Source organism: Numenius arquata, chromosome 7 (assembly GCF_964106895.1).
Source record: "Numenius arquata chromosome 7, bNumArq3.hap1.1, whole genome shotgun sequence".
Taxonomy (NCBI): Eukaryota; Metazoa; Chordata; class Aves; order Charadriiformes; family Scolopacidae; genus Numenius; species Numenius arquata.
The window spans coordinates 3,005,331-3,149,509 of record NC_133582.1 but is presented as its reverse complement, the minus strand read 5'-3'; the positions used below and the strand labels follow the sequence as shown (position 1 = coordinate 3,149,509).

The following is a 144,179-nucleotide window of genomic DNA, read 5'->3' as shown; positions in this document are numbered from 1 at the left end:
ATCTTTTTTTAAAGAATTTTTTCACTTTAAAAATTCAGGATAAAAATGTTCTTTAGACCATCAACATAATACTGTTTTGCCATTAAGAAAAACATTCTCTTCTGAGCAATTATTGATAAATGTCTATTTTGGCATCCAATTCTGCAGCTACCTAGCCTACCTAAGACAGCTTCACCCATTCTGGTGGTGGAACGGGCTTGCTTCCACATGGAAATGTCTCTTGCTCACTCCAGACCTGAGTCAGAGGTTGATCTCTGAGCCAGTTTGAGCCCCCCAGTTCCTGGCAGCCCAGAAAGATATGAGGATGTAAAGGACTCGGAGACACACCATGATCTTCTCTTGGTCACAATTTGCTCAGATCAGTAGGCATGAAACTAAGTTTAGTGAGAAATTACTCCTCCAACGTGACCAGTCATGCCCTCTGAGGTCTCAGAAGCCCCAAGGCACAGGTTTGCTCACAGCACTTTGCTTTCCCATTCTCTCCTCCTCCTCTTCCTCACCTCTGGGATGCCATAACTTACCTCCTCGGAAGAGGGAAGCGAGGATGGAGAGGAAGTCGTGGGTTTCCACAACCAAAGTCTGTGCTGGAAGGACAGCTTTGGCTGTGGAAAAGCCCTGCATGGGGCAGGGAACCTCTGTTTGCTGGTGCTGTCACCCCCTCCCAGGGGTGTTATGGTTTGAGAAAACCCATAACAATTTATTTTCATTTAGACAATTATTCTATCACTTGATGACCCCTCCCCACCCCGAAAGGGGAATTAGGGAAAGCAAGGAAACATGAGGGTTGAAATATAAATGGATTTAATAGCATAAGACTAAATAATTAACAATAATACTAAAGAACCAGTATTAATGTTGATAGTAATACAAGATATATAAGAATTATACCCAGCCCATTCTGTCAGCGGGAAGCTGTGCACTCCCAGCAGGGACAGCCAATGTGGGACCCTGCGAGCACAATGGCCTCGGGAGGAAGGGAAGGCCTCAGGGGTCCAGTACCGGGGCAAGGAGTTCTCTGGACCACTGCCATCAAGGGAGAGAGAACTACACAGCAAACTTTTTCTAATTTATATTGAACGTGGTGTTTGTGGTATGAAATAATCCTGTTGGGCAGCCTGGGTCAATGCCCAGGCCTCGCTCCTCCTCATCCCTGCAACCTGGCAAGACTTGAAAACACTGAGACCTTGAAACCCACATAGCTTAGCTGTCTATAAAGTAAATATTTTCACGCATTCCGACAATAGAGTCTTCTAAATGTGCGGTTTTCCCCAGCATTAGAAGAAAAGTTAGTCCCGTGTCACTCAGCCCAGGACACAGAGCCAGAGCTGGGGCGGGGGGAGAGGCCGCAAAAGCTGCCTGGATGTATTTTAATTTGCTGTCGAAGAGCAACAGGCCGGTCGCTGCTGCCGAGGGTAGAACATCATCCGCTGCTTGGAAAGAATTAACATGCAGTAAGAGGCGAGCTCTGGATGCAAAAGCTGCGGTGCCTGACCTCGCGCCAAGGCAGGGCCCGGGCTGCGTGGGTTACAGCCATGTCTGTGTGGACGGGACGGCCATAGGTGAGCCGCTGGCTGCAGCCGGGCCCCGTGTCCCCACGGCCCCGTGTTTTCCTAGCTAATATTTAGTTGAGAGGCCTCCAAGGAAAACCCACGGGACGCTGGTGCTGGTGCTTCAATAAGTGTCATTCTTCCCTCTGACTCAGCGCGCAACCATTTCCCACAAATGGGGTTAACAAGTCCTCGACGGCTGGAGAGAGTTGCCTTTTAGGCGAGACATGAAAAACAGAAGCCCCGAACAGTAGTGCAAAAAACATTTGTAACTACAGCAAAGTAAAGGGATTTTCCTAGCTCAGTATAAACAAATGGGTTCACTTCTGCACATTTTGTTAAAAGCAGTATCACCAGGCCCATTTTCCATTCGGAGCATGCCAGCCTCAGAGAAAAACTAGTCCTGGTTTGGGGTGAAAATGACTTTTTTATTATGTACGAACAAGGTGATATTTTCGTCTGGGTTCTGTCCTGCTGTGAGGGATGTGAGGTCAGGCAGTGAAGAGGAGCCATCGCACCCGGCGCATGAAGGAAGCCATGGTGGGAGGGAAGGACCGCCACGGTGGGGTTCTATCCGGAAGGGTGCCTTCGCCTGGGGTTCACCAGGCAGATGTTTGAAATGATGCTTCAGTAAATGCCACCGGTGTCTCCAGCTGCCACCAAGCAGTAATTTGGAGTGTATCTAAATCAGAAAGTCATAGCAAAGACATCTCATACAGACTCAGCTAAAGGCAGGTAGAAGCCACACTGTGCAGTGCTGGCTGGGACATGGGCACTCACCGAACCACACACGGGGGCGTCATTTACATCGGCTCCACTGCTCAGGCCGTGTAGGTGAAAGAGATACCTCTCATGGCACAAAACTACAGAGCCAGAGAGGTATGGTTTTCTGGAGGTGGCACAAGGAGCCATGGGAAGGTGGGCTGTCGGCTGTGAGCAACCCATTGAGGGGGTAATCGCAGCAGCAGTCACTGCTGTCAGGAGGGGAAGGACAAGGACACTCCCCACACCTGCCCAAACCAACTAACTGCAGGAACTTATGGCTGCAACCCCGATGCTCCTCACCCTTCCCTCCTGTTTCTCTGCTTCTGCCGTATCACAGAATGATTGGAAAGGGTTGGAAGGGACCTCTGGAGATCATCTAGTCCAACCCCCCTTCCAAAGCAGGTCCACCCAGAGCGGGTCCCACAGGAACATGTCCAGGCAGATTTGGAATGTCTCCAGAGAAGGAGACTCCACCACCTCTCTGGGCAGCCTCTTCCAGGGCTCTACCACCCTCACAGGAAAGAAGTTCCTCCTCATGTTTAGGTGGAACTTCCTATGTTCAAGTTTGTGCCCGTTCCCTCTTGTCCTGTCCCTGGGCACCACTGAAAAAAGACTGGCCCCATCCTCCTGACACCCACCCTTTAAGTATTTATAGGTGTTGATCAGATCCCCCCTCAGTCTTCTCTTCTCCAGACTAAACAGACCCAAGACCCTCAGCCTTTCCTCATAGGAGAGATGTTCTTGTCCCCTCATCATCTTCATAGCCCTAACTCTCCGGTGCAAATTCTCCAGACACATGTGACTCCAGCCAAAACCAGTGCAGGTGCCCAGCGCCTCAGGAAATCCAGTACTTTGTTTCCTCCTTGCAGCCTGAAAACCACCATTCCCTTCTGCTAATCTCACATCATACAGCAGCTTAGAAACCCTCATTGGCTTTTTTTCAAAACTTTTAGAGGTTCCTTTTTTAAGGTTCTCAGTTCTTGTAAAGGGAGCCTTGGACAGCCACACCAGAGAGTTTGAAAGGAACTGGTCTGCTCAGAGAGGCTAAATTATTTGGTTACAGGCAGTTATTAGAAGTCATTGTTAATCACAATTATTTATTCCTGTTGGGCTTTATTTAATTGCAATTTGATTTCACCCCTGGGTGAGCTCAAAGATGTTTTAAAGAGACAAGGAAAAAAAGTCTCACTTGCAAGAAGCCATTATTTCTCCTACAGGGAATACTGAGGCCAGGATGCAGTTCAAGCTTAAGACACCTAAATTTAAGTGTCTTCTTGCAAAGTAGGTGCCTGAAATCCCCTTGGAGATGGAGCTTGGGGGGTGACTCAGCTTATTGTAAACATCCTTGCTGAATCGCCACGGGGCCTCAGCAGACTCTTAGGGTCCAGAGCAGACTTTTTTTGGTGCTTTGGGGTTTCCCCTTTGCCCAATTGCTGCTCCTGCTCTGCATGGAGATGATGGCCTGCCCTAGGACAGCAGGTGGGACTACACAAGGCGAGGAGGGGGGACCTGCCCCCAGCCACCCACATCTCCACCCACGTAACTCGGCTCCGGGGTTCTGCTGCCATAAAACTGCCATCACCACTCAGTAGCAGCACGTTTGGCACCAGCTTTTGGAAAGCTCAGAGTTTATCCTCTGACACTTGTACTAGCACCTGCCACTTTGCAGATAGAGCTGGTGTATTATTTTGATTATTTATACACAGATATCCATGACTTTTTATTTTCAGATATGAGGTCTTTACTGTTTTGTCAAGAAAGACCAGGCTGGATGGGGCTTTGAGCAACCTGGTCTAGTGGGAGGTGTCCCTGCCCATGGCAGGGTGTTGGAACTGGATGACCTTTAAGGTCCCTTCCAAACTGAACCATTCTATGATTCCATAATTCTATGACAATATCCTAACACATTTTTTTTCTCTTCCTGTCCCTTTTTGTGGGACTTTAACACAGCCACCCTTTTGCCCTGCCAACCATTAGTGTCTCACTGGAGCTCTGATGGGTCAGGGTGTGGGGGACAACAATTTTTTGATTTGCTTACCACTTCCAAAGGGGAGCTCATTCCCTAGTTTATCCGGTGCTGTACAGAGAGGGGTTGTTGATCATAGTGCAATTGGGAGATTAAATGTAATCAGAGCACTCCAGCCTTTTGGAACATATTTCACAGATACCTAAGTGCCTCCTCTGCTCTCTCCTGCTTCTGCCTGCCCTGACAGCCGCTGCCCATCGGGTAGAGCTGCAGGAAGCACACACACAAACCCTGTTGCCATCCCTGCACGTTTTTAGGAAAGGCAGGTTTGGCTGAAGGCGTGAATGCATCACCGAGTAATGCCGATTGCTTCTGGATGGAGACATACTAATGAGGAGCTGCTGATAGGTCTCCCCCTTGTGTGCCTGGTGTTTCTCTTCCAACAAAACTGTGAGAGCTGTCAAAGCCAAATGTCTAACTTCCTTGTGAAGGATTAAACAACGACCCACATCCAAACACTTACGATAATGAGCACATTCTCAGACTTTCCTTATAAAAAACTTTTTTTTTTTCCTAATTACATGCTCAAAATGCTCCAGGCTGCAATTGAAAACATAGCAGGGATTCAAATGAGAGAGATGTGGGGGATATGGAGACACTTTGGAAATAAATAGCTTGAGAGAGAGTGATGCTGAGAGCCGTCCTCCCTCCGGCTTTGCTGAGCTCCACCTTCCCCATTGCGCCATGGGGCAGCGCTGCCCTGAGGAGCAATGGCAGCTCTGGGCTGAGCACCAGGAGACTGGCTCCACCTTGGAGCCCCAGGCAGGGATGCTGGGCTGGTGTCCCTGCATCCTTTGGCACTAGGAAAACACTGTCCGAGCCCTCCATCCCAGCTTCAAACTCATCCCTTCACCCCTCTCCAAAGTGCAGCCCACGGACCCCCCAGGGACAGGGGTGCAGTCAGCATTTCCTTAGACAGAGAGATGTTTAATATCAGGTGACTGTCTAAACTGTGTTCATAAATATGCTTTCATACACACAAACCCATTTTCATTAGATTTCAGGCTCATCAGACCTAGAATTAAAGCTTAGTTCTATAGGAATGCTTGGTTGTTATACTTTTAACCAAGCAGCAGTGGTATCTTTGGGTAGATTTACAAGCAAAAGCACTTCTATAGTTGAAGGCAATAACAAAATCAAAGGCGCTGACAAGAAGCATAAGCACAATAAAATCACCGGGGGAAAGAAAGGACATTTCTAGAGTATCACTCTGGCAACAGCAAAATGCCCATAAAGGTAATCAAAGTTTAGCAGCCTGCTGTTTCCCAGCTCACACGTGCCAATGCCACAGAAGCTCGTTGTCTGCAGTTAGGCTTTAATACCCATTCCTCCAGGCGGTGGCAAGGCAGAGCCCCAGAAACTGGGATCCCATAAAGTAACCCCACCTGCATGGCACACAGCTTTCAACCAGCTTCATGCCAAGGGAACGTATTTACGAGTGAGGAACATACCAAAAATGTTGCAGCAGCTGAGTGCATGTAGGTAAAACAGTGACAACCAGGTAAATAGCCATTACCTTTGACATTTGCCTCCATAAAGACCTTTCAAAATAGCCAGTAGCTCCGCCTTCACTAAAAACAGCAAACAAGGTCTGTGTGCTGATGGTATCTGCCTACAAAGGATATTTATTCAGTTCATGCCTCAGGTAAATTACACAACATCCCTCATTGTATTCGAGTAAATAAGCCAACACGGTGATGACATTTCCATTTTGCAACACCGTAGTCATGATTGTTTAATAGGAAGTTATGGGTTATTTTACTTTGCAGTACAATGATGCCAGTGCTGATTTTATAACACACTTACTTCAGGTACTCTCTTCTCGTTTAGAGAAGGGGGGAAATTGGACTGAGTTTGGCTTGAAATCTGCATTGGCTCCTTGATTTGGAAAAAAGCCTGAGAGAGACTCAGCAGAGATTACCAGTCCATTTCCGTTTGTGACATTATATAAACACGGATCTCAACCCAGAACTGACATCCTCACAGTTATCACTAAAATGCTGACGGTCTCCCCTGGGGCCAGGTGTTCAGCCCAGGGTGACAATCACGGTGACGCATACATACAGTACCTTGTCGTGTCTAATATCGTTTCTTTTCATCCTGAAAAATGCTCAGACTTGCAGCAAGCTCCTCAGAACACCGGCCCAGTCAGATGTTTTGATTTAAGCCTCGGTGCCCAAAGTGGTGCCAACTTCACAAAGCGCCTACTGACACCTCCTTTCATTTGAAAATGGAAATGAAAAAGTTAATGGGTTAATTGGCTACACAATCCCTTATCAAAATTAAATACAATAAATATCCCCTCAATTTCAGAAAGCCCACTAGGGTAGTGAGTCTGGGTCCTAACTCATGAAAACCAGGTGTGTAAATGTGTAATGAATTTGGCTGTGATAAACACCCCCCAAAAAGGCATCTCTGGGGGTGACACTTGCAGTGACCCTCCCACTGACAGGCAGGCTCCAAATCCTGCATCCTCCTTCAGGACCTGAAACAGGGCATGGGAGATGAGGGACAAGGGATGAAACATGCTCCGCTCCCATCACACCCTCAGCATTTAAACCCGCAGGGACATTTCCTATAGCAAACCTACCTTTTATTTACTGTATTCACTAAGGAGTGGATTAGAAAAATGAGTGGGTAAGTGAATAAGATAGGGGGTTGAAACTCAATGATCTTTTCCAACCCAAACCATTCTATGATTTCTGTGGTAGCAATGACAGCACGAAGGCATTGCTGGGGCTGGTCTGATTCTGTGACTGTTCAGCGCATATCGAAACCACAGTAAACTTCCTTAAACCACCAAGCTCCCGCACCTCCACTGCTGCAGAGTTTCCTCTTGGGGCAGAAGTTACAGATCTCTCTTGCTGCCTACAGTAATTGTAACTTTCTTTTTCAAGCGTGCAGAAAAGAGTCATAGCTCTTCTTTGCGAAATCATCTAAGTTACAACGCTTAAAATGCCACTACAACCTTTAGCATAATTTATGTAACATCATCGTGAAGTTTGATGGACAGATAGTGGATGACTTTGGAAAAGAAAAGGTAATCAGGGTACTCATCATGACATGTTTAAAACATATATATGTTTTCCATATATATGTTTAAACATACATATGTTTAAAACACTTGATATTTCTTCAACAACTTCAACCTGGAGCCGAAAATCATAAATGTGTCATCCAAGTCCTCAGCTCAGTATTATTTTCTGATGGTATCTGTAAGTGAAAGATTAAGTGTGGTTTATTACCATGTGAGTACAATCCTCTAAAATGCCCTGGCTCAACTATGAATTATGAATTATTTTTGTAGGTAAAGAATTGCATGAACATGTAGAAATCTCAGGGAAAAAAAAAATGTTTCCAGAACATGTTTCCAGAACAAAATAATGTTTTGCAACTCTTTGTTTAGCTATACAACGTTTTCCAATTTTTTTTTTTTAAATTCAAATGATGTCTAAACTAGATTTTTAGACAATAGCAGTTATACACTGCTGTTCCTACAGCAGAGTTAACACTAAATGAGTTAATACTAGAGTTAAGGACTATTTTACGGCTTGATGCTCTTCCACATTTCTTGAGCGTATTCAACATTAAACATGAACTAAAATAGACAGGGAAGCAACTTACCATAGAAATGGTGAGGGCTGCAAGCTGAAAGTGGAAGAGAAGCATTATTTTTAATCATGCCAAATCCTGCCTACAGCTCAGGGGTTTACCTGAGTTCAGGCTAAAATGAGGCTTGCAAACTATTGCAGAGGAATAAAAAAAACCTACAGAAAAAAAGCACCTTCCATGTGGGCTTTTTTAACATTTCCACAGACACCAGCTCCTCAGGTGTTAATTCAGGGCCTGGGAAGGGGCCAGAGCAATAACCCCTTACAAAAGAAATTGTAGGAAAGGTGTGGATGGGCACCAGAAGTTCTGGGGAGAGAGAGGAGAAGGCAGAGGCAGGAACCTTGGGTAAGAAGGAGATGTCCATGAGGAACAGGAACGTGTTGGGCAACCAAGAGCTGGGGAGGGTGGGGATACGTTCAGAAATCTCTGGCTGGGCTGGATTGACGATGAGGGCACTGTGGGCTCTCATGTCAGACTGAGTTTGAATGGGACTTTATTAAGAATTGCTTGTTGCTGAACAGAAAACAACTGCCCTACAAAGCCACAGTTTCATTCAAATGAAATCAGAGGTGACATTAATGTTTCTTATGGCTAAAATCAGTGCTGTTGTTTGCCTTGCTTGTTTTCACACGGCTTAGGAAAAGCAAGATAGCATGGTCTCCAGAAATGAGGCCAGGGACAACCACTGAAGAACTAACTCTTTAAACATCTTTGTATTTTGAGGGTGGTGAGGCACTGGCCCAGGTTGCCCAGAGAAGCTGTGGCTGCCCCATCCCTGGAGGGGTTCAAGAACAGGCTGGATGGGGCTTTGATCAACCTGGTCTGGTGGGAGGTGTCCCTGCCCAGGGCAGGGGGTTGGAACTGGATGATCTTTAAGATCCCTTCCAACCTGAATTATTCTATGTGTGTGCTGTTGTGGGGAACCAAGGGAGGCTCTCGTATTTCCCAGCAGATAACTGGGGTCCGTGGAGCAAGAAGGCAACTTGGGTTTGCATTTGAAAGCCCTCAGTGGGGAGTAAATGGTGTGTGGTTGATGTGATAAATACACGCTTCACCTTGGGTTTGTGATCCCTGTGATCCCAGGAAACAAGGGAGAGGTGAGTTCTGCAGCTGATGCATTCTTTGTTCATGTCTGAGACAAAGTGAATGGGAATTTAATCTACAGGTGCTTCTCCCAGAAGTGATCAAAGTAGTAATTGAATTAAGCAGACAAACAGCAACGACAACCCCCTAAGCCCAAACGTGTCTTGATCAAAGAGCAAGTGCTGATAATGCATTAGCTGTGATGGAACTGATTAGGCTGCTGACTGGGAGAAAATTGGTCCTTTTTTGTTGTTGTTATATTGACCAGATCCTCTGAGTCTATTAATTCCTTAGAGCTGTGCTTGGGTAACACTGAGAGCACCGCAGGACCTATCCTTTGAGAAATAACCCCAGTAAAGCCACAGACACAACACACGCAGAGATAAATGAAACGGGAATCGGAGCCACAGTAGTGAGCTGTGTTTCTTCTTCTATCAAAAGTGAGGTGAAGATCATTAACTAGTTCTCAGAGCAAGACTTGTGCAGAAAGCCCAAGGGGGTGGGCAGGAGAAGACGTGTTCTTTCTCAGCTCGCTCCTCTCGCCTCAGAGACAGGAGAGCAGTTCCAGCTGTTTAAAGACCTGTCCCAGCTTGTTTAATCTGTTTTTCATTTGGGAATGACTTCATTTTGATCCTTTGCGTTCCTTTCTTGATATCTCCTAACCACCACACGTCTCCACATTGGTGTTTTTTAACAGAAACGTGCAGGTGCCATCCTGAAGACTGTCACCAGATTGAAGCAATCATCACCCCACTGCTGCTCATTCACAGTTCTTTAGTAACCCTGAGGAGTTCAATACAATATCCAAACTACACAAACACCATGTCACTTTTCCTTCCTGTTTATACGAAAGTATACATTTGTGCAGATAAACTTAGACCAGCTGATTACTGTGGGACCGACCTCCAGCCAGAGGGAGGGAACATCGGGAGGAAAATAATTTTAGCCTCAGCTGCTTTCCCTGGGAATGGGAAGAGGCTTTAATGCACTCTTCCGAAAGGCAGAGGACAGAAACTAGCTCTGTTTCGCCGGCGTCAGCTTTCTGAGCAGCGTGTGCTGCAAGGAGCTCCCCAAGACCGTGGAGGAATGATAACCTGAGCAGAAGATGACCAAGGGTCTGGAGTATAGAGCAGAGGAATATAGAAACCTGCCAGAACTGCTCGATGCACACCAACCACAAGTAGTGCATCCCCTACTCTCTTCCCACTAAACTTTCACAGCAGCGGTTGCAAAAAAAATGGGTTTTCTTTGCCGTCAGAGTGAAGGATTTTGAAAAGTTCCCCAGACATACAGGAATAAAGGTGCCACCGGCTTTCAGCAGAGTTTCCTCTGGGCTTTCTGAAATCCCAGCCCGCTTGCCTCGCGTACTCACACCATCTTCCCGACTGCAGCGTCTGAGCACCTCACCATTAATCTTCCCAGCACCTCTGCCCAGCAGCCGAGCTGTAACAGCTCCAGTTTACAGCATCATGGGGTTGTTCAGCCTGGAGAAGAGAAGGCTCCGGGGAGACCCTAGGGCCCTAAAGGAGCTACAGGAGAGATGGGGAGGGACTCTTCATCAGGGAGGGGAGCCATAGGACAAGGGGTAACCATTTTAAACTGAAAGAGGGGAGGTTTAGATGAGATCTCAGGAAGAAATTCTTTCCTGTGAGGGTGGTGAGGCACTGGAACAGGTTGCTCAGAGAAGCTGTGACTGCCCCATCCCTGGAGGGGTTCAAGGCCAGGCTGGATGGGGCTTGGAGCAACCTGGTCTGGTGGGAGGTGTCCCTGCCCAGGGCAGGGGGGTTGGAACTCAATGATCTTTAAGGTCCCTTCCAACTCAAACCATTCTGTGATTCTATGATTATGGTTTATACAGCGGTACAGAGACCAAAGACCAGAGCCACAAAAAGACTCAGGCACTGTGTTGCCCTGGGTTAACATGGACCTGACAGCACGTACAACCCAAGCCCAGCTGCTTTTCCAGCATATGGGGAGGTCCAGGAGCGTACAGGGACAAGCAACTGTTGTTACAGTGCCCCACAGGGACTGCAATATGTGGGGCAGCAGCAGGCATGTCACCGCACCAGGAGGGTTCAAGGGCACCTGAGGGATCTGAAGGCTCATCCCCAGTGTCACACAAACCCTCTGTACACAGAGCAAAGTCTTTCTGAAGCCATATCAACTCCTCGCTGCTCCTTTTTCTTAGAAAGCTCCTTCCAGATGCCATTCCTTGGGTGACTGGACAACTTCTCATAACCAATTTTTTTTTCCTATCAGCATTTCCATTTAACTCAAATAGTTCTTTTCTCCCCTATGAATTCACATCTTTTTTTTTTTTCATGAAGGCCCTGCTTTCTTTGTATCATTAAGCTAAACAAGTCATTCTCAGTCTCTATGTGGAAGACAGTGTTCTCCTTGCCTCGAACACCCTTAGAGCCTTTCACCACATCTGTTCCAGTTTACCTCTAATTAAAACACAGCTGATCAGAGCTGGAAACAGTTTTCTAAACAAAATCATACGTAAAGCCTTGCACAGCGGCGCTAATGCTTCCCATCTCCGCTGGGAAGAGGTCGCCTGTCTCATCCTAAAACTTGGCTAGATCTTTTTAGCCCGTGTTTTGCCTGCCGCTGGTGGCTCTCCTGCAGCTGAGCTCCATTACTGTGACCGCTCGAGGGGCACGAGGAGCCCAGCCTGTCTCACACCTTGCTTCTTGTTGTATGTTCAGCAGTCCCATGATCAGCACCGACTTCATATATAACTTTTGGGGCTTTACCCATTATGGTCTTTTGTGAAAAGTGTCTGTGGGCACCATGGTAAGGAAAGGGAGGGAAAGCCCCCCCCCCCCCCTCTTTGGGCTATCTTGCCTGTCAACAGGAACCCAAGATAGCGAAGAGGCTCAAACCTGCCTGTATCCCCCAGGTCTGAGCCTTTTGCTTGTGGATGCCCTTCCTTTTTGAAGGCACAAAAGCTTTTTCTGAAGGTTCAGGGACATCGGAGCTACTTTACTGTTCCATGAGACCCCTTCCCCTCTTCCCTGTCCTCACTTGCTAAGGAAAGTGTCGGGGGGTAACAAACACTTGGTCTTGCTGGACCTTACTGGACCACGATGCTGAAACCAGTGTCTGGGTATTTTGGGCAGGTCCCACTGATGGAGACAAGACAACCAAGTCAGCCAGCCCCACTTGCTTTTCTTTTTGTTTCCCTTAACCAGTGTTATCAGAGCTTTCTGACTAATTAGCAAATGGCAAAGGACAGTCTTGTGCTTTTGAAGTGGGTACGGTCTGACACTCACTGCAATTTCTAGCGTGCAGAGGCAATTACTCCACGGAATATGCCCAAGTGCTGTAAGAAACAGTTCCCTGGAGCTCCCCATCACCTGCTGCATCCACCTGGCTGGGCACATAGTCTTTTTTTTTTTTCATTAATATAATTCTCTCTGGGAGCCCATAATCCAGTTTTAAATACCTTTCATAGCCTTCTGGCATATGTACCCAAGCACTTTATGAAACTTTATAAAAAAAAAAAAAAACTAAGAAAAGGGCTGTGTTACAACAGGAATACTGAGGCTGCGGCACCTGGTGCCAGCCTTCCCGTGACTCTGAGTTAAAAGAAAACAAACAAAAAATAAACACAGCAGAGAGAGCATAAAGTAAAAAGTAATGAACGTACTGAGGTATGGTTTGATAGAGGTATCAAGCAAGAGCACTGTAATTGTTCGGCTTAGTTCTTAATGTAAGAAACTTCTAACGCTGAGAATTGTCTTTGATCTGAACAAGGGAACAAGTGTCTTTGATATGGAGGAAAATAAGTGTGCTGGGAGAGAGGCATATCCTGTGCCTCTTGCGTAAGTACAAAAATGTAACCAAAAGGGAGCTCTTTGGTGAGCTACAGGCATCTTTGATGGGATTTGCACAAGGAAGTGACTGGACAGACTCTGGGAAGTTGTGGGCCGGGAGCTTCCTGCACTTGTGCAGAGATGTATTGTGGTCCCTGAACTGCCATCAGCGTTTTGGAAAAAAATAAAGGTCAAGGTCTAGGTCTAAGCAGAGATGATTATGCAGAAAACACATTTAGAACTTATTTTGAAGTTGGTCCAAGTTTTATGTCATACCATTTCTTGACCACATTCCTAGCATTGCTTTGGAATGACAATGGGAAAGGAAACTACCTTTTCTAGTAAAAAAGCTGAACTATTTGAAATGGCCTGTGAAGGAACCATGTGCCTGATTTTTCTGGGATGGCAATAACCAGGAACATCCCATGACTGACTGCGTCAAAGTTTTGTTCAGGGTAAAAACAGATCTCATCTCTTCCTATAAAATCATAGAATGTTTTGGGTTGGAAGGGACCTTTAAAGGTCATTTACTCCAACCCTCCTGCAGTGAGCAGGGACATCTTTAAGTAGATCAGGTTGCTCAGAGCCTCATCAAGCCAGACCTTGAATGTCTCCAGGGATGGGGCCTCCACCACCTCCCTGGGCAACCTGTTCCAGTGTTTATAGGCAAAAGATGTTTTGGCAAGATTTTCTGTTCTGTCTGCTGGGGGAAACCTGAATTTGTCATCTAGAGCTGTAGAAACTGAGCCCAGGTAGATCACCGCTACTGTTTCTTCTTCCACTGGCCTTCCTGCATGTACCGTGGGCTTACTGTGGTTGTTGTTGTTACTAGAAATGACAAGCACAAGATGTGGTATGCCACTGTCTACCCAAACAGGAGAAAAAAAACGAGCGCATCAGAGACCTTCCCCTTTAAGTCAATGAGCACCAGGAGTGATGGAAAACACCAGATCCATCAGTCACGCTGGCGTCCCCATCCACCAGGCACCATGAAGCTATTAGTGACTGAGAAACAGCCAAGTGTCACATAGTTAAATTACTGTGCCATGGTGGCCTTCAGTAACACCCCATAAAAGGCCCTCAGAAATCCTTCCCCAAACTCTCAGGAACTTGACAGAAGAGGCTTGTCCTCAGCAAGGCTCCAAGTGAGCCCAGCACATCATAAAAAACACAGTTCATAACTTGCCTCATCCCGTTCTGTTACAGACAGAGATGCAGCCGTGCATGCACATCTGGCCACACATCTGTCACCTCTCCAGCTATTGCCCTGGGACAGAAAGATCTGCACAGCAGCATCCAGGAGTCAGTGGCTTCAGGGGAAAGGAAAGCAGCTGGAGCTGCACCGCAGTGGGATCCAGCAACAGCAACCCGGTTCTGCAATGCTCATTGCCACCTCCAGTGTCCCACCATAAGCACCGTGAACAGATAAAATGAAGGCAAGGGAACAGCCCAAGGTTCCCACGTACACTTCAGATCGCTGGCTCCCAGATTCGCAGAAGCAGCGACACAAGTGGTATGAATTAAGCTCGCAAGCGTTACTCATTTTTCTGGGTGTAAAAAGCCCTATTTTTTCAATTCAAACATGGAGGGAGTCAGCAATACAGTACATGCAAAATAAATTAGTTGTTCATCCCCAGACCAAGCAAGCCATAACTGTGACTGCCCAGTTCTTGTTCCTATCTGGTTTTGGTGTCCATGACTCATAAACCCAGCAGATGGTTTCTCCAAAACCACAGCCATTGGCCCTTTCATCTACTTCTTCCCAGCTGATCTTCAGCTTGTTTAGGTCTTTGTTAACGTTTTTGTTGACACAATCCTCTTGGTCACCCATGGCCTCTCTTCCCAAACATTTTCTGGGCCCATGCTGGCGGCAGGATCCCGCCAGCTTTCCACTTCACTGTGCTCCTGACCTAACCAGCTTTCCTACCATAGCTTCCTGGCTGTGGTCCAGCGCTCAGACATTTCCAGACCCATAACCCAGCATGTTCTCTCAGCTCTTCTCTGTCAACATTAAGAGACAAAGTGAACGGTTTTAACTCTTACCATACGTATTTATTCCCACCAGAACACACAGTGTTGGTACTTCGCTGCTTCAGTGTTTTACCTGCTGAAGGGTTTTCACCAGCTTCTCTCCTTGACCTTTCCTCTGGCCTTTCCGTTGTTGCTGTACCAGTACAGGCTCACCAAGGAAACGAAATTCCTCAGCACTACTGACCTTTTACTGCCTCTTGTTGAGCTTCATCTGCTGTTCTCCTCCAGCGAAGAGCAAACAAGGCTTCTCCAGGCCTCCTCCCCGTGTCAGATGCTGCTTGGCACCTTTGCCTGCCTGCCAGGAGTAGATGCTGCAAGGTGTCTGCTCACCCATGCATCCAGGGCTCCGGCCACCAGCCGACACCATCCCAATGCTGCTGCCTGAGGCATCCTTTAGCCCACCTGAAAAAAGAAGAGGCAATTGCCATCACCTTTGCCAAATTTCAGTCATTGCCTCCCTGGGGGTGTTCAAGGCCAGGCTGGATGGGGCTTTGAGCAACCTGGTCTAGTGGGAGGTGTCCCTGCCCATGGCAAGGGGTTGGAACTGGATGATTTTTAAGGTCCCTTCCAACTCTAATCATTCTATGAGTCTATGATTAAACCAAGCTGCTGTCTTTGGGATGGGGTTTTACACCACGCTCACCATTGGCTTAGAGTTGCAGTTTTGTTTTTCTATTTCTCCGGACGTCTCCCAGGTGCTGTAACCTTCCCTGGGCTTTCTCCAAACCACCACAACTGTGAGGAGACCATTGCCAAGGCGGTACGGCTCGCGGTTGGCCCTGGCTCCCCAGTGTGTTTTCTGGAGTTCTCTGCCAGCATCTGTGTTTGCTCCATGCGTGACCTCCCGTCTCCGAAGCCTTCTCATCTACCCCATCAGTAGCCACCGCCCCTTCCTGTAGAGCCCAGCTTGTCTTGCTGGTTGGAGATCTCACTGGAATTAAGCATGTAACCAAGAAATTCCTAGTTATTATTATTGAAGTTCACATATGTGCCCCTGGCCTGGCCAAGCCACAGTGTTCTCTGCAGCAGAAGACAACCCACTGGGACCAACTGCTGTTCTCTTGTTAACTTGCAGCACGTTTCCACAAACATGATTTTGCCCCCAGGAGGTCTCAAGAGCAAAAAGCTGGTCTGTGTTCTACAGGACAGCTGACCTCAGCAAACATTCGTGGTGAGGATCGCACCCGGAGCACCACTTTCACCTTGAATTTATTGCCTTTCTCTGTTTGTATCAAAACACAAAGTGGGATTGTGGGAGAACACAGTGAAAAATAATACCTCAGAAAAACTGCGGTGTGAAAAGGTTGTTACATGTTTCTGGCACCGGGATCTGAATGAGAAAACTTCAAATATGTAAACAACCCCAAAATGCTACAAAAGATCAGTCCAATCATATCTGCCACATGACTGGCTTTATTATAACTGGAAGCCATACAGGTACTGAACTCGGATTTTCTTTAATACTTTCAGATATTTTGTGAGCTTCAGAAGAGAATGCTTGGCATAAATACTGCTTGCAAAAGGGCTTTTCAACAAATGTATTAATCTTATGGGATCTGCCAAAATGAAAAATCTGTCTATCTTTCCATGGATTTTCCGTATCTTTTGGCATGTTCATGCAATAGGAAAAAATTTGGGGGTTTTTAATTGTGATTATTATTTTGGAAGCTCAGTAGCGCTCTTGAGACTTTAATCCTCGTAGTTGAATTGTGCAGTGAAACCACTGACCTGTGTATGAGTTGCAAACCAGAAAACTTACAAAGGGCTTGATGGAAGTAATTTCTCCCTGTAAAGCCCTGAAGGTGCCAGTAGGTTTGGGTCCAGGTACTAGCCCATGGCTTCCCCTTGAGGAGATGGAAAACAGGGAACCAGCTCTGATCTTGATCAGGGAATGGAGCGATAAGACAAGGGGGAATGGTTTTAAACTGGAAGAGGGGAGATTTAGATTAGATCCCGGGAAGAAATTCTTTCCTGTGAGGGTGGTGAGACACTGGAAAAGGTTGCCCAGAGAAGCTGTGGCTGCCCCATCACTGGAGGTCTCCAAGACCTGGCTGGATGGGGCTTGGAGCAACCTGGTCTGGTGGGAGGTGTCCCTGCCCAGGGCAGGGGGGTTGGAACTGGATGATCTTTAAGGTCCCTTCCAACCCAAACCATTCTATGATTCTATGATTTTCACACTGGGACCCTTCCTGTGCCGGGAGCTGCAACTGGGGCAGGAGGGAGACCGAGGGTCCCTCAGGGCCAAGCAAGAACAAGTTCCCCTGGGCTGAGCATCCCCGTCAGATCCCATTCCAACCCCACCACTGTTTCTAGAGTTGACACGCTGCAAAACCCCCTTGTTTGGACTCACGGCACTGGTTTCCTCTGGTGTGCCAGAGGCGATGCCGATGTTTTGTCTCTGAGTTCAGTGGTAATGACATGTTTGCTGCAGGATGTAAAAATAGAAATGTATGGATATGGTAATCCCTCCCTGAAAGCCTGGCCAGTGTTGCTCAGGGAATGGCTAAACATGCAAGCTAACCCCCATCACGCTTTCTTGCATGTTTTTCGTCCTCTTTAGCTGTACCTTTGCTTCAGGCCAAGGGTGGCCAAGTCTGAGAGGCTGTGGCAAGAAAAAAAATACATCAAGGGCTGTGTTTAAACAGGTTTTTCTGTTAAAGAAATTGTGTCAGTATAGAAATCTTGCATCTGCATGAAAGTATTTTTAGCTAGCATCGCTACAAGCCCTGCCTTAAGTCTCCAGAGCTAAAACCAGATCCCAGCAAAGAAATCAAAGCGTACTCCCTCTCTTCCAATGCATTTACCGGGGTGAATCTCTGGAATTTGGCACACTGGCAGAAACATGTCCCTTTTCTCTCAGGTGTATCTTATTACACAAGTAAAAGGAAGAGAACAAAAGACCATTTACAAAAGCCAAAAAACCATGATGGTGAAAAAAATGGGGGTGAGGGGGGTCATGTTCAGGCTGATATAGCAGAACTTAAACCAGCTTCATTATTTTAAACACAGATGTGGGTGTCAAGTCCACATCAAAGAATTAATTTAGTTCATGGCTGTCCAGATTTTTAGATGTTCTCCACATAAACCACTGGAGAGGTTTCTTGGTCATATTTTCTCCTTCCAACAATGACATAATAAGAAAGGGAAGGGGAAGCAAAGGAATTCAGCTGAACCTTGGTAATAGGTGCAGACTCCATCCCAGCAAAAAATAAAGTCAGTTTGATAGTATATACCGGGCTGAGTATATACAGAATCACAGAATGGTTTGGGTTGGAAGGGACATTAAAGACCATCCGGTTCCAGCCCCCTGCCCTGGGCAGGGACACCTCCCACCAGACCAGGTTGCTCCAAGCCCCATCCAGCCTGGCCTTGAACCCCTCCAGGGATGGGGCAGCCACAGCTTCTCTGGGCAACCTGGGCCAGGGTCTCACCACCCTCACAGCAAAGAATTTCTTCCTAAGATCTCACCTAAATCTCCCCTCTTTCAGTTTAAAATCATTACCCCTCGTCCTATGGCTCCCCTCCCTGACCAAGAGTCCCTCCCCATCTCTCCTGTAGCCCCTTTAGGGACTGGAAGGGGCTCTAAGGTCTCCTCGGAGCCTTCTCTTTATACTGCCTGAAACAATGTTTTTCTCATAGAAACGTGACATCCCCAGCCCTCGACAGCCAAAAGGCCGAGCCGCAGTTACGCTGGGGGCAAGATGAGCAAAACATGGAGGAGAACAGAACAAGTCCTGTAAACTGGAGTCCAGAAGGAAGACAGGATGTCAGGTGGGCAGCAGCTTGCTCAGGGATCTGCCCCCATGTCCCTGGCATCCTCTGGGCTACGAACATCCCTCTGCCCGGGGCTGGCTCGGCTGGGCAGCGGAGGGAACCGTGACTGGCACTTTGGAGCAGGATAATTATACTCTGGGCTCTGGAAGTGTGGGTTTGCTTTCACTGAAATAAACTGCTCGGATCTGTGATGAATATCAACATTGTAGGCACAAGGGGCAAGGCAGTAAATTGTAGTAGGACGAAATACCTACATTTAATTATGTCAAATTACATAGAATTTGAGAGAGTTTTTCTGATGCATGCTATTTAAAGTTACGCCTAAGTGCACTTCCTTGCCTGAATAAAGCAGCTTTTGTTGCAAGATGTGGGCTTGCTTTGTAGTTTATGATTTATAGTCTTCACCACATTTTGTCACTTTCTTGTTTCTTGTCTGAGATGTTTCTGAACATCTCGTTTCAGATAGTGGGATGCAGCTAGAGCGCCGTACTATATACAGCCTCTTAAAAAGGCATGAGCAGTGTTTTCTTGGGGTTTTTTTCTCTCCAAGATACTCAAGTATCCGGAGTATGCTCTTCACCAAAGTATTTATATAACACACACACATGCAGCCAGTGGTCATTGCTCCACCAGCCTGAAGTTCACGCAATTCTGCACCCTCCCCCTCTGCTCTGCCCTGGTGAGGCCGCATCTGGAGCACTGTGCCCAGTTCTGGCCTCCCCGGTTGAAGAACGACAGGGAACTGCTGGAGAGAGTCCAGCAGAGGGCTACAAAGATGATGAAGGGACTGGAGCACCTCTCTGATGACTAAAGGCTGAGAGACCTGGGGCTGTTTAGTCTGGAGAAGAGAAGACTGAGGGGGGATCTCATCAATGCTTATCAATATCTAAAGGGCAAGTGTCAGGAGGATGGGGTCAGGCTCTTCTCAGTGGTGCCCAGTGACAGGACAAGAGGGAACGGGCACAAACTGAAACACAGGAAATTCCATCTGAACATGAGGAGGAACTTCTTTCCTGTTAGGGTGGCAGAGCCCTGGAAGAGGCTGCCCAGAGAGGTGGTGGAGTCTCCTTCTCTGGAGACATTCCAAACCCACCTGGACACGTTCCTGTGGGACCTGCTCTGGGTGGACCTGCTCTGGCAGGGGGTTGGACTGGATGATCTCCAGAGGTCCCTTCCAACCCCATATCATTCTGTGAGTCTGTGATTATGCCAGAACCCTGGGAAGCCAAGCAAACCACCTCCACCACCTCCCCTGTCCTCCACGGTTCCACCTGGAGAAGATGGGACAAGTCCAGCTCAGCAGCCCAAATTCATGGTGGGAACTAACCAGGGAGGCTTTGAGCAGAGGAGGAACAACCTTGCTTGTCTGCGCTGCTTCATCACCTGGGCTAAGGGAGGGCTTGCAAGGGCTCTCGTGGAAAGACTGCAGAGAACTCACCTGCCCACAGCCCAGGTCATGTCCCTCCAAACGGCAGGGAACTGGAAGGAGCAGCGGCTGAGGCACATCAGAGCTCACCAACGCTGCGAGAGGAGTGCAGCCACAGGCGCCATAAATTCAGGCAATTTCTGTTTTCAGCAAGTGCTCAGCTGCAAGCAAACAGAGTGCAAGTAAACAGGAATGATTTAATTGTCATATAAAAGTAATTAATTAGACGCAGGAGTCAACAGGGAGTCCTTCTCAAGCACTGGTTGCACATTTCTGTCAGTTGTAGAATACTTACCCGCGGACCTTCATGAGCAAGAACAGACACCAGTTCCTACTCATAATGTAGTACAATTATTTTGGCTTATTTATTTTCCTCCAAGACTGGCAAAAATAAGGTTTAAAAATCCAACCAAGGACCATAAAACAATTTCAAAGCACGTAACATAAACCCAAAGCTGGGGCTGATTCAGTGTTGTACTTGTAATATAAAATTAGGCTAATGATCAAATTAATCAGTATTGTTAATCAGGAGACTTGGTCCTTTCTGTTGGAGGGCTGGAGCCAATTAACGTGATGATAAGCACAGGTTAGGCCACCACTGCTTGTAGCAGTTGGACTGAGGGACAGATCATCTTCTCCCAGCTTCTTGCACCAGTTGGTGCGTGGTCCCAGCATCCACCGTATGCTTCTTCTCCACCCACCCTTCTGTCACAAGCACGGAATGGGCAATTTCATCTGAAGTTACGCACCTGAAGTTTGCATTTGAGATGGGATCCCATGACAGCCGCAGCCACTGGAGCATCAGATCTTGTTGCCAGGCAGGGTACTTCACAGCATCTCATGTGGCACTGAGCATGGACAACTTAACCAAGGCAGGCAGCAGGCAGCTCAGCACAGGAAGGACATGGACCTGTTGGAACAGGTCCAGAAGAGGCCACAAAGATGCTCCAAGGGCTGGAGCACCTCTCCTATGAAGACAGGCTGAGAGAGTTGGGGGGGTTCAGCCTGGAGAAGAGAAGGCTCCATTGAGACCTTAGAGCCCCTTCCAGACCCTAAAGGGGCTCCAGGAGAGATGGGGAGGGACTCTTGATCAGGGAGGGGAGCCATAGGACCAACGGGGAACAGTTTTAAACTGAAAGGGGGGAGATTTAGGTGAGATCTTAGGAAGAAATTCTTTGCTGTGAGGGTGGTGAGAGCCTGGCCCAGGTTGCCCAGAGAAGCTGTGGCTGCCCCATCCCTGGAGGGGTTCAAGGCCAGGCTGGATGGGGCTTGGAGCAACCTGGTCTGGTGGGAGGTGTCCTTGCCCAGGGCACGGGGTGGGACTGGATGATCTTTAAGGTCCCTTCCAACTCTAACCATTCTGTGATTCTATGATTTTATGACAGAATGAGTCAAATTGCCCCAAAGGCTCTTCTGAGCCAGTTCAACTGCTCTGCTCGGCCCTGCACATCTATATCTTGACACTTAAATGTAGGTGGCTTAATCCTGAGCTGAATCCCACACACCAATCCTGCGGGAAGCAGGGGGACTGCAGCTCCCTCATCTCCCATTAACTCACCACCGTTGCTCATGGCTTTGCTGAGCTGGAACCAGGTCCTGCCCACGCGGTACCTTTAGATATTCATCAGAAACCCTGTGATCAGCAGCAACCAGCTCCAGCCAGGGGACATTTATAAGGCTGGGGTTTTACTCTAAGTTATTCGCCTCCAGGAACTAACTGCCCAGTCCAGCACCAGCCCATCGCCCAGGAGACAATCCTTTCTTTCACACGCACAGCGTGTCAGTGTATCCCACCTTATGTACTTTCTGGGGATTTGAGCAATTTATTTTGAAGACTGAGGCACGCACCAATCTCAGTGCTAACATTTTACGCAAGCTCACAGAAAAATAGTCAGCCATCGGCTATCCAAGCCCCAGGGAACAAAGGGCTCCATTTAGATGCCTGAAGGCAGGCATCTAGTGCCATTTGAGATGCCCTGAGGCACCCAAGATACACACGGGGGTTGGCAGATATCACACAGGACCTATGGAAGCAGCAGCTGGAGATGTGGAGACCACGCAGGATACCCCGGGGCGGCTCAAACGGTGCTCGACGCCAAAGCATAAGCAACCGAATTAAGTTCTAAAAAAATCTTGTTTGTACTGAAGTCAGACGTACGTCTCCCGCTCCTAACGAACAGGCACCTCGCAGAGAAGCTGAGCAGGAAAAAGAGCTACAAAAGAACGGCATCCTTCTGTCGGGTCTAGTGGGACCTGGCAGAGCCTACGGACGGCGTCAGCTCGTTCTGCGATGAACACATAATGCTCGCTGAACCCCGTGAGCCGCTGCGACAGCAATCTCTGCCGCTCGCTGAATGGGTTCCTTTCAGCCGCTGCCCCCGCGGTTGGAACCCAGCTTCCTCAACCCACCGGTGCCCCCGCTTGCCAGCCACGGGGGGAAGCTAAAAAGAGAGGTGTCTGCAGAGATCCACCGGCCGGGAATCGACGATCGGGCCGTCGGAGCGGAAGGTCGCTGTGTCAGGACCTCCTGGCCACCACGGCGAGAACGCGCTCCCGGCTAAGCCTCTTACCAACACACGCGCTCCCACGAGGGAGAAACACCTCTAGAGACTTAAATCCAATTTTTATCAGCTGCGCAGTTTATTACGGCGAGGCTGGTACGGCACCACAGCTCTTAATATGACAAGAGCATACAGGTCTTTCTTCTGCAGTCAATAAATCTGGGATCCCACGAAGGCTGTGTACATCCTTCTGGAATTCCAACCTCAGGATCCAGCATCAAACTATGTACTTTTCAGCTTTTCCAGCAATTAGTGTTAAATGAGCGTGACTGGATCGGTTACTAATTTTCTGGACTATCAGCAAGGAGCACTGGCGTGATTTTTTGCTCTAGAAGGAGTTACTTAAGAGGGAAACAACCACTGCCCAGGTTAAATCTGAGAATACTCCTCGCATTTTTTGCATAATCTAATTAAGAGATCTAAGTGGTTAAAACGCAGAAAAATATGACTTGTCTCTGGATTTCATTATTAAGGACTTCAATGAGACGCAGTTATTTGTGTGTAACAGCACACACCTTCCCTCCAGCTGAGAACTATATGTCATTTTTCCATAACACGCTCTTTACGCAGCCGCCGTCCCTGAGCACGGGTTACGCGAGCGGACACTGCCATCTAGGCTGGCTTCGGGGAGCAGCACCTATTTCTTATTTTAGAACGCTAATTGCCTTTGCCAGGGAAAAAAAATATTCTATTATCCAAAAGAGAGGAGAAAAGAACATTTTTAACGCTCTTAAAAAAAATGACACATCACCACTCACTGAACACACAAAACCTGCCCCTCAGCGAGGCTGTAGCAGTCCACGTTAAGAGCAAATATTTTCTATAAAAATATATTATTCTGTATTTCCATACAAGCTCTGCACTAAATGAAAACCTGCTTTCATCTACGAAAACCCCAAATACAAAGTATATATTATTAAGGCTATTAATTACCAGAGTACATTTTACTATGGCAGGACTATAATTGTATCTATTTTATATGCTTTGAAATATAGTAACAATACGTTTTAAGGCAGTAACTAAAATATCTATTGGTTTTCTACAAAGAGAGAAATAATTTTTAAAACCATTTTTCTTCATAAAACCAAAATAGTTTCCATCCAGCACCAAAAATATAAAATAAGCAATGCATCTATCTTATTTAAAACAATAAATTCTATGCACGGCACTTACAGGAGACTTACAGACAGAAGACTTGTCTAATAACGTCATTTTGATTAGAAACATTAACAAACAGCTCCCTTTTCAGTTCTGTAGGGCATGTACGAACTTCAGACACGGGATCATACGGAAAATGGTAGTAGAACCTGAAAAGATTACAATTTAGCACCTTCCATCCCTACGAGTCCTTTGACCGTGGGTTCTTGGATGGAGTTCTGCTGGAGGACAAGCATCGCCCCACGTTTCAACCAACGACCCCCACGACAAAGATGCTCCTGAGGTTTGGGAGAGTGAGATGAGAGAAGCCCCGAGAAGGACACCCCTTTGAGATGCCGACGTGTGCAACTTGCGACCCATCATCAAGGGTTCTGGCCCAAAAGCCAGGTTTCCCTTGGATTTTGGTGGATCTGCCTGATGAACACCCCCCCAGATCATCGGAACGGGTGACGGAGGAACACGGGGGCAATATCCCCTGACATGCAGAGTGAAGTTATTCCTCAGCCTCCTCCCTGGGGTGTTTCAGCCGTCACCCTGAGGGCTGCTCTCAGCAGGTTTGGGCACAATGTTATTCTTCTTTCTCCCTCAAAGATCCCCCTGAATAATAACGGCAACGTGGTTATCTGGCTACCAGCACCCATCTCCCCCTCCCCTCCTTCCCCCATATAATAAAGAAGCAACGCAGCGTGAGATTGATTTGCACAGAGAGCAAAGCAACCAAAAAGACTAGGAACTGCTGAATTCACACTTAATTTAGGTGGTGGAAAAATGAGCAGAACTGGTACCAAAGGAATTCAGCAATAAGCTTTGAAACTACTGTGCTGGAAGAAGATCTGCTGCCCTTTGAGGAGTCCTGGAATGTAGGACAAGAGAGGATAATTTTCGCAGCATCTTCGCTGAGTCCTTGGCTTGTCCTACGGAAAAGAAGGGCATTATTAAAAACTGAGCAAACCTCCACTGAGCTCAGCAGCTCTCAGTCTGAAAGGCCGGACTCCTTTTTGCACTTAGGGATGTTCGGTGCCCTTTATGTTGGCACAGGAAAAATAAACCTTCAGGTTTCATTTTACAGGAGAGACTTTTGGGTAGTTTTGCATTTCTGTGCCCTCACCAACAGCAAACGGTTACGTGCGCTGCCTCTTCTCCCACCGCCGCCGTGAATGCGTCAGGGAACCGTTACCTTTTCTCCGCAAATTTTTGGCACGTTTTGCACAACTTGCTCAGCAGCAGACACATTCCATATCCAGAGGAAAAATAACTAAACTAAAGATATTGCAGCAAAGATGTACCGACGGAGCCTCTCACCCGTGGCAACAAAAAAAAAATACCTCCTCCTTTCTCAAGAAAAACCGGAGTCTTCATTTCCCTTTGCAGAAAGGAAACCGGCGTTGGGGACTATTTCACACGAAGCCACCCAACTGGAAGACAGCGAATAACACTGGTTAAAGAAGGTGTCACCCAGAGCAGACCCCCAGGCTGGTCTGGCTGCCTAAGGTTTATTTTGTTGAAAATACAGTCCCCATCCCTGGAGGGGTTCAAGGCCAGGCTGGATGGGGCTTGGAGCAACCTGGTCTGGTGGGAGGTGTCCCTGCCCAGGGCAGGGGGCTGGAACTGGATGATCTTTAAGGTCCCTTCCAACCCAAACCATTCTATGATTCTATGATACAGTCACATTCAAATAACTTCTTCGGGTTTTCCCAAAATAGTAACGAAACCGAGAGACAACATGTGCATAATAAGTTTTATTGAATAAAATCCTGCTTCTAATATTTACAGGGTGAAGTTCAGAGATGTAACCTAGAGAAGCACGGCCACGTGTAACATTCATACGACATCTGCGATATCTTTAAATACATCTGAAACTACCGACTATAGCAATCACCTGCCCACCACTGATTTCCTAATTAAGGAAGATTTGAACTTGCTGAAGAATAGCCAAGAAGAATATTTAAGGGTAGCTGAGTTCAGAGCCAACAGTCCGCTACGTGAATTCCAAACCCAAAGGATCCCAGTAAAGTGTCAAGAGTTTGGAAGGTGGTTTCCGCAGTTCCCGGTCGCTCTTCTCATCTCTGCAGAAGAAGACGACAAAATAAATTACAAATCTTGAGGCTGAAAGTGATATCCGCAACTTAAACACACCGCGCCCTCCGTGGTGACCTTCCCTTTTAAATGCATAACGTCACCTTAAGCTCAAGGTGTGTGAAAACTACAACAAAATGCTTATTATGTATTAAAAACTACATTAAATTTTTAAAGCTGGCAAGGTAGACGCGCAGAACTTAGAAATGCTGCAACTGATACCTAGCGTCAAGACAACACTAATTACCAACATTTATGCAAAAAAATTATGATGGAGTGTCTGCCATCCCACTCTAGAATGTTGACCAAAGTGCTCTGTGTTGTTTCTTAAAAGCTCCACTAGAGATGCTATTAATCTACAGTTACAGAGAAGAGGGGGCTTGTAAAAAAACTACAGTCAATACCTTTCCTATTCATAGGGGTTTTTTAAAGGTAATTTCGTTATTCCTGATCTTGCGTGAATTCTCAGCAAAGTTTGAAGCGTAGACTTACAACATCCATTCTAACAGACCCACAGCACCAGCAGACTGTTATCTCACACTTGGGCTACTCACCAGCTGCGAATAAGCCATGATTCACCGGCCATTTGCACGATTTTTGCCATCCAGCAGGAAAACATTATAAACCAGGAATTCTGCGTCCTACTCAAGCCTCTGGAGGCAAGAAATGATCTTGCACAGCCTCTCATATTTCAATTTTTTTAATTCTTTTTTTTTATTTTATTGACCAAACAGGGAGAGGAACTATATTTTTCTTGTGCCTCAAGTTACCCTGTACGAAGCCCTGCCTAATTCATAGATTCATAGATTCATAGATTCATAGATTGGTCCAGGCCGGAAGGGACCTCCAAAGGTCATCTAGTCCCACCTCCCCACAGTCAGCAGGGACACCCCCAACTAGACCAGGTTGCCCAGGGCCTCGTCGAGCTTCACCTTGAATATCTCAAGGGAAGGGGCCTCAACCACCTCCCTGGGCAACCTGTTCCAGTGTTCCACCACCCTCATGGTAAAGAACTTTTTCCTAATATCCAATCTACATCTCCCCTTCTCCAACTTAAAGCCATTGCCCCTCGTCCTGTCACTGCAGGCCTTTGTAAACAGACCCTCCCCAGCCTTCCTGTAGCCCCCCTCAGGTACTGGAAGGCCGCTATGAGGTCTCCCCGGAGCCTCCTTTTCTCCAAGCTGAACAACCCCAGCTCCCTCAGTCTGTCCTCATAGGAGAGGTGCTCCAGCCCCCTGATCATTTTCGTGGCCCTCCTCTGGACCCGCTCCATCAGGTCCATGTCCTTTCTATATTGAGGGCTCCAGACCTGCACACAGTGCTCCAGGTGAGGTCTCACCAGAGCAGAGTAAAGTGGCAGAATCCCCTCTCTGGATCTGCTGGCAACACTTCTTTTGATGCAGCCCAGGATGTGATTGGCCTTTTGGGCTGTGAGAGCACATTGCCTGCTCATGTCCAGCTTCTCGTCCATCAGCACCCCCAAGTCCCTTTCCTCAGGGCTGCTTTCTAACACCTCATCCCCCAGGCTGTATTTATACTGAGGATTGTTTCTTCCCAGGTGCAGAATCCTGCACTTGCATTTGTTGAACCTCATGAGGTTCATCTGGGCCCACCTCTCCAGCCTGTCCAGGTCAATAACCACAACTGACAATTACTAACCAAAGTATCTCCCGGGTCCCTTCCTGCTGCCCAGCACAACTCACTGGTTGATAAAGGGAAAGCACGGATGTCGTTTGCAAGTCTCTCCCAGCTGGAGCACTGGTTCTGAGCAAACCCTACTGGATGTTGAAACACAACTTCAAATACGTGGTTGGAAAGCAAAATAAATTTAAATCAACCCCACCACCACCACCTAACATCGCCTAACCTTTAAGCACCAAGATTAAACTTCCCATAAAATAGTTCCATAATGAAGTTCAGGGTGATAACTTTGCATGTTTTGAGACTAAATTTGTAGTAGTACTGGTGTCTCTCCGTACACACGCACCCTCAGGTTACCTGGCGGAGACAGCTCTAAAATTCAGAATTTGACAAGCCAACAGAATACACAAATGTGGTAGAAAAAGCTGCAAAAGGTAACAGAAAAGCACTTGGATATTTGCCTTTTTCATGCTACAGCAACCCCTCGATATTTTACTTTATGTTATATAAAATCTGTGGCTGTTTTCTTCTGCTTCTTCTTTTATCCCTCTCTCCTCCAAATGAACAGCCAGACGCCGTTCCATCTCTCCAGGAAATGTATATCCATCCGAATCTCGCTGCTTCTTTTCTCTTTATCTTTTTTTTTTTTTTTTTCCCAACTACAAAGAGTGATCTGGAACGCAGCTGCCTACCTGGAAGCTATTTCTCTTAGAGCCAACATCGCTATAAATTTTAATAGCTAAGAAGCTGCTGAAAGACACAGATTTTGGTCTCGCCTGTCTCACGGGTGAGGGGTACAGGATGCACTGTCAAAGGCTGCCTTTGAGCAGGAAAACCATCCGTGCTGACAATCTCAAGATTAGCAACTCTGCATGTGTGAGATACCATCAACAAAAATAAAACCAAATTTACATTAAGATAATAGGGGTAAGTTTAGAAATAATTGAGTGTAGCATCCAGCTCGAGACCCTGTATTCGCCTCAGCCACAAAGCAGTAAGTTAATTTGGGTCGTTTGGAGGACCCTTTCTGGGTACGAGGTACATTTGTACACATGGCCAAATATATTTCAGGGAGAGTTTTGTTTATTAAAGATGGAGATTTGTTAAGTGAGACATACTTACTCGTCTGAATAAGGACAGAAAGCTTTCGACACACCAATAACTTAAAGAAAAGCATGCTGTAACTGGTAAAAATAAGTTCCCTCTTTATCAGGGAGGGGAGCGATAGGACGAGGGGTAACAGTTTTAAACTGAAAGAGGGGAGATTGAGATGAGATCTCAGGAAGAAATTCTCTCCTGTGAGCGTGGTGAGACCCTGGCCCAGGTTGCCTAGAGAAGCTGTGGCTGCCCCATCCCTGGAGGGGTTCAAGGCCAGGCTGGATGGGGCTTGGAGCAACCTGGTCTGGTGGGAGGTGTCCCTGCCCATGGCAGGGGGGTTGAAACTGGATGGTCTTTAAGGTCCCTTCCAACTCAAACCATTCCATGATTCTATGAAGTTTGGAGTTAGCATGCCCATGCTTTGAGATAGAACCTGTTTCCAGGTCTGAAGAGGACTTTCAAACAGTGATAGACCAGGAAACATTATCCAACTTGGTATTATCCAGTAACAAGGGGAGGGAATCATACTGCTGCAGACTTCCTGAAACGAAGTTGCAGGTATCTTCTCACTCAAAGTAGAGATTTCAGGCCACAGTAGAAAGGACAATCTGATATATACCATTGATATTTTTGACAATTACCACTTGTTTTTTTTCCCCACAGCCTGGCTGAAAGCAATAGATGAAGCAATTTCTAGTAAGTTGTCGATGAAGAGGGGAACAGAAGGAGGTAGCCAGCCATGCCCCCTGGTTGTGTCTAACAGAGAGGACCTGAAACACAAGCCAAGCAACAATTTACTCAGCTTGGCCACTTCCGTAATTCAAAAGCCAACCCTACGGCCCTCTTCACCACAGGGAACTGCCAGCTCCTCTCTCTCTCCAGCAGCAGGACAAGAAGGGCCCCAACTTTTCTAACATCCAGAAGACCAAGGCTGTGCTCAAATCTACACCATTTCTTAGTAAAGACATCCTGGTCTCCCTGCACATGAGGTGGTTTGGAACACATTAATCCCATCAGTCCAGACCGATGGCAAGTATCGTCGCTAATAGATGTTACACCGAGTACAAAAAGAAGCCAATCTAAAGCAATCCTTCCATTTCTCAGAAACGTAAGTGCACTATCTTATTTGGAAACTCTGCAGAGTAGATAGCAGGATGGAGATCTACAGTAACAGCTGTGTCAGGCACATAAGACCAATTACCTAATACAGCAGACAGAAAAATAAGGCAATATTCCCCTGAAATATACCTTACAACCAGGCACATTAAGGTTCTTTCTTGGAAAAACCTTTGAGTAGCTCATTCTATAACATGAGTATCTAGTCACAGCAACCAAATGACGTGGTGTTATGGGCCACGCCATCAGGATGTTTTCTTAGACAAACCAGAAAGCAGTTTTCTGTGTCTTTACACTCACTGTTTTCCAGAAAGTCCCTAATAAACCAGCTCCTAGATATGCTAAATCACAGACTCACAGAATGATACGGGGTTGGAAGGGACCTCTGGAGATCATCCAGTCCAACCCCCTGCCAGAGCAGGGGCACCCAGAGCAGGTCCCACAGGAACGTCCAGGTGGGTTTGGAATGTCTCCACAGAAGGAGACTCCACCACCTCCCTGGGCAGCCTCTTCCAGGGCTCTGCCACCTTCACAGGAAAGAAGTTCCTCCTCATGTTTAGGTGGAACTTCCTCTGTTCCAGTTTGTGCTCGTTCCCTCTTGTCCTGTCACTGAAATCCACATTTTCAGCTGGACAATAACCTCCTCCGATATCAGTGTGAGGTGCAGCCCACAGGAGAACTGTAAATATGAATGCAGATGACTTTTCCAAGTTTTTGCCCATATTGCCTCGCCAGAAAGGTTTAGTGTGGACTTCCAATGTGGAAGCTGGGCTGCGTGCAAATTTAGTGCAATCTCAGAACTCACTTCTTTCTTCTCATCCTCCCTCACTTTACCATCCTGTGGAGGAACGGGGCTTAAACCAAGTCGCTGAACCACCAAATGCCCTTGGTTTGTCTCCCCATACTTATACCTGGGTGGGATTATTGGCTTCCTTTGGAAAGGAACAGATCAGAAGTTACCTAGCAGTGCCCAGGAAGACACCTGAAAGAGCTAAGACATCCCATTCTCTTTAGGAGAACTTCACTGACTGTATTACAGACAGACATGCCAAACAAAAAAAAAGAAAATAAGGCTTTAATAATCTTAGTTCAGCTCAGATAAAAGCCAGGGACAACTGTTAAGAAAAAGACAGCATCTACCACATGCTCTGCAAACCAGATCAGAACATTCCTCAGTTTTAAGCCTAAGGAAATTCTCTGGAATGTGAATAACAGGTATTTGGGGGGAAATATTGTAAGGGGAACTACACTGTCTTTCGGAGACACTGCCTTGCTGGTAGAGTCCCTGTGTCACATACAGGAGCTCCACTGTCAGCTACTGAGGGAAAAAAAGAGAGTCAAATGCAAAAAGTCATCCTGAAAGTAAGTACCCATACAAATGAGATAAACATTAAGGTTTTGACAACCTTCTATCCATAAATATAATTCACAGCTTAACGTATAGGTAAAAATGGACACAAGAGGGCGCCCCTAATTTAGGGCCCACCTTGGTCCTCCTGGTTTCGGTGTCCACAGCTAGAACCCCCTGAGCACCCATCACAGGATCATCTTCTTCCACAGGAAAACGGGACAGCTGTTTTCTGCTTTTCTTTTTACTTCAGATGGACAAGACCCATCAAGACTCAACCTCAAGAACTAGGCGCCTTGATTTACTTAATTAAAGGAAATAGAGAATACGAGGCGCCGACAAATCTCCTGTTAAACTTTGGTCATTAAAGACCAGAAGTTCTCCCACAGCAACGCACAATATTACGTCCCGGTTGGCCACGGTGCAGTCTAATGCTACTTAGTATTATATTACAATGAAACAAAGACAAAAGATGTCTATGATTAATAGACATCTAATAGAAAGAGATATTACTTCACAGACTTGCTGCCAGAAGGGCAAAGAGAAATCTTCAGGTATGACCAAATTAAAGAAAATTTCTTTTTAGAATACATATTAAATATAAGCCTTGTAATTGTATTTGAACAGAACTGTAAGATACCACAGATAATTCACGTATTTTCAATGCTGCGTGTATGTTTGCAATTCACTGCCTATATTGGGTGTAAATTGGGCTTTATTAGTACCTCGCAGGACTACAGCCCACTGGGAAGAGTGAAAAATTATAAAATTTAACACTATGGTTTGCCTACAAAATAGTTGTAAGTCTTCCATCATAGGTGAAAATATATTCTGTGCATTACTCTTCCTTTCACCTTTCACTTTACGTTCTTTTCCCTTCTCAGTACACAAGACATTTAATTTTCAGATTGATTAAGCAAGGTAATTAATTTTAAACACTGACTTCGATGGCACTGCTTCAAAATATTCAGCCGCCTTTAAGACCGAAGGCCCAACGCCGTAAGAGGCCATTCTTGTTATAAATAAATAACTAAAGAGAGTGGTATTTTAGCCCCAAACCTTGCAATCCCTCCGTCAGAGTCCTTACAGGCAAACCGTCAGTGTAAGACATTATTTCTCAGTGTAAGACATTATTTCTCACCTGCTCAGTAGTTAATCATTTTTCGGAGAGCATCGTAGCATTTCCATTTGTCTGGGATGTAGAAAGGCTCGAAGATGTGAGGGAAAGGAGTGTCGTAGCCACATACCCTTGAAATGGGAGCTTCTAAATTCAAAAAGCATTCCTCCTATTAACAGAAATAGAGAGTAAACGTTAGCGAGGCCATTATTTTCAGGAGTCTTGCATCACAAATTGAGGTCGGGTGAACTTTGCCAGTCCTGGAAACTCAAACGTTCTATTTATATCACAGCAAAAGTAGTCCAGACCAGAAGAGTGCTTCCTTTTGCCCAAAGGTCTATATTAAAATAACAACTTGAATTAATGTTATTTTCATTTTCTACATGTGTGCCGCATTAAATCATCGACAGGTTATATTTAGTACATCTGCTATACATCCAGACAAGGGCTGCCAAGAAACAAATATTTTAGGAACAAAGGAGTACGAGTTTCTTTCCTGAACCACTTTTAAACATACAGAAAAATGACATAATCCAAGAGTGTGTCTTATTCGCTGGATACATGAGCATCATATTCAAACTTCTTAGACCCCTGAGATTGTTAAGAGTCTGTCTGAGAAACATTAGGTAGTTATGGAAATTATGAATTTGAACTCAAGTGGATTTGCATCTCTCCAGCCTTTGAGACGAATCCATGCCCTGCACAAAATCCCACAACTCGTGTGCTGTTGGGAGATCAGATTTGGCAATGACTCTGAGAGTTTCATTACACGACCTAGTAGGGCACAAGGTATTACCCCGTACATTGCACAATACTTTACACTGTATTAACCTGAAAGTAACCTGTGGAAATACGTGCAACGTTACCAGCTCTAACAACAAAATAAACAGCAGGGTTTCAATCTTCCTGCTCTAAAGTACCAGAATGATGGCATGGACCATGAAAATCTCCAAGAAGAAGACGAAGAAATAACTTTGCCAGATCAAATTGATGTCGATGCTAATTATCAGCTCCTTTTCTCCCTGTATCTTTATAGAGAATCATAGAATTACCCAGGTTGGAAGGACCTTTCAGATCATCAAGTCCAACCATCAACCTAACTGATAAAAAAACTATCACTAAACCATGTCTCTAAGCTCTATGTCAACCCGTCTTTTAAATACCTCCAGGGATGGTGCCTCAACCACTTCCCTGGGCAGCCCATTCCAAGGCTTAATAACCCTTTCCGTGTAAAAATTTTTCCTAATATCCAATCTGAACCTCCCCTGGTGCAACTTGAGGCCATTTCCTCTTGTCCCATCGCCTGTTCCTTAGGAGAAGAGACCGACCCCCCCCGGCTACACCCTCCTTTCAGGGAGCTGTAGAGAGCGAGAAGGTCTCCCCCTCAGCCTCCTTTTCTCCAGGCTGAACACCCCCAGCTCCCTCAGCCTCTCCTCACAAGACTTATATATCCCCATATGTGTTTGCTTTCCAGAGCAGACAAACGAAAAGACAAAGACGTGTCTCCTCCTGGCCTCTCCTTTACGGACTGCAGCAACTGGGACATCCTGGCCAACTTCCCCTGCACTTGGCTCAGCAAAAAGGAAGGTGAGGGATTATCTCCCAGTCCTTTTCCATCAGGAAAACCATCGTAGAGCTTACGCTTTTCTGCAGCAAAGTGCTAAGTGCTTTCTCAGACTGATGAACTGTTTTGGATGCACGTTGCCTTTCATGGCAGTCTAACTCTAATTTACACGATATTTGGCAGCGTAGAAGGTCCCTGTAACACACCGAGATTATAACCTTTTGCTCCAGCTACCACTTTGGTGCATTGCAAAGCGACCTATTTCTGGAAAATAGATGGAAGTAAAAAGTCCAAGAGGTTGTGTGATTGCATACAGCTTCATTACATTTAATAGTGAACTAATTCACCTCGAAAACTTCAGAGTCTGAATAGGTATGAGGTAAAAATATAAGGAATTAATATAAAGATTTTTTTTGAGCTCCGTTTCAGGCACACTTTTCCTTTTCTTTGTAAAGCCAAAGTACAAAATCACAGACTCACAGAGTGATATGGGATTGGAAGGGACCTCTGGAGATCATCCAGTCCAACCCCCTGCCACAGCAGGGTCACCCAGAGCAGGTCCCACAGGAACGTGTCCAGGTGGGGTTGGAATGTCTCCAGAGAAGGAGACTCCACCACTTCTCTGGGCAGCCTCTTCCAGGGCTCTGCCACCCTCACAGGAAAGAAGTTCCTCCCCATGAAAAAGTCATACTTATTTAGTATAATATCCACTAACACACAAAATTCAACTGAAGTAAAAAAATCTGTTAAAAAAAAAAGCTTATAAGGGAACAGTTACAGTTAGTCCAATATATCCCAATTGTCTTAATTTAACAAAAAAAAAAACGTTACTCTTCCTGTTTCCCAACTGCAGAGGCCAAATTCTAACCTCAGTTATTCAACATGACCTTTGCCAATTACCCTCATTTGCCGAAATTTCACTCAAAGCCTCCTGGAAAATACATTATTATATTCTACAAAGGCATTTTAATTGGTCACATTATTTCATCTCAACCTTTGATGTTTAATACACATTTAGGAAGACTTTTCAAAATTACTTAAAAGCACAGGTCCCACTTCTTGAAATTCATAGCAATCAGTCAAATGTATCACAGACACCACTTGAAAACAATTTTATGCCTTGATTTTTAGAATAGATGCTAAAACCAAGGACTCACGAGAAGTTGCATGATCGTATTTGAAATGCATCCTCTAGTACTGGGTACACCCCCTCTGTTTCCCCAAATTCTAATATTCTAGTGTGCTAATATGGAAAACTTTATCCAAGTTTATTTTAGCTTTATTTAAGTGTATATTTTACTCTTACCAGAGTCTCTTTGTTAAATCAGGGTCCTGAGTGTAAAACTCTTATAAACACGTATCTACAACTGAGAATTGCAGGCATTTACAGCGATACGCAGTTGTACAAAAAGGATAAAATAAGAAAACATCCATTACTGGGCATTACGGAAAGAAAACATTGCTCATCCTTCTGTAATGTATAGAAAAACAGAGGAATGTGGTCCGAGGTTTAGGGGAAGTGCTTTTAGGCATCTGGCCAACAAGAAAATAGTAGAATAAAATAGCAGAACACTCCCTAAGGTGAGAAAACTTTCCTTTAAAAAAATGAATTATTTCTGCAACGTTTTATGTCCCAGGGCTCTCTCCCAGGATATTCTTATTTTGCAACACTACAGGTACTCAACAAAATTAAGAGCCACAAGAATATCACAGGACTAGAGAGTTGCCACATGAAAACACTGATTTTACAACTCCCTTTTTCAGCAGAGGAATTTACTTTCTGTAGGATGACAAACAAAAAGTCGACTTTAAAGACTAATACGAATACGTAGTGTTTGGTTGAAATCTGTATATTTCTTTTGGTATTATAGCTGATATAACAAAAAGAAGACTAAGCATCTGATTAAGGCCCATTACACAAGGCAAACTGTAGGAACGTTTTTCATGCAAAACTACTTATTTTTCTGCTGACGGTAACTGCAACATTTAGACCCAGGAATTCTGTGACCAGTTGCAAAGGTTTAATTTAATTGTGGTTTCGTCAATCAGAACTCTGAATTTTGCCATCTCATCTATAGATTATAAAATTTAAAAAAACACATATATATTGGAAGAACTTTTCAGAGAGAAAACATCACATTAGAGTTTCACTTTCTGTGAATAATTTTACTCTGATTTATTCATGATGTTGTCATAAATTAAAGTGTGGGGCTCAAACAGGTAAGAAAACTTATTCCATATCACTTTGTAGATGACTCTTACGTTTCTATATATGGGTTCCCCATATGGATTTTCAACTGTGAATTACCTACTATTGTAAGAATGAGATGAATCCTACTATAGGTTAATAATGAGCACGATGGTCTCCTTTGCAACAAAAACTACTTTTTAAGAGAAGCTTAGACAAAGATTTTCCAAAGAAGAGGTAGTCGATCAAATCCCACTTTATAAAAGGTGGATTTCATGCAACAAAGCTGACACTAAATACAGATAAATGTCCTTTTTTTTTTTTTTCTGCTTTGAAAAAAATGTCTGATTTGAACAGTTTACTTTCAGTAACGGAAAAATCAAGCATCTGCAGTTTTCGTCTGTCTCACAACCGTAGTACAGTGCTTTCCTTGACAGCTGCAAGCACCAAATGCTACAAATTCTAAATATAATTTGCTTTGACAACATATATATGTTACACTCTTATGAACAGTCACTTCTAGGAGCTACATAAGTACTATCCACCCATGAGATATTTTCAAGTTGATATATATATATATATTTATTTTTTTTAGAGGGAACATTTTTTTCCAACAGCTTAGCCATTTTCATCTTAAAATACTTTTATAAATCTCTTCCTGATGGTTACAATAGTGATACAATTTTTCCTCAGACAAGTCTGCAGTTCTACGTTGTAAATGTTTAACATCTATCAAATTTTTCTCCTTTTTGAGATCACTTTAAAACAATCCTTTTATAACTTAGCACAGCTAAGTTTCATTTTTTCATTTATGCACTTTATTGTTACCAGTTCTCTGAATTTACATAATTAATATCTTGTCAAATACAGAGAAATAGTTCACTGCTAAAATTATTTATCTTACGATTGCCAAACCTAATATTTTTACTTACAAAATACATCAGCAACTAAAAAATAAAGCAGCACTTAGGGGGAAAAAAGTCTGTTCTGTGTAATTCATTGGCTTACTACCATTAAAAAGCAATTAATGGTAAATACTGTCTTTATAGAACTGAATCACACAAAACAGTATTTATAGATGAAGTCACATTTACTATGTAAAGTATTGTAACATAAAATGAAAAAAAAATTTCTAAATAATTCACATCCCTCTTAAATCCATCACGCTAAAATAAGAATTTACTTCAGCTATTTTTAATCGCGAGCTTTGAATCTATCAGCAGTGAATATATTTCTGACCACAGCACTTTTAAAATCCAGATATATATAACATAACGCAGCATTTTAAGAGTAATACTTAATCCTGGTTTAGTACTTAAATACTTTAATACTTAAACCTTTTTAAATTATCTATGTGATGCTGCATTATGATACTCATCTGAAATAAAAAATAAGTTTGATATATGAGTTCTCTGTATTAATATCTTTACTAGAAAAGAAAGGGAGTGTATGTGTGCTTTAAATGTTGTCTTCATCAGAAGAAACACACAGGACTGGGTGGGGAGGAAGGTGACAGTTAATATAAGTTCCTTCTATACAACACACATACACTTTTAGAAAATTTCTACTATATACCATATACCTAAAAGCTTTCCCAATAAATGTTCAAGGAATTTGAGCAAAAAGATGTTTAAATTGCAATCAACGTCAAATGGAAATACTCCAAGTGGCAGTAACCCAGAGTGTAAGAATACAAAAATTCCTATGTAATAAATAAAGTATTTTCAGAACTGCTCTCTTGAGGCAGGACAGATTTTTTGGTGCCATGGCCATAACTACAATCCTATAAAATGATGCTAGGTCACTATAGCAACCATGGGGTGCTACACACCAGCGCAGCTTCGTTAATATGGGCACAATCCTGAGCTCTTCTTCAGTCACGTGGAAGCAAAGAATCCACAAGTTGGTTGATTGCAATATTAAATGAACGTTTTCTGAAAAGTCAGTATCTAGAGCATCCCATACGTTATTTTTCTGTAATCCTGGATGCTCTGTTGACTTCTGTTGCAGATACATATTTGCATGTTTTGCTCCTGGCACGTCATTAGCTGATGAAACTAATGACACTGAAAAGATGTTTTAATTCAAGTCCCTGAAAAACCTTTATCTTGCATATTTTTCCAGACCACTTGCAATTTCTTTAGATTAAAAAATAACCAATTTACTCTGTTAAACTCATTACTTCCACTTGACAGAAAGGAATGTGCATAATTAGACGAGTAAAACAAATGAGGGTAATGTTGTCTTCGCCGTCACTTGTACCTCTGGGAGCTGTAAACACTCTGAAAGGATTTGACCAGAAACTCAGGACAGACTCCTCTCTATGAGCCGGATTTTGTTTTTAATAACCCAATGCAAGACCGATACGGTTTGTTAAATTCTCTTTATCAAGTTTACAACACAACCACTCCACCACACGCTCTCGGCAACAGCATTGACTTGAAGCTGTTGGGATTAGAGTCTTGGTCAGTGGTTTAGTTGTCTTGGTCATAGAATTGCACAACAAAATCAGCACCGCATTCCCAAGGCATCTACAAAACAAAAACACCCCCCAAAACAAACAAAAACCCCTTCACTTTATCCTTCCCACAAGAGGAGGCAAACGAATAAAACGCAATTTTCATTTCTTCCCATCCTATGTTTTACGCAAAAAGGCTAAGACTTTACATGGAAGTTTTCCACAGTTTAAATCCAACCCGGGACTAGAATTGAAATAGATTCAGTTCAGAGTGACACACTGACAGAAATTAAGCTCTTCCCAGTAAATTTATAATTTGCATTGTTCAGGGCCTGAGGCGCAGCACCCAGCGTGATTCTTCTCCACAAAATAAACGGCACAAGACAGGTAAGCTCGAGAATCTGTAAGAGGACTTCCAGGTTGGTGGAATATTCTACTGCCTTAAATGAACCCCAACAACACTCTTTAGCAAATAGGGTTTTCTGATATTTCATTATAATCCACTCGATGATCACTTCCCATCTTTCTGCTCCAAGTACTAGAAAAATACTATTTTTTCTTAGGCCATTATTGCTACACTGCATCTGAAAACGCCTAAGGTCTTACCTACAAATTACATACGCTATACATTATATACCCAAAATATGACAAAATTCTTCAAACAGAAATTATTTATTCTGCAGAGCAGCAAACAACCTTACAGTGTGTTCAGTAGAAATTATGTTATTCTATAGTTTACTGTGCACTTTCTTGAAGTGACCATTATGAATATGGGCACCAGGACCCACACATATCTTCTAAAAACACGCCCTAAGCCCCGCAGACAGTTAGAATGACTTCCCAGGCCCACAATATCAGAAGATACTTGTTTTATGTAGTTACTTGGCATTATTAACTCCTCTGTTCAGTCAATGATCCTGCAAACTGTTACACATACGTTAACAGAGGTGAATAATCCCAGTGAGATCAAGGGGGCTAAAGCACCTACGTTAAATTATTCTTAGGTGAAAATGTTTGCAGATCCCAAGTCATTTTTCCGCATGAATGAGCAGTATAATGAACATTTGTTGGGCTTTTAAAGTGAGGCTCATCCTCCTCCTAATTACATCCTCCACCTTTTAATCACAAAGCTAGAAATATCCTACCCACATAATCAGATTTTATACTTTTAGATCATCACTCATCACCTACCGTTCTAATTACTTAAATAAGCATTTTGCACAAACATCTCTGGGTTAAGCTCAGCACATCAGGAGCGACTGGAAGGATTTGCTGCTACGAGATTTAATAACCAGTGAGTGGTATTTTTATTTTTACAGCTGTTTGGGCGGCTGAGAGATCCCTGCAAAGACAGCCCTGTCAATGGACGTGTCTGGCACAGCAAAATCCTCACACAAGTACTTCACTCAACACACACTAATGAAATCCAAAGGAAATGCAATTTCAACCCCTGCTATTAAACAATTTAAACCAGCCTATTTCCCATTTTAGACCGAATCGTTTGCATTTTGGGACAGCAGAGAAGGAACGATGGTGTCTCTCTGACCGACCATCACCGTGCCACCCCCCAGCCTGGCTGGGCAGCCAGGGACAGGAGAGTACAAATATCTCATGTCCCCCCCGATATATATACCGGTGTATAAGGAATTTTATAGCGTATTCTTTAAACCGAGCTGCCATTTAATTTACACACTTAATTTATAGGAAGCTGCTTGATGATTCAAACCCACAGGTAGAAGTACCCTAGTACAAAGCTTCAACTCAGGTATTAAATAACTTCTCATATAATGGCAAAAGTAACTGTTAGGAAAGCTTACTGGTAGGTATAGAGATTGTATATTCTACAGAAAAAGTGTAAAAAAACTGAATGGAGAGAAATTCAATGAGGTTTTACAGAAAGTATAAAGGTTTATGCAGGAAAATACTCAGAAATACTGAATGAACCAAACTGGAGACTGAGCCTTTGGGTAAAGGCTGACTCAAAAAGCATGGAAGAATTATTTTATAATACAAACATCAATTTTTTATACCAAGTTATGCCCAACTTTCTTATAATAATTAGCTTTTCTTCTTTCCTAGAAAGATGTACTATTATTTTTTATAGTTTTGATCATTTTTCACTACATTTCCTAAATTACTCTTCACATGAACAGGCTACAGATATCCCACTGTAAAGAAAAACTGTATTACTCTCCTTGGTCCAGTCAACAAAACAAAAACAAAAAACAAACCCAAAATAACCCAAAATCTCTAAGAAAAGAAAAAAATAATAGTTAATTAATTTTTCCAGCTATAAAAAGCTTATCCAACTCTGTTACAAAAGACAAAGAAATATGCTGCACATTAAACACTTTCATTTTAAAATGTTTAGTGAAATTATTAAAACAGCATTACATCTCTTAATTTAAAAATTTGTTTAAAAATGAAGGTCAGGAATAATATATTTCAGAGGCTATGAAATTTTAGTTTACCTTTATGCTAGAATTAACGGTTCAAAATTATTGACCTGATTTTGAAGTCTCAATGAACTGCAATGGGACCCTGAAATATCCAGCAACATTTAAGAAAAGACATACAGAAAACAGAATTAATTCTTTTTATACCATAGAGACACATAACAGTCGAGGTTAACTGTATGTTCTAGGAATCTCGATGCAGTTTTCGTTGGATTAAGTCCAAGTGTTTAACTTGGTCTATGTTTTAGAACTGACTCTTTAAATTCATTTCATACTTAAAAGTTATTACGCGAACTTTACTTGGGCACTAAATCAATTATGAAATTTTAATTTTCACTCCACCAATGACCTTTCTGCTTTACAGCCAAAGCTATAAATATTTTATGTAACCTAATCTATCTCTTCCACCAACTAGCAATTGTATAGCAAAGCTCTTAACGAAGAAACAGAGTAAAAAGTAAAATACCTACACAGCTGCCTTAGCGTGAAGCACCTGGCATAATTCTTTTTGTTTTCAGTTACACACAGTGAGCAAAGTACAGTTGTCTTGAATGAAATGTAAAAATACCTTATTGGTAATATTACAAAAGGGAAACTGCAACCCAGTTCAAGCTGAGATTTTTTTCCCCCCTCTATGACTGCTAAACAGGAAAAATCAAAATGTTTCCCTCATGTTAAGTGTGTTCTCATGTAAGTTCTTCTCTGTTTATTCAGCAAGTGAAATTTTTGCTGAGATTAATCTGTCAACACAAGCTGCATTCTGCGGGAGCGGAGATCACTAACAAATGGTATTCGACATCACAAATCTAAAATAGAACTACGGTACAAATGGAGATTATTTTACTATTTACAAGGTCTGATTCTGTGAAGCTAATTCGTAACAGCAATCTTAACCTCCCTCCCTCCCTCAAAAAATAAATCCACAGCTATTATATTAAAGCAGGATTGTTTAGGAATCAAAGGTCTCTATGTCAACTGATTTTTTTCAATATTTAATGTATTTTTGAATCCCTTCGGGCTTCTCATTTCACCCTGTATGCAGTACTGGACTTGGACAGTAGCATAAACTCTACCCATTTGCAATCACAGAGACTGCAATATGTGATATACAAGAGAAAGCACAAAGAGAGAAACCAAAAAGCAGGATTCTGTGGAAGGCTGAGGTTTTATTTAGGTCTGTTTCCTTTGCTGGGGGCCAAACCCATGGCAGAAGTCAGGGGCTGGGCGCGCTGACACTGATGTGCTGTCCCAGCTGTGCAACCACAAACCCACACCGCAATTTTAAAGGAGGGTTATCCAGTAGAGAAATTCCTGCTCCCACCAGCCCAGGGGAATGATTTCCTCTCGATAAATGAGACACCCCCCCAGGCCATGCCCAGCTAAAGTTTTTCTTTCCCAAAAACTCTTGCTAAAGTTTTTCTTTCCCAAACCTCTGAGAAAGCGTAAGGACACAAGACCTGATGAGGTCTCACAATCGAAGCCCAGTCTCTGCCATCACAAAAGGCCAGTTTCTACCATAAATTGATGAAATTTGCCTGTACTGTACTGTATTGTGGCGATACCGCAGTTACAGGGGGGTTTTATCCCCGCTCCTTCTATACGACAGGTGATCTTAAAACCCTTTTTCTAATTTCGAGCCATTCATTTCAAATTCATTCATAAATTGTTTTTCCCCACCATAACTTCAGTAAATTAGGTCCTTTTCTGCTGGTTACCCTTGCCCATTTCCCCAGTCCATTTATGAGCAGGACTTGCATCCCTGGAGCCTTCGCTTTGATGGTGGGGAGGATGCCAGCGCTGTTAAGCTGTTTTCCCACAGCAGGTTCTCCACAGCTTCTGATTACCCAGCAGCTCCCCTCTCACATCGTCTGGTTTCAACGTTTTTTTTTCTTAAAACTAGTTGACCACACTTATATACAATATTCTACACTGATATCTTCTACAACAAAGTAAGTATTTACTGTTTTTACAGTAGGGGCCCCTCCAAACGTACTTATCTTTATCCAACTGCATGACGTTGGTGGAACACAACTGAGCAGAAGGGAACTGATAAACTATCAGTTTATAAACTAAAACTTCCTCTTTTGCCCAACTAATAAGCTATAAGTTTACATTAAAAAAAAATAAATATATTAGTTCCTAGCTATGTAACCTTGTGTTTTACCCCGTTAGACTGTACTCTATTTCTGGCACCAAGACCCTCAACATCATCCAGGTTCATTATAGGATCCCCATTTTTACTATATTAACAATAGATCGACTTTATGACTCACAAATTCTATTTTTTGTAACTAAGAAACTAAAGAGAGGGTTAAGATCTAACCTTAAAGATCTAACCTAGATCTAAGATCTAGCCTTAAAAAAACCTGACTAGTAGCCTCTTACAACTTGGTAACATTTTCGCGAGCCCAACGTACTACAATCTCCTCATCACATACCTTGCGGTCCTTGCGCTGTCGACACTTTTTCATAGAATCACAGAATCACCTAGGTTGGAAGGGACCTTTTAAGATCATCTAGTCCAACCGATTAAACAAACAAAAACAAAACAAAAAAAAAAAAACCAAACAAACAAAAAAAAAAAAACCAAAAAAAAAAACACCAACCACCAAACCCAACAAAAAAACCAAACAAAAAAACACACACAAAATACCACCCAACACTAATCCATATCCCTGAGCACCATGTCAACTCCTCTCTTGAATACCTCCAGGGATGGTGCCTCAACCACTTTCCTGGGCAGCCCATTCCAATGTCTGACAACCCTTTCAGTAAAGAAATATTTCCTAATATCTAACCTGAACCTCCCCTGGCGTAACTTGAGGCCATTGCCCCTTGTCCTATCATCTGTAACTTGGGAGAAGTCAGGATCATGATTCATGTCAGGATCTAACCTGTCAGGTTAATCTGGCGCAACGTGCGCTCGCTATAGAAAGCCCGGCAAATTCAGCAACAACCTAAGTTTCACAAAACATCAGCCTGACAAAATTTTTTATCAGAATACAACAACTGAAGAAAACGAGTACTTTGTGCTTTAGGAGGGAATTCCAAGCTACGGAGATGGAAAATCAGTGTTTAAAAAAACAAACAAACAAACAAAAAAAAGAAAACGGAAAACCCCAGCTGGTTTTCGCAGCTTTTCACACTGTATTTGGCGACTACATTAATTCAAACAATTGAATTGCTCATAATTGCCAAAAACCTGGGCAACCTGGTCTAGTTGGGGGTGTCCCCACTGACTGCGGGGGGGGTCGGACTAGATGACCTTTGAAGGTCCCTTCCGGCCCAGAGGATTCTATGATTAATTCTGTATTTTTCACGTGTCAGCCAGTAGAAAGACAGTCAACCAATTCTGCTAACAACTACCCGAAAGAAACCTGCAGACACTGCAGGCATGGGCTTCTATCACTGAAGATTCAGCTGTAAGCGTTTGACATTGTACTTTGTCTTGATCAAGACAAGAAACATGCTCTCAAATGTCTTCTTTTGTGGTTGGGTAAAAGAAAAAAAAAAAAAAAAAACCACAGAAATAAAGCTCAATTGTAACACATTATTTTCAGGGTTTGTATCTGCTATCAATTCAGGGAAACACCAGAAATTAGGGGGTTTGTTGGCTGCATAGTTTCCTATCTGTCATAAAATCAGTATTATTCTGCACGCTCACAAAAAATAGAGGTTTAAGGAGCTTTCTCTGAGGAGCGTATAATTTTTCAAGACGTGTCTACTTATTCTAGTGGTCACCACAAATTATATAGCGAAAGAAAAGCTTAGCTTTTAGTGGTTAATGAACAACTTCAGCCTAGAAGACCCCCTGACCAGACAGAGCAGTGGCTGAGGTTCACCGGAGCGCGATGACCAAAGCCTGCGGAAACTCAAGTTGCTGCTTTGCAGTTTTCTTGTTGCACACAAGGGTTTCCAACAGCCAAATATTTTTTCAAGTTTTTTTTTTTACTTATTCGCTATAATTTCTCCAAATGATTACTGTGTGCATCTTAAAACAGCTGTTTTCAAGACTTCTTTCTAATTTTTTCCCCCAAAAATAGGAACGTGAAATACGTATCTGAATTTCTCAGCTCTAACCAGTGTTTAAATTCTTGTCTGTGCTGCTACATGTCAGATTAAGTTTGTCGGCTTCTCCAAGAACAGAAACAAAACTATTAAGGCAGGGTTTTTTCCCTTTACTCTGGGATTTTCCTCTGGGATAGGTCATTTCAGAGGGTGTAAATGGTTTTAACTAAGTAAACTGCAGAATATTACTACGGTAATGGACAACTAATAAATCTGAACAACAGGAGAATAAAGCTATAAGCTGTTTAAAATTTTAAAAGTTAATATTTTGGGGGGAGCGAATAGACTTAACTGAAGAAGCTCAAAATATTTCACACTAAAAACAAAAGCAAATGAAAATTTGAACGCTATTCTTAAAAAAAAAAAATTTATAAAAGCCATGTAGTTTAGATTTGCGGTTTGCCAGACAATTGCCATCTCCCTTGCAGACAGACTGCGAACGTTGCAAAGGAGCTGAGCAGCTTTAACGTGGATAATCTCAATTGCCAGCTATCTGCATTGACAGACGAGAGGCCAGATGTCTAACACTATATATGTTCTTATAAGGGAAATAGTTATTTTAGGAGATGTTCAACAGGATCTTTAATTCTCAGTTTCAAATCTTTCCACGGGGAGATTTAGTCTAAAATGAAATGTGCCACCCTCTGAAGACTTGTTACTCCTGTTGACTAGGGAGGAGCCCTGGAGTGAATGGATTAGAGATGTAATTTTTAAATTTATCCTACCTGAGTAATTATGTAGAAAAATTCAAATTCATGGCACCTCATTGCAGTGGCTGCCTTTACTACCTACTACTTAGGTAGTTGCAGAGATGAGACAAACGCTCACAGTTAAAGGGGATTTACTGTGGAAGCTATTTAATACCAAACTGGACCAATACAAAATCTGTAGTATTTAGAATTTAGAATGTAGTATTTATATTAGAAAATATAACTTTAACAATCCATCCAAATTTTCCTCCCTTTTCAGTCTTTATCAACTCCCAAAGGTGGTAACATCTTTATGGACGTAAAATACAGGACAACATAGATCCATAGATTGGTCCAGGCCGGAAGGGACCTCCAAAGGTCATCTAGTCCCACCTCCCCGCAGTCAGCAGGGACACCCCCAACTAGACCAGGTTGCCCAGGGCCTCGTCGAGCTTCACCTTGAATATCTCAAGGGAAGGGGCCTCAACCACCTCCCTGGGTAACCTGTTCCAGTGTTCCACCACCCTCACGGTAATGAACTTTTTCCTAATATCCAATCTACATCTCCCCTTCTCCAACTTAAAGCCATTGCCCCTCGTCCTGTCACTGCAGGCCTTTGTAAACAGACCCTCCCCAGCCTTCCTGTAGGCCCCCTCAGGTACTGGAAGGCCGCTATGAGGTCTCCCCGGAGCCTCCTCTTCTCCAGGCTGAACAACCCCAGCTCCCTCAGTCTGTCCTCACAGGAGAGGTGCTCCAGCCCCCTGATCATTTTGGTGGCCCTCCTCTGGACCCGCTCCATCAGGTCCATGTCCTTTCTATATTGAGGGCTCCAGACCTGCACACAGTGCTCCAGGGGAGGTCTCACCAGAGCAGAGTAAAGTGGCAGAATCACCTCTCTGGATCTGCTGAGATATGTTGTCAGTACATAGATAGCGAAAGGTCTTCAGATCTTCCAAGTTTCTTGACTAGTGCTAGAATCCAAAGTCAGTATAATACCCAGCTTTAAAGATGAATGAAGATTGCAGGTAATCAAACACACTATAAAGGAAAACAAAATGCCATTCATTAGGTGAATGATTAGCTTCATTCTGAAGCTGCTCCTATAAATTCTTTTCAGCATGTTTTAGGTTAACCCATTGGCTTCTCAAATGAGGCTACTAATGGAAATTACCATTTCCTAAGAACAGAATCCAGATGGACAATATTTATTAACCTTCTACAACTAACACATGTATGCAAATATATAAACTGATAAGGAAAGATGTCTGACAGACTACATCGACCCAGTCTCGCAACACCGCACTTCTAAACCCTCTAGCAGCTCAAAACTCCGTATGAAAATGGGAGAAGTTCAGATCTTCCTACTCAAAGCTAAATCAGAGAACTTCTATCATATAAATAGTTGTAGGAGATTCTTTATAACTTCTGCAAAGATGATAACATCCACATTTAAACACCTAATCCTGTGATTAGGTGCTTATTTATATGAATGCTTATTTATATGAAAAATCCTTTTTTTAGTATTCTGAATTAGACAGTGATTAAATACATAAAGATTAGAGGATTTTGCCTCAAAGAAAATTTCGGTTTAACGAAGGAGGGTTCCTCTGAAGGAAAGTTGTTAAAATGGTCTTGGAAATGCAACATTGATTATTCGGTTTTGAATAACACTGAATTGCTTGCTCTGTATTACCTCCCAGGTTCCTTGCTCATCTGAAGCATTCTCAATACATCCTGAAGATAAATTGCTTATCCGAAGCATTCCGAGTAAATAGGAACAATTTGCTGACTCAATGGATAGCAATATACAGTGTTACAACTGCTATTTTCAGAGACATTTCAGAGACATTTTCTTTCCTTTCACTTCTACCCTTTGAGACTGAGTACAGCATAACCCCATCGATATATTTATTAGAATATAATTGCATGAATTTCATCAACATCAGTATATATTGTGACTGACTCAGGCATATGCGACATACTCAGACGTATACTTGATCCTGACACCTACAGTCTACACAAGAATATTCAATGTCAGCTTTTGATATTCAATATTTCTTGTTCTCAGCCAAACAGGATTCCCAAATATAAGGTTCACCCATATGATCACAGCAGAACAGAGGAAGAACCTAGGTCATAACAAGGATGAGGATGGGATGATTCAAGGATTGGAGCATCTCCCTTATGAAGAAAGGCTGAGAGAGCTGGGACTCTTTAGCCTGGATAAGAGAAGGCTGAGGGGAGACCTTATCAATGCTTATAAGCATCTAAAGGGTGGGTTGAAGGAGGAGGGAGCCAGACTCTTTTCAGTGGTTGCCAGTGAGAGGACGAGGGGCAACGGGCACAAGCTGGAACATAGGAGGTTCCACTCAAATATGAGAAGAAACTTCTTCACGGTGAGGGTGCCAGAGCCCTGGAACAGGCTGCCCAGGGAGGGTGTGCAGTCCCCTTCTTTGGAGATTTTCAAGACCCGCCTGGATGCAGTCCTGAGTAACATGCTCTGACATGCTCTGGGCAATCCTGCTTCGGCAGGGGAGTTGGACTAGATGATCTTTATGTTCCTTTCCAACTCTAAAAATTCAGTGAAAACAAGATGTAGCAGCTACACAGGACATCCTGAGGCACGTTGGTCCAGATTCTTGCTAAGATGACACTGAAGCCTTGCACCCCTGTGCTCCTGAAAGGAGCATCCTTCTCCAATATATCCTTTGTAAATATTTTTCTTTACTTTTAACTTCCCATTGGTAGTAAGATATGGACTCAGTGACTTATATTACTCAATGTTTTGCTTGTCAACCTCTTGCAGGGAAAAATCCATGATCAATATGGTTTTGTAGACAACAGTAATATTTTGCTGTGTAAGGGATACGTCTCTCATTACAAAAAAAGCAACACAACTCACGATTTTCTTACCCTACATAAAGATTTAAATACAGTACCACCAAGTTTTATACCTAAAGTTGGAAATACTCGTAACTGCTGGGGAGGAGAACTGAGAGCAAGTGAACTCAGCACCGCGGGGGGACGAGCAGGCGATGTGAGAGACATTCGAGTAGAGGGAAAAGCTCAAATCTCTTTCCTTCTTACACAAACCCCGTCCCCAGACCTGCTACGGGTGGTTGTTGACTCTGGCCACCCCCTCGTGGATTTTTCCTTCCCTCCCTTGCGGCAGAAGCACAGTGAGTCAGAGAAACAGCGTGAGTGAGGGACCTCCTGAACGTTAACCTCATCCTCATTCTTCCACAGTGAGTTTAAAACCAGCATTATAATGGTAGATAATGTAAAATTAAACACAGATTTAAGCTATGCTCAGTTTTACTATCAGAGTGCTCCAAAGATGCTTTTTTTTTTAAATCTGTAAGGTGTTCACTACAGAAAGACTCATTTTTGAAGCACTCGCATGAACAAAAGAACCTCCCCAATAACTAGCTACAGGGTAAAATCGGAGAGAGGAGCATTCTCGTTGTGGCACCCCAAAAGCCACAGTGCCACCAGACAGCGAAGAAGGGAGCCCCACGGTCGGGGTGATCACCCCAGGGATGGCAGCTCCTGAACCCCAGTTCCTCCTCATATGTACATTTTATCCAATGGCTGCAAACGCAACACGGAAAAACATGGAGAAACAGGGAAGAAACTCAAAACTTTCAACCAAGAACATGTAGTTTGCCAGAAATTCCACCTGGAAAGACAGAACTACTCCCTGACAAACCGCCCGGTAGAACTGCAAAAAGATTTGGCACTGGCATTTTCTGACAGAACAACATTTTGTTAAAAAAAAAAAAAAATCTACAGCCATTCCTAAAATAGAGGCACTTTGTCTTGTTTGCTAAAGGATGAGAGCGTTGCGTGTAATTAGCTTGTAATTAGCAAAATTAGGTTTGCGGGGACTAAATACTACCAGCCCCAAAAAGAGTGGAATCGGGTGGTCGTTCCTCCTCCAGGTCCCCGGTGATTTTTGTCCATCGTCTTCTTTCCCTGCCGTTATCCCTATATAATTTGGGTGACCCTGCCTTGGACCTCGCCGCGACTTGGACACATTCAAATAGAAGAGGCTGCACATCTTTTCCGGTTCATCTTAAAGAAAAATATTGAAACTACGCTAGGCAAAGCGAGGGCTACGTTATATTTCTGCTCCAGTATTTCATAAATAAAATGTGATGCTCTTCTCTAGAATAACACCAGTCAACGCGAGCCACCCAAGGGGCCTGCCAGGATTTAATTACCGAAACTTGGGCTCGCAGATAACTTCTTTTCTGTGACAATGCTGAACAGTAGAAGTTTGACTGTGTTCAGAGCAGCAGCCAACCTTAAAATACTTTAGGATTCATCCGTCTCAGCTGTCCAACAAAAGCATGGAGCTTTCACATTATAATGCAGGATTTAAGGAGCGGGTTTTTCTGCTGGGGTTATTTTTTATTTTTTTTTTTCCCCTGAAGTTTTTGCAGAAACACCACATGAGTTGTCTTTGGCCTCATAAACCCCAAAAAGCTGTTTCTTGTATGCTTTTTGGATTTCACCATTACCAGCATTTCTGCCTCCCTGACGGAACGTCTTAGGTCTGAGGTTTCATGATTCAAGGCAATTATATTATAAAAATTGAATGTTAAAACAACTCATTTACACGTATGTTTATATTGCTCCAAAGATTTTATATACTGAGATCAGATTATAAAGCACGTGGAACTGGACGTGGGTCTCAGCTTCAGCGAACAGACGATTCACATTTAGTAAATTGTTTCAAAATAAGATGACTGCACTTCATTTTACAGTTTGTATATTTTTATAATTATAATATTATACCCTAATGTATTTTTTGCACTGAATTAATTACATTATTTGGCAAAAGTAGTGCCATGAAGTTTCCATTGTATTACTCAAAACTGTTCTTGACTGTAAAACCTATGGACAGCTGTAGAAAGGAAAATTCTTACTTTAGTTGTAAAAAAAAAAATTTAAAAAAAATTAAACACACAAAGTTGCAGATACAATACTATAACTAATATAATAATTTTTACATATGGAAAACTTAGTTTTCGGGTTTATAATGTACTTATCAGTGGGGTTTCTTCTGAACAGCTAAGACTATTAATATTTTTTTGATCTTTAGAATTAAATTTAATAATCTGTTTAAAAGTGATAAATGATTAACAGATCAACTTAGTATAGAAAAAATACATTTAAAATTACATTCCTGTATTTAAATTCTGTATTTATGTTCTATAATCTACAGTAAAATCCCATGCTATAAAATAGGCATGGGAATGGCTTTCAGATTTTAAAGCTGTGGTGCTACTACAAACCAGAGCACATGGAAGCAATTAACTCAAACTGCAATCATCTTATGCTGTGTTTATAGAAAATAAAGCTTTAAAAATAGTTATTTGAAATAGTGTATTTTGCAAATGTGCTTGTTTTATACATAAAGAGAATTAGAGGTAATTTATTATCTTTTTAGGATCAAGCTATGCAAAGCAATATACTATCTGAGATAATAATAAAAACATACGTTTTCTCTGGAATATGTCAGAATTGTTATTAATATTTATATAGAAAGACACCTTAAATACTTTCGCTAATTACCATTCTGAATTCTTTCTACTGTGTAAACAAAAGGGCTGGCTCAAAATTGTCCAAAAAAAGGTTACATTGCATAAAGATGAGCTGGAAAATGCTTTCCTTCTTCACTTAAACCTCTCACACCTCAGTGAGAGACGACAGCAATAAACACCACAAAGGGTTGGGTCTGAATTTTTTTTTTTTTTGTGAAAGAAACAGTACAAAACATGCTAAACCGTCTTATTTTTACTTATTTTACTGATCAAACATGTTACAGCCTACTAAACTGTGGATTTCAAGCAATAACATTTCAGTTGTAAAACAACTCTCCAGTTGGGGTTTTGTGTCCCCAGGAAGGACTTCAGTTCAATTCCTCGGGTGCTTTGGCCATACAAGAAGACAAGCATCCACACTGTCAAATACTAATATTTCTGTGATATTTGGTCAAAAACTGTAAAAGATAACACAACTGATTTTGCTTTATACTTCTGTCATTCAATTGGCTGATCTTAATAAATCTTAACTTCTAAATACTTAAAAGGGTGGGTGTCAGGAGGATGGGGCCAGTCTTTTTTCAGTGGTGCCCAGGGACAGGACAAGAGAGAACGGGCACAAACTGGAACATAAGAAGTTCCATCTCAACATGAGGAGGAACTTCTTTCCTGTGAGGGTGGCAGAGCCCTGGAAGAGGCTGCCCAGAGAGGTGGTAGAGTCTCCTTCTCTGGAGACATTCCAAACCCACCTGGACACGTTCCTGTGCGACCTGCTCTGGGTGACCCTGCTCTGGCAGGGGGTTGGACTAGGTGATCTCCAGAGGTCCCTTCCAACCCCGACCATTCTGTGACTCTGTGATCTGCTTTGACCGGTGCTCTGGAAGTGAGCCCCTAAGAAAAGTGATGATAGCGTGTTCCACTCGTCACAATCAGCTTCAGTTCTGCGTGCCCTCTTCCACATTTATTTCTGAATTCAAAATTATTTTGAATTCAAAATTCAAATTCTGTAGGCAAACACCTTCTATGAATTCTCCAGGCAAGCGACTTCCCAACCCGAAACTTCCACCTCGCTCAGGACACATTTGGAGAAGAAGACGCACCACCACGATGGTTGGCAAAGGTCCCCAGTGAGGATCCCCCCCTGCTGAGGGGACATCTCCCACCTCGTCGAGGGGACAGACCTCCACCGAGCAGGGACAGCAGCACGATTTGGTCCCTCAAGTCGCAAGGCAAGCACCACACCCCCAATTTGGCAGGTTTAAGACACGTAAAAGCAGGTTTTGTTACTCAGAATCCCCTGAATAAAGTTGTGTTACTGCATTACCCAGAGGGAAGCGGCAGCAACCGCAGCTGAGTATTACCTGAAAGAATTTCAAGATGCATTTTGGACAGTAAAATATTTAATTTAAAACTGTTTCGTCAACAAAACGTCTGAAATCAGTCCATTAGAGTGGGCAGTTTCTAACCTCAGTTGGTTATTTTAAAGCCATCATCTCGTTTAAGCTAGTTGTCTGAAGCCTCCTCCCAATTTGAGGGGAGAAGACTTTCCACCCCCCAAGGCCAGGGGTAAGGCAGTCCCTGGGGGACCCGTGTGACCAAGGCTTCTGCTCTGTCAATTAAATCAAAAATTAAGTCCCATTTTTATAAACAACTAGCCATAATTTCAAGTTCAAGCCACAAAGAACATACAGAACTACATAGAGAGTGTACACAACCACCATGAGTCCTGGTCATCCCAACAGCCGCTTACACAGGGAAGGGATATCTTTATTTTTCATACGGTGCAATAAATCAAGGCGTACTGGTAGATGTCACTGTAGAGCATGTCTTAAATCACGAGAGCCACTGAGGAATAGCTGAAAACCGTCCAGCCAAAGAACTGCAAAGAACCAGGACTAAAAACCCCCACATGCCAAAAAGCGTTACAGCGTAAAAGGAAAGTATAAACACACTTTTGTGGTCTTGAAACGTTCCAGAGTTTATACCACTGTAACACACTTTATCAGAATGCTTATCTGCACGGCCGTGTCTTTAACTAATTTGTTTTATATTGAAGATGAAATCTTTTCCCACTTCCCCAGAGGCAGATGCCAGCAATCTCAATGCCCAGAGATTAAATTGCTCAGATTAAAACATCAAGACCCATGTTTTGCAGCTGAAAATCCTGGTTTTCAACTCTCTTGCTACAAATATTTAGCACTCCTGAGCTGAGAAGAACTTTTCCTCTCCTTCCTTCAAGGGTGAAGACTCGCAGGAGAAACATGAGTAATGGGTCACTCACCGTTTCCCGGCTACGGAATCGAAACCATCAGCGGTTCCAAACGGCTCCAGCATTTTTTCTCTGCTAAGGCTGCATCAGCTTTTCCAGAGAACTGAGCAGTAAGAGGCTACAGTACGGGATCAAATCAAAGCACCAACGGCGTTTGCAGAGCAAATTAGTGCACGTCTTGATTTTCAAAAATTCAGATAGAAAAGATTACTCTTAAATCCATTAAATACTGCTCCCTTGTAAAATCCAGCACACACGTCGCAATTTGGACCTTACAAACCTGAACAAAAAATTAAGAACAGCCTTTACAGTTTTAATCAAGTACGTTTTAGTCTTAATCTTATTCTCCAGAAAATGTGTTTGTCAATGAAGAAAAAAAATTTTGAAAGTCCAGAAAAGTGCCAACATAATTAAACAATTACAAGCATATGAAACAAGTCTCCATAGAAAGTGTTTGTGAAAAAGCCTGACTGACACGAAATACCTCTCAACAACAGAATACATTTTCCTGAGACAGTCCTCTTCCAGTTTTAAATAAAATCAGTCAATATTTTTATGTACGCAATCCTCTCAGTCTACACAATTACCAAAGTCAAGGGCAGGGCCAGTTTTATATCACATCTTCAATCACACTTATTCATTTTGCTGTGCTTTGTATATGCTTGTCCTCCAGAATTAATGTCATCTCTCCTTTTCAAGACTGTCGTCCTGATTGTGTGTCTCCTCTTTTGCTCCTTTTGAATTCTGAACTTTGCAGACACTCCTCAGCTCCCCTGAACTCAGTTCTCCTTTTGGACTCCATTCTCAACTCCAATACTATTTTTTTCCAGTAACGTTAGTGAGATAATTTGAATTAAAGTAACCGCTTTGCGCAGAAACATTTCTAAGTCACTGCTTCAGGATATCTGAAAACTCAGGCATCTGGCAAATGTACCAGACTGATCAAGCTCCTGTTGTTAATGTATTTCTTGCTAACATTTAAAGATTTCAAGCTGTAGCTTCTTACTTTCATTTGTAAAGTGTCATTTTGTCCACAGCTTTACACTAAAACAGATTTTTTAAAGACCTATTTCAGCTTCTTGTATTATAATTTCTGAGAGAATTATTATTTAAATCATTTTCAAAAGCTTGTAATCCCCACATTTCTCAGCTGCATTGTACAAAATGTTACTGCTCATTCTTCACGAGTGATTCCAAAACTGTCATTCATCGAGCAAGTGATGTTTGAAATAGTACCCTATCCCTTCTCTGAGAATAATTTAAGGTTAGGATTTGAAAACTTAGTTTGATTTCGCTAACAGGCTTCCCACTGAATATTTGCTATTATAGGGTAAGGGGCTGGTTTGCAGCCATCTTCAGAAAATAAGTTTATCTTTAGCCTTTAATTCCTCCTTTTCACAGACACCATCGCAAGGCGCTCCTACAAGCCAGTGAGCTGTAAGCACATAAAACTAAGGCTTCCAGATACTCAGGAAGCTCTATCTTGCCACGTCATGTAGGCTGTCGATTTGTTGGAGATGTTGTGGTAGATTAAATAGTCATTTTGATTGGGTTTTGGTTCCATAAATACCTATTCACACATTAATCACATGTCAGAGCATTTTCCCTCACTGAGATTTATAACTGTGAGTCCTTATTTTATAGCAATCAAGGGGTGCACAGATATTCAAAGGTGTGTATATATATTTCAGGCATATATATTTAAAGGATAGCTGCTCCTTCTGCTTCATTTGCATTTTATTAATAGGTTCCTCACGTTACAGCTCATGTCATACTACTATTAGATGTTGCCCGCAGTGCAAAATTCTTAATCACCTCTACATTATAAAACTAATCTCCTCCACACCTGCCCTTCAGAGATAAGCATGTGAATCTCAGTTCTAAATGCATTCTTTACCTCATTAAAAATACTGAGAGTACCCTAAGTATACAACCGTCCTTTGAAATAGCGCAATAGTCCTCCTTTATTTGGCAACAAACATCTACTCTGGAGATAAACTGTTTGATTCTAAATTGACAAACCTGAGTGTCTCCAAGTGCTAATTACCAAAAATTTCCTATTACTATGTCTCCCTTCAAGAATAAAAAAACCGAGCAAAACACTTCTGAAACCAATGTGCTGTCTTTTAAATGTTTATGAATTGTCCGAATAGATGACATTAGCAGTTCTTACTCAAAATGAGAAATTTTCACCACCAGACAACAAAATTCGTAAATTGGCTTTCGCGAATGATGCGGTTCGTTCTGTGCTCTTTGTTTGCTTCAGCTGTTTGCTATGTCTCCCCTCTAAAGGTGGAGCTTCTCCCCAACTTCAGCTTAACTCGAGCATCTTAACTAACCCAGCATCAAAGTTCCTTAGATAGGAAATATAGGACGCAGCAGAGATTATACACCCTCTGCATACGTCGATCTATTTCAGAAAAGGGTCAGCTGTTCTCCGTAAAAATCTGTTTCATCTGGTAGAAAAAAAAAAAAGATTAGATGAGACAAATCTGACCTTAATCAATTAAAACTCTGCCAAAGTAGTTTGTATTAAGAAACCGACCATCCACAATAGAACTTTAAACTATCGGCTAAGATTCAGTTACAGAAGCAGCTAATATTCAATTACAGAAGTTTGCCTTTGGAGAACATTCACATTCAAGCAGATATATATATATATGTAAATATATATATATATATGTAGCGTAGGAATAGAAAATATTCACAAATGTAAACAACTGTTATCAAATAATTTTATTTCCGTTTTTTAAGTAACGCGAAAGGAGCTAAACCACCGATCACACCAACACACCTCGGAGCGGAACTGCAAAGACCAAGTGTTGTTCTCACCTGCGAAGCGAAGCTGCCAAGCTTCGTACAACCACTGAAAATTTGAATTTCCTTTCAATTGTTGACACTTGCATTGATTACATCGGCACCGTGTGGAGGTAAATTACAGGAGGGGCGGAGTTAAAAACAAATCAGTTCACTGTTGTAAATTTTCCTTAGATCATTTAAAAATATTTCCCTGTAAATGAGACCATATGATTGCTTCCCTTCCAAGAACATTTGACGGTGCTGCTAAAATGATTGAATAGTGCTGAATCTGAGAAAAGGCAAGAATGAAAATAAGAAGCGTACATTAAAAACAAAAAGTAAGAAAACAAAATAAAAGCAATTTTTTTAACTCTGTAACAGTGCCATATAACTTGATAGTGAGGAGATCCAAAGCATTCCTTAAAACATCTACTCCATTGCCCCAGAAAGAGGGAGCATTTATGTTTCACCCAGAGAGCTTCCAGTAATCCCAAATATAAAATGGATTCAAACGCTACAACTCCACAGAAACTATTTGACACCAAAAAGCAAGGGGCAGAGTGAAAGCCATTTATCAACACTGGTCAAGAGAAACAGGTAGAAGGAATCCCAGATAACAGATGAGCACCCAGGCTCCAGCACCATGCTTCGGATCCTAATTATTCCCACACAAACACATCACGGGCTTCCAGACTTTCCAAACTAAAGTTGAGTTTTATCTAAATCAGCCAACGAAATACATAACAGGAATCTAGGAGAGAAAATTTTCCTGATTTTTTGCAGAGACTTGTTCCATGTGTCCACTTTCAGAGGCCAACTCCAGCTGTTGCAAAGGAATGCAACGCAAAAAAACCTTCAGAGAAACCTGATGCTGAAGACCCCGCATCCCTTCAGGATACAGAGCCTACCAGGCTTCCAAAATAAATACCTTCCTTCTTCTCTCAAAACCAACGAAATATTCATTTGGCTTATCTTTTCCAAATATCTCAAACTGTCACCGCTTGAACCTGAAAGTACATCAGGAGAATTAACAAACAAAGCCCAAACTGACCCGTTTGATGCTGACTGGGCTTGACAGACCAGACGAGAGGTGATTCAGGCAGTGAGAGATGTTAACACAATATGGAGCTAAAGCATTCCGGTCTCATGTGGTCACTGCAGCTTTTCACAGTGACACAATAACTGCTAGGCACTGGGAGGTTTTCTTTTGCAGAAATGCTATCATTAGTTTTCCTTTCTTTCTACCATAATATTCTAAATTAATTAGGAAAATTAGTTATGTAAGGATAGACTAAGCAATGAGCTTCTGCCAATCCCTGCCATTCAGGCCACTGGGTACTGCCTGAACAAAACCCAGCACGACCTTTAAATTAAATCAGGTGGCTGCTACTGGGTTGATTATTTTTTTTTTGCTTTATTTTTACCAGAGAAAGATTTGTAGTAGCTCTTTCTTCCTCAAATCCAGTATGACTGCAGGAACATGATACAGTAGGGAAGCGATGCTCCGAGGGCTGGAGCCCCTCTGCTGCAAGGACAGGCTGAGAGAGTTGGGGGTGTTCAGCCTGGAGAAGAGAAGGCTCCAGGGAGACCTTAGAGCCCCTTCCAGTCCCTAAAGGGGCTCCAGGAGAGATGGGGAGGGACTCTTGATCAGGGAGGGGAGCCATAGGATGAGGGGAAACAGTTTTAAACTGAAAGAGGGGAGATTGAGATGAGATATTGGGAAGAAATTCTTTGCTGTGAGGGTGGTGAGACCCTGGCCCAGGTTGCCCAGAGAAGCTGTGGCTGCCCCATCCCTGGTGGTGTCAAGGCCAGGCTGGATGGGGCTTTGAGCAACCTGGTCTGGTGGGAGGTGTCCCTGCCCAGGGCAGGGGGTTGGAACTGGATGATCTTTAAGGTCCCTTCCAACCCGAACCACTTTATGATTCTATGATTCTGCATAGCAACATAATTGATTCACATTTTTAGGCAGGACAAGAAGGATCTACAGAAACACGATTCTGCAACTGTCAGCCAGTCAGCCTAACCTCAAGCTCCTAGAAAGACAGGGCAAGCCATCCTCAATGCCGTGTCGAAGACCACCAAGGACCACAAGTTGTTTGGGAACAGCCAACATAAATTTAAGAAGGGTAAATCTTTCCTGATCAACCTCACTGCTGTCTAAGACAAGATGTTTCACTTAATGGACAAGGGGAGAAGAGGAGATACTGTTTTACCAGGACTTCAACAAGGTCATCAACAGCCTCCCATAGCCTCCCTTTAGCCAAACTGGTGAAACCCAGGTTGAAAGCAAGCATGGGTGAAAAACTGGTTGGATCAGTCCAACCAAAGGGTGGTGATCAGCAGAAAATCCAATTGGCAGCTGGTTACTAGACATGTTCATCAGGGATCACAACATTCATCATCATCTTTGTTAGCAACCTTGATGAGGGAATGGATTGACAAGCACCTCGTGAAGCACCCACAGGTCCTGCACCCAGACTCCAAGCTCCCCGTGCACCAGTGCAAGCCGGAAAAGAGCAAGCTGGAAAGGAGTTCTCTGGAAAAGAAGCCAGGAATCCTGCCAGGCAAGGAGCTGCAGGTCAGGGAGAGACAGGGACCTCCAGCGGAGGCAGGGAATGTCATACTGGGCTGTGTCAGTTCCGAGACCAGCCTGTGTTTAAAGACTTTGCTTTCAATGGCTTGCTTTCGTGGTATTTTAAATCGTATTCCTTACATGACTCAAATGTAATCCTTGTGGGTTAATACCACAACTGGTAGTAGTTTTCAGGTAATGACTTTCTCCTCAGATCTCACTGTCATTTCTTTCACATATTCAATCTTCTTGGGGATTTTCATTAAAAAAAAAAAAAGAGTTTAAAAGGTAGGCAAAGAAAATGGATAATGCCAACGTCTGACAGATACATTTTTGTCTGGTTTTTTTTTTTTTTTTGCTTTGAATGAACGCTCTTGTGCTAAAGAATCATAACACATAACCCCTGTTCATACTATATTAGTTGAAAAGAATAAAAGCCAAAAATAATTGGCATCTGCAAGGATTTCAGATTTAAAAAGAGTGAGCACAATACATTCCTTGTGTTATTCCTCTGCACTGTACTCAGGACTCTGTAATATTCCATCATGACAAAATGTGCTTGGGAAAGAATATAAAAATAGGCAAACAAAATAGAGACCAAAACACTCGAGCTCAGAGCACACAGTGCACAAAGTACATTCCCATTGTATTTACCCAGTCATTAGCTATCTGTTTGCATTGTATATGGGGAAGTGCAAAGTAAACTAGAAAGCCTGCTTGCGTAGTCGCTGACATCAGGATTGTGGGGTTATTAGAGAACTGGACAACCTTTTGCAAAAGGCTTTTACGATATGAAATCTTCCTAAAATAACAGATGTGGATTTACTGTGAGAACTGAGACGGTTCTGAGCCCTCGTTGCCCTGCTTTCCCTAATTAACTCTCTTTGCTACGGTAGGCGCAGTCCCAGGCGTCGCATGACAGAGGTAGCAAATGTTCATGCCTTCTGCTAGCTTAACACCTTTGAATTTGAATATATGATAATTTAAAACCCATAAGCACAGAGTACAAGATGATTTCTCTCTCTGTTAATAAAGAGCCATGATTTGCCTCCCATGCCCATCCCCAAGGCTGGCAAAAATGGTATGAAGAGTGGCCAAGGCTGTGAAAATACCCTGGAGATCTGTTAATCATCTCCTAGAGAGCTGCAGCTTCAGCACAGGAAGGACACTGACCTGTTGGAGCAAGTCCAGAGGAGGCCGTGAAGATGCTGCGAGGGCTGAGAGCCCCTCTGCTGGGAGGACAGGCTGAGAGAGTTGGGGGTGTTCAGCCTGGAGAAGAGAAGGCTCCAAGGACACCTTACAGTGGCCATTCAGTACCTAAAGGGGCTTCAGGAGAGATGGGGAGGGACTATTCATCAGGGAGGGGAGTGATAGGACGAGGGGGAACAGTTTTAAACTGAAAAAGGGGAGATTTAGATGAGATATTAGGAAGAAATTCTTTGCTGTGAGGGTGGTGAGAGCCTGGCCCAGGTTGCCCAGAGAAGCTGTGGCTGCCCCATCCCTGGAGGGGTTCAAGGCCAGGTTGGAGGGGGCTTGGAGCAGCCTGGTCTGGTGGGAAGTGTCCCTGCCCAGGGCAGGGGGTTGGAACTGGATGATCTTGCATACAGATCTGTAGAACTCTCTTGTTTAATATATTCTTCAATTTTATTTAACTACCGGGCTGCAGTCAGATTAGTGAAGAGATTTTCTTTTGCAATAAATGTTTTATGTGTAGAAGTACATTTTATTCCGATCCTAGTGCTAGTTACTAGCACTGGAACACAAGTTCCAATAGCAGATTTTTCTTTCTTCTTTAGTTCAAGTAGTAGCATTTACCACCACAACTCAGACCAGAAATTCACTTTTGCAATATGAAGTTTCAACAGTTTTCATAGAACAACTCCAGAACATATCACTATAATTCTGTATTCCACTTTAAAACTAATATGTTGTATTTTCCTTGAAATTACTAGCAGCTAATTTTATTATGCAATCTAGAGTATATTTAGCTGTGGCATTCAGAAGCACCAATAATGAGTAATAACCTCACCACGGGATCAGAGCGGAGCTCCAATTATTTCTATTTACTTCTTATTAGACTGTTTGCACATATTAAATACAAAATACATGATCAGTTTAACAGAAAAAAAACACCATTATTTTACCATAGTGGATATTCCACTGTCCAATAAATGTTATGTGCATGGTAGAATATTACGTCTGCATCTTTAAATCAGTTCCTGGAAATGCAGTGTTTTTAACCACAGGAGGCCCAAATTACATACTCACCTAATCACACAGGTCAGACGACTTGCTACAAGTTAAATCACTAAAAGGTGCACATCCCCAACGTATGAAAACTGTATTTTTCATGCCTGAAAAAAAGATGCCTGAAACACAGTTTGCAATAACTCTTGGCTATCCCTTTTCATATTATTAATAATGCTTGCTCTGGGGCAAGTTCAGCCCACAGATGAGGAAATAAATCAGAGAGAAGGAAATTAAAAGTCATTTTTATTCCAAACGTTAATTTTATTCTTATTTCAAAAGAAATTCTTGCTATATTAGCAGAATAGATTTCTGTATCCATTAGCATAATAATTGTGCAACTCAAGTATCAATCTCTGTCCCTGAGAAACCAAATTTGATCATTTAATTTGTAAACCATGAAACTCACAACTGTTAACCATGAATGTGCTGCTCTCTCAGAAAACACAAGATGCTCCCAAAACTACAACCCATATTTAAAGAACACTTCAAACAATGCGATTTCTTATTTCCTTATTTTTAAAGCACCAGTAAGTACATGGACATGTATGCACACAAAACCTAACTCCTTTTCAGTCACACAGTTATAAGCGCAAAACCTCTGTGTAAAAACCTGGTCTCTCTCTAAAGGTATCTTGCTAAAGGTTCCAGTGAGTCTAGAAAAGCTTCTTTACAGAGTTTGGAAATGCCGGCTCTGCAAAGTTAACTAACGACTTGTCGACCTCAGTCGACCTCAATTACCCTTGAACAGAAAACTTCAATGCAGACTGATCAATACCAGTTACCAACGTCCCTGGCATTAAATCATGATGCTTCTCCCCTTTTTCTTTCAGCACTTTCCTATGAAAAAGTATCACTGCGATTATTTCCTTATCCTCTCATTTCTTAAGCAGATAATTTATGGAATATCAACTTTAAATGGAAGAACTAGGAGATACTTAGAACCTTTTTGTACTGGTGTTCGTGAATGAGAAGTTCTAAGAGAAAGAAGCCAGCAGGAATGTTTCAGTAAACTTGGGGACAGATTTGGATTTTTTTAAAGTCAGATCATATGTGTAGGTAACAAAATACAGACTTCTTAGTCTTACTACATGTACCATATCAAGAAAAAAACAGAAAAGAAACCTATGTATGAGAAGGACTGAAAAAAGGAAAACTGCATAGTCTCACAAATGGCTTTTAAGATCAAAGGTTTAAAAAAAAAAAAAATAAGAAGACATTTTCTGTTTTTCCATGACAGACCCACCGGAACCATGGCCTATTTCTCAGAGGGTTGTGGGGTGTCCATAAATGCACTGCACAACTTCCAGCAAGGTAAGACACACAACTAATAGTTAACATTCATTTCTGAAGGACTAATAGAAAATGAGGATTCCTTCTTTACTGCTGCTTTTGCCTCTTGATGGGGAGCGGGTGCAAGTTTGAACTGAATCATTGAGTTGTGGAAAGCCGAGTCCTCTCAAAAAATGCACAAGGTTTTGACTAAGATAGCTTAAAATAAGCGTGTCCAAGTTACAAGTTTGCTCTAACAGCTGGCTGCTAAATAGCTTCATTTATGTCTCCTAAAATAGAATAAGCTCTGGTTATTTGTGTAATATAAAGTACAAAGCCATATAAGATTCCGATATAAAATTGCCGAAATCAACAAAACCGGAGAGAGCAAAAAACACGAGACAGTTCCTTTCTAGAAAACCTGGTGACATTCTTTTTTTTAATAATATATCACTGATATTATTCATAACACTGTAATATTAGAGTAGATTCTTGGCATTTTCTCTGCTCAAAGACTGCACTTTTCAGGGATTTACTTATTGCAAGGTTATTCATCGATGCGCAGTACAGCTAATGATGTTGGTTGAACAAAAGAAGATAGAAAAAGCAAAGCACCGTAGTTTTTGCTGCAAAACTACAGTTTTGAGCTTTCCAATTCTACACATGTGCAATCAGTTAAAGAAAAAAAATTAGCAGGTGACACTTCGGGCCAACCACCCCTTCCACGCACTGACTTGTAAAAGAAGTAGAATACTGAAAAAAGATGTATTCGGAATGAAATCTTAATTCCACTGACTTCATCGCCTGGGACGACATTTTCACCCTGGGCAATGTAGAGCCAAGTGGACGGTGCCAGAGACACGTGGGGCGGGAGAGGGTGTATCTCCAGATATACCTCATATATATATATATTTTTTATATATATAATATATAGATATGTCTATATGTACGTTTCAGATATCTCTCTGAAATCTCAGCAGCTTGCATTTCCTACCACCTCCCTGCCAAAGCTTAAGGTGTTTTTTTTAATGTTACCTCGAGCAGAAAGCCATGTTTTATTTCCATTCCTTCCTAACCTGCATTAGCTCAAATGTAGGATAGCAGTTTCTTTAAAATGTACAGTAGAAGTGGTATTTTTTCACCAAATGATGGGAGAGAGCAAAACGCTTCTGCCCCCTCCTTCCAACTTCCATCCAAGAGAATACTTAGACTTCTCAGATGTCAAAGTCAGACTTCTCAGACGTCAAAGTCACTGCACTGCCCCGTCATTTCTTTATGCTCGCTGCTTCAGCAGGAGGCAGATGGGTGATCAAAACTCCACTTGCCATAACACGGACAAAAGGCACTTATTCAGTGATGACAGGGAGCAAAATAGTATTTCCAAGCCAACGTATCTTAGGAACAATTCCAGCTACACGGATCGACTTTTCCAGAGTCAGAAACTTCCATATATAGATTAATAAAAGATGGTTTTGGCTCTTTGTAGGAGACTTTTTTAAATTTTGAAGGGTGTTTTATAAAATGACCGCTTCAGGCTTCGGTACGGTGGAAGCAGAGCTTCCTCCCTCACTCAGTCACGTCCAGCATGAAATCCTCATCGATTTTTGCTTTTTGCTCCTTGTGAAATAACTGTCAGCAGAACGATTGGCGCTCTGTGTGCCTACAACCTTTTTTTTTTTATTTTTTTTTTTTTTTTTCCCTGCTTAGATGTTCCCTGTTCAGCATGGTAACAGCGACAAACATTTCCAGCGGGACGTAGACAGATGCCCCCACCGCTATTGCTCTTTCCATAGAGCTGCCTTTCAAAACCCCGCTGTGAGAGCGACCGCAGCAAATCTGCACAAAGCATCATCGGCACTGCCTCTATACGGCTTATGAATCACAACTACAACTAGGAGAGTAACTCACGTTCGTTCCGTTACGCTGGTGTCACGGTATATAATAGACCTTTCTCCAGCACCGTCCCAGATAAGGCCACAAAACACAGGGACACGCAGGGCTCTCTGCCAGGGCTGTTATTCTTCTCACGTAATTGACTGAAGTTTGCAATTTTCTTTTTCTCAGGAACTAAATCTGAGTTTACATCTGCTCCTCAGGAATTCTTAATCTGTTTCAATCGCTTTTGTAGCTTTTTAATTGCTACATCCTCACATTACAGCAATGAACATCTACCCGCTTACAGAATCATAGAATGGTTTGGGTTGGAAGGGACATTAAAGACCATCCAGTCCCAACCCCCTGCCATGGGCAGGGACACCTCCCACCAGACCAGGTTGCTCCAAGCCCCATCCAGCCTGGCCTTGAACCCCTCCAGGGATGGGGCAGCCACAGCTTCTCTGGGCAACCTGGGCCAGGGTCTCGCCACCCTCACAGCAAAGAATTTCTTCCCCAGATCTCATCTCAATCTCCCCTCTTTCAGTTTAAAACCATTCCCCCTTGTCCTGTCGCTCCACTCAAAAGGACTATTGGACAAAAAAAGATTATTCCAAAATTTCTTCCTCTGTGTCTCTCTATCACATGGAAACTCAGTGCTGTCACAACTTATCCTACAATCCTATGTCCAGATTTCAGACCTTCATCCAAGGTGAGGCTTGGGCACTGACAAGCTGTGTGTGTCCCCAGGGAGAGCAGACACTTCCCTTCTCGAGGACGCAGCACAAGCTGCCAGACTAGGGTATTTTTTTAGGCAGTAAAACTGCAGCCTCCATTTTCTCTTCTGTATTAAAGATCTGAATGTAGCCAACAGCAACAGTATAAAATTCACAGCACCCTGGAAGGGCACAGAAGCCCAGAAGAGTTTGAGAGGCTCTTTTTACATCCTCTCCTATGAATACATTCAGCCTGGAACTGAAATAATTTGATAAAACATCAATAAATACACACTCTTTTACAGACCTTTTATGCATTACTTAAAGTAAACCCGTAAGAAAAGAAAAAAAAAAGCAATGTTCCTTATATATAGTATTCTAAAACCTTCAGAGAGCCATTAACATGCAAGCATAGATTCTTCTGGTTTGTACTATATTTTCTTCTCTGTTCTGCATAGATTTTTATATGCCATGGACCACTCTTCTCCAGCCATGCTACTCTGAGCTCTAAACTGTTGCTCTAAACTGATGGTCTAACCAGAGCATTTCTAATGGCCACATCAAAATATGAAAGGCCAAGAAAAAAACAAAAAAAAAGAACAATACGCTTTCATGAATCACAGAATCCCAGAATGATATGGGGTTGGAATGGACCTCTGGAAATCATCTAGTCCAAGCCCCTGCCAGAGCAGGGTCACCCAGAGCAGGTCCCACAGGAACGTGTCCAGGCGGGTTTGGAATGTCTTCAGAGAAAGAGACTCTACCACCTCTCTGGGCAGCCTCTTCCAGGGCTCTGCCACCCTCACAGGAAAGAAGTTCCTACTCATGTTTAGGTGGAACTTCTTATGTTCAAGTTTGTGCCAGTTCCTTCTTGTCCTGTCCCTGGGCACCACTGAAAAAAAGACTGGGCCCATCCTCCTGACACCCACCCTTTAAGTATTTATAGGCCTTGATCAGATCTCCCCTCAGCCTTCCCTTCTCCAGACTAAACAGACCCAAGTCCCTCAGCCTGTCTTCGTAAGAGAGATGCTCTGGGTGCCTCATCTTTGTAGCCCTCTGCTGTACCCTCTCCAGCAGTTCCCTGTCCTTCTTGAACTGGGGAGCCCAGAACTGGACACAGTGCTCCACATGGGGCCTTCCCAGGGCAGAGTAGAGGGGGAGGATGACCTCCCTCGATCAACACTTTACAACTCCAAACCAACCCACTAAAGTTAATTTTTAAGTAAATAAAACGAGCTACTGAGGGTCTGCTCCAAAGAAGTAAATCTGACATATTGTGCAGCCAGAAAACTCCACCTTATTCTTTGCCCTTGCCTGCCAGGGTGCCTTAGTACATATTAAGTTGCTTTACCTGTGGCTAATAAAGGGTTCCAGCAACCCACTGAAGTGTTTTGAGAAACGATGCCAACGGTCGAGAGACTTTAACCACCCAAGAAGGTTTTTATAGCTCTAAAGCAGTGGAAATTGGAAGAAAGGCCATTACCACACTTTTACGGGGGACTCCTGGGCACACCATCCTCAATTGCTGTTCAAAGCTCCACTTACTTGGAGTTCTAAAGCAACTCATAACTCATTCGGAAGAAAAGATAACGCCAAACAAAATAAAGCAAGCTAAACACGGTATTGTTAGGTTTTCAAGCAGAAGAGACGATAAATATCCTTGAGTCAGTAACTACTTTGCAGAGTTGCCTTATTCTAGAGTCCTGCCACAGATAGTCTTTATCAGACCGGAGTCAGAGTTTCAAAGCACTGTGAAGCCTATTCAAATGGAAGGGATTTATTTTTTTTTTAATATTAATTTGAATTAAGCAACAAGTTGGCAATTTGACATGGTATAATATAAAGGCCTGCTCAGTAACAGCTTTAACGTTTACCCAAAATTGCTATAGGAAAGTTCATAGTTTTGATGTCCTCCTAAATCATCATTAGCTGTGTTCAGATACCAGTTAAAAATGCTGATGTTATGACACTCTAATATGGTATTAGAGATAAAAATGGGAAATTATCACCACATCACAGACCAGAAAACATAGGATATGCAGTCCACGGAAGGTTTTTTGCCCTCCTCTAGTAAAACCTCCTCATTTCTACCAGCTCCGTGGGCTATCAGAAATGTAAAGTTACAATCACAACCTGCTTCCAATCAAAGCAGTATAAATTAAACCTGTAAATGTAAACTGTACCTTAGAGAAAGTATAAACACAAGACATTTCCTTTCCCTAGAAGAACAATTTCTAATAGCCAGAAAGATGAACATGCAAACACGAGGGGAGTGCACAGCAAAGAGAAAACTTTAATTCTGCCTCGCTGCCCATGTTTTTTGGTCTTTTTCAGAATCAGTGTCTGGAAGGCCAAACACATTGTTCAAAGTTATAAATCACAATGAATGAACACAGACGCATCAGCAGGACAGTGATACTGGAGTCCAGCCTCAGGCATATGGACATTTGCATGCCAAATTAAATATCAGAACGTGGAAAAAACGTCCTCGGCAAATACACTAAGAGCATACCTACCACTATACACTCGACTGATCAACGCGAATCCAACCCTGAACTTGTTCAGTAGCCAAAACTTTTGATTTCGCTGAACCACAACGATTCTCTGTGTATTCAGCCACTTGATCGCTTTGTATTGTCCTGGGATTAAACTCCTTGCTTTTCTTCAAGAATTTGCATAAGAAATGAAAAAATACTCAGCTGCACCCTTTGCCTGCCCTACCAGTACAGGGAAACCAGTTCAGACATGAGAAGATACATGGGGTTTGATGCACCTGGAAGAAAAGACAGCGTAGCTGAAAACGGACAGGAGTTTCAGTGTCCCAAACGCTCCAGTGACAAAAGCATTTATTCAATATATTACTTGAAAATAAGTAGCTCTATAGAAAGCTTGCAAATTAACGCCAAGCTTTAAAAAAATACCCTTTTCTCAGCTGAATGCTTTCCTGAAAAGTGCCTGATCCTGCCAGGTACTGCCGACCACCAGTGTCTGTCTGGAGAGAGATGCAGTCTCCAGTTGCCCGCTGTCTTGAGCTTTCCCTGCTCCATCCACCACTAGCCATTTACTGGGACACCTCTGTCATCTTCCCCACCCTTTCCATCTGAGAACTCTGATCCCAAAGCAGCAAAGCCAGCGTGTGTAGCATATTCCCAGAGCATATTTATTCTCATAGACTGGAAACAGCCCCTTAAAACCTTACTGGTGGCAATGTTCTCTCAGTTATTAAAGACTCCTAATGAGGCAGCACTTACTGTCCCTCTCCTTTCAGTGCCCACAGAAAGTGCCAAGCTCCCATTCTTGCCTCTGCCTCTCTAGAGAAAAAGAATAAGAGTTTAAGCTCCTGCCAGCAGTGAGGATACTCCCATGGTGCGTGGGAAAAGCACAGAGTCATAGAATGGTTCAGGGTCGAAGGGACCTTAAAGATCATCCAGTTCCAACCCCCTGCCCTGGGCAGGGACACCTCCCACCAGACCAGGTTGCTCAAAGCCCCATTCAGCCTGGCCTTGAACCCCTCCAGGGATGGGGCAGCCACAGCTTCTCTGAGCAACCTGGGCCAGGGTCTCACCACCCTCACAGCAAAGAATTTCTTTCTATTATCTCATCTAAATCTCCCCTCTTTCAGTTTAAAACTGTTTCCCCTCATCCTATTGCTCCACTCCCTGATCAAGAGTCCCTCCCCATCTCTCCTGGAGCCCCTTGAGGGACTGGAAGGGGCTCTAAGGTCTCTCCGGAGCCTTCTCTTCTCCAGGCTGAACACCCCCAACTCTCTCAGCCTGTCCTCCCAGCAGAGGGACTCCAGCCCTCTGAGCATCATCGTGGCCTCCTCTGGACCCACTCCAACAGGTCCATGTCCTTCTTATGGCGGGGACCCCAGAGCTGGACACAGTACTCCAGGTAGGGTCTCCCCAGAGCAGAGCAGAGGGGCAGAATCCTCCCCCTGGTCCTGCTGTCCACACTGCTGGGGATGCAGCCCAGGATGCAGGGGACTTTCTGGGCTGCCAGCCCACGTTGCCAGCTCATGTGGTGCTTCTCATCCACCAACACCCCGAAGTCCTTCTCCTCAGGGCATATTCCAACCCATAATTTTTAGACAGGACAGAACCAAAGCCAAATAGGTGGGGCACATTCTCACTATGTAGAAACCCACATCCAAATCAGCGCTGGTGGGATTCAACCTTGGGTTAATCGTTGGCCATCAGAAGGGTGAAACACCGCCTGCAGGCAGGGCAGCTGGAGCATACAGTTCGTGTTCCCACTCACGCAGGGAATGAGATTGTCCCCAAAAACAAGAGAAGTGAGTGTGCACGAGCAGCTCCATGGCTGGGACATCTCTTAGCCCATGTGCCCACTCCTGCAGGGACCTTCTCATCAAGTGTTTCACAGAAGCTGAAGAGACTTCAAGCTGAACCTCGGATGAATAAGACATTTTGATTGTTGTTGTGCCTAGAGACTGGACTAATTGCATGTAAACACTCTGTGTTTACAACTTTAGAGAGTGAATTTTGGGGCGGATTTTAATAAAAATCCACCACAATCTTTGAGCACTTCATTTTTCAACTTGAATGTTATTTTAGGATTTGGGGGTTGTTTGCTTGTTTTAAGAAATGTATTTTGGAGTTTTACACAGTACAGACTGATTACTGTGTGTCCCGTTTAATATTTGGCTATCTTCACTTCATTAAACCATTTTTTTCTCTTCTCAATACTGAATTTATTCCAACTTAGAGGAACACAACACTCCCTTGGAGCCTGAACTGATAACACACGCCGCTATTATAATGATTTTTCTGTTTGCGTTTTAGAGAAATTTTTTCCTCCCTGTGTCCATCAAAACTAAAATAAGCATAAAGTCTCGTGAGTAAGTTGGATTTATGACATGATAACGTCAAACAAAACCCCTTAGAAGGCCATTCATCTTGTGCTGCATTTCTTACAGCTATAAAACAAGACGTTCTTATCGGTCGTAGGTATCAGAACATGAGATGAGATGAAAATTAAGATTCATAGATTGGTCCAGGCTGGAAGGGAACTCCAAAGGTCATCTAGTCCGACATTCCCGCAGTCAGCAGGGACACCCCCAACTAGACCAGGTTGCCCAGGGCCTCGTCGAGCTTCACCTTGACTATCTCAAGGGAAGGGGCCTCAACCACCTCCCTGGGCAACCTGTTCCAGTGTTCCACCACCCTCATGGTAAAGAACTTTTTCCTAATATCCAATCTAAATCTCCCCTTCTCCAACTTAAAACCATTGCCCCTCATCCTGTCACTGCAGGCCTTTGGAAACAGACCCTCCCCAGCCTTCCTGTAGCCCCCCTCAGGTACTGGAAGGCCGCTATGAGGTCTCCCCAGAGCCTCCTTTTCTCCAAGCTGAACAACCCCAGCTCCCTCAGTCTGTCCTCATAGGAGAGGTGCTCCAACGCCCTGATCATTTTGGTGGCCCTCCTCTGGACCCGCTCCATCAGGTCCATGTCCTTTCTATAATGAGGGCTCCAGACCTGCACACAGTACTCCACAGATACAGTACTACAGATACTTCCACACAGTGAGTCAAATTGAGACACTCGATAACGAGAGACTCAATAACAAGAGAGTCAATAGTAAGACACTTCGGTGTAACATCCAGAAGAATTTTGGCCTTAAAAAGTTAGTGTGGAGAAAGTACAGGCTCTACCCCGTGAACAGGCATTGCTTGTTAGATTTTGGTTCCTTCAGAAAAATACCTATATTTCAGAAAAATACCTATTTTCAGTTCAGAAAAATACCTATATTTCAGAAAAATACCCCCTCTGTCAGACAAACCCAGCCACCAAATCCCCACGGCCAGTACCGTGCAGGCACGGCAGCAACAGGGGGGGCAAAAGTCTAGAGGGGGGCACACAGTGGAGTTACAAGGCACAAAACTTGTTCTTCTATTTACAAAAAAAACCAGAAAATTTCCAATGTTTATTCATGTACCCAAGCTCTTTGAGATATGGAATAACCCTTAGTTTGATAAGTAGTATAGAAGATTCACATTAAATTCCTAAGTCAAATTTCAAACATGAAAGATCATTTTTAATATTGATTTTACTGAACTTCTCAATATCACTGGTGAAACTTACTTTTTTAACATTTTTTGTTGTACATAAACTTTGGTTTTTATTGATAAATAACGCAGCTTTATTTCTTTTGAAAAATCTTGGGTTTGTAACAATTTGTCTATTCACTTTTATATTCCACATTGTTTATCGAAATATGCTGATGGCCTTTAATACCGTGCAAGTTTTCAGACTGGCAAAAATTGCTTCTAGTTCATGCTGCATCAGAAATCGAGGGTTTGCTGAACTGCTTTTATTCATATTTTATAAACACAGGGAACATCTTCACGCACCTTTCACATACACCTTTGACTCAAGTCACTGAACGGCAACTTTATGCTTATGATATTTCCCTCATTACTCCCAGCTTCTTACTTAGGAAATAACTTTGTTCTTTTCCATTATTTGGGCTTGTTTCACTATGTTTTATTTTCTTTTCCTTCAAATCATTGCTCTTTTTCTATGGTGTTATACATTTTAAGCCTACCTTGAACTTATTTCGCTGTGTTTATTCCAGCTTTTCTTTATATTCTATATATAGAATTCTATTTTATTTCTCTTTCTATTCTATACATTTCCTAGATCATACTCCAAGTGACAGAAACGAGGAGAGGCTGAGGGACTTGGGTCTGTTTAGTCTGGAGAAGAAAAGACTGAGGGGGGATCTGATCAACGCCTCTAAATACTTAAAGGGTGGGTGCCAGGTCGGGCCAGGCTTTTTTCAGTGGTGCCCAGGGACAGGACAAGAGGGAAAAGGCACTAACTTGAACATAGGAAGTTCCATCTAAACATGAGGAGGAACTTTTTTCCTGTGAGGGTGGCAGAGCCCTGGAAGAGGCTGCCCAGAGAGGTGGTGGAGTCTCCGTCTCTGGAGACATTCCAAACCCACCTGGACACGTTCCTGTGGGATCTGCTCTGGGTGACCCTGCTCTGGCAGGGGGTTGGACTAGATGATCTCCAGAGGTCACTTCCAACCACATATCATTCTGGGAAACTGATGTTGTGATCTATAAAACCAGGCTTTTATAGCTTGTGATTCCTCCTAGATGAGCTAAAAGAGTGAAAGTGGCAAAGTTAAATCGGAGAGTAAATGAAGGACTACACTGTGTGAATATTTCATCTCTTCCAATTTTACCTCCTATTGTGACTGTGTCAAAGCAAAGTTAAAAAACACCAATTCAGATTCGATAATTTTGTTACTTCAGCTGAAAGACCACACTCCAAAGGTGCGTTTTCGCATGCCTTTTTTTTTTTTAGGTACTTGTGTTACATTTAGTCTCTTTGTTCAGCCATTCCATGAAATGGTACTAAAGAGTGAAAAAAGCCTGTGTCCTACACAAAGCTTTCCAGACTGGTCTGTGCTCAATCACCTTTCTAATCAGCTTGAAAAAACATGTTTGAGTCTTCTTCTATCAGTTCTCCAACTGAATAGTGAATTATTTCAAATTTCCTTCGGTTTTATAAGTAGTTCTAACAATTTGTAGCTCAAACTCTTCCAACTTCTTAAGACATATACATTCCATTATATCTCAGTGGTCAGTTCAAAAGGCAATTTGCTTCAACACATATTGTGAGAACGAAAGCATTTAAATATAGATAGCAATTACACCAAAGTGTTGCTTTCAGTAAAGTCAGATTTTAATACAGGATTACAGCCTGTTCACTAACATTAGATTTTAAGTGGCACCAGAGCAAGATTTGATGTCCACCATAATTTCAAAATAAACCCCACTTCAAGTTATTAATTGGTTCCTATTTCACTAAGTACAGACACAGATGCATAATCTGAAACTCAAACCTGGTCTCGAGAATGTTTGGGAGCGCTAAATTGCAATCATTTCCTCAGAGCACCACAAAGAGCCACGGGGCTTCGTCATGGCTTCACCAGGAATACCTTCAGCTCATTAGAAAAACTGAAGTAATGGGACTGTTTGGAATATCTCAACATCCCAACTTCTAAAGGTATATGATACGAAAAATGATTCAGTTCAAATCTGAAAGCATTATGTTGGAAAGATGAATTTTTTTCAGGACTTTATAAAATAACAGTTATTTAAGACAGTTCCTGTCCAGTATCAGCCTTAGGGCTATTTTACTTTAAATCTTCATCCTGCTGAAATAATTGAATTATTTTTTTTTTTTGGATGTTGTTCAAGCTTTTTTTTTTTGCTTTGGCAAATTCTTTCTATGGTAACCTGCTTTAGAATAAAATTGCTGTGAAACTCTTACACCTTTGAAAGGCATTCCTAGACATATCCACGTTGCCTTTTCCTGAAATGCTTCTCACAAAAATAGCTCACCTAATAGCTTCTCCTAATGTCACACACCAGCAGGAAATTACACCACTTACTGGAGATTAGGCCTTATTTTGCAGCAGCAGGAGGAAATCTAAAGCACCACCAATCCAAGCAGACAAAGATTATTATATCCAATTTTTAGATACAGAACTGGAGAACTGATAAAAAAATAAGATCATGTAACTCAATCCTCAGCAAGAGGTTGTTTCATTGAATTTGCTGGGACCTATAATCTGATTTAATATTAATCTTTTGGAAGACTGAAACCCCTGTGCAACTGTGAGAAACGTACCGAGTCCTCTGGAAGGTCTCCTGAGGACTGAGCTCTGTTCACCTGCACATCTCTTTGGTAGCTGACCCCAACATCTCCTGTTCCCCACATCCTCACAAGATCCTCACAGATGCCCAGGGACAAAATAGTCATGGGGCAATAAGAAAATAAACTGCACTACTCAGACAGAAAAATACAATTCACCCAGAACTGCTCTGTTCTTGCAAGAATAAAGAAAGTTTGTTCCTTTTTATATCTGTGCAACCCTCTACAAAAAAAACACTGTGTCGTCTTGTTATTTTATAGACACCAAAAATTTTTGTCAGGCCAGCTAAAACCTTTCCCGACTAACGTGCATTTCCTATATTTTAGTAACAGCACACATTTCTATGGTGTATTCTGCTATAACATTACTGATGTACACAAAAATCAAAATTTCTAAAGTAAATTCCTTAAATTAATAAAGCATTTTCTATTTTTTAAAATTTTTTGCCATTGTTTGATAACCCTTTTGGGGAAGAAATTTTTCCTAATATCCATCCTAAACCTCCCCTGGCACAACTTGAAGCCATTTCTTCCTATCGCCTGTTCCTTGGGAGAAGAGACTGACCCCCCCCGGCTTACACCCTCCTTTCAGGGAGTTGGAGAGAGCGAGAAGGTCTCCCCTCAGCTTCCTTTTCTCCAGGCTGAACACCCCCAGCTCCCTCAGCCGCTCCTCACAAGACTTGTGCTCCAGACCCCTCACCAGCTCCGTTGCCCTTCTCTGGACACGCTCCAGCCCCTCAATGTCTTTCTTGTAGTGAGGGGCCCAAAACTGAACACAGCCCTCGAGGTGGGGCCTCACCAGTGCCCAGTACAGGGGGACGGTCACTGTCCCAGTCCTGCTGGCCACATTGTTCCTGACACAGGCCAGGATGCTGGTGGTCTTCTTGGCCACCTGGGCACACTGCTGGCTCATACTCAGCCGCTGTCGACCAACACCCCCAGGTCCTTTTCCACCAGGCAGCTCCAACCACTCTGCCCCAGGCCTGGAGCGTCCATGGGGTTGTTGTGACCCAAGTGCAGGACCCGGCACTTGGCCTTGTTAAACCTCATACCATTGGCCTCAGCCCATCCATCCAGCCCATCCAGATCCCTCTGTAGAGGATCAACACTCCTGTCTAATCAATACGAAGTATAAACTGTACCTGTATTGAATTTATGCTATCATCTGCTCACTTCATAATGCCATCGAGATCATATACAAAACATCAGTAGAAAGGGCAACGTCATATCACACTTTTAACTACACTACTTCATCCCGATCTTAGTTTTATGTGTTTGAGAAATCAGAGTCAATGACTACTTAATACAATAATGCGCCCCTTTAAAATATTCTGTATTTGAGACAGAATAAGTCTTATTTCATATGCTCTCCAAACGCCATTTTTAGTCTCTCATATGCAAAAAGGAAACTGTTCAATTTACTCCTACAGCTCAAGAGTGAAAGCCGCCATTTCCATTTGTACTCTTTTCCTTGAGGTGTACATCGCCGTGGAGTGTTTGTGACAGTTGACTTTTAAAATAACCCATGTACTTTTATTCACCTTATTTCTATGACGAGAGACCTCACAGCAAGGATGGAATAACAATACGGAAAGTAACCATCTAATCCAACTGAACACACTTTATTGAACTCTTATTACTTCCATGTGGAACAGGAAACTAAAGCCAACTGCAATCCCTAATTTTTGGCATTCTCGGTGTGCACTGTATCCAGCAAAAGTGAATTTCACTTTTCATTTTTATTTTTACTGCACAGTGATATTAGACATATGGACTTAACCTGATCATTTAGAGATCAAGTGTTTTAACTGCATTAAAAAAGCAAGGTTTTTATTATACCTAAAGCAATATTCTTCCTTAAAATAGTTGTAATGCTTTGTAAATATTATTCTAATCTCTTTTGCAGTATGAATATTCTTAAAAATAACTGTTATCAAAATTTTAGTACGGGTGATAAAATCTTCCAGAATGGATATAAAGAGTAATAACAATATAGTTATAAAACAGATTCAAGTCAACCAATTAATATGAAAGAAACTCGCTATAGATAAATTCAATGCCAAAGAGTTATATACCAATTTATTCTGAGGTACTATGATAAATTAACTAATATTTCTTGGGATACAAATGCTAGTTTCTTAAAAAATATTAATATAATTACCATATATAATTATAACATTTACTTTCAATATCAACAGAAATAAATAGTCCTTAATTACAGCATCTTAAACTTTGTTTTCTAAACATGTCTCCGATAAGAAAAATAACCCCAAGTTGGATCAGCCAGGTAAGTACCTTTCTTAGTTTCAAGACACTAAAAGACAGGCTCTTTTGGTTGAGTTTATTTCACATTTTTTGTAAAAATTTAAGAAGAATCATCACTTTCAACACGGTTAGCAGTACCTTATGACTTTACTAGACCTAAATTAACCAAAGCCTACCTTTTTTTACATGGGTTCAATTTGAGAATAGATAAATTCATGCAAGAAAAGTTATCAGTTACTTAGGGCAAGAAACCATATCAGACTGAGGAAACTTGTGATGTGAAACCAGTTGGAGGATGGAGGTCACATATTAATTTCTTAGAAGGATGATAAACTTTTGGTTCTTAATAGAGACTAAGTTTTCGCAGAAAAATGAATTATCTTCACATAATATTAAAATGAACACACTCTTTCAAAGAAATTGTATGACAATGATCAAGAAACATAGTCTTCTGACTCCTTATGCAAATTTAATTCCAAATTGCATTCCAAGAACACTTAACTCTATTCTTTCCTACAAAAAGGCAAATTCCCAAGCTTTAACTACCGCCTGTATGGATTACATTTTTGAATTTTATTTTTATTCCTAGAATGTATTTTTAAGAAGTTCTGGGATTAAAAAAAAAAAAAAAAAAGAGAGAATGGTAAAAAAAAGTATATTAAAAATAACTATATACAAAGATTTTTCCTTTGCATCTGACAGCACATCCTCCCTGCTTTTCAGTGAATATTTCATTTTCTAGCTTAGCTGATGCTATACACAGTGTCTCAGAGGTAAATGATTTATCAGCTGTTCAGATAAAGTAACACAAGCATCTACAAAACTGAAATTTAATAAAAATGTAAAAAGAAATAAGTAAAAAACATGAGAAACTCAACTTATAATGTAGTAATAAATATTCTTTCTATAGGTAAACATATTCAGCCATGCAGAACACTTAAATACAAATAACGTGTGTACCTGAACTGTGGAACTGATTTCAGATGCAAATCCTCCCGTCAGGGGAGCCTCGTGGCTTATCAGCAACCGCCCGGTCTTCACCACCGACTGAAAAGGGAAAACAAACCCCAAAATTGCAATCAGATTACAGCTCTTGTGACTTCTTACTTGTGCTACTTGCAGAATATATGAAATATGTGACGTTATTAGCAGTGTTAAAACACAGTTGCTTTTCCCCTCTTGCATTTTCACTGAAAGATAAGTCATCCTAGAAGTCTAAACTGAGTAATTAATAGGATGCTTTTATATTTATGATAAAAGTGTTTACAGCTTCTTCTCCATTTTAAGCCAATATAAAGAATAAAAACTGGTTCCACTGAATATGAATTTACCCTATCAATGCAAACTGCAACGTTTCTGAAGGACAATAAGGATTTTAACAAGGAGTCAGTAAATATTTGGATCCTGAATATACTAAAAGACACTGATGTAAAGAAATCCTTCACTGATACATACATACATACAACCAGGTCCTACGTAAAGTTATGAATTATAGCTATTCAGCAAGAAAATAATCATGTAGATTAATGCTGCTTATTTAAGTTTCACACGGCAATTACAAGCAAAATTTTCTAATTTTTAATCTCAATGTTTGTGCCGTTTTTATGTGACCCACTTCATAACTAATTACATAGCACAATATATTGATTACAAGATGCTTATATCACCTTCTCAAAGAACAAACGGGCTTCATTATGAAACATAACAATGAAAGAACAATGTTTTTAATCTGATGGGAGTATAAAGCTTCTCCACACCCAAATATCTTGAAGTTTATTGAAACTACCTACTAAATTGCCTAGAAGCAAACAATATCAGATCCCCTTGGTCAGAAATACTGTGGCAAAGTCTCACTTTTCATAACACACATTTCATAATTTCATAAGGTGCATAAAAAAAATGCTTCATGAACTTCTAGAGATGTACATCAGAAAAAAAAAAAATAATCAGTCTAATGTGTATGTTAATCTCTCAAGAACCGTTAGAGCCTGATTTTTACGATACGAACATGGTGTACTGCTGGTGTACCATTAGTCATCCAGTGGAAAAGCCCAAGACAGCATCAGCCACCAGGTCAAATTTTTGTAATAGTTTGTTCTTCACTTTAATGTCTACAACCAGCACATTCTCCAGCTGGGCAGCTTCATGTCACCTCCATAATAGAATACATAAAGGCAATGCCTAAATTATACAGTTTTCCTTCCGATTCAACTACTGTTCTAATTCTTTTGCTTTTCTAGGAAGGGCTCAATCAATGTCTTCAAGTAGCTCGTGCACAGATGGACTGGCAAGTCCTGGGCCTATAAAGACGATGATCCAGACACCGTAGTGTGAAGCGGTTTGACAACATTCAGAGCTAAACGCCGCGGGAAAAGGCATCTCAACAGCTGGAAAGTAATCCCCAGTTACCTAGGCTGATTTCTTGAATTTCTTTTGCCACCACTGCAAACTCATCCCTAAAGAGCCGAGGAATTAACTGCGCTATAAATCTGTCCAATCCACCAACGTGACAATTTGAAGTTGATATGACCAAACTGATACAATCAGTTTTAAATTGCTATGGTCAAACTGATACAATTCATAGATTTTAAAGGTGTTTTTAAGAATCCTCATACTTTTACTTTAAAAACACATTCTTTAGTTCTGAAAGGTTCATGCTGTGAAACATTACGAGCTATTGTTAAAGTCACAAGTTTGGTTTCTCAAAATTTTAATAGTATCAGAAACAGACACAGTTAGAACTCATAAGAAAATCCACATGGGATCAGACCAGTAATCCAGCGGCCCAGTATCCTTTCTCCACAATGGAGATAATTTGATGTTTAGGAAAGAGTGAGAATAGGGTCTGTAATGTGCTCCCTTCACTATTTCTCAGCCTCCAACTATCTTCACATCACATGTTTCCTGAGTCTAATACGGTTTCTTCCTCTAACTGATACCTTTTCTTGCATGAATTTATCTGTTCTCAAATTGAACCCATATAAACAATAAAGAGAAAAAAAAGGAAAAAAAAAATTTCATTTTGGAAACATGCTTCTCCTATATGAGAAATCCCTATTTTTACATGTGATTCCCAAAGGCTTCAAGGGTTCTTTGCCTGTAGGAGCTTGTTAAGAGCGAGGAAGTAGCTGTGATCACCAAGCATCGTGTCCAAGCTCTGCTAAAAAGCTCTATATATCCCCCCTGGTGGGAAACCATGCTACCATAGCTCTGGTGCTTCTAACGCCCATCCTAGCTCTTCCAGGGCCAGCGTGGATGCCTGCACCACACCGTGACATTAAGAAATACCTTAAAAATTCTCCTACTTCACATTTAACACTTTTTCCTAAGCTCCAGTCTTTCAGAAAGAGGGACAACCTTAATTATGGTATTTCCAGTGTTTGCAAATGCATCACTGCTACCGGTTAAGTTGCTCCAGTGTTTTAAGTCCAGAGGAGGCCAGAAGATGATCTGAGGGCTGGAGCTCCTCTGCTGTGAGGACAGGCTGAGAGAGTTGGGGGTGTTCAGCCTGGAGAAGAGAAGGCTCCAGAGAGACCTTAGAGCCCCTTCCAGTCCCTCAAGGGGCTCCAGGAGAGATGGGGAGGGACTCTTGATCAGGGAGGGGAGTGATAGGATGAGTGGTAATGGTTTTAAACTGAAAGAGGGGAGATTGAGATGAGATCTCAGGAAGAAATTCTTTCTTGTGAGGGTGGTGAGACCCTGGCCCAGGTTGCCCAGAGAAGCTGTGGCTGCCCCATCCCTGAAGGGGTTCAAGGCCAGGCTGGATGGGGCTTGGAGCAACCTGGTCTGGTGGGAGGTGTCCCTGCCCAGGGCAGGGGGTTTGGAACTGGATGATCTTTAAAGTCCCTTCCAACTCAAACTGTTCTGTGATTCTATAACTGCCTTCCCTGTCAAAATTTTGCACCTTATTTCCAAACTAATTTGGCTGACTTCAAGCTGTTGATTCTCATTTTACTTCTGTTTGCTAGACAGAGAAGCTGTCTATTAACACGTTTCTGCTCCCCACATGAATGCGTTAAGAGTGTGATCAAATGATCTCTTAACCACACTTTTCCTAAACTGAGCAGACTGGGCTCTAAATCTTTCACCATCCAGCACATTTCCAGGTCTTTCATCGGTCTTACCACCCTACCCTAAATCATCTCCAGTTTTCAACATCCTTCTTGAAATACACCCATCTGGAACCAGTATTCCAGTTTTTTTCAGAACACCACCAAATTGGGAAATAGTATCAGCTCGATACTGCAGCTCTTGGATGTATGATAAAAATGTTCGTTCTTTATGTCCACAAACAGGAGTTGTTGTCTGCTATCTTTAAAGCCCAGAGAGACTTCTGAGGGCACTAAGAGATCTACTACCTCAAATTAAATGAAAAGGGAACCTTTTTTTATTTTTGCCATCTTTAGTAACAGACCATAGGGGAACGTCAGAAGCAGCATCCGGACATTTCGAGAGCGTGGCTCCTTTTCCCAGCCGAGTTCGGCTGATGATGCAACTCTGGTTGCTCCCAAAAGCAAGAGGTCCCACCCTACCCAGAACCTCCTGTTCCCAGCCTGTCCCTGGCATCTCCTCAAGCACTGAAGGGACCATGGGATAAGGCAGTTGAAGGAAATAATCCGATTTATCACACAGCAGTGTAGAGTTAGCACAAAGCAGCAGACACCACCCCAGAGACAGATTCAGAGACCAGAGGCAGGTTAGGAATCCCTCTCAGAAAGCTTCAGTGGTGCCACCTCCCTCTGGAAAGCAGCTGAGACCCAGGTCACAGCACCACTGTTACCTGTGCTATACCCAGTTACTAGAGAAAAGGCTCTAGGGCTTTCAACTACTAAATTAACCCTAAAACAAAACCAGAAACCAATACTGACTATACTTTTCTACCTCATTTTCACTGTCAGGACTGTTTTCCATCGGTGTCATCTAAAAGGGCGACAACTGAGGTTGTGTCAGAGCCAAAGGCTAACAGGCACTTAACGGGCATGATCACCCTGATAATGAAACGTAAGAAAAACCCTAATGCCTTTGCAAGACGAATGCTTTCAGAGCGCACTCTGAAGGTTTCCTGAACTGCAGCCCAGCAAATTATTTTCAGCTTCCCTGGCCACAATCTTTGCTCAAGAGTTTCGATAATGGCTTTTCTGTCCAGCTCTCAGTTCCCCACGTTGGCCACGTTCTCCCCTCCTGCAGGCACCGATGACAGAAGACAACAACACAAGTTTGGCTCTTCCCAAGCGCTTTGAAATCTAAATGCTGACGCTACCAATAACATCCTAGGCCCTTAATCAGGGGAAAAGCAGACTTAAATCAAGATAAGTTTGATGGTAAACTGCATTATACGCTATTATTTTCCACCCACAGCAACACTGTTAATTCCACTGTAACCGGCTGCTTCACTAACACAGAAACCGCCTTTAAAGAAATGATCAAACTCAGAATTTCATTATAAATGGCTGCTATTGTATCACAACAGCAAGTTGCCCGTTTTCTTTAAGAGGAAAATCTTGTTCTCCAAATAAAGAGATTTTCCATCTCTTACAGAAAAGGAATTATTTTGATGTTCACTTGCACATTTAAATTTTTGCATATTTGTGATCGTGTTCTTTACAGACTGTAAAAGTTTCCTTCGTGATTGAAAAACTAGCTTTCCAAAATAATTTTAAAAAAGTTGGCACAGGTACTGCTATCCCTGCCCCATCCCTGGAGGGGTTCAAGGCCAGGCTGGATGGGGCTTGGAGCAACCTGGTCTGGTGGGAGGTGTCCCTGCCCAGGGCAGGGGTTGGGACTGGATGGTCTTTAAGGTCCCTTCTAACCCAAACTATTCCATGATTCTACTGGAATTGTATTTGTATTATATCCCACTTTGCACTAAGCATGAATGAAACAATTATAAAATCGTATAAAAATTAATATTAATAGATATGTGCCTTTACTGAAAGCCAATCAGAATACTGAAGCTTAAAAATAAACAAATACACCAAAAAAAAAAAAAACCAAACTCCGTAAAGTTTTACTTCCTTTTTAACTTTTCCATAACAAATGGCATCGCAGAGCAGCGTTCTCAGCACTGAGTATCCTAAGCACAGGGAGAGAAATAAGATCCCAGATTTCTATTCAGCATTTCCCACAGCAAAACATACAACATAACCTGCTGGATGAATCGCTGAGGATTATGTTTACTTAGCACCTGCAGATCTATAAGATGATAAATCCCATGAATTAGAACATCTCTCTTACAAGGAAAGGCTGAAGGACTTGGGTCCAGTTCTGGGCTCCCCAGTTCAAGAAGGACAGGGAACTGCTGGAGGGGGTACAGCAGAGGACTACAAAGATGATGAGGCACCTGGAGCACCTCTCTTACAAAGAAAGGCTGAGGGACTTGGGTCTGTTTAGTCTGGAGAAGGGAAGACTGAGGGGGGATCTGATCAACGCCTCTAAATACTTAAAGGGTGGGTGTCAGGAGGATGGGGCCAGTCTTTTTTCAGTGGTGCCCAGTGACAGGACAAGAGGGAGCGGGTACAAACATGAACATGGGAAGTTCCATCTGAACATGAGGAGGAACTTCTTTCCTGTGAGGGTGGCAGAGCCCTGGAAGAGGCTGCCCAGAGAGGTGGTGGAGTCTCCGTCTCTGGAGACATTCCAAACCCGCCTGGACACGTTCCTGTGCAACCTGCTCTGGGTGACCCTGCTCTGGCAGGGGGTTGGACTGGATGATCTCCAGAGGTCCCTGCCAACCTTATATCATTCTGTGATTCTGTGAATTGTTTGTGCATGTGATATACTGACAATCTTAACAAATGATTATTTATGTTATTATTATATTATTATGTCCTCAATTTCCACACTTCCCAGAGCCTTATTGGAATTGCACAATCTTTAGAAAACCAAATAGATCCTCAAGCACCATTTTTTTTTACTAGGGTGCCAAGAGAAAGAATACCAGGGAAGAGGAATAGGATATGTCCCAATAGCTTGGATGTGAGAAAGCCCTTTAACTTCCTAATGATCATGATCTAGTTTGCAAATCATAACTACCAGTTGCCCAGAAGAACTGTCTTCTCCCAGAAGCAGTAAAATCTACAAATGGTACGCACTCTTTAAAGCTCCAACCCAACAGCAAAAATAATTCCTAACACTGAAGAAAAAGTATTCAACAGTTAATCTGAATTAAAAGAAAGTAACATAACATAATTTGGTGTGGTTTTCAATAGTACTAAATTCCCAGAGAAAGAAAAGGGAAGAGCGCCTTCAAATCTACTACTATATCATGATGTCTACACTACACTCCCAAAGGTTGACTGAAACTCATTTATCAGTAAAATCAAGATGCAGAGACAAATAAATGACATGAAAAAAACATTATTTCATGACACACAACTCAACAGCATAAAGCATGATGAGGCCACACCTGGAGTGCTGAGGCCTGCTCTGGGCTCCCCAGTAAGAGATACATGGACATACTGGAGAGAGCCCAATGAAGGGCCACAAAGATGATTAAGGGGCTGGGATGAAGGGATCTCACCAACGTACATACCTTCCCAAAGGGAGGGTGCAAACAGGCCAGAACCAGGCTCTTTTCAGTGGTGCCCAGAGACAGGACCTCAGAGTTTATGCGAGTATGCTGATGCTGCAATAACACGCTGGTTAAACCTCACCACTTCGAAATCCACATCAGGATGGATCTTTTCCCCGGTTTAAAATGTATGTATGGCAGGAACAGTTCATAAAGAACTAATGTGACCACAGCTGGGATGCACATATGAAACATCTTGCAGAGAAATGTTAGCGCAACCATAAAACTTAACTGCCTCAACACACCAGGATTTTATTATTCCAATGCGGATCGTTTTACACCCCAAATGCCAAAAATAATTCTGAAAGACTAACGTGGCTTCTTCCTGCATAGTGCTGAAAACATAATGCTGTAGCGCAAAGATAACGGTGCAGTGATAATGAGAAATGAAAACAGGCACAGAAGTAATGCAAAGTAACCTGGAAAATTTAAAAAAAAATTACAATCCAAACGAAAAGGATTGGCTACACGACCAGACAGAACATCCTAAGCGGCGATGAAGAGGATGGATATTAAAACAGTTACGGCCTTTACATCTCGCACAACACTGTCAGGGTATGGCTGAGATGTTCAACGGAGAGATTTATACGCTTCTTGCAAAGCCAAGAACCAAGGAGAGATTCCCAACGCATTAATAGCAGAGAATTCCCCTCTAAAACAACTTTCAATTTAAATAGCTGAGACTGTGAAAAGAGAAAAGAGAGATGACACACAGCAGAGAGCATCTCAGCACCGTTTGGGCTCCTTGATTTATTTTTTAATAGAAGAGTGCTAAACTAAATTAAAAGGACTGATACTCTGTCAACCAGTGACTTTCTAATGCCTTTCAGTAAATTTACTCTTGTAAAACAATGCTACAAAAGCTCTTTAGTACTTTGATACCACCATTCTATGTACCCTAAAGCAGTTAATTGCCAACAAAACAGTAGCTGCTAATAACGGTCACAGGATGTGGAGACAATGGAGAAAAGTCGTGTTTTGTGCAGATGGATACTTCTGCTTAACCTAAAAAGATTCAGGAACATACTAACCAACTTCAGTAAAAGACAGGCAAAGAAAAATTACTTCCAAAATTCTGTAGCGTGACTGCTTGATATCCTTAAGATAAATTGCTACATACACACTGGAATCAATTATTTAGGAACGAAAACTGATTCACAAGTCAAAAGCAAATTTGACAATATAACCCACCTGGTTCATTCTTATCACTTCATATACACGATATTGATTTTATTGCATTCTTGTCCCCCACTGCTTCACGTCTCATTTGTTTTTTGATACTGGAAGCTTTCCTTAACAGTGACAATTAATACTTTTAATATACATATAGTGCAAGGGGTCCCTGTTTACTTTTAAGTACCCCGCATGCCATCTGGCTAACACTGCTGAAATAAATAACATTAATATAAAAAAAGCTTCTTTTGAACAAATGTTTCTAAATCTCCAAGTTATTGTCTTCTAGTAGTAACCATGAACAGAATCCTTAAATAGTCTTTTCAAGTATACAGGCTACTGAACTAATGGAAAATATTCATGAATCCACTGGACTGGTAACTCATAATTCCTCAGTACTTGGAGCTCCATTTGCCTACTTAACCACAGTTAAATACATCTAGTCAAACAATCTTTCTGTGCGTGTAGCCTAAAACATAAAACTAACGCTAAAGGTTTCATAAAACAAACTTCAGCAGCAGCCCCCAAACTTTGCCAGCCTTTGACCAATTGTTAATAACACACCGTGGACAAATTTGTCCTTCCCTCCCCTACTCTACTTTTTAATTCCCTGTTTACGGAAGCAAAATCAGAAAGTCTCAGCAAATACAGACAGATAATGCTGTACCAAAGAGATCCTTTCCACTAAAGAGGTCCTTTTCATCCCAGAAACCTTCATTATAAGACTCCCTTCGAGTTTGTGTGACATCACCACATTCAGTTGTCATTCCATGGAGAGAATTGCCTTTCAGAGGCTTTTTATTCCCTTGCCATTTTAATCACACTGTTAAACATACGAAATAAATTCTTCACAAATTAACTTGCTTCTTCAGTTTTTCTATACACATGCTCAAAACTAACATTTATTTTAGGTCTCGGAAGTTACAAGTCTATTAATAAATTAATATTTAAACCTGAGGCTATTTAGGCCTCCTTTTGCCTTTCAGAAATTACGTGCATATTGTTTATTAACAATATTCATGGGTATTGAAAATTTCAGCTGTCCCACAAACTCCTGGGATAATCAGGCTGTAATAGCACATGTCCTTTTCACTATAATACTTTTTTCTTAAAAAACAAAAACCAACCAAACAAAAAACCCAAAAAACCCCACAACAACCCACGGTTTTAAGTTTGAGTCTTTTTTGAGGTTGCCCCAAGCCAAGCTTTAAGGAAAGACTTCAGTCTTCTACAGCCAAAAAGGCAGGGAAAACACCCACATTCCATAAGAAGCAAGTCCCAAACTCTTAGAGGCACCTACCTTTGGAATATCAAGGTACCCAAACTCCTGAGACACTAAGACGATGTAGGTGATTTTATTTATACCTCATTCCTCAACCACCACTATTCTCTTTTCCACACCCAAGCTCTTCCAGGTGCTTTAAATCTCATTTAGAGTCATATGGAAAACTCAGACAGCCAAGCTGCTAATTCCACTGCTGAGTCATAAAACATTATGAGGATGAACTGTGGCTCAGCTAGATTCCTACACGCAATTTCTTCTTTTATTCTTGAGCAACAGATGAGATCTTGCCAGTTCTGAAAGAGCTTCCATGGACAATCCAGTTATTTCTGAGATTCATTAATCTTCTCTTAACTTAATCTTCAAATGGTGTAGCACAGTTTTTGTGCAGAACATCAGGTAAACAACTTCTCCAGGTATTTTGGAGGATCCAAGAATGAGCCAACTAATTCCCTGCCATATCCACACCCCAATACATCAGATCACCAAGAAAATAAGTAAAACAGTCCGAAATTTTATTGCTGAACCCATCATAACAATTTCCTTTTCCTCCATAATACCTCAGCTGCCACTTTTTGTCTAGCCAGCCATTTAGAAAGGAGCTGAGCATCCTAATGTAGCTAAATAGGGTATATAGAACGGTGGAAGGTAGGAAATATGGAACATAAATCCATAGAAAACCAGGCTTCGTCACTCATGGAGCAATTATTTTTCATTCTTTATTGTAATGGTGTCACTCTAAGTAAAAAAATAAAATAATTTCAATGCCTTCATAGCATTGCACGGGAAGAGAAAAAACAGTAAGGCCAAATCCAAAATCCATGGAACCTGCATCCAAGAGTTATCTGATTGTTTTCAGGGTTCCATTTCATGAAATATTTCTACTACGTTGTTGGGCTTTTTAAATCATTAACACAGAATTATCACTCAGTAATTTGCCTGTAACTTTTAATTTAGATCACCATTAAAATACCATGAAATGTAAAACAATAGTTATTTTCTATTTAGGTAACAACTCTGTTGCTTCTACTACAATAGCCTTAATCTTTTTGAACCATCTCACTCAAACCAGTAATTTAGATTTAACTTTTTTCCTCAGAAGGATGACTGTAGTCTCAGTGCTTGGGATAAAGGTAAAACATTACCTCTCAATATCAACTGATTATATCATAACAGCTTCAGCCTTTTTGTCACATGCAATCGGTCCAGAAAACAGGAAAAAACTGCAAAATTATATTGACTGAGTCGTCATATGAACAGAGATTAAGATTTGGCAGCCTTTCCTTTATAAGAAAAACTTGAGTTTTATAACCTACTACTCTATTTTCTGGCAAATGCCACTATTAAAATCTTCAAGCACGATCCATCAACATCTGTCCTGCAAACTCAAGGTAAAACTAATAAAAAGATTAGATTACACTAAAATAAGAACTTCACCCAATGCTCAAAAGACATTCAAATGGTTAATCGTATTCCTCTTAGTTCCATTTGTACTCAACCAAATTCACTCTCCATTTCCATCAGGTTTAATGGGTTTTGGGCACAAGTGACACGCTACTTCGAGCTAGAGTAAGCCCATGACATTTGACGGGTTGGCAGAGGACAATAAAGCAGAAACATACACAGTGACCTAGAAACTGCCATGAAATATATGCATTTCATTAACGTCAAGGGAAGTCTCTTCAACGACAGACACCAAATCAAGCCTCTTATTTGAGACAGTCATTTCTTGACACACAACAGAACTACATTTAATTGCTACATTCGATCTTTTAACACAAGCGTTAGCCCAAGAATCACTGCTCGTGGTGATTTTAAAATGTACACAAAAGGCAATCTACCTATAGACGAACAAATATCTTTTACTTTTAAACAGCCTCTCCCAGTGAGCCAAAAAACGACGAAAGTAACCTGGGAAAAACAGCCTGCTTCCATTAACTGATAGAAATTTTTCCATTGTAGAGATCACCACAGCATCAAAATGAGTCAGCAGCATGAACCAGTTATGAGCATTGAGAGTTTATAAGTTTTCCCTATTTATCAAGTGTATACTCCTCAAAGAACTCACTCTTCGGTTTCTTGTATCTAAATTCAACATGATACACAGACAGTAGCATTTTTCACTTAGATCAGCAGCTTGAAAAACATGTTAAATCCTTTACATGCTTATCAACTGAAAGCCAGCGGTCATTTTTTTAAGTGACAGAATAACTAATCAAAGCCTGTAAACCAGTCACTTCAGAGTTGCTTTCGGCTTATTACTTAATTTATTAACATATCTGAGCCCCAACGTTTACTCTAAACACTTTGAAGTGTGACAGTCTTAAGTCTAATTGTCACACAAAGATTTTTCTCCCAAATCACTAAAGCAGTTTTTATGTTCAACAGTAGATATGATGCAGACAGAACACCATGGAGCTGGCTTCAGATACACACAAGGCACAAGTGAGTCCTTGTGTGAAGCTTTGATTTCCAAATGTAATGCTGTTGAGTAACACCCATTCCGAGTCAGAAATTAATTCTGCATCACTGTAATCATCAAAATGCCCGTAGAGAATTCATTTACATCCTCTGTACAAGCAAGAAACAGATGAAGAAGATATTCTTCATATTCAACACAGATCCCTAGAAATACCAAGGAACTTTGTACATCTCCGAGCATGTCCATGGAAGAAGCATCACCAAACCTATCAAACAAGCAAACCTATATTGACCAGGATGTCTATTCATTCCTGGAGAGCAGTAATTAGTAGAGCTGTAAATCTGTTATCATAGAAGCATAGAATGGTTTAGGTTGGAAGGGACCTTAAAGATCATCAAGTTCCAACTCCCTGCCCTGGGCAGGGACAACTCCCACCAGACCAGGTTGCTCAAAGCCCCATCCAGCCTGGTCTTGAACACCTCACCAGTGTCTCCTAACTCTCACAGTAAAGAATTTTTTCCTAGTATCTAATCTAAATCTTCCCTCTTTCAGTTTAAAACCATTACCCCTCATCCTATCACTCCACTCCCTGATCAAGAGTCCCTCCCCATCTTTCCTGGAGCCCCTTTAGGTTCTGGAAGGCTGCAGTAAGGTCTCCCTGGAGCCTTCTCTTCTCCAGGCTGAACACCCCCAACTCTCTCAGCCTGTTCTCACAGCAGAGGGGCTCCAGGCCCCTGATCATCTTCGTGGCCTCCTCTGGACCCGCTCCAACAGGTCCATGTCCTTCCTGTGCTGAGGACTCCAGAGCTGGACACAGTGCTCCAGGTGGGGTCCCACCAGAGTGGAGCAGAGGGGCAGAATCCACCCCCCCTCAGCCTGCTGGCCACGCTGCTTTTGATGCAGGCCAGAATGTGGTTGGCTTTCTGGGCTGAATTATGAATGGATTGTTATAAAATTTGGTTTGATAGTGGAAGGGTCAAAGGGAAGACCAATTACCCAGCATTAGAGGTGGTAAACAAAAAGTGGTTGTTTACTGGTTCTCTCCACTATCCCATTCTGAGCAACATTCTCATTTTCTTACAGAGTAACAAGAAAACCTCTGTAGAATCCCTTTCACAGAAGCTCATCGAGTTACTTCTCAAGAACAAAATCTGTCTTCTCTGATATCCTTCGGAGCTTTGTTTTTGCAGAAAGCCTTTCATGAGCAAGTTTATCAGAGTTTCTAGATTTCCCAGGTAAAAATCTTCCAGAGTAAAACGTAGTCGTTTTAGAGAGACTGTTGCTTCGCCTTTGTTGTCACTTATTTTTCCTCAAAGGGGAATTGGTAAAGCAGATATTAAACAGCTAAACATGCAGAATTCAGAAAAGAGGAGAAAGGGACTAAGTGGTTGTATTGTGGTGCCTCGAAGAAAATGAAAAAAAAAAAATAAAAATCTAAATTTTGAAAAGATACTAGAAACCCAGAACTATGATCCTCTTATTTACATTAGACAACACAGGAAAAAAGGACAGATAAATACACATTTTCTAAATGGTAAGACCGTGGCACAAAGAAACTAAATAACTTGCTAAATATCCTAAGATGTTTGTGGCAGAAAGGAGTTGTAACTAAAGCAGTTGACTAACGCAAATCACAAGCTCTTCTTCCATATCCTCCTGCGTTTCTAAAGGCGTTTAGTCATAAAAGCATCGAGCCTCTCAATTACATAACTTTAGACTGCTCCAAGCCTTTTGTCTGTTAAAAGATCAGCATTTCTGCATTACCACTAAATATTTTATTTCTTTATAAGTTCGCAGATGCACACAAGGGTCACAATATTTTAAGAGCGCACGTGGTGAAGGCTTAAAAGTGCATCCCAACAATTTCCTCAGCACTTTGCTGAATCATCAGCTTGCTCAATCACATCGCTTCTGAGGTTAATTTAGGTGATAATGAAATAAAGATGAGATAACTAAAGAATACAGGAGGGAGGGGGAATACGAGTCTTGACTTCTACTTTGCAGTGACCTTTATTTTGATCTTTTCCCAATATGGAAAAAAAATGGTATTTTATTACAGTGTATTACAGGTCAGAGAACTACTTAACACTATGATGCCTCAAGTAAAACAAGTTACAATCTTATTATATATTTGACGAATATTAAAGTCAAAGAAAAAAATATATAGCTAAATTTATCTTTTGTAATAAGCAAATTCTAACGTGATACTAAGTCATTTCTGAAATAAAAATAGTTCCATAGATTAGCTTTTCAATTTCTCCAAGTAATTGCCCCAAGAAAATGTCTACATTTTCCAACATTTCATTAGTGCAAGGAAATGTAAGTAGAACAACCAAGATCTTTAAGGTTTAACTTCAAAACAGCTACATTAATCATGATGATACTTAAATTTAGATGCATACATACCCTGTAACATATGCATTAACTACTTTATACACACTTTGATTGTCCACTAGAAGGGACAATTTACACGTGACTAAGCAGAGAGATTATTTTGATAGATTTATTTTCTTTTACAGGAAAATAAAACTATATTAACACACGCTGCTGATTAATTTAAGATATGAAAAAAAAAAAAAAATCCGTTTTCCTCTAGTCAATCCATTATTTAAAACATTGTTAAGCTCTAAGCCAAAAAAAAAACCCAATAGCATAAAGAGATTTCTCTAATGTCAACAGAACACTGTAGCTGGTAATTAGAAATTAATTCTTTCCACAGGCTTTTTGAAGTGCAACTTTTGTTGCCATCGTATTGCAAATAGTTCAACACTAACAAATGGAAAACTAGAAGTCACACTGCTGTGCTTAATTATCCAAATTTCTTTTTTTTTCCTCCTCAACTCTAACTCCATTTTCCCTGTAGGGAGAAGCAAACAGAAAAGAATCACACCTTCTAGATTTACGAAAGAAATTGAAATTTCTAAGAGAAATCTTTCAAAACTTTGACAAAAATTAATAATTCAGCTTTTTCTTTTAGAGCTAAAATAATGAACCAGTTAAATAGATGCCACTTATTCTTTAAATTCAAAATAGATTCCACTTTTGCAGTCAAGCCATTTAAGCCCTTTTTCCTTAAGAAATTTGCAATCTTCCAAACAGAGCGCTATCGGGAACTTCAAAGTCCAGGTAACATGTCAGGAAACGCACCACCAATGCCAGAGATGATAACAGGGTATAGATTAGCACTTAGTGGTCACGTTTGACCACGTGCCAAAAGAGCGGTTTTACAGTTTTGTCATTTGCAGACCCAAGGAACTTAATAAATCCGGCAATATTTTTTTTTTTTTTTTCTAGCTGGATGAAGAAATCCTAACGCACACTTACAGCACCGGTATTATACTGCAACCAAGTGGTTATAAATTACCATTTATTGTTTTTTCTCATCTGGAAAGTTTGATTAACTTTCCCTGTAAACAATTGCAAGTCTTAAGCTACAAGATATAAACCAAAGCACGGTTCCAACTCTCATCTCGCTGCTCTGCTGAGCTAGGGAATGTGACTAGAGCGTAAACAAAATACTGCTGAGGCGAGCGGATAAATACCTCACATAGGGTTCAAACAGAAGAATGAACGAACTGCATGATCTTAAAATGATATTGTAAATATTCACAATGCCGGTAGTCTCTTCTCGTCAGGAAATTTAGGCCAAATGAACAATTCCCCTTGCATCACCTGATTTTAAAAAGCGATAAAGATTATTCTAATACTCGACATGGTTATTTTAGGTTGCTTCAGATCAAGAACTTCCAGTGCTTTACTAATTCAGTCTCTGGTTGCTTTTCTTCTTATATGTTATCTTTCATATTCTAAAAGATGGGCAGATGTGGTGCTTAGAGACATGGTTTAGTGATGGGTTTTGTCAGTGTTGGGTTGACGGTTGGATGAGATGATCTGAAAGGTCTCTTCCAGCCTGGGCAACGCCACGACTCTATCTTCAAAGAGAAGAGAAAACAGCCTGAGCTAATTCCTCCTAAAAACCTCTTTTTTGCAATTAATTTTCATAAATAAAAATCTTACCTTTTTAGTTTTAATTAAATAAACTTGCAGAACAACCACACAACACTAGCTCCTCTAGTTCACAAGCTACCATCTTGATTAATGGCAAGAGTATTTGCAGAGTAATCACACAGGTGGAAAAGTAAGGGAGGAAGAACAGTTGCAGTGAGAGAATAAACATATTTTATACTAATATTTAACAAAAGCAAAGAGCAGCTGATCGCCCTACATACTATACTGAGATTCATTATGTGATAAGGAAAATCCTAACATTTCCAGAGCTACACAGCTGGAGTGTTCTCAGTCAAGTCATGGGCAGAAGAAGGGGACATGAATGAAAACTATGATGACAGTCCAGCACTGCCAGTTAAATCTCCGGCTTTTCCCCCAGGTGCCACCGGTCCATCCTGCTTATTCTACCGCTCTGGCCCCACAACTTTCCTTTTTCTCAAAGTAACCATGTCCCTACACCATAGCTCAGAATAGTTCCCTTCATTGGCTCCTCATCCAGCATTTATGGCTTTAACTAGATTGTACTTCAAGTACAAGGGATAGAAGTTAATATAACCCATCCCTGAAAATGGAAAAAGAGGAGAGCAACAAGAGCAGAAGCAAATGTTGCAACAGCAATTCCTCCTGCTCTTTGTGTTTTGAAGAGACAAAAACAACCACTGGAATCAAAGACTATTATTCTTTATTACTTATTTTTTTTCCCCAGTGCCTAGAAGAACCAAGAGAAGCAACAGCAAAGCTTTCCTTGTCTTCAGCACAGAAAGCATAATACTCTCAGGTGCCAATAATGAACAGGTACACAGATCTCCAGAGGTACTGAAGGGCTGATATTAAAGGTACATCAGCTGAGCATCTTCCCAAACATGAAGCCACGTGGGTGGGAGCTGGGAACAAAATTTCAAGCAGAACTGACTAAGAGCAAAAGGTGAGATTTGTCCCTCGAAATTCTGTCCTGTATTATCTGCAAAAGTATATTCTGCACCACAGGCAGCTTCTTAATTCTTTAGGATTAGCTCTATATAAAAATTGAAATTAAATCACAAAGGGGAAAAAAATTGCTAAAATACACTGCTGGAATGTAGTATAGCAGAAAAATGTGCAATTCATTTCTTTGAATTTTATTATTTGCTTTTACGTTAAACAAAAGCATTCAGGAAGTTCTGAAACATACACATCAAAAATGCACAACAAACGGAACAATTTCTGAATACTAGTAGGACCAGATTTAAATATCCAAAGCATATTGTGTGAAAATAGAGAGCTAGGGGAAAAAAAAAAAAAAAAAAAAAGTCTGATTTGTTTCTAGGGAAAAAAACCCACAATTTCCAGACCTGCTTTTCCCATGAGTTAAAACATTATCTAGTCATGCAATAACTAAAGTCCATGCATCACATTCTCGGATATTCTGATGACATTACAGTAATTTTTTTGGTTTTCTGTATCAACATGCAAAAGTAAAATGTCCATCAAGCCCGTGCAAATTTTGTCCTATCATATTAAGTGAAATATTATCAGATTCCATGACAGTGGAAGTTACATACAAAAAAAAAAATTAGCAAATTGCAAGGTTTTTCAGATTAGTTCAATCTCCATCTGATATAAATAGTAACGAAGAACTTCTTAACATATATCCAGAAAAATCAAACCTTTCCATTTTGGTGAGCACTGTTGTGTGGCAGACTAAAAATGAAAGCAGTCCGTAAGTACAGGCTCTTTAGCACAAAACAAAGACAGGAGGGAAGATAAATGGTTTGTCCAGTCCCACATTAGTAGCATTCAAAAAAGTAATAATATAATGAAAACTAAGTCTAATGAATATACCTATCAGGTCAGCTTTTAGCCTGTCATCCTACCAGGTACAGCTCTAAGACCTTTGGTAAATATCTTAATGATTAAATACCTTAATGAAAAACAAAGATCTTCTATTAAAAAGAAAATATCAAACGTTTACATTTGGAAATCTCTGCGCTCTACACAGTCTATGCAGCCCATGTGTGTATCACAAGCATTTCAGATTGCCTTCAAAGCTCAGCGTGAAAAGAAAAATATTTACAGTAAGCCAAATACAATGCATTATGATATTAGAAAACGCATATGCTATTACACAATAATTCAGTAAAAAGCAGTTTAAATCTTAGCATCACAAATTTCAACATTATCTTTAAATTTACAAAAGTATTGCAGAAATACTTAAAAGTACATTTTCTCGGGGTAAAGGTTAATAATGCACATTTAATAAAAATCTATAGCATTTGAATCCTAAAAAAGTATTTTAAAAGAGTAGCTGGCTCAACTACGTGATAATAGCAGGATAAATAGCTGCAGACATTTAAAGAAAGGCAATACTGTAGAGAAGTAATAATTATCTCTATGGAACAATGATTCATATATGATTACTAACGTGGAACTTCATCCCGACTTCCATTAGAACTCAATCAGCACCAGTTGTAACGGAAAACAAAAAAATAAGAACACATATTGGAGCTATAAAATTGCTGCTAACTCTAGACTACACACCACTACTTATTTATTTGGGTAAGTGCTTTTAAATTTGAAGTTTGTAATATGGAATGTCGGTAAAAGGGAAAAGGTTTTATGAGAAATTGATGAACAGAAGCTACACACAAATGCCTTTTCTCCATTTAATCAAGGTTTTCAATAACCAGGCTTTCTCTCAAGTAACGCTTATCAACACATATGTGAAAAGCAGATGTGGGAATTTAAAGATTGAGAATTATTGTTATATTGGGAGGGAGAAAGGAGAAAAACAGAATATAGTATTGTATATACACAAATGCCTCAGCTTGAGCTACTCTCCTGAAACAAGAAGATGCACAGGAACAAAAAACAAGGCTTCCATTCCAAGCTTTCTTGAAATATAGAAGAGCAAAGGACGTAAATAACTGGTTTCTAAAATGGTTATATATTCTCCTAGCTTTAAACACGACTGCCTGCAAGCATGGTTACTGTGTTCTGCTTCTGGAAGCCAAGCAGCAGCCCACGGCACGTTCTAGCAACCTCAAACTACGAGAACAGAAGACACAAGTTTCTTATGGAAACATTGACCAAGTTAACTGTCATCAGGCAAGCAGGATGACTTTAATCACATTTTATAGGTACGAGATGCATTTGGTAAGAAATCCAAGGAGCAACATGTCAAATGGCAAAAGATCAAGGACAGATAGCCAAGAAATACAAATGTGATCCCAGGATACCTGCATTACAACTGTACGGTTCGATGCCTGGTGAGTGCAGTTAATGAATAAAAAACCCACATCAAGCTCGCTGATCTTGATTTTCCTTTATTCACGGTCCAACTAGATGAAGTAAACTTAAAGTAATGGGAACAGCAAGCTGATAGATCAACGGGTCTGCCAGGACATGCTGCCTATTGCATATAGAACATCAAGGATCTACTACTGACAATTATTCAATGACTTTGATGACGGCTGACTCAGATTTGCTCTCTCCAGTGAGAGGGCTGATGTTTTTCCCGCCTGATGAACATTTATGTCAACTTCCATGGGGAGGTGTAGAACCTTCCCTACAGACGCAAGACCAAGTGCCCAAAACACCACTCACACCCCTTCACTTTTCTGTAGCAGAGTACCCCAAAGAAGCAACTTCAGAGTTACTAGAGTTGATAATATCAATCCATAAACTATGTTTCTGCAAAGTCAACACACTTTTTTCCCAAAAATTCAGTTACCCAGGCTCACAGGAACCCACAAGCCCTCAGCATTTCTTCGCACGACAGCAGCAACAGTTTGGAGAAAGTCAGAATGGCTAATTAGATAATAAATGCAAATCTTCATCATTATGCATGGCAAATACTGGCCTTGTAAATGATACAAAAGCACAAAAATGTGCATTTGCAAGTTTTGACTTGCAGAAGTGAAAGTGGCAGATTGATACTAATCAATTTAAATTTTAAATAACATGCTTGGCTCAATTCAGGGTGAATAAAATACAGTCATTTCCACAATCCCTTAAGAGTACTTAAACCTGAGGTAGATTTCCCACTTCCAGTAACACATGCGTTTCAATATAAAAAACACTACAACCACAGAATTTTACCCTGGATGTGACCAGTGAAGCACTGGGAAGCATACCATTGGCTTTTTAAATCAATACCACACCACCCAACCCTTCACAGACCGAAAAAATCCATGCGGCCTAAGCTCTCCCAAACTTCCAAGCAAATCAGCTCCTTCATACACAAATTAAACACATGGAAGGAGGATGCTGATGTTAGAATAAGCACAGGGAATGTGTTCTCTCCCTCAAAAAATAAAGTCATCCACTCTGTAGACAGCCCACTACTCTCTCTTTGAATCAGAACTGCTCTATCACAAGAAATCAGAAATCAGTGAAGATTGTCAAATGAAACACATCTTAGCAAATGGGGTAAGATGGGGAGGGACTCTTGATCAGGGAGGGGAGCCATAGGGTGAGGGGGAACGGTTTTAAACTGAAAGAGGGGAGATTTAGGTGAGATCTTAGGAAGAAATTCTTTGCTGTGAGGGTGGTGAGACCCTGGCCCAGGTTGCCCAGAGAAGCTGTGGCTGCCCCATCCCTGGAGGGGTTCAAGGCCAGGCTGGATGGGGCTTGGAGCAACCTGGTCTGGTGGGAGGTGTCCCTGCCCAGGGCAGGGGGTTGGAACTCAATGATCTTTAAAGGTCCCTTCCAACCCAAACCATTCTATGATTCTATGATTCACTGGCCAGAAATAACATAGTGCTTTGAGAATGTATATATAGACAAGAGGCTCATTAATCTAACAATAGCCTTGAACACAACTTTTTATGCTGCATATTGGGAGTTGACTTTCAGTCTTCTAGAGGTAAAGCACAAAGTATTATCATAGAATCACAGAATATTTATAAAACTACAAACACACACAGATTCTTTGCTTTTATTCTAGCAGAGAGGTGTTGGATTTTTTTTTTAAACCAGCCAACTTCTTATGTCCTTTCTGTCAGCCGTAGGTGTCATCTCTCAGCTATACAGTAAGGGTGCTATTTATCTCACCTGACTTTACACTACACTTAGAGCTCCCTTAACTTCAAAAAAAAAAAATAAAAATCTTTTAAACCAAGACATTTCCAGAGGCCAATTTATCTCATCCCAAAATAGGCTGCTGAAACAGCTGGGATGAAGGACCCTCAGGAGACATCCTTTCTCTAGAATAGCTCCGCTACTGTAACTAGATCAAACTTCTATACCTATTCTTAGACATCTGAGGATTGACAAAAGAAAAATCTAGTCCCTTTTTGCACATTTACCCATCCCAGGAATTGTACTGGTGCAATTGTACTGGTGCAGGTGCACCCTCATCTCCTTCTCATGCAGATGACAAACACTAACCTAGTTCAAAACTGAACATAAACTCAAAATCTTAAAAATGCACAGAAATATTGTAAAATATTTCAGTAAAATTATGTAGCAATTTTTATTTATGTTCACTATATTTATTATTTATGTTTATTTATGTCTCGCTAAGAGTTATATATTCATAAACATGCTCATAGGAGCGATGCAAAGCCAAAGCAGCTGCTTAACTCAGCTAAAAAGAGGCCTCTGGTGGCTGTTGCGAAGTATAACTTCTCACAGGTTTATGAAATATGCATTTTGATCAAGTAATTTTCTATATAGAAACAGCTACAGGAAGGAGACTAAGCAGTAAGAGCTGCAGTGAAATTTTTGACAGATCACTTCTCATCTCCAAAGCATTAACCACTTCAGCCCATCCTTCTTCATGCCCGCACCACAGCTGTCAAATTAAAGCTGCGTATACTTCCAGTTAAATAAAGAGTCTCATTTTTAAATAGCTGCATTGAAAACGTCAGTGTTAAAGTTATTTCGTTTCTAAAGATGGTAAGAATTCAGTTAAGGTTATGAGGCCTGCTCATTCCCCGACACCAACCACGAAAGCTCCTTGAACTTCTTTGAAAATTACATAGACCGACAAGGAAAATCTGCAATTTTATATAGAAATATATCTGCAAGACTTCTTGGGTAAGCATAAGAATAAAATAAGCCTGAAGAATAAAACATATTAGACTGGCAAATGTATATGAGTTCTGTAAAATCTAATTCCCATATTAAAGCTTCATGACACTGACCAACATGGAACACAGGGAACCCAAACGTTAGGGTCAGGATTAGGAACAATCGCAGAGCCTACAAGCAGCTAGAAAAGGCTCCCTGCCTGCCAGAAAGAGCCAGCAGACGGGAGAATCATAAAATAATGTAGAGAACTGTAACAGGTATGTTAAGGGTGATAAGAAAGATGTGAAGGGAGACGTGCGTGTGCAGGGACTGAAAGCAGCATCAGGCCAAGGACTAAAAATCCCGGCACGTACTGACCACAAAGGACCCAGGGATGTGGTTTTTAACATCAAAACCCAAAGTCCTGCTCTCTGATAAGATGGCAGGATGTATTTTAACATTATTTTAAACCCTGAACCATAATTCAAAACCAAATGTTTAGTCCATGTAATGTGCATTTACTCTTCTGATATGATACAGAACAAAAAAATACAAAACAATATATACAATATAGAGCAAAAATGTAGGCCTTTAAAAAAAAAAAACAGTCATTATTTGCATTTCAACAGTTATTAGGGTTTGGTTTTTGTTTTGTTTTGCTGTGGTTTTAAAGGAACACACACGCCATTTCCTTACCTTGCAAATGGTCTCTGTATCCCAGGGTAAGATGGTTCTCAGATCAATCACTTCACAGGACACACCAAGCTTTTCCTGAGCCATTGCTGCCACCTCTTTGATCACATGTACCTGAAAAGGCAATGCACTATCACCAAGGAAACATTTAATTCCTGTTTAAGATGTCCTAAATTATGCATACGGAATAAGAGCAGTGATTTATCGTATTACCTGCATGTTTAGGAGAAACCTGTTCCCTCAGTAATCTAATCAGCATTTATTACTCAGTTCATTCTTCTTATTTACTTCCATTATAGTATTTAGAGCACCACTTCAACCCAACTTCAGTGAAGAATTGCTAAAAGCAAAACTGTCGCTTTCTAGAAAAGTATCTTTCAGTGAAGAGTATCAGGCCTCAGTATTTTATATTTTTAGTCAGTTTGGGGGTTAGGATAAGGTTTTTAGGACTATAATTAAGCTAAGACCCAAATATATCGGAGTACTGTATTTTGATGCAGCAGTTACACGAAGTTGTGCAAGGAGCATTACGCACATTCAAAACCAGCCCTAGTAACTACACTTACTACAATTGACAGAAAGTGCCATAAATTATCAATGATCGTCTCCAAAGCATGATCTTATGAACAGTCAGGAGAGATAGTATGTACCACAGAAAAAATTACCTGTAAGCATCCAGTCCCGACCCCCACTATTAAGCACAGTGGCCCTGATATGACAACCTGACCATTCACTAGTCTTCCAAAGCAGTTTAATATCAACATTACAAATGTTGCATCATCTCATTATTACAATTAACATTTTACTAAAACGAAAAAGTATTCCCCTCCAGCAAGAGGCTTGTACTGAATTAGAATACACCGGGAAAGGAATATATTTAGCAGCATATGTAAGTGCAACAAAGTGGATGTAAAACAATCCACATCCATTAGCATCCTTTTCAGAAGGCATGTTATGACCAGAAAAGAAAGTAATACATTCAAAACTGTATTTTGACATGATGTTATACAACGCTTTTAACCAAAACATATTGTAACCTTTGGCTTCCCTAAAACAAACATTAACAAGCAAATGTTCCCACAGGGAAAATAACTGTTATGAAAACAACTCGGGTGATTCTGGAGGAAAATCTCTGCAAAAAGTATTTGCTCATGAGATGTAAGGGTAAAAAAAAGAATTTCTTGATATGATGTCAATAAACTCTGATGTTTTCCTTAGTGCTAGAATGTTTCATAACACAGGTTTGGACTGAGGCAGATACCTGTGCCTAGAAGTTGCTCGATGGAGGTTAAGGGGTTGAAGGCCAAAGACCATCCCCAATAAGCAATTTGGATGAGGTCATCACGGTCTGGAAGGTAACAGAATTTAATAATATGGACACAGTCGGGCAGTATTGGTTGCCGGAAGGTCAGAGAGCAGTATTAAATTCCACATAGAACATAAATCTATGCAGAAATAAGATGATTAAAGATTTAAACATGCATCTACATAATGCGAATATGAACAGCTAAACACTATTTTAAAAGGTAAATCAATAAAAGGGTTGTAACAATAAAAAGTAAAAATAGCTGACAGTGGTTTTGTTTAAACTTCTAATACACCTGTGGCTGTAATACGAGGGTTTGAGAAATTTCAACATGACGCATGTGATGGATGTTGTTCCCATTTCTCTGACGTATAAGTGAGAAATAAGCTGTGTACGCACTGAGCATCTGTCCCCACGCTGCATTATACAGCAAAAACCCATGGTTTGGTTGGATTAGGGCTGCGCATCTGTCCTATTACTATTCACATCAAAAGAACTGCCTGTCTTAACACTCAGCCTACATTTTCCAAGCTCCAAAGGACAGTTTTGCTGAAGGATGTCACTCCAAGTTCTCTCCGTACTACTGCCTACTGTGGAAACTCAGGATACTATTAAATCACCACTGCCAGCTTTCAAGCCATTACTTTATCAATTCCGTTTTGGGAAATATGATGAACACTAAGATTTCATCCAAACAGAGCAAAAATTTGCGTTTCCAAAGGGAACAAGGAGAACCCTAGAAACTGTTTTCTGCTGGAGAAAGGAGCACAACTAAAGATATTGAAGGAGCCCATAATTTAATACCAGTGCATAGTATCAGAGACTGGTAGAAATAACCATAGATATAAAGGAGAAGTAGTCTGAGGACAAAGAAACTAGAAGACTACAGATTTCAAACAAAAAGAAAAAAAAACCAACAACAAAAAAACCAAAAGCCACAACCCCAGAGATCAATTCAATATACTGTGATGAAAGTTGTAACATTGTCCCCTCTAAAAGCTTCTCAGATATAATTAGGCCAGGAAAATAGCAATTTCTTAATTACAGGTTAAAGGCAATAAAAAGATTTTTCTGATAATTTCAAACTAGATGCATATTTCTTTCCTATAAAACAAACGGTGGATTTTTTTTACCAGATTTTTCAATATTTGAACATCTTAATTTGGGTGCGCATCCAGTCATATTTTTGAACAGCTTTAAAATATAACTGTTAGAAACAAAACCATGCAAACTGTCAGAATCAAATAGTTTAATACAAAACTATTTGTATTAAATATTCAGTGGATTTTAACTCTCTGCATAAAGGAAACTCCAGGCTGCACTTGTTAAAATCCTGCAGGAAAAATCTAGATTTTTCTTTCAGCATAATCTTTGAACTCTCCTTTCCCATTGCCTTTCTCAGAGTCACATCTCACTGCCCCATTCTTAAATATATCACTTTCATAATCACAGATAAATCACTAACCTCCCACACAGGGACCTCTTCCACATTTCCAGAGTCAGTTTCAATCAAAAATGAGTAAAATCTTACACAATAAAAAGCAGGTTTCTCATAAATACAAACACTGGCAATCATTTATTCAAGCACACAGGAATAGAAGATACACACAGTTTATTGTCTGGCATTTGAGACTGAAAGGAGCACTATTCAAACATCACCTAACCCTATTATTCTATTCTATTCCTTATTCCTAAGGAATAAGGATTATTCCTATTATTGACAGCAAAATGACAATGAGCAGGCAGTGTGCTCTTGTGGCCAGGAAGACCAATGGAATCCTGGGCTGCATAGGGAAGAGTGTGGCCAGTAGGTCGAGGGAAGTCATTCTCCCGCTCTACTCTGCACTGGTGAGGCCACAACTGGAATACTGCGTCCAGTTCTGGGCTCCCCAATTCAAGAGGGATAGGGAACTACTGGAAAGAGTCCAGCGAAGGGCAACGAGGAGGATTCAAGGATTGGAGCATCTCCCTTATGAAGAAAGGCTGAGAGAGCTGGGACTCTTTAGCCTGGAGAAGAGAAGGCTGAGGGGAGACCTTATCAATGCTTATAAGTATCTAAAGGGTGGGTTGAAGGAGGAGGGAGCCAGACTCTTTTCAGTGGTTGCCAGTGAGAGGACGAGGGGCAACGGGCACAAGCTGGAACATAGGAGGTTCCACTCAAATATGAGAAGAAACTTCTTCACGGTGAGGGTGCCAGAGCCCTGGAACAGGCTGCCCAGGGAGGGTGTGCAGTCCCCGTCTCTGGAGATTTTCAAGACCCGCCTGGATGCAGTCCTGAGTAACATGCTCTGACATGCTCTAGGCATCCTGCTTCAGCAGGGGAGTTGGAATAGATGATCTCTATGGTCCCTTCCAACTCTAAAAATTCAGTGAAATTCAGTGAAATTCCATTCCATTCTATTCCTTATTCCATTCCATTCTAGCCCTCAGCCTAAGCTTTGCTGGATGACAAATACTGACCTGAGTGCCCCAAGCGACCAGTGTCACGTCACTGCCCGTCTGCAGCACCTCAGCTTGAGACAGCGGAATGGTATAGGGCTCCACAGGCACTTGTTCCACTGAATAAATCAAAACAAAGGGAAAAAATAAGCATTAGATTCCTTTACTATTCAATATTACCCTATAAAAACATACACTAAAAATTTTCTTCAATGTTAATGCCATCTAAAACAATAGAAAAATCCTATATAATATTAGCCCTTATTTCAAAGATTTTGCTGTAATTAAAAATATTTTTATTATGCTGTTAAAAACACATTCAGCGTAGTGTTTAATTTATGTTAAACACCACAGCAATGAGATACACATATACACAACAATGATAGTAGTAAATCCTGGCGTCGTCCCAGTCAAAATATCAGCATCAGATTTGGAGATAGACACTGCTATAATCAATAAAAATAATCTCAAGTAAACGCTGCAGTTAATTCTAATAAGCATCAAGAGAGCTTTGAAATTCTACTTTAATACTCAGACAAAAGGGAAAAGCTGTGCCAGCACCCCTCCTCCTACCTCCTTCCCAAAAATGATGCTCCACTGTTTTATGTCTAAATAGAGAGGAAAAGTTTTCAGAAGCCACACAGAAACTGCCACCAAGAAAAAGTGATTATAGCAGTTTTAAACTACTCTAAATATTTTTGCTCTGAAAAAAAAAACAATTACCTATTCACCAAAAATACATCACAATTAGAGAAAGCAGATAAACGTTAAACAACTTGCCTTCTCTAAAATATTTGAGGTGGTCTCACTCAGTTTAAGACCCATTTACTATTTACAGATGGAAACACGTTAGGTCGGTTGTGCTTTCAACCAATGCTCCAGTGATTCAATACATTGACTGGTTTAATGATTAAAACCGCGACAAAAGAAATTCATGTACCATATTTTAAAAGAAATATTCTTTTGATCTAAAGGTGCATTTGTCTATGCAGCAGCCAAGTCAAATAATACTTCTGAAAATAAATTTCAGTGATAAGGTGGGAAAAGAAATAAATCTTACTCAACTCTTTCTAAATTAACAAAACCAATTTATAAAAAAGGCACTCTACCACTTTTGTTAACATATTTCATAGTTCATAAAATAGGTACTGAGTTCCTGCCGAACAAAATTGCTTCTTGAAGTTATGGTGAAGAATCCTACCGAGTGATACCAGCAGGAGAAATTAAGTGTTTGGCGTTTCTCCTCCACTGGTAGGAGAGGACAAATACAAGCAGAACGAGCCAGGTTTTTTCCTGGCTTACAAGTTACAAACGTAACTGTCCCGGTTTGAAGTAAAACCGAACCAATTTTCTGTTCTGTAACTTTACATCCGAGCTAGGCCTCCTCTAACTCTCTGAAATTAACGGCATATTGTGGAGAAAACTGCTCGTTCTCAGAATGATCAGCCCAATGTTTGTGCTCCGTGCCAAGGAACGGTGTGCAGGGAGGCCCTTGCTTATCCTTATTGCCGTAACAACCAAGGGCAGCCAATTTCGTTATTTGCCCCCTTAGAGGGTCGGAAACGGAAAAAACGTAGAGGGGTCACATCGGTGGGGAGGAGGGGACAGGAGAGGTGACCCAAACCTGACCAACTGGGGTATTCCATCCCATCTGCCCCATGCTCAGTATAAAAGCTGAGGGATCAAAGGGTCAGCCCCTTCCTGCGATGGCCGACGTCCAGAGAGGACTCTGTCTGTTCATCTGCCTTTGATCCCGATCCGTGTGTTCCTGACTCCAGAGCTGGAATCCAGTTCCCATCCGTCGCTGAGTCCAGTCTGGGACTTCCCCAGTGCCTGCCGGTGACGTGACTGTCATCCTGGGAGCTTGATACGGTTTTGTGTATATTGTATCTATTTCATTATTTTCATCTTTATTTTTATTTTAATATTAATCCTTCATTAAAGTAGTTTAGTTCATTCAAAACTTCTGAATCTCCTTATCTCTTTCTCCTCTCTCCTCTTTTGGGGGGGGGGAGAAGAGGGGAGGGGAAGGGCCATCTGTCGGTCTGGTTTTGGTAAATTCGGCCGAAACCACGACAGTAACTTTTCAATAAAATCAGGTAGTGAATTTTTTTTTTATTTTTTTTTTTTAATTAGAGCAGATGATTTTTGCCAGTAATGATACATAAATACTAAAAATTTCACAGAATCGCTGAATGGATGAGGTAGGAAGTGACCTTTGGAGATCACCTAGTCCAAGCCCAAGGTGACCCGGAGCTGATCGTCCAAAGCCACGTCCAGTGGGGTTTGGAGTATTCCCACCCTCAGAGACTCCACCACCTCCCTGGGCAACCTGTTCCTGCGTTTCATCACCCTCACAGTAAAAAAGCTTTTGCCTACGCTTATGTTAGAGATACCTCACTTCAAATACCGGGCATAAAGGAGACACGTATTAACTAAATCATTCTTCCTAAAAGCAGAACAGGAACTTCTTTTTTTCAGCATAATTCAAGAACACGTGTCCAGCCAATGAAGGAAAAAAAAAAAAGTAATTTTAAACACAAAATGCTTTTAAACATAGCGCAAAATCAGATCTCTTTGCAAACTATTATTTTTAATTTATTAAAATATCTTCCTGTAAAAATTTCTTTGAATAACAAGGGGTTAAGAGGAATATAGGGCCGGGAAAAAAAATAGGGGAAAGGCCCATCCAGCCCTTACTCACTGCACGTTACTGGTTCGCAGTAAAGCAGACCGGGCTTCTATGGACTTTGCACACTGTCAAACCCTCAGGCAAAAGAAAACAGAGATCCTGAAAGCTAATGAAACACACAACTACACTAATTGGCATCGCATAGCTGTCTTTTGCATGGGATTGTCACCTACACGAAACCTGGAGGACAAGGACCTTATTAAGATGCCACCAGACCTTGTAGTGGAAACCAAAGGAATGGACGCGAGTGAGAAAGGTTTGGAGGGACAGTGGGATGGACCAGAGGAAGGTGTACGTGAAACAAAAATACCTTCTTCTCCATGTCATGGTTTTATCCACTTCAGGAAATTAAATATAACATGCAATTACTCAAATTAACTAATTCCTTATTATAGCTAAACCATTCTGCAACAACGTGTCCACTGGATGGAGCCCAACTAGAATTCCTGACACTTTTAAATGCAAAATTCAGCTTGTTAAAAATTTATAGTGCAGTCCAGATTTGGCAGGATTTTATTCAAACGTCTTTGCAAAAAGCTCCTGCCTCCACTAACAACGATGAGAAGCATCGTATGAGATTATTCCATTCATATTCTTCCATAAGAAATAAGCAAACCGGGACCACAATGTTTATACACAAAGCAGCCCATTCATCTATTACTGAAGATCCAAATAAAACATTTTAAATCACAGATTTCACATACAGATTTCAAATAAAGCAATTAACAAAAACTTGTAACTGTCAGAGTAAAAGGGCCATCACAAGTTAATTTAAGAGGCTGCACCATCTGTTGCTTTTTCAAAAAGAGCAGTCTGAGGAGCAGAAAGAAAACACGTGTTTTCTCATTTTACCTGGCTTGTCTCTATAACAACCACTGATGCAAGTCGTATTTATTTCTACACCACCAATGTCATATATAGTACAATTAAATGAAACTGAAAAGGTCAAAAAACATCAGAGTAGGTTCTCCACAAGATGTCTAAACCTGATAATGTCAAGGTGACTCATCTTCTCCTTTGATTCATAATCATTATGTGCTCTTGACACTGCACAGGCTGTTAGCTCCTTTTTTATAAATCAAAGCCTCCTTTTCCTTTTTAATTCAGATATTTTCTGAGTATCTCTGACATTTAGGGGGACATCACCACGGCACTTTCAATAATATTATAATCTCATAAGTTAACCAGCAACAGAATTCTCTCTATACATGCGCACTTGTATATTTAACTCGGGACTTTTACTTTTTTACTTTTACTTTAAGAGAAAGGCTTACATTTCTCTGTTCCTTTCTAATTTTATACAAGGCAAATTAACATGCACAAAACTTCTGATGACAGCCATAAGGTATCGTGGAAGGAGATAGCATCTGCTCCCTTATGGGTGTCTGGACAAGGATCTTTTCCATGCAAAAGGGGATAATAGGAAGAGGGAGAAGCCGTAAGGAAGAAGGTGGGGGATTGGACTAGATGTCCAGACGTCCCTTCCAACCCCATATCATTCTGTGATTCCGTGATGGTGCAGGGACACAAACCCAACCGACAACCAATGAGGGAGGCAGGAACAAGAACCAAACCTGCTCAGTCCCACTTATTGCCTATAAATACTTAAAGGGTGGGTGTCAGGAGGATGGGGCCAGTCTTTTCTCAGTGGTGCCCAGGGACAGGACAAGAGGGAATGCGCACAAACTTGAACATGGGAAGTTCCATCTAAACATGAGGAGGAACTTCTCTCCTGTGAGGTGGCAGAGCCCTGGAAGAGGCTGCCCAGAGAGGTGGTGGAGTCTCCTTCTCTGGAGACATTCCAAACCCACCTGGACATGTTCCTGTGGGACCTGCTCTAGGTGGACCTGCTTTGGCAGGGGGTTGGACTAGGTGATCTCCAGAGGTCCCTTCCAACCCCATATTATTCTGCGAGTCTGTGAATGTGGGAGTGTTCCTCTGAGTAAGATCATCTGATGGAGGACCTTGTCAAATGTCAAATAAAGAAAAAGGAGAAGCTATAAAAATGTACAGAGACACAAACCTGAAGACAAATAACAGAGTCAAAGACAAGAAACAAACCTGGTCAGGAATACTGAATGAAGGGCTATCAAGAAATTATGGGGTAAACCAGGACTTTGCAAACGATAAACACGCAGACCTGAGGGTCCAGGGCATCTGAAAGTGAAGGGGGTTGGGAAGGAACAAAGTGGAAAACAGAAAGGGGTAGAGAATGGGCCGGTTACACATAAAACAGGGCCAGTCAGCGTGTTTGTTGGACTGAGCCCTGTGCCTCATCATGGTGGTCAGTCCCAGCTTCTTTTGAAATCCCATCCTGTGCTGCAAGGACTAAGTGCCAGGTACTGGTGAGAGCCCAGCATGAGAAGACAAGCCACTGGGCCAGTAACAGGAGACAAATGAGGCTGCAGATGCCCTGGGCCTGTGGTGTGAGCTACAGGAGGAAGCAGGGGTCTTGGCCACCAGATGCTGGGATGGGACCAGCGTGTCCCAAAAACCAGCTACTGGGAGGGACTGGAGGGAGGCAAGTAAAAGGCTGTTCTGTCTCCTGCAGGAGCCCTGCAGGGCTGCTGGACTGGCCAAGGTCCTCCACTCCAGAGTTTATATATCTGTATATAAGGACTATTTCAAATCGGTTTCACATCAGAGCTAAGGCAGAATATGAAGCTTATCAACTGTATTTCCTTCAAGCAAAATAGGTAGTTCTCTTGTGTAATTTTGAGAACTTACTATTAACAGACACCCAGGCAAAGCTTAAGATCTTAGCTTGAAGTCCACTCCCTCCTTTTGGTGTTACCAGGGCTCTTGGTTATCTAAAGCATGAGTTATTTTTTGAACGTACTCGAAAATGTTTTCAAAATGTTCTTGCAAAGCTGTTCGTCACTTTGGAAGCTGCCTTTCCTCCTCAGTTCATCCCAGTGTGAATGTGGTGAACTTCAGGCAATGCTACTTTGATATCCGTCTTTCTCCTACAGATGACTAAGGTAAAGATTTAAGGCCTAATTTTAGGCTTATTCATGTCTGAATAAGCATACAACATATCTGAATAAGAAAATCTGTGTTCATTTGGGAAGACATCCAGCTGAATTCATTATTCCAAAAAAATAGCAAGCAATCACAATATCCATGGGACAGTCACACTGAAATATTTTGTGCTTCAGCCCTGATTTACCTTGGAAACCAGAATTATGTTTCAAAACCCTTACAAAGATTTTTTTTTATTATTTTTGTGCAATGTCTTTATTGTTATGAAAAAAAAAAAAATCTATGCTTAAATCTTAAAAAACCTGCCTTATCAATAAGAAAATAAAAAATAAATTAAAAAATCCATGAAAGCAATCTGTGGACCTATATAGCTCCTTGGAGATACGCATCACATGCAAAATCACAAGGTTATACATCCTAAGCTAGATATCTAGCTGTCATCCATTCCTACCATCCATTAGATGATTTCAGCAACTTGGGGGCAGAAGCGGAGGGCAGAGTTTTCTGCTGGGCTGGTGAGTAGTTGGTTGGGGTTTTTGTCTTTTTTTTTTTTGTTTTGGTTTGTTTTACTTTGTTTTAAATAAAGCACTAGTAGCTTCAATCCACACGAGCAAGGACAGATACCCTGTGTTGTAAAGACTATCCCATCTACAGTCTATTTTCAGCTGAAATTTCAAAGATATTAACAACTCTGAACAAAACATCATGGATAGCTATTTAGAGGCCTCATAGGGAGAAAGAAAATTCCATTAGAGGAAAATGATGAAGCTCAGATGCCTACATTAATTTTACAGAGAGAAAACACTACTTCCCATTATCGTCTTTGACACCTTAATTTTTCAATGAAGTCCCTACACACCCACTGGAACATCAGTCATGAAGTTCTCTGCAACAAACACCTCTATTCACATGAAGCTAGAACAAAAAACCACGTTATGGTAGTGACAATATAATTTCATTATTCAATGCCTTCACCATCATCACGGAAACAAAGAAAATGAATTTTGTTCCTGAGTTATTCTGCTATTTCTTTGTAGCTCTGATGTTCTACTTTCTAAATCTTTCCCCTGTTATTCTTTGATTGTCTTCGCTAGGAAAAGGGTAAGTTTACCAACAAAATGGATGCTCTGATGGAAAAGTGCTGTTAAAAGGTCCAAAGGAAAATACAAATATTTTGTACTTCAACTTGAGTCCACACACAAAGTCAACGTATAAATTGGATCGACAGATTGAAGCATAGTTGGTATATAAAGCTAAATGACATAGAAACACTGAAGGTAAGTGATGGCAATCACACTTCCTTCCAGAAAAGACTCAAATCTAAGGGGATAGATTTTCAGGATTTTTAGAAATAGGCACTTCAACAAAGTTTTAACTTTGTGAAAATACTGATGTTCAGTTCTCTCAGAAAAATAAAAACTCATCTGGAAACTTATTTTAATATCTATTTATATTGCAATTTGATAAAGGATGATGCTTCTTAGTTCTACTTTTTTTTTTTAAACCCAAGACTGTACAAAGCATTCCACTTCCAGACTTAACTACGTATGAATCAAACTGTAAATGCTCATCTATCTTTGCAGCCTAACTTAGAGGTTTTACTCAGTTTTCACAATTCCTCTACAAGCATAACCCCCAAACACAGCTACAGAGAAAACAAGTCCAAGTCAAGACTTCTGCTACAGAATCAATTAGCTGTGACTATCAAAATATACGTGATAAAAAAAACCCTGTTGCTTTATTGGAAAATAAAGCATACAAATCTTTACCTGCAGCTCTGTAAAGTATTTTAGGTTCAAAGAATATGCATGGATTTTTATCCTCTATGCACGACAGCAGCAGTCCTTTGGCCTGAAGAGGACTTCTTGGAATAACAACCTGTAAAAATATTTTTTAAACAGTTTATTTAAACTGCAATTCTGCTACAAGCTTCCTCAATTAATATGAAAAACCACGCAATTGTTTCCTTTAAATAGAACTACGTATAGATTGAGCAGTTCTTACAAAGGGAATTAACATCAGGCTACATTACTAACATATTCCAAATGGATTTTATTTTGTTCATTAACAAGGCTTTAGTACTTCCCCTCTATCCCATAAATTAAATACTAATGGACTCCCTTCCAATAAGGTAGAACTAACATCTTAATAACATTTTGAGGTAGAAGGAACAGAAGAAAGTCAGTTAGGTGAAACAAATTATTAAATAAATAAAAATAATAAGTAAAAATAATTAAATGTTAGTTTAGTAAAATTAATGTAGACGTATGACACAAAAAATCAGTGATCCTCAGATTTGCCAGAGCAGGCCTAGAAGGTGTTCAGACTTAGTCCAGTAAGTTTTGAAGACTAAAAAAGGAAATAGTTATTTAAAGTTTACTTCCTTTGCTTATGGTGGAGGCCTGAAATTTGTTTTGGAGATGAACAAATACCAAAAAAATACCTGTAACTATTATCAAGCAAAGGAAAACTAGGCAAAGCCTCCAGATGTAATCTGAATACTTGGAAGGAAAAAGTATAATTGATTTGCCAAGAGAAAAGCTAACTGTGAATGATCTGAGAGACTGTTGATTACGAGCAGAAAATTACCACATTATTACAGTTTAAATGAAAATAGAACCTGAGAGCTCAATTGCCTCAAATGAGAAGGACCAGCTAATTTACATCCCAGAGATCTCAAAGAGCTGGCACATGCTGTGTGAAGTCTACTGGCAAACATTTTTATAGCTCTGAAGTTAGAAGTGGCACCTTCCGACTGAAAACATTAGTTGTAGCACTTGTTTGAAAAAAAATAAAATAATAAAAAATCCATGTCATTACAGACTTAACTTGCCACTTCCAGGAGTTTCCAAGGCTTCAAAATATTTTTTTGAGAATAAGAACATTGAATTATATAAAAGTAATAGAAAAGAATCAAAACACAGCCTAGATCTGCTATCACATCAAATTAACTTGATAACTGATTTTTCTAAACAAGGGAGAAGTACTCTATTAATATTTCACCAAAGCATTTGGCAACAGACACATAGGAAATTACCCAACTGATGGATTTTACTAGTGCAGCTCTTTAGGGATCATTTTTAGGACTGTATTTACCTTATTCATTTACAATGTTAAGTCAGGACATGGTAATGAAACCTATTCAAAAGCTGAGAGTCACTATCACTAGAGAGAATGATACCAAAAAGACCTAGTTCATGTTGAGGACATGATTGACAAAAGCAAACTGAACGATACATATTGAAAAGTCACGCATTTAAGAACTACCTTTTTGTTATAAATGTAAAATAAATGTATATTTATAAACGTATATTTAGAATAAATATAAATTCAGATCTGAATTTATTATCTGCTCCAAGGACGACTAGGACACTATGCAGTACAGCCCTAAAAAAGCATAATAATACAACCAAGGCAGTGTTAGTGCTATTGCAAAAATCAGTGCTAGACACTCAGCTGGAATACTTCATGACTATAGCAACTGTTTTGAAAGAAAATAAATGGAACAGGTGCCAAAAAGAGCTTCAGAAAATTGCTAACATCTCTGTGATAGTTTGATTTGTTTAGTCTAAGACAACAAAGTCTAATGGGAAAACAGTTGTTCTCTTTGCATATGAAAGTGAAGATGAAGGACAGATAAGTTAAATATACAAGTCAGTCGGGAACAAATTGAGGCTGGAAGTGAAAAGAAAGCTTCTAGTGACAGCAAATATTCTGTAGCAGTCTTACAATGGAATAGAGCAAGTACAGGCATTTTGGAAAACAGTCTGATCCGTTACGACGTACATCATCACAACAGCAGACAAAAGATACAACCATCCAGCAACGTCCTCGTCACCCCAACAACCCTTGTCTTAAGCACTAATGACTACAGTTCTTCTCCTGCACAGCCCAAGCCCTGCAAATTCCCTTCTGTTTGGGGAAATCCAAACCTCACCTCTCACTTAAGAAAAACACAAAATAAAAATCTTAAGTCATGAACCTGCCACGGAGTTTAATGAGAGGGCAGTTTCGAAAGCCATTCTCCCCAGAGATCAATCCTACCCTTCCCAGCTTGTAATACAGGGCCTTTCCTCCCATAGTTTGGAGAAAATATGCATAGATATCGGATTTTGCAAATGCATCTGAACCAGGAGCTCATTTTCATTTCTGGATTCATATGTTAAAGGCTGGGTTTGGGTTCATTCAAAAAAAGACCTTCATCCTTGAAGATAAAGCCTTAAACATTATTAACTGCATCAATGCAAAAAATATTAAAAGAACAACATTGTTTTCACAAAGATACAAAATTCAAAAGAGAGTCTAGAATACTTCTCCGTGCATCAAAAACTAGTATATTGTTCCATCAGTTCCACAAAATTTAACGTGCTCTTTACCCTTAACTGAGGTGAGAGCTGTTAGTGGTAGCAATCTATTTTAGCACCTTATCCAAGGAAAAATGAATGAATGTGAAAAACCAAAAGGAGGAAAGATCAGAGAGGAGAGAAAAGAAATTGAAGCATCTGGAGTGATAAAACACAATCCTGACTTATTAACTTATTCAGAAGACTAAGCACAGTAGCGCTAGGTTGCTATGAATGAGAAAGAGTTTTAGTCAGTGGACCATTAAATCTCAGCTCTTGGTTCCATATAAAGATTTGAGATTGACCAACAAGATCAGCACAGATTAGCTAGATCTGGCATCAGTATCTTAATCATATGTTGTCTTGTGCTTCCATATGGTAATAAACTATCCTAGTTTTTACATAAGCTCAAGAAACCATTTTAAACAAGCTCAATTACCTGGCAAAAGACTTTGCAGATTGCTTTTGTCTGTATTAGGAAATATTTTCAAGTTCAGAATAGGAACACCTCAAAGACCGTAAAGAACACCCAAAGACAAAAATGCATTCTGTTTCTCAACTCTCATGAGAGAAAATGTGAATAATTCAAGATTTTTTATTTAAGCAAAGAGAAACAAGTAGGAGAAATGGCTATGATCTCCCTGCAAATGGGTAATATCTGAAGTTTTAGAACACCAAAATTGCATATAGACAACAGTTTAAACACCAGATAAACAATGAACATGTGTTTTCAGCAACAAATACTGGTTTTGTTTAAGTCCTCCACATTAATTTATCTATGCGTCATTTCTCAATGGACTGGATGCCAGTTAAACCAGAAGTACAAGTCCATAGACAAAAAATTTACTCAGAAAACAGTGGAGAGCTGACAAGCGGGGCTTTATTAACCTGAGATAACTACATCCCGCCCCTCCCTCTTCTCCAGGAAAGTTATCCATCTAAATGCTAGGAATCTTAGCTTCAAGGGATGCCACCATCTCCAACAGAAAACTTCCCTAAAGTTATCATTCAGAGAATCACAGCACAGTTGAGGAGGCAGGGACCTCCAGAGGTCATCTGAACCAACCTCCTGCTCAAGCGGGGCCACCTAGAGCTGGTTGCCCAGGACCACGTGCAGGCAGCTTCTGAATGCCTCCAAAAAGCACATAAATACAAAGTGCTATATCTATTAAAGATTGCTTTAATAATGGCTATAAATTATCCAACTCCTAACACTGTTTAACTTTTATAACTTGGAAACTTCTAAAAGAGTTTTTAATTAACATATTCAGATTTCTTGCTGAGGTCTTTCACTTCCATTCTTCCTCCCCTGCCTGCACCCAGACTCCTTATTAGTCAGGTTTGTTAAAAAACACACAAACCAACCAAAAAAGTAAGAGAGTTACTGTACCTTTATTCCTGGACAGTGAGCAAAGAAAGCTTCTGGACTTTGAGAGTGATATAGTGCACCGTGTCCCACACAGCCCCAGGGGGCTCTGATGGTGAGGTTTCCACAATTAAACAGGTCTCCAGAGCGGTAACGATATTTTGCTGCTTCGTTAACAATCTAGGAAGATTTATATACAAAAACCAAAATTCAGTCCAACACCTTTAGTTACGTGCCATGAAGCCTCTACCATACACAAGGTGTAACTACATCATCTGCACCACACATGGGATTGAGAGGACCAAATTAGAAGCAAAGGAATCCTTTAAGTCAGTGGAAAGGCAAACATTTTCCACGGCAATTGAGGCAATAATTTAGGGTGCTCAAATTAGATGCCCAGACCTCAGGAGCAGCCACATAATCCAGTTGTTTCCCCATTCCCATACCATCAATCAGCCCAGTTCCAATCTGTAGTCTGTCCTACACGGCCAGCTGCAGCAGCACAGAGAAGGGAGAGACGGTGTCGGGAATACACAGCTGAGGAATTTAAGGCTGCTGAAGCCAAAGTAGCCACAAAACCAAAAAAATAAAAACAAACAAAGAGATATTTGCTTCAAACCACATCTTTAATTTCCATTATTTAATGTGCCTTCAAACTGGCCTTGGTACTTTCCTGTTTACTTAAAGCATGCATAAATATTAGTAATACAGCTGTGGATATATTTGCAAAAATTACATACTCAAACCAAGTATTAAGGTTAATAGTAGTGTAATTTAAACAGTCACAAGATTTCTTTTTACTTCTCTCAAACTTATTAGTACTGACCTGATCAAATGCTGGAAAAATGTAATCTGCAAATTGAATTTCTGCGATGGCTGTAGCACCTGCAACAGCAACACCAATACCAAAGCCAACAATTCCTTGTTCACATAAGGGGGTGTTGAAAACTCTATCTTTACCTATAAAAAAAACAAACAAACAAAAAAAACCCAAGTAACAACAAAAAAAATTCCTTTAACACACCAGCTCAAAGGGAAAGACTCAAGTTATAAACAAATCACCTGCAGATAAGCATATGGCTATTTAGATGGGATTTTTTAGGTGTAGGAACAATAAACATCCGTTACAAGCATTAAAAATTATCCATACTCAAGGGGAGATGGATCTACGAGAACATCTGTATGAAAATATACTGTCTTTTCCCCCCCACTGCCTGTAAACAGCCTTCTTTCCTAAGGTAAGGCTGTGCTTGCTAAAGAATTTGGGTTGTCTCCAAGGCAAGAGGAAAAAAAAACCAAAGCTGTTCCTGCTCTTGAAGACACAAGACTGGAAATCAAGATATTCTGGGTGTTGCACCTTCCTTGTAGGAGTGCAAAAATGTCATTTTAGCCCATTTCTGCACCACAGTAATTTGAGGTTCCAACCTGCATTACTCCGACAGACGGGTGAAGATAAGATTGTTCAGTTCATGGAGTTAAAAACAAGAAGGACGAAACACCGTTACAATATCCTCTATAAGACATATTTAAAATATTTGCTAGTAGTACTGCACTCCCTCAGCAGATCAACAGGAGAAATTAATTGTGCTATTAAATTTTCCTTTTGGAGCTCCGGGAAACAGACAGTAGGTTTGTGTAGGAGCACATCAAGCATGAATACACCAAGACTTCAAACTGGATGGGAAAAAAAGTGAGCACAGTGCACATCAGCGGCTAGGAAATAAGTTAAACAAAACTAAATAACCACCAAATAACTAACTAATAAAAGAAAGACTAAACTAATAAATTCATAGTTGGGAAAGTCATTACTATGAAGACTCCTAATTTCAGTACCTGCAAGTTAATGAACTAGAGAAAGGAAAGTTAATAAGGTTTTAGAAAGGTTTAAGAGCAGAACCATTACCCACAGCTGTATTTACAATGCACTAAAGGGAGACGTGTTTTACAAGTCTTTTAAATACACGTCTTTCATCTCCACAGATCACCCAGCACAGCATTGTCACCACAGCCAGCTCAGTAATTAAAACAGAATTCCAGATTAACAAAATTATTGTATAGCTTTGAAAGAAAGTGGGGGTTTGTTGTCCGAATGTCAAACACACCCAGTATTACCCTGATAACTCTGAACCCCAGCAAAGTACCTCGCTGATCAGAGAACACTTTACAAGCAGAAAAACCTGCCAGCTCTTATTTCCAAGGTATCTGAGCAAGCTGATCTCAGGAATTTCCAGGTGTGGGTCGTCTGTACTTTGCTTCATATCTTCTGGAAGAAAAATAATCATTTCTACAACTACTGTGCTCAAAATTCGTTCAGACTAGAAACGGCACAGGAAGGGAGAATGGCAGTAACGTCGCAGTGCTGCCATTTATTCTTGCAGGATATTCATTTTACTATATATATGTGTAGTATTTTAATACATATACATATATATAGGCTACTAGCCTGCATATCTCTATTTCTTTACCACCAGTATGTCTGGCACAAACATAAAACCAGCCCCAGCCCTGAAAGATTTTCTCATTCCAAGCAACAGAAAGACAGAACGCTCTGGGAAACCCAGAAGCGGGGAAGGTATTTCCAGAAGACGTAACTTGTTTTTAATTGTCCTCGTAATTAAGCTGTACTCCCTTCTGACAGATATCAGTTACCAAAACTCAGTTCCAAAAGCTTCATGCAGAAATCGCCTCTTCCCTGAAGAGCTGACAGAAGGGGAAGGTTTCAGCCACACCAGTACCGTGCTTCTCCCACGCAGAATATGAAACTTTGGCTGTCGGGGCTATTTAGTCACATTTCTCCAGAGTAAATAAATCAGTAAACTAATCCTTAGGATGGAGAAGGAAAATGATGCCATGCAATGATGAAGTTCTTTCATAATGAGAAGGCAAGACTATTTTTGAACTGAGAGAGCGTGTCCTGTGGAAACTGGTCTCGCTCCTGCGCCCGTACCCATCTGTACCCATCTATTAACAGCTGGCAAACTTCTCCCTCCCTCCTTTTTATTTAATCAAAGCGCCGTGAATTACAGGTCTTATTTCCCTCCTCTTTCACTGATGCATTTAAATTTTTAATCTAAAACACCTCATATCTTAATGAACTAAAAATGCATTAACATCACCAAGATACATTACACTTTCCTACTTCTTAGAGGTCTATCGGCAGACCAATATATTTCACTTAATTTGCTTACACGATAATTTGATATAGGATGTGACCAGCAAAAAAAACCACTGGAAAAATAAACTATAGAAGAGACTGGAGGAAAAAAAAAAAAAAAAAGGAAATTCAGATTAAATTTAATTTTAAAACTTAGCACTATCATATTGAAAACAAAATATTTAATTGGCTGCCTTCTCTTTGTGTGAATTTCTGTTCTATTTTAGCACATACTGATTTACTGAAATGCAGTTAAATCTGGTTTAAAACTCAACCACATAGCCTACATAAATAGACTAATGCCTGAGCAGAATTAAAAAAAAAAAAACCAAAACAGGTTGTTCAGAACTGCCCAGATGTCAGATCATACCAAGCTCACCTAATCTTATTCTTTATTAACAGATTTTTCAGAGCACAATAAATTGGCCTTAAACATTAGTTATATGAATAATTTTATATCATCACACAAAAATTGAAGTGTATTTGAACAATTCTGTAAAATGAGCTTTCGACTTATAAAAACTTGAAAATTAATTGCTTAATATCAATTTGTGATAGCTGAATGACTTTAAAAGCACATTAGACTCACCACAGTAGCTTGCCCCTCTGATTCAGAATATTAAAGACATCCTAAAAAACTGCCAAAATACCATTGAGATATTAAATTAGAGGCAGCACGATGCTGTCAGTGGAGTACAATGACATTAATGAAAAGAGAGTCAATAAAAGCAAATGTGAAATACAACGTGACAGTTATAACATGATAAGCTCGAAGTGCCCGATTTGGACTTTAAGAATTAAATCCTGACATACGAAAACTTAACATGGCTTAAAACAGCAAAGAAAGAGCCAGGTCACCGTCACTGAATGAGATTCACTACTCAGGAATGGGGCTGATTTTACATGTACAGCAATAATACTGACCTCTTCTTACAACCTAAAGCTCTTTAATGTTCATGAGACGGGAAAACAAGCCTTGGATAGAGTTTCAAGGGCTGGGATTTTGGTTTTTTCTTTCATAAAATCTAGCCTTTTAAGACAAAAAGATATACCATTAGGATAAAACAAATTTATTCATTTCCCCAAACATAAGAAATCGGATGGCAAGGGTTTAACCTCCTATCTTCATGGAAAATCATTTCTAAAACAAATACAAATTAATTAAACATTGAAAATGTAAAGGCATTAAGCCTATGTATTTTTAGTTACTTTATTTCACATTTTTTATTTTTCACATTTTTCCCAAAACATGAAGTCAATTTTGACAAACAGCCGTTCACACCATCCTTTGCAAACCATTCACTCACCCGAAACCCGACTCAAGCAGACAAATAACCCAGAGATGCTTTGCCTTTCCTTATTTCATTTCCGTATTTCATTTCCATACCCATAAAGAAATGTTCCCTCAAAGACAATCTTCTCCATGACCTGCGTCACCCTCAAAGCTCAGAACACGTTCACACAAGCTCCACCAGCTAATTGTCACTCCAGGTGACAGCAGCACCTCAGCATTACCAGAACCCAGGAACATCAGCTCTGAAGACAGACTTTGTGTTGGTGTTTATTTCAATTAACCTGCCCAGCTTCATAAATATCCCTCGTCTCAGCCACCTCAACAAGTTGGTGCCCTTTGATAAGTAGGGAGGGAAAGGATATGGCAAACAGGGCTATGTGCAAAAAGGGTGATTTTTCTCATCTCTCCATCCCAAAAAACCTCAGGAAGAAGATTAGACACACATTAAGCAAGGGAATAAATACATTCGAAGTGTGTCTAATATGGTAAATGTGAAAAGTTCTGGGCTCTATGGTTCTACAAAATTAGGGAACAGCTGGAGAGGGTGCAGCAGAGGGCTACAAAGATGATGAGGGGCCTGGAGCATCTCTCTGACGAGGAAAGGCTGAGGGACTTGGGTCTTTTTAGTCTGGAGAAGAGAAGACTGAGGGGGGATCTGATCAACACCTATAAATACTCAAAGGGTGGGTGTCAGGAAGATGGGACCAGTCTTTTTTCAGTGGTGCCCAGGGACAGGACAAGAGGGAACGGGCACAAACTGGAACATAAGAAGTTCCACCTAAACATGAGAAGGAACTTCTTTCCTGTGAGGGTGGCAGAGCCCTGGAAGAGGCTGCCCAGAGAGGTGGTGGAGTCTCCTTCTCTGGAGACATTCCAAACCCCCCTGAACACGTTCCTGCGGGACCTGCTCTGGGTGACCCTGCTCTGGCAGGGGGTTGGACTGGATGACCTCCAGAGGTCCCTTCCAACCCCATATCATTCAGCGATTAAACACACTAATGAAAAAGCAGTATTTTATTACAAGTAATTTTTAAACAATTACTTCATCCTCCCCTGATTTATTTTTACTTAAATAAAAAAGGATTGATCTTTCTGATTTTTCCAAACAAAGAGTTAAGTACCCCACAAATGTTCAAATTCCCACTGACCCCATGTCTAAGGGGCAACAGCTTTCAGGCAGTCTTACAGTCATCTTCTCATCCTCCAAGAATAAAAAGTTTCATAGCAACATAACAGAACATGTTTACAGACATATGTAGTCGATTATTCTGCATTAATGTTTTGGCCTGCTTCATCTTCATTTGCTCCAAGCCATCAGGAATAAAGTATTTCAGATTTCAGTATCCGCAATGAAAGATGTTCCTGTCTTAATTTAACTTCAAAAATGGGATATTCAAACAATATCAGGTCTCCTGTGATGTTAACACACCACCCAAGGCTCCAACTCTGAGTAATTTCACATCACTCTAAGAGCCTACACTGCACAATTTGAGTGGTTTAAGGATTCATAGATTCATAGATTCACAGATTGGTCCAGGCTGGAAGGGAACTCCAAAGGTCATCTAGTCCGACCTCCCCGCAGTTAGCAGGGACACCCCCAACTAGACCAGGTTGCCCAGGGCCTCGTCGAGCTTCACCTTGAATATCTCAAGGGAAGGGGCCTCAACCACCTCCCTGGGCAACCTGTTCCAGTGTTCCACCACCCTCATAGTAAAGAATTTTTTCCTAATATCCAATCTAAATCTCCCCAAGGAGTGTTGCTGGTGATTTAGTCAGAGGAGGGTTTGTTTTTAAAATACTTCTACACCACTTGTGTTAAAAAAAGGCATCTTAAAAGATGTTGGTACTGAGTAGTATTAACAATATACCTGGGCAGCATTTTATTTGTCCCCGTGATCTCATTAACTTACATCTAAAACATCCATTAGAAATCAAATAGTCCAACAAGCTAAATATATGCCGTCCTCATCTGCAACAACCATCAATGCATGCGGAGAAACAGAGGACCAGTAAGAAAAGGAAGTCCCAGCAGATGAGCCTCATCGCTACTCACTGGGGACTTTGTGTAGAAAATTCAGAAATGACTGATTTCAAATCAGTCTTGCCTTTAAAGACCTGTTCTAACCCTAGAATAGCTAGGAGTTTCCATAGATGTACATCTACTTAAGTCTACTAACCCTATTCCTTATAATTTCACACAATCTATTCAGCAATCTGACTTTCTTGGTCCCACAATTCCTTTTAATCCCTGTTCTATCTACCATTGGTGGCACTTATTTTCCATTTCTCCAACACTGCGTGAGAGGGCATCACAGCAAGTAGTTCGGTAAAGCCACACTCAGCTCTATTAGACCTCCCAGGTGAACACTAAACAGTTCTAGAAATTTCTGATTAGTTTTAATTATTTTTTTCTACCCCTTCCCCTGCTGATATCCTAGTCACAGTTTACCTCTCAGTCTTGCACCGTTGCACACTAACGTGCCATGCCATTTTAAAAGCTACTTTTTCCAGAACTGCCCAATAAATCATTTCACATACCTAACAGATGAAAAGTAATTATATGACACCAAGAAGGATTTCATATGCAAATAGCTTGTAACTTCTTACAACGAATTTTACCTCCTGTGTGCAGAATAATACAATTTACAGAATTGAGCTTTACTCCTCTCCTGCTCTTCTCCAATTCTGTATCCTCCAAGGGTTGCACAGTCTGAGCCAAGAACATTTGTGTGTGCCCAGACGTTCACAGCAGGTTTTGAGGGCTCAGTCATACCCCTGGAGAAGCTCTGCCAACTACACCATGGAGCAGCCAGGTCTCAGCCCCGTTTAAGTCGATTTAACATCTCAAGTCAAGTGCAATGAGTTGGGTCTGTTGTAGGAGAAACAAATCATAGAATGGTTTGGGTTGGAAGGGACCTTAAAGACCATCCAGTTCCAGCCCCCCTGCCCTGGGCAGGGACACCTCCCACCAGACCAGGCTGGTCAAAGCCACATCCAGCCTGGCCTTGAACCCCTCCAGGGATGGGGCAGCCACAGCTCCTCTGGGCAACCTGGGCCAGGGTCTCATTACCCTCACAGGAGAGAATTTCTTCCTGAGATCTCATCTCAATCTCCCCTCTTTCAGTTTAAAAACATTACCCCTCGTCCTATGGCTCCCCTCCCTGATCAAGAGTCCCTCCCCATCTCTCCTGGAGCCCCTTTAGGGACTGGAAGGCTATATCCTCACATTGTATATTAGCATCTAATTCCACAGCAAATTACCACCACTTTTTCTCTAAATATTCCAAAAAGTCGCGTTATGGCAATAAGATACATGAATCAGTCAGAAAAAAAAAAAAAGGTACTGTAAATTGTGAAGCAACTATTCTCAATACAATTTAACGCTGCTAAAGAAGTACCCAGGAACAAAATACTGAATGACCAGTAATCTGTGACAGAGAACAGGGTCAGAACGGAGATTGGCATGCATTGAACTAAAATCACTTGCATAAAAAAATAGATCCTTCTGAAGCGCTAATCACCACAGAATTGCCCAAAGAAAAGGACACCTGTTCCAACAGGTAACTGGTAAGAACAGGAATTCCTCACGGGTTTATCATTTATTCCACTGACATAACCAACCCTTCTGAAGAGTACTTCAATAAATTGGAAATTAAGAATAGCTGAGGGGTAAGTTTTCCTTTTAAGTCTTCCCCAGTTACTAATGCCAAGGCATTCATACATTTGAATAGACATGAATATTTGAACTAGCAGTTTCAGTTCAACGTGTTCTCAACACGTCATTCTCTTACTCAAGATGGTGCATTTTTCTTCCAAGAGCTCCATAAATCCAAACTGCACTTTCACCTCCTCTTCCCCAAGATTCCCTTAGGAGAAAAGCAGGTTTATTGCATTTTCGTTTAACCCTCACTCTCAATATCGGGAGTCAGAAGAACTTCTGGAGCACAAAGAAAACATTACCATGGACTGGGAGCAACCTCCTCAGTTATCTGTGAATTCTCATAATCTGTGCTTTCTAGGAAAACTTCGTAAATTCTTAAAATTGTTCACAGCATGACCATAACATTAAGCATTCACTCAACTGTCAGGCATACAGCCCTCTGGATGAGGGAGGACCCAGGAAAACTTATTTATAAAGAGCTCTAACTTCCTAAAGCAAATAGGGAAAACTCGCTTTTCTGGCCCTCTCCCCAACTTCACATTTCCCATCATTTTTAACAAAGTGGCATCCCACCAAAAGCTACAGAATAATATATTTTAATATTTCTGGTTTATTTAATTACCTCTCTTTCTCAAGGAAGAAGTGGGAACAGGAGGGATCAGAGGAGGTTAATGCATATGGCGTAACAGCGTAGCTCTGAATGTCAATAAACTTGCATTTAATCCTTCCATGATGAAAAAGCTGCCAGAGAGTAGTGTAAGCAAGAGGGGAGATCAGATTCTTTTCAGGGACACGGCGACAGGAGAAAGAATGACGCAAAAAGGGGAAACTAATTATACAAGAGGAAAAAACACCTCACTCTGACAGCAGTCAAACGCTGGAACAAGCTGCCCAGAGAGGTTGTACAAGCTCCTTCCTCGAATATATTCAAAACTCAGCTGAACAAGACCACAAACAACCTAAAGTGCCTCTACGTTGAGTATCGGTTGGGACCAGATGACCTTTAAGGTCTTTTCCTTCCAACCCTTATTATTCTATGACTCATTAGCAGCCCCAAGCAGGGTTACATGCTGACTGCCCAAACTTTTTATGTCTGTACCTGTCCTGCTGATGGAAGATTTTCATGATGTTGATAAAACAGCACTGATTCAGCTCTACGCTGCGAGAAAAACATTCAGTAAGCAGCTCACATCAAAGTGGCAGATCTGCTCACCAGAATTTCTTTTTCCTGATGACTATGCAGGAAGCCCCACTCCACATTGAATTCCTTCCGATCCTCTGGCTCCTATACCCAGTTGTACCAGTCTAAAGAAAAAAAAAAAAAAAAAAAACTCGATGCCAAACTGCACCAAGGCGTTCAAGTGTTCCTCCAGCAAAGATTAATAACATTCCTTGCCCAACCAGAGAAAAAAATTTGCTGTGAGAAGCACGCTTGCAGAATAGCATAACTGAGTACAAAGTTAGACGTGTGAATCACAGAATGAATCACGGAATCACAGAATGATATGGGGTTGGAAGGGACCTCTGGAGATCATCCAGTCCAACCCCCTGCCAGAGCAGGGTCACCCAGGAACGTGTCCAGGTGGGTTTGGAATGTCTCCAGAGAAGGAGACTCCACCACCTCTCTGGGCAGCCTCTTCCAGGGCTCTGCCACCCTCACAGGAAAGAAGTTCCTCCTCATGTTGAGATGGAACTTCCTATGTTCAAGTTTGTGCCCGTTCCCTCTTGTCCTGTCCCTTGGCACCACTGAGAAAAGACTGGCCCCATCCTCCTGACACCCATTTATTTATAGGCCTTGATCAGATCCCCCCTCAGCCTTCTCTCTCCAGACTAAAAAGACCCAAGTCCCTCAGCCTTTCCTCATAAGACAGATGTTCTAGTCCCCTCATCATCTTTGTAGCCCTTTGTAGCCACCTTTGTGTGAAGCTTTATCAGATGACAGAATGCTTCCTTGCAAAAATTCATGTTTACCAAATGCTTATATGTGGGTATAACCAAGGGACAATATATCAGCTTTGTTTATTTAAGAGGCTTAGGTCAGTTCCGTGCATTTTCAGACTATGACATGACAAGGGACCCAACAGGAAACTGCATAACAGTTACCAAAGCAAAGTATTACAACATGTTAATGAGAATTCTGCTGTAAGAGGCTGGGTACAATATCCTGATGACAAACCGAGGAATAAGCCAAACTGTGTCAAATACAAGGCACCCTCTGCCCCACTCCTCAGTACCAGGAGCGTAGAAGTACTTTATAGAAAATCTGAAATCCCGTGGATTTACTCTAAATTGTGAAGCAACTATTCTCAACACAAAAGGATGGATTTAATGCTACTAAAGAAGTAGTCAGGGACAGAAGTAGTGACTGACCAGTGATCTCCAGTAACAAAAAGACATCTTACAAATCTCCCTCGTAACCGTGCCCGTCCCTTGATAATGCAGAGCATGTGCGTGAGAAAAATCAGTAACACTGATCTATACTCGGTGCTTCTGCACAAGTGTGAAAACTCCTTGCCAGGTTTTGAGGATTTCGTGTTTCTACAAATTAAAAAGAAAGGAGATCTTTTCTAATAAATGACTAGTGTGTTATGTCAGGCTGGTCACTGGAAGATGGCTCTGAATCAAGTTTAATTAAGACTAACCTGCTTCTCAAAGTGCTTCTGTTCCAAAGCTGCTGAGACAATCGACTGAGCTGGGGTCAGTCTTGACCTTTTTGGCCCTTCTAGGTTTCCGACAAATTACTTCCAAGAAAACTCCGAGTGTTTTACTCCCTGTAATAAAGTCTGCAGCACCTTCTTCAACTGAAGTGGTGATAATTAGCGCACTCTTATCACCACCCTCAGAGGCAGAAAAAAAAAAAAAAAAAAACCAGCGGACGTACTAAATGAGTCCCACTTGGCAACTACAACTGAAAGCGAGGGCAGACTGATGGCAGGACTAACCAAGGAAACGAAGAATCACTAAATTCCACCTAAGAAATAGTTAAGGTGTAAAGACTGAGATCTTAAACAAGGTAAACGCACTGTGCTCGCAGACCTGGTGTTCATACAGACTGTGAACGCTAGTTATGCTCAGATCGCATCTCCTGTCTTTAATACATAAAACTTTATCCTCTGTGACACTATATTATTAAAATATTACTTTTAAATGTTTCACTGCAAGTATTTTCTGAAGCGGAAAATTCCATTTTTTATGAAGTTCAGCAGCACATACTTTTTTTGCCCAACAATGTATCTTGAAATATCTTTAAAATGCATTATAACAGCTTTCTTCAGTTCTGTACTGAGTATCAGGTTCTATATTAAAAAGCACATCCTTTATCTTTCCCTCAAACAGGTTTACAACAGATAAAAAGAAACATAATAAATATTAGGAAGTCCCCAATAAATAAAATGTTGTTTCCACACCAGGCACACTAATAAATTCTATTTAGCTCTTACAGACTGATTTATATCAATATCCCACGGACACAGTGTGAAAGGACACATTACATTATATCAAGTTCTCAAATAACTTTTCTTTTTTTCTAACTTTAAATCTTAAGAAAAGAAATGGCTATTTAAGATGAAAATGAACAAAATGTACTATTGGGTAATAAGCCTGGAACACGTTCTCCAGATGTTACTGTTCAAAGACATTTATATAAATCAGAACAAAATCCAGATCTTGCCAAACAGCTCTGGAAGAACCAGACAAGCTGCAGAATTCTGCGCTTAAATCCATCCACAAAGAAACAAGGATAACCAGACTCCAGACCACTTACGTTTTACTCAATCTATACACAACAACTAACCATTTGTTCCGCTCTCAGCTTAAGTCCACTACATCAAAAATCCTAAACTACTCCATTATGCCCCTCTGCTCTGGTGAGACCCCACCTGGAGTCCTGCGTCCAGCTCTGGAGTCCTCAGCACAGGAAGGACATGGACCTGTTGGAGCAAGTCCAGAGGAGGCCATGAAGATGCTGGGAGGGCTGGAGCCCCTCTGCTGTGAGGACAGGCTGAGAGAGTTGGGGGGGTTCAGCCTGGAGAAGAGAAGGCTCCAGGAAGCCCTTAGAGCCCCTTCCAGTCCCTAAAGGGGCTCCAGGAGAGAAGGGGAGAGGGACTCTGGATCAGGGAGGGGAGCCATAGGATAAGGGGGAATGGTTTTAAATTGGAAGAGGGGAGATTGAGATGAGATCTCAGGAAGAAATTCTTTGCTGTGAGGGTAATGAGACCCTGGCCCAGGTTGCCCAGAGAAGCTGTGGCTGCCCCATCCCTGGAGGGGTTCAAGGCCAGGTTGGATGGGGCTTGGAGCAACCTGGTCTGGTGGGAGGTGTCCCTGCCGAGGGCAGGGGGTGGGACTGGATGATCTTTAAGGTCCCTTCCAACCCAAACCATTATATGATTCTATGAATACATTAGGAAGGACCAGCACCTACATAAAAGAGGAAGCACAGTGCTTCTCCAACAGGCTTGCAGTCTGAAGCGTTGAGCTATCATCTTCTATCCATCTGTTTACACAACAAATCCCTAACACTCATTTCTCATTCTACTTTAGGCTGAGATTTTTTTCCTCCCTATAACAGCATGTTGCTATGTCCTTAAAGCACACAAAAGACCTCATGAGTGCTGTGTCCAGTTTTGGGCCCCTCACTACAAGAAAGACATTGAGGGGCTGGAGCGTGTCCAGAGAAGGGCAACGGAGCTGGTGAGGGGTCTGGAGAACAAGTCTTGTGAGGAGCAGCTGAGGGAGCTGGGGGTGTTCAGCCTGGAGAAAAGGAGGCTGAGGGGAGACCACCTCGCTCTCTACAACTCCCTGAAAGGAGGGTGTAGCCAGGGGGGGTCGGTCTCTTCTCCCAAGTCACAGGCGATGGGACAAGAGGAAATGGCCTCAAGTTGCACCAGGGGAGGTTTAGATTGGATATTAGGAAAAAAATTCTACTCCAAAAGGGTTATTAAGCATTGGAACGGGCTGCTCAGTGAAGTGGTGGAGTCACCATCCCTAGACGTATTTAAACGACGGGCAGACGGTGCTTAGAGATATGGTTTAGTGATAGTTTTTGTCAGTGTTAGGTGATGGTTGGACTCAATGATCTGAAAGGTCACTTCCAACCTGGGCAATTCTATGACTCTATGATTAAAAAAATCTCCTAGTGAAAACCCAGAGTGTGTCCCCACCTATGGAAGTAATACCCAACCACTAGCAGCTTCTGGGAGGCAGAACACACAATCTTAACACACGGCATTACAGGCCCCAACCGGTCTATCCCAGTTGTCTTCTTATACTTCTTGCCCTGGCACTGTAACGCTTGGCACCATGAGAACAGACCCAGAACCTCCACTGACAGATCTCTGCCTCCTCCCCAATAATGTTCTGTGAAGTCTCCGCAATAAGCAATTTCCTGAAATCACTAACAAACAAACAGATTTACAATATAAATATTTTTAAAGTATTTTATGGATATCCAATTCTTAGCCAAGAAACTTCACCAAATACCATAACAACCTGGGGATGACCTTATCTCCTCACCCATGTCTTCCCCCATAGGCATTTCATTTCAACACAGAACTCTTCTTCAGGAGTTTCCTATGGCTCAAGCTCATAAAAAAATGTCACATTCAAGTAGATACTTTTCTCCAAAGAACGACCACCACAACTTTAGAGAGGCTGGCGTCCCTTGGGCACGGTTAGGTACAGTCATCCACCGGCCAAATAAACAAAAACTCCTAAATTATTTTACTGGACTATAAAAAAAACCGAGAATGAAGTGTTCTCTGAAAACTCACCGCAGGTGTTTACAGCTTAGACACAAGGTCTACAGAATAACAACCAGGGATTACAGCGGATCAGACACTGGAAATAAACATTATTGCTGCAAGACAAGCTCGCATTATCATGAGATGTAGCAACAGAAAGCTGTAAGAAACAGGGTTTTAGTAAGAACCAGAGTAATGTATTCAGTTTTGGATGGCCCATACCCTTCAGTAGTTCGACCAGAGTCCAGAGAACATTGGTCAATATGAAAAAGCTTCAAACCAGAATAATGCTGCACTGGGACTAGGGAAGCCAGGGAATCTCCATCACTGAAGGCTAAGAACGGCCTTTGCCAGCAGATCCGTCCCAAAACATACCCTGCGCTTCAGGGATCTCGTTCTGTAAGGCAGGCAGAAAGTAGGGGAAAACAAATATGGAAGTGATAAATAAAATCATTTTTAAAGCATCCAGCTGATTGCTAATGTGGCTAGGTCATCCTGACATCAGGATGTTATTTTCTTGCTATAACTGCGGTTCCATATGCAGTTCAGCCACTTGCTTTTTGATGTGTTTGAAATTTTCCACAAGGGAAATCTTTGATTCAACTCCCCCCGCCCCCACAGGATTCAATACAAGTGTTACTCCTTATCTCGATTTTCCTTTTCTTCTTCCAATTTGCAAGAAAACATCCTGAACTGATTGAACAGGCACTAATTACCGTTTAAAATCTGTTCCCCATCCACTTCACACTTTTTTTTTTTTTAAATATGGTTTGGAAGAAAAAAAAAAAATCCTACCAACTTTATTGAGGCTTTTAGCTGCATCGAAACAATTAAACATAGGAAGGATTATTTATAAAATAGGCCTATATATTTGAACAGAATAGGGAAAGAAAAGAATTAAATTTCAAGTTACATGACGAAATGAGTAAGGAGGAAAAAAACTGGAAGTTGCTTATTCCTTATTTACTGCTATCTGCATGTATGAATGTATTTAGTCATGCATGTAATTCGGAATGACCTGAAAGGAAATGATCCGAGATTGATTTTATTTTATCCTACATACAGGCGTGACACACAGTTGTTCTTACTGAGCTTCATTTTATCAAGCATCTACCCGGAAAAGAAGCAATTCCTGGCTGCTCAGCGGTAGGACAGTAAGGACTTAGGGACTAAAGCGTGTCACAAACTGACAGTCAACACCACGCTGCCAGTAAAGGCAGGAAACCACTCCAGAACATAGTATTAACAGGAATAGTAACATTATAAGGCTCAAACACTACTCCTGTTCTAAAGGGAAACTGCTTGTTCCCCGGCCATCCTCACCTGCATGAAATCTTAGCAATAAGAAAAACTAAATTCTGGTCTTTCATGTTTCCTTACCAGGTCAACATTCCTCTCTACAGGGCAAACTTTTTGACAAACATAATAACATCCCAGCTTCTGAGTAAAACATAACTTCACCAAAACATATTACCCAAGTGCATACATATAAATATGCGCATCTGTGAGACATCTGCATGTAACTGAGAAGACCTACAGACAGCTGTAGTACTGGAAAGCCTGGACATAAATATTTGTTAGCACAGAGACAGGAATTACTAAAGATGTATAGTATTTTTTTGAGATGACAACAAACAGGCAATATCTCAATCTAAGATTCCTATTTTTTTTAATTCTTCCAACTCTTCTGGGTTTGGTCTCTACCACCTACCCAAATCTCATCTCTAAAAGCAAACACATAAACCAAAAATAACTCATTCTCCCCAAAGCACTGCTGTGGGGAAAGACCTGCTAAGAGACAATCTTACTTCTCTTGGATTCTCAGAGCTCTGAGCAAGGGCTGATCCTACTCCACATTCTCAGCAGATCAGGCTTTGAAATAATCAGAAGGCTCTTGATCCTTACCCTTGCTAAGGACAGACTTTTGACATGGCAGTAAGTGTACATTAGAGCCCTCCTTTAAGTGTAGACCAGAGTGGTATTAAAGACAAATCTCTTCTGAGGCTGATGACTACACAGAGGCACTTCTAGACAAGGAAGCCTTCAAGCTTTAAGTGTTCGGAGGAGATGCAGCACGAGTACTCAAGAAAAGTATTATATATACTTCACCTCCCCATTTATATAATCTCGAAGTTGTCATTTTTGGCCACAGTAGGCTAGATGGATCTTTTTTTCTGATGTTACCAAAAAAAAAAACCAACCTGTTCTGGCATTCGTCTGAGGAGCCTTCCTTGTCAATCACCATTTCTGCTATTCTTGTTTCTTCATCTTTTATCCGCTTTCTCCATTTTTACCTTATCCTCTGCTTTTTCCTCCCATTTCTTTACCTCCTGTCATCTAACCCCTACCTCTGATCTCCTCTGTATTTTTGTCAGGTGGATGATACTGATCTTTCCAGGCTGCAACTTCTATTTCACACTTCAGGCAGAGCAATAGGACACACGTATTCACATTCCAAGATCGCTGTTTCAAATCTATCTGCAGCCTCAAAGACAAAGTCACAGCTATCGAAGAAAATGCTGTCTGAATGAAAAAGACCAAAATAATGTAATTCTCTTTTTAAAAGAAAAAATAAATTCATTAATAAATAAATTAAAAAATAGTAACGATCAAAAACCTGGCAGGGGGTGATGGGGAAGGAGACAAGAAATAAAACAAGAGTATACCTTCCAGTGTGCAAGACCAGAGGGAGGGGACAAAGGAAAAAAACTGTACAAGATTTATTTCCCTTCCCTTATCCAAAAGGAACTCTCCACATTAAAATTTCAGGGAATCTACTCATTTTTAGGGCAGAGGATTATACAGCAATAGATTTCTAAGCATTCAGTTCATGCAAAACATACTAACACCAATAGAAGCGATGCCAGAAAACTGGCATCATCGATTTCAGATGTTGAGATAAGACAAACAGGAACAAACATACTACCCTAAGCCACAGCTATCATAGAAAAGAAACTTCCACATACTGACTTGTTTACATAGGATTCCTCAATTAAACATTTTCAAACAAAATTCTTTGTAGCACGTAAAAAAATTCAACTGATCAAAAATTAGGATTTATTTCCTTACAAAGTCAATGAGTTTGACTTCTTTTACATAAGCCTTTAGCTGTGGTTATATCACAACATTACTCTACACTCAGGCTTAAATGGCTTTCCTGGCAAAAAAAAGGTTTTAGATTTGATGACAGATTTATTCTAAAAGCAAATCTCTTCTCCTTCTCTCCAGAGAGACTTCAGTAACAGTCTGGATAGGAACCAACACCTGTATAGTACTACCACTGAGTATTAATATACTAAATTCTCTCTACTATACTGTTAGGTGATACTTAGACCTTGACCTCTATAAAAGTTCTTAAAAAGGAACTATCAATTTGTATCAAAATAACTACTTACAGGCATAGACTGCCACCTAGCGATTTTGATTATATACAGAAAACAAAAAACAAAACCAAAAAAGAAAAAAGACCTCCTTCTTCCAGGAGAGGAGAAAACAACATTAATTCCTTCATATTTTACATCAACATACAGAAAAAAACCTCATACTATATCACTTGTATCTCCTATTATTATTTCACTGAATTTCACTGAATTTTTTAGAGTTGGAAGGGACCATAAAGATCATCTAGTCCAACTCCCCTGCCGAAGCAGGATTGCTTAGAGAATGCTACTCAGGACTGCATCCAGGCGGGTCTTGAAAATCTCCAAAGAAGGGGACTCCACACCCTCCCTGGGCAGCCTGTTCCAGGGCTCTGGCACCCTCACCGTAAAGAAATTCTTTCTCATATTCGAGTGGAACCTTCTATGTTCCAACTTGTGCCCGTTGCCCCTCGTCCTCTCACTGGCAACCACTGAAAAGAGTCTGGCTCCCTCCTCCTTCAACCCACCCTTGAGATACTTATAAGCATTGATAAGGTCTCCCCTCAGCCTTCTCTTCTCCAGGCTAAAGAGTCCCAGCTCTCTCAGCCTTTCTTCATAAGGGAGATGCTCCAATTCCTTAATCATCTTTGTTGCCCTTCGCTGGACTCTTTCCAGTAGTTCCCTATCCCTCTTGAATTGGGGAGCCCAGAACTGGATGCAGTATTCCAGTTGTGGCCTCACCAGTGCAGAGTAGAGGGGCAGAATGACATGTTGATGGTAAATGCAGGAGGGTAATGGTGAAAGAAGAGCCATTAAGCGAATGTAATGGTCCATGAGGTAAGATCCGTGAGATTGCTCATTCATCAGTTCTGTCCAGAATTCCTCCTTATTTTACAGGGACTCTAGCTTTTGCATAAACAAGCACTGCATCCAGAACTTACCTAACCACTAGGACACCACTAATAGACAGCCACCCCTCTCAAAATTCTGGATTCCCTCAATTTCTGTGTTCTCAGCCTTTCCTGGTTCTCCTCAGCATTATAACTATATTTTCAGTACATCCTCTAGTTCATCTTTGCTATTCGCTCTTCAGCCACTGCCTGTTTTCTATAGGATTTCGCTGTTAGTGAAGAAAGAAGCCAAGCTACCTGTGTCATCTTATCTGCCCTACAAAGTTGAACTATCATTGTGCGAATGACTCCAAATCCACCTTATCTTCAGATTTCTCTCTGTCCAAAAATTGTATTTCAGATATGGCAATGTTCCTTTACTTATGGGCACCTCATCAACAGTGTAAAGAACTCTTACTTATTTTTCCTGTCATACCTTCTCCACCCCTTTCTCTCTCAATCACTATAAACATCTTCAGTTCACTTCTCACATGGACCTAAGAGCCTAAGAGGCTTTAATTTGATAACAATAATTAAACGGGGCCACGATGCTGAATCTGGTCCAACTGCAGTTTAAAAAAAAAAATGAAGTTATATTGATAAGGTTAGTCAACGAAATAAAAGACTCCTGAAATTACATCAGCAGGTTATGAAAGCTTTGAAAGCTTAAATAAATGGTAACACATTCAAAACTTTTTTCTATTTCCAAGGACAGAGAGGAAAACAGGAGTCCATTTACAAGGCTTCTCTCCCACATGTTCTTTTCTTCTCCCACAAACCACGGAGGGGCACAAAAGAGCAGAGACGCTCACATGAAAATAACGTCAGTTAAAAGTTAACTTACCATATTTGTCTCGCAAGCCAACTGTGCACCTGAAGACTCCACCAAAGGCCACATCTTCACCAAATATTACTGAAAAATAAGAATAGCAGAGGCAGCTAACGTTACTCCAATTCATCTTATTTTCAAGGAGCATTATTCAAAGGTTTTTATATGAGACACTGCCATAAGTAGCACCTAGCACTAACATTTCATTTTACTAAGCGTTTCTCATGCACAGTCTAACAAATAAAGACCTCGGGTTAATAAGGAATCAGCACAGCAACACAACTATGATTAAAAAGAGAATTCATGAAACTGATTCAGCTACGCTTTCATCAAGCCATCCGTTTATTTTTCTTTAATATTCTATAATATCTAAATTAATAAAAGCAATTTCAAGACAATTAAATTCAATCACTAAAAAAAAAAAAAAAAAAAAAGTCATTGAAGTTACATGTTCTGCTTCCACTGGTAATCATTTGCATTCTTCATCCACAGATTTCAGTAAATGTAGTGTTTTGAAAAACATCAAATTGAAGTTTTCTTCAAAATACCCATCCAACGTCATCCAGCAGATGTCATCTACCTTGACTTCAGCAAGGCTTTTGACACAGTCTCCCATAGCATCCTCATTGGGAAACTAAGGAAGTGTGGGCTGGATGAGGGGACAGTGAGGTGGATTGGGAACTGGCTGTGTGACAGGACCCAAAGGGTAATGATTAATGGAGCAGGTTCAAGCTGGAGGTCTGTAACCAGTGGTGTCCCCCAGGGGTCAATACTTGGTCCAGTCCTGTTCAACATATTCATCAGCGACCTGGACGAGGGGACCGAGTTGTATCCTCAGCAAGTTTGCTGATGATACCAAACTGGGAGGGGTGGCTGACACCCCGGAGGGCCGTGCTGCCATCCAGCGAGACCTGGACAGGCTGGAGAGCTGGGCAAGGAAGAACCTCATGAGGTTCAACAGGGAAAAGCGTAGGGTCCTGCACCTGGGGAAGAAGAATGTCAGGCACCAATACAGGTTAGGTGTGGACCTGCTGGAGTCAAGTTCTGAAGAGAAAGATCTGGGGGTCCTGGTAGACAGCAAAATGACAATGAGCAAGCAGTGTGCTCTTGTGGCCAGGAAGGCCAATGGAATCCTGGGCTGCCTAGGGAAGAGTGTGGCCAGTAGGTGGAGGGAAGTTATTCTCCCCCTCTACTCTGCACTGGTGAGGCCACAACTGGAATACTGCATCCAGTTCTGGGCTCCCCAATTCAAGAGGGATAGGGAACTACTGGAAAGAGTCCAGCGAAGGGCAACGAGGAGGATTCAAGGATTGGAGCATCTTCCTTATGAAGAAAGGCTGAGAGAGCTGGGACTCTTTAGCCTGGAGAAGAGAAGGCTGAGGGGAGACCTTATCAATGCTTATAAGTATCTCAAGGGTGGGTTGAAGGAGGAGGGAGCCAGACTCTTTTCAGTGGTTGCCAGTGAGAGGACGAGGGGCAACGGGCACAAGCTGGAACATAGGAGGTTTCACTCAAATATGAGAAGAAACTTCTTTACGGTGAGGGTGCCAGAGCCCTGGAAGAGGCTGCCCAGGGAGGTCGTGGAGTCCCCTTCTTTGGAGATTTTCAAGACCCGCCTGGATGCTCCTGAGTAACATGCTCTGACATGCTCTGGGCAATCCTGCTTCGGCAGGGGAGTTGGACTAGATGATCTTTATGGTCCCTTCCAACTCTAAAAATTCAGTGAAAATTCAGTGAAAACGTGAAATTTCAAACCTTCTCCAAACATACTTGCCAGATCCCTGAAGGGTAACTCCAGAGGAACCCCTCTACAGAAAAGATGGATGTCTAATAACACAACCGAGAGGACAACTCTCGGTTTTTAACACTTCTATTCTTACAGTGTGGGTGACATAGCCAATAAAGTTTTCTCACTAAAAGTAATTGCCTTTAACATTTAGCTTCATATCAACTAATCTGGGAGGTTGGGTTTTTTTCTTTGAATATATGGAATGATGATGTCTAGTTTTCTTTAAAAGTTTTATTTAGTTCACAGAAATAAGTATTGCTCATTTTAACTCTTTTAAGCATGTAAGAGATGTGCAGCAGTATCACCACCAGCAGCTTACATGAAATGGGGTCAGTTCTGAGAATTCCCAAATTCCTCAATACTCTCCATATTCTAAAGGATGCAAAATAATGACTTAGCCTCTTCGCCTTTCAAATATTATTTTTATTTAAATGCAATATGTTTCTGATTGGAAGTACCAAAAGGGATTACCACACTTCTCACAATCGTATTAATGACACCACTTAAAACTAACTTGTATAATGATGTAAAACCAACGCAGTCATGGAGTTTGATTGAAGTATGTCCCCAGATCATCCCTCTAATTCATTTTTAATATTGATTTGTTTGCCTTTTTTATGTACTTAAAATCTTTGTATGGCCCTTCCATTACCATATGGCTACTCCCTTTTGAGCCAGCTGGCATTAAAGAAGCAAAAAAAAAAAAATCCCATTTAATGTTGGTATCAGCAAACTTGCGTGGATTTATTCATTCTGTTCAGCCAGTGATAATATTTTCCTAGATCAATTCTAATCCTCATCAGCACAAGTATGAGGATTTCTACTACTTAAACAACGATTGCTCAGTTCCCATGCAACTAAAATAATAGGAAGGAGATGCTTTCTATTGCAAGTACTAATTAATTCAGTAAGTAGGGCGATACCGACAACTCTTATCTGGATTGTAGAACTCCAACATGGTCTTGCAAAGATCCAGCCCTGCAAAGCCGAGGAGCAAGACTGCAACCTTAGAGCGACTAAAAAGCCGAAGATGAGTTTAATTTCCTGCCGGACTAACGTTTTACTTACTTTGACACGGCTGGTTCTACAGAAACGGTACTAAAATGTGTTCTTGGCACTAATTTACCCTCAGTTGTCCAAGCTTAATTTAATAAAGGTGATTATAACACAGGTGTAGATTGAGAGGGAACGTACACAGGCATAATACAAGACAGACAACATGGAATTTGTCCGAACAGATCAGACAATTTAGTCAGACATCAAGTTGAGCAGTGGTTCGAGAAGTGTCAAAAAGAGTTAACTAACACACTACAAATAAAACCCCAAATTTACACAAGATCATACAGCTTTTGCAGCTGTGCTAATGACATTAAACATCTTTTTTAGATACCTGGTCATCATCACGCCTTTGTTATGACAACAGAAGCAACAGACCTTCTGTTATGTATAAGAATTCCAAGTGGAGTACACAGTTTTGTGCAAAAAGAGTTTAGGACAACCCTTTTAAATCAAGCTATGATGAAATAGCTTCTTCCAAGTTATAGGTTATCCAGACCACAAAAGCCTAGAAAATCTTACATTGTCTATGCACAATGATGAACTGTTATCAGTAAAGCTGGCAAGGAATTTTGGAGGGTAGGGAAGGAGAGAATGGACAGAATAAGGAATAGACAGTTTCTGAAAAATACCGGTTTTTTGAGCATAGAGAGTTGAAGGAATTGAAAACTAAGATTTAAATTTTAAAAGCTCCTTTACTTACTGGTGGGATTCAAGATGCCCCTAAGTACAGGTCACATCAGTAATACCAGAAGCACATAAAGCAATGTATCTTTCTGTCCCAACTTTCAAGCGAATCACACCCAGTTAATACAGAAGACTGTTAATTCAACACATTTTTAAATTTTGTTTGAGATCAAAGTGTAGAAATAACCTATTAGAAAACTTTTAAGGGGCACAAGAAAGGCTTTTAATATTGTACACAAACAGACAAAACAGAATGCAATTTATACAAAGCAAAACACAAGTATATTATACCTGCAGTCGGATCTTTGGCTAAAGCGTTGTCCAAGGCACTTGTTATGGATTGGAAGAGATTCATCTTCTGAGTTTGCCCTGTGTGAAAGAGATTATTTAGCCATTTAATTTGGTTCAAAACACAAAGTGCATCAGAAAACACTGGTGCAAAACTTGACTGAAAGCCTAGTTAACAGTCATAAACAAGATCCCTACTAGGAGTCCCTGCGACTCATTTGCTGAGTAAACTGAAATTATGGGAAAGATGGGACTGGGCACGCTATACTTTGCAATCCCAAGGACTACAACTCTACGACCCTGCATTTAACCAGTTTTCCAAAACTATGTCTTATCTAGAGCAAACACAGCTTTGCAACGCTTAGTCAAACACTAGGACAATGACTAATACAACAGGTTTTCGAAGATTTAGATCCTTTCTGTTAAGGTTCACCAGATCTCATTAAGCTTACTTCATTGTTCTTTAGTTATTTTTTTTAAAGCTCCAGCCTTTTCTATTTACAAATATCTATTATTATCACAAGCTTCCTAGACCACTGGCCTGCTCTCTGGACCGCAGTTAGAAAGTGTCAGAAACATCAAATCCACACTCCAAGGAAAGAAAACTTGATGCTGAACATTTATACTTAAAATGGGTAAAGGAAATGCACCAGATCGGTGTATTAAAGTCTTCTGCAGCGTGGATTGAAAAAAAACCTTCAAAACCAAGAAAGGCTACTTGAGTGCCCTTCTTCACTCCAACGCTGCAAGGAAAATCAAACAGGCCTGAAAGCAAAGATGAAACAAAACAACAGCCCACTCCCCACTACTGTCACCACGTCAGATTCTCCAAGCAAATAATATAATGCCTTATTAGAACCTGAGTGAATCAGAAATTGACTGGCTGGCATTTGGTAGCTCTATAACCAGCAAAGCCCCTCTTTTAAGTCATGACTAGGAGCCACAGCCCAGGAGAATACGACCTACCCACACAGCATGTAAAAAAAAAAAAAAAAAATTAAAAAAAAAGGTGATGGTAAGGTAAAGATCCCAGATACACATGAGAACAGGTGTTAGAAATCAGAAAGGAAAACTACAGTCTGTTTCCAGTAGCTACAGTATCTCTCAACAACCTTTCAGCCTCCCTTCCTCCTAAATTATTAATTAAAATTAGCATTTTTTTTATTAAAGACTCATGTCATGCCACACCAGAGCTGAGTAGCTGCATTCCTACACATTCCTGTGCTTGGCAGCACAGCTATGGGAACCGTTCAAATTATACAAAAGCTACAAATAATCAACATTTACAAATTTAAGGGAAGGAAAGCCAGGGAACAGCAGTTGTTTCTCTCTTTCCCAACTCACCCACATTAGTGTTTACGTTATCTTTTCCACAGGATACAATTCTTTCGGTATAAATAAATGTCTATTATTTAAGCAACCGTCAGAAACTCCTCACACTGACTGTTCTGACCTGCTGCCCTTGTTTATAACAATGGACTCTGGATCAGCCCTCGAGGGGAAGGAGAAATGAATAGTGCCCTTCAGATGCGAACCGTGGGGTTGGAGAGGCATTATCATAACAAGATCAGTATGGGCATTAGTTTATTTCACTTTCGCTATTTTTCACAGAATTCAGAAGTGTGTTTTAAATTAAAGGGAAGTTGTTTTGTGTTAATAAATGGCAAAAAAAAAAAAAAAAAAACAAAACAAACACCAACAAAAAAAAAAACTGGTCTGCCCCTAGAGCTAAAGCTTCTTGACCGTGATCTCAAGCAGAGACGTGCAGCACCAGGGCTTCACTCCGCAACTTGGATGCCTGTACCTTCCCACGACTAACAGAAATGGACGAGAGTTTCCTCAGATTTGATGACGAAGCAGGAACACCAAGGTATCCAACTAAGCAACACCTTTCCAGTAGACAGCTTGGTTCACATGAGAGAAACAGCTACTCTGTACCTGGCAGGCTTCTTCCAGGAGGACTCCGCACTAGTCATTTCAGAAATAAAGTCAAAACATCAACTTTCACCCCGAGCTGTTCATTTCCAACTGCTGTGTGTTTACTCTCTGTCGTGTCATCACAGGGACTAGCTCAAACCTTTCACCAGACAGTACTTTTTATTAATCACAGGTTTATTACCACGTTCACGGCTTCAGCGGGCAATAAACAAATAGAATCATAGAATGGTTTGGGTCGGAAGGGACCTTAAAGATCATCCAGTCCCACCCCCTGCCCTGGGCAGGGACACCTCCCACCAGACCAGGTTGCTCCAAGCCCCATCCAGCCTGGCCTTGAACCCCTCCAGGGATGGGGCAGCCACAGCTTCTCTGGGCAACCTGGGCCAGGGTCTCACCACCCTCACAGCAAAGAATTTCTTCCTGGTATCCAATCTAAATCTCCCCTCTTCCAATTTAAAACCATTACCCCTTGTCCTGTCACTACATCTCCTGACAAAGAGTCCCTCCCCACCTCTCCTGTAGGCTGCCTTCAGATACTGGAGGGCTGCTATAAGGTCTCCCCGGAGCCTTCTCTTCTCCAGGGAAAAGGGGCTGGATGCAAGCCATTAAGTCACTGCTAGAAGTTACTGCCAGAGGCTTTACCGCCCAAAGAGGAGAGGGGCGGGGGAAGGGCTTGCAGGTCTGAGCAGATGATGGGTGAGCCCATCGCAACTATTGCGCTGACCTCCCAAAAACACTTCACCAACCTGCCCTGCCCCCCCCTCCCCGCCCCGAGCGAGGCGCCGGAGGCCTGAAGCGCCCCCGCCCGCGGCCCAAGGGGGCCTTCACCCCCCACAGCCCAAGTCTTCCGCGGAAAAAAACGCGGGTGGAAGCGCCGCGGACACAACGGGGAAAACGCGCCCAGGCGGAGGCCGCAGCCGCCGCCCCGGGTCTCGCCCCCAGCGCTGGCTGCCCCGCCGGGGACGCCCCGGCCCCGCCGCCGGCGCCTCGGTGGGACAGGGCGGCCCGAGGGGGCGGAGGCGGCGAGTACCCACCCTTCTCCCTTCCTCCCTCCCACCTCAGCCGGGCGGGGGCCTCCCCCCGAGCAGGCGGCGGGGCGGACCCGGCAGCAGAGCGAGGTGGGGTGGACCCCGGCCCGGCCCGGCCCCGCTCTCACCGTACGCGCTGGGCGCCGGGTCCGGTTGGAAAGCGAAGTGGGCCGCGGACCGACGCGGCGCGGCCGGCAGGGGCGAGGCGGGGGGCAGGCGGCTCCAGAAACAACCCCCGCCACGGCGGCGAACCGCCGCTGTCCCGGAGGCCAGCGCCCGGCGCAGCGCCAGCCCCGCCGCCGCCGCCGCCGCCATCGCCGCCGCTGTCAGGGGGCCGCGGCGGCCGGCGCGCGTTCTAAAGAGGCGGGGTCCCCGGCTGGCTTCCTGAGTGGCCGGCAGCCGGTGGAGGGCGGGCCAATCAGAAGCCGCCCTGAGGTGGGTGGAGGGGTGGGAGGGGCGAGGGAGGGGTTACTGCGCATGCGCGGTAACGGTGAGGGGAGGGCGCAGTTAGGGCCTGGGGTAACGGACGAGCACGGGCCTCGGCCGTGAGGGGCGGTGGTTGCCTCAGGGCTCGGGGTGGCTCTGCGGGTGTCTGCCCAGGCCGGGTTAGTGGGTGCTTTTCCCCCCCCCCACCCCGTCGATGCTGCTGGTAACGGTGCACCGGGGACTGGGTGTATGAGGGAGTGCTAGGTGAGGCTAGGCCTCACCTCTCCCTCAGCTCCGTCACAGCCGTGGTGGAAACTGAAGTTTTTCGTTTCTTCCACGGTGGTTTTCGTATTGCCATCCCAGCACTGAGAAGTACTGAACTAATGTCTGAAATGTTCAAATTCTATACCAGTGGATGACCCAGAAGGATAAAAAGAACTAATAGAGAGGCCTGCAGGCATTGCCTGTTCCTTCTGTCTCTCGAACCCCCTCTCAACTGCACGTCCAACCTCAAATCTTTGAGCCTGTCTTCTTTTTAATCGTTTTGCTTGTCCAAGGTCTTTTTTCCTAACACTCTTGCTCATAGCTTCATTACATTTTCTTTAGAAATCGAGATTGAGGGTTGTTCAGCCTGGAGAAAAGGAGGCTGAGGGGAGACCTTCTCGCTCTCTACAACTCCGTGAACGGAGGGTGTAGCCAGGGGGGATTGGTCTCTTCTCCCAAGGAACAGGTGATGGGACAAGAGGAAACGGCCTCAAGTTGCACCAGGGGAGGTTCAGATTGGATATTAGGAAAAATTTTGACACTGAAAGGGTTATAAAGCCTTGGAATGGGCTGCCCAGGGAAGTGGTTGAGGCACCATCCCTGGAGGTATTCGAAAGACGGGTTGCCATAGAGCTTAGAGACATGGTTTAGTGATGGTTTTTTATCAGAATTAGGTTGGTGGTTGGACTCGATGATCTTAAAGGTCCGTTCCAATGTAGACAATTCTATGATTCTTGGGTACATATAACTGAGGAACTGTTTTCTAAAGTGTGCTATGGAAAAGAGAAGATGTAGCTTCTGGCCTGGATGTTTTTATTATCAGTCCTGTATGGATTAGACATGAGTAGAAAGGGTAGTCTTACCCCTAGGAACAAGTAAGACAAACTGAACAAGAGCAGAGCAGCAGTGGTTCTGAGCAAAGGGTCTTAGAAGTGAATGATTTCATCTTAGGGAGCATAAATGCCAGTGACCATTTTGCAGTTTAGCAGGGAAATTATTATTTCAGACTTTGATAAAAAGCAGACCAGAGGCACTGCATCTATAATCTGGCACAGAACAGGGAAAAAAAAGCAAAAGAAGCTTTAATGGAATACTTTTGTACTCATTTACACATAGGGTCAGAAATCATCCATTTACCTCTGCCATATTACCCACTTCTGTGTTAAGACAGTGCTTCCCTCTCAGTCTAGAATAGTAACTGTGGCTTTCATCCCCATTTTAGATCTTTAACTGCTTCAGCAGAATGATCACACTCGAGTTAAAGACAATCCTATTTTTAAATGATATGAATAGTTCCTAACAGTAAGTGAAGCAATGCTAGAAACAGCGGTGTCTATCTACAGAGACATTATTCAGTGTTTTTTTATAAGACATTTTGGTGTTTCATAATTGCAGGAAGAGAATCCCAGTCTCTTCTCTTTAATTCAATCAGTTTTAATTGCTTTGAAACCACAGAGCGTATTTAACTCTATTTTCTACTGTGACTCAATCTGAAATACCTGTGCAGGGACATGATTTCCAATAGTTGACAGCTCATAATTGTAATGCAAAAAAAAGTCATAATGAAATCCAATTTGTACGAGGAATAAGGACCACATTTTTATCTTGAGGATAATTAAATGTAGGAACAATTTACCTGAGAACATGCTGGATTCTCACCACTTCCATTCTTCAAATGATAACTAGATTTCTTTGTAGAAGATGTACTGGAGCTCAAACAAAAGTTACAATCTTGATACCAAAACTACTTGGTCACGTCATTCTGAAATAATCATGAAATACCTTTCAGTTCTAAAATACCTAAAATATCACTAATAAGCGAGAATTGTTATTTGACAGATCAGGGAAGTAGGCCAAAAAAGCTCAATCAATCAGATTCAGAAAAAACTGATTTCCCTAGAACACAGTGCAGTTCCCACGTCTGTTTAAATGAAGCATTTTGCGCTCAATAGGTAAGTCTGAAGCATAATTCTCTGTTTTTGCTGCTATTATATTTATTGTAGGACTATCTGGTTTTTATTCAGACTGATAGCATTAGCTCTGATTTAAATAATAATAAACTGTAAACCTTATCACATGTGCAGGTAAAAGTGTGTTACAAAAGGAGGTAGAAAGGAAAACCCACTGTCCATGAATTATCTTTTGTCAGAAGATGCAGTTTTATTCAGTTTAGTTGGCTTTAAGTAACGGTCGTGTGATCTAAAGAAGTCACCTTTGGATGAGATGAGTTCCCTACGGGTTTCCACAACACAGGTACTGCTCTAGAGATAACTGTGTACCAAGCAGCATGGCCCACAAGTTTAAGTAAGTGTTTGAGATTCCGTTTGAGCCGAAGGCTGACCTCGTGCTGCCAATCAGAGCGGGAGCTGTGATCAGTTACAAAAATAGTAAATCTCACCCCGTAATGTTAATAGGCATTTCCGTAAATTGACCATGCAGAATTTGTACTCTACCAGCAAGTGAACAAGTAAAAGCCATACTCCTGCCAAACAGGTGTAAAATTTAGACCTTTAAATATGGAGACATCAATTTCTATGCATCAGTTGTCCATTTGTTGAGCTAGTATATGTAGAATATAGCCAGAGAGACAATATTTCACAAGTCAGTGCACTATCCAGGCCCATATTTCATTGCTCTCAAACATGAGAAGATTGAAAAGAACTGTATTCAGGGTGTGAATAATCAAAGCTACCCAAAAATAGATCATACTCTAGGGACACCTACGCTACAAATTTTATAAAAGCAAAACACCATACTCTGCTGCCAGTTCTCCTAAATTTAATCCAAATGGCATATTTTTTCCCTTCTACATACCTCTTCCTTTTAATTTGACCATCTTTGCAGCCGGAGGATGTTCTAGGTATTTTTTTCCTAGGCTAATTTGCAAAGGCTTCGGGCATTGGATCGTATTCGGACTCTAATGCTGCAGTCGGTGTGGCACTGGTGTCCACACCAATGCAGTCACCCACCTGCAGATATCTTTAAATACAGGAGCCGTTTGTGGTGTTTATTATCATTTCTTTTTCCCTTCGCCCTATCCCTTTGCTTCCTCCCAGCAAAAAATGCGTAGGTGCATTTTTAACTTTAACATAAAAAGATTGCATCTTTCTATCTGCTCTTTTGACTCAAGATTTTCCTTGCCACAGAGAACCTGCAAATTCTGTTGGTTACCGCTCAAAGCAGGAATGCTTAACACTCGTGCAATTCTTACGGCTCTGGGGAAATCATCCCATCCCTGGAAGTGTTCAAAAGACAGGTTGACGTGGTGCTGGGAGACATGGTTTAGCGATGGTGTTGCATTTTGTTGTTTTGTGGGTGTTTATTTTTGTCAGTTAGGTTGATGGTTGGACAAGATGATCTTGAAGGTCCCTTCCAACCTAGAAGATTCTGTGATTCTGTGAAATCTAAGATTGGTTCAACGTTTTTGTGCCTCATTCAAAAAAAAAAAACAATTAGGCTGTGGCAATGCTGTACGCTGATTCTTACTAATTTTTATATAAAGAATTGTTTCAAGTGGGTATGTGGCAGAACTCTGTCTAATTTAGATGAACAGGATATCTTGTAGCAGGTTGGTTTTCAGAGGCACCCATAGGCAGCGCAGGCATTTAATGTAGAAATACAGCTTCACTAATACCTAGAAT

General features: G+C 41.6%; 1 protein-coding gene across 1 annotated transcript; it reads right to left on the bottom strand.

The window, feature by feature from the left end:
* Positions 1 to 25,526: 25,526 nt before the first annotated feature.
* Positions 25,527 to 140,183, bottom strand: BCKDHB (branched chain keto acid dehydrogenase E1 subunit beta). The gene is made up of 11 exons (XM_074150313.1): positions 139,977 to 140,183; positions 136,886 to 136,963; positions 133,078 to 133,146; positions 114,964 to 115,097; positions 114,162 to 114,317; positions 110,198 to 110,306; positions 102,776 to 102,873; positions 99,013 to 99,123; positions 76,831 to 76,917; positions 32,222 to 32,366; positions 25,527 to 25,867 (listed from the first exon to the last, which is right to left on the bottom strand). Exons 1-10 carry the CDS (start codon positions 140,161 to 140,163, stop codon positions 32,226 to 32,228), a joined length of 1,170 nt encoding a protein of 389 aa, XP_074006414.1. The 5' UTR covers positions 140,164 to 140,183; the 3' UTR covers positions 25,527 to 25,867; positions 32,222 to 32,225.
* Positions 140,184 to 144,179: the final 3,996 nt, after the last annotated feature.

What these genes read in the sequence shown, in the direction of transcription:
- BCKDHB (XM_074150313.1), bottom strand. Translation starts at nt 140,163, where the DNA reads ATGGCGGCGGCGGCGGCGGCGGGGCTGGCGCTGCGCCGGGCGCTGGCC. An exon ending in CCCGGCGCCCAGCGCGTACG is followed by an intron (nt 136,964 to 139,976) that starts GTGAGAGCGGGG and finishes TCTTTCACACAG; the next exon opens with GGCAAACTCAGAAGATGAAT. An exon ending in TGGCTTGCGAGACAAATATG is followed by an intron (nt 115,098 to 133,077) that starts GTAAGTTAACTT and finishes TTTTTTTTATAG; the next exon opens with GTAAAGATAGAGTTTTCAAC.